At 43.5% G+C, this 144,179-nt stretch overlaps 2 protein-coding genes and 1 long non-coding RNA gene across 6 annotated transcripts in view; 1 reads left to right on the top strand and 2 right to left on the bottom strand.

Moving 5' to 3' along the window:
• Window positions 1–10,382, bottom strand: part of LOC142106769 (uncharacterized) — an 11,308-nt gene extending 926 nt beyond the window's left edge. The window contains exons 1-2 of the mRNA XM_075189777.1: window positions 10,266–10,382; window positions 1–2,341 (exon numbers count right to left, since the gene is read on the bottom strand). The exon at window positions 1–2,341 is cut by the window's left edge and continues 926 nt beyond it. Coding sequence (XP_075045878.1) covers window positions 803–2,290 — 1,488 coding nt within the window. The 5' untranslated portion in view covers window positions 2,291–2,341; window positions 10,266–10,382 and the 3' untranslated portion in view covers window positions 1–802. The remainder of the gene's footprint in view (window positions 2,342–10,265) is intronic.
• A 59,022-nt stretch (window positions 10,383–69,404) lies between these two features.
• LOC142107155 (uncharacterized) lies at window positions 69,405–76,796 on the bottom strand. Its single transcript, XR_012679887.1, has 4 exons — window positions 76,610–76,796; window positions 74,572–74,729; window positions 69,708–69,852; window positions 69,405–69,569 (listed from the first exon to the last, which is right to left on the bottom strand). It is a non-coding gene; the product is annotated as an uncharacterized LOC142107155 (long non-coding RNA).
• A 5,403-nt stretch (window positions 76,797–82,199) lies between these two features.
• LOC142107788 (transmembrane protein 11, mitochondrial-like) lies at window positions 82,200–114,131 on the top strand. 4 transcript variants are annotated; one of them, XM_075191406.1, is made up of 3 exons: window positions 82,217–82,285; window positions 83,789–83,949; window positions 107,599–114,131. In XM_075191406.1, exon 3 carries the CDS (start codon window positions 107,615–107,617, stop codon window positions 108,113–108,115), a length of 501 nt encoding a protein of 166 aa, XP_075047507.1. In that variant the 5' UTR covers window positions 82,217–82,285; window positions 83,789–83,949; window positions 107,599–107,614; the 3' UTR covers window positions 108,116–114,131. The 4 variants fall into 4 exon arrangements, with proteins under 4 accessions (XP_075047505.1, XP_075047506.1, XP_075047507.1 ...); XM_075191407.1 differs by having other exon boundaries at window positions 82,218–82,293; XM_075191404.1 differs by lacking the exon at window positions 83,789–83,949 and having other exon boundaries at window positions 82,200–82,285.
• Window positions 114,132–144,179: the final 30,048 nt, after the last annotated feature.

Here is a 144,179-nt window from a genome sequence, read left to right as displayed (position 1 = left end):
ACACAAAGAAAGAAAAAGAGCACACTGTGATTTGTACTGTGATGTTTTCGTGTCTGAATTCTGTATTAATTTAATTGCTACCTAACATAATGAATTTAGATACAACATTACTGAGCAATTTTACAATGTTACTCTCTTTTATGTAAACAAGCCTAGTATATTGATGAAACAAGCAAAAAAGTTAATTATAGACATGTAAAAAAAAAAAGTCACAAATAATATAATTCCCATGGCCCTTAAGAAAGTCTTGTATTTGTTAATGACAGCCAACACATTTATAATGCAGACATTTAACTCAGGAACAAAAAAAACAGTGCTTAAAGTGTAATTCCACATATTCTTATTTATCTTAAATTTTCAAGCCTCTGACAGCTCCAGTGTAATACATATTTACTGTTTCACTCTCACAAAATGTGTAAGGTGGTATTTACTTTAAATATACAAATAAGCTTAAAACCCCCAAAACAAAACAAACACTATAAGCACCATTCTATCTGTACACTCTAATATTAGGAATAAAAGGATAGGAGTTAAAAGGGTTACTATGAATATATAAATCTACATGTGTGAATTCTTTAGTAATGAATTGAGCTTCTTTTCTGGAAGTAAGTGCTAAATAGTTAAGGTGTGATTTTGGTCCATACTCCTCTGCAGCATGGAATATGCTTTTCTTTCATTTAGCCCAAAGATGTGAATGAAAAAAATGGACCAATATAATGTGTAATAAAACTATCCATTCTACAATCATGGAACTCATGTACAATAAGTGATGACAGATTTCCAGTGTGCCGTTTCTCCTTTCTTATTTAATATGTTTTGAAAGCATGTGACGCTGCAAACTGCTGTGTTCTCCAAAGCGCATATTACAAACTTCACATTGGTGAGGTCTTTCTCCATTATGGCTCTGCTGATGACGTATCAGCTCACCAGCATCCCGAAACCTGCGTTGACAGATTTGGCACTGGCAAGGTTTTCCACCAAAATGAGTGTACTTGTGACGTGTAAGATGTGAAGTCCTCTTAAAAGCTTTGCCACAAATCTTGCACACATGAGGCTTCTGTTGAGAATGGGCAATGCTGTGTCTCTGGAGATAGGAAAGATACTCAAATATCCTAAAGCACACTGGACATTTATAGACCTTGCGAGGAGCTAGAGATTTTGAGCCATCAATGTGTGTACTATTTGAGCTGGACTCAATGGATGGACTACTTAATTTTGTTGATTTAGGCTCTTCTACAACCACAGTGTAAGGCAGCCCTTGGCTATCAATAAGGAGAAATCTCCTATAAGTGGAGCTTCCTACAGGCTTGTCTTTTTGTTTAGAAACTGCATGATCCCCTTTTGTTTTATCAGGGAGTGAATTTCTAAATTTATCTCTTTGCATTCTATTTACTGTAGCCCTACATGCAACAGGTTTGCCATTATCTGTATGGGTAAATGCTCCACTTACAGTAGGTATTTCTTTGTAAGGTAAACGATGTTGATCAAACATTTTCTGGTGGACTCTATCCATTGTGCGCACTGAAGATTCTTGACCACTTATTTTAATTCTTTTCCATTGTTCACTTGTCCCACTGTGATGTGGTACATTATTTTGCACCATAATCCGCTTAAGAGAATGATGAAATGGAATTCCAAGATAAAGGCTAGAGTCTTCACAGTGAACATCTTCAGTACTTTGTAAAATGGATTCATTTTTTATTCTGGTTTTCCCACTATGGACTTTAGTCCTGTTGCACAGGACTGAGACTGGATCTTTGGCATCAGTACAACTGGAAGCATTGACCTTTATATCATCTCTGAAAACTTGTGAATTTGTCTTTTCTCTTTGTGGAATAAAAGTACGACTATCGACTCTAGTTTGAGTTGGAAATCTTTTAACTTCTACTCCAAAAGGTGACTTTACGTTCTTTGAATCTTTGCTATAAGTGCTAAGTGCTACATTTTCTCTGTGGTCCATTTGATCTGGCACCAATTCAGCCCATTTGTTTATGGAATATCTCTTGACAGTAGTTGTTCGGCTTTCCACAGAACAAGCTTTTTTAATTTCCCCTTGTTCAACAGATATGAGGCCATGTCCATAATTGGCTTTTCTGTTGGCATGTATGTATCTGCCTTCCAGCTTTGCAGTCCCTTCACTTATCAATACATTGGTGGTCCTCTTAACAAATCTTTCTGTATTTATGTATTTTCCATGATATACTTGTAAGTTTTTGGGTGCAGTCATGTCATTTTGCCGGTTCAGAAATTTAAAGTTGGTTGCTGCCATTTTCCAGCTTTCTGGATCCATTCACAAAGATGTTGCAAATTAGATTAGAATGGATATAAGAATTCAGTGCACCTACAGAGCAACATAATACCGTTAGTAGACAACAGTTGTATGTTGTGTGCTATGTTATAATTTTATAACTACTTAGTCCTATTCATGCTAGTGGTAGGTATCTCGTAAATCTATAGCTTAAAACCTTTGTGCACAACTGGACATAACTGTACATGCTGATGTGCAGTGCCTTTACAACCAGACAATACAGTTTTGATCTGCTGAATATCACTGACAGACACTGTCCCAGTGTACCAAAAAGGAACTATAAAAAGTGTCCCCCTGCCATTAGATTCCACCTGTACAGTCTTCACTCTAGAGCGCTATGCATGGGAGAGATGTCCCCCTTTCTATTTCCCCCAGAAACCTCAGTGGTATCATCCCCAATGTTTCCATAGAGGAGGGAGAACTGTTGGTTATCCCAGAGATGTTCTCTGCATTCTGTCCCTATGATAACATGCAGGAATTAAAGCTTACATGTCACTGACATCAGAGTTAATGTTTTTGCCTTTAAACAAATGTGAATTACATTAAATACATAAAAATAGTAACATTAAAAATGTATAAAATAATAAAAAAGTTTAAAAACAAAAAAAACAACCCACAAACAATCCATTTATAACATTGATTATGATACTCATTAATCAGCATAGCCTGTAATAAAGTATACATATTAAGTATTCTTATAAACATTATGGGGCATATTCAATTAGCTTTCGGATTCGCGGTAACGCGCCGGAACAGCCACGAAACGTAATACACGTTACCGCAACAACGTGGATTTTCGTTCGCAGCCCATAGGGTTGCGAACGAAAATCCGCGTTAATGCGGTACCGTAATACCCGCAAGAACGCGCACTTTTCGCGGCAACGCGCGTTACCGCGAATCCAAAAGCTAATTGAATATGCCCCTATAAGTTATGGAATAAAATTAGCAATATATCTGTGGGGTTACCTCCTGTGCACTTCTTCAACATTTGCTATATAATACTGTTCAACAGCTACTTATATCCATCTTTACATTAAATTATGTCATTGTTAATTTGTTGTCACCCAACTGCAGTAAGAAATTCTGCAGCAATTTATACCTATCCATAGGCAGGAACTACAACCCCCCCCTTCCCCACAGACTTCCGATGCCTATCTTTACCCACCCTTCTTCCCCTCCCATTGTCTCTTAAATAGTTCTTCAGGGTCCACATACAGTTATATGCTCAGAAGTGTACCAGATGCCACCACCTCAAGTTAGCCACATGGACATATTTAAGAATATCTTCCCTCAAAACAAAGGGTCTATTTTTCCTGAAAACAAACCCTAGGCTTTACGTTCTTTCTAAACTGACAAAGCTGAAGTGGCGTTTATTAAAGGGACCCATTTTAAGCATGGTTTTGACCGCTTATTTTTTTGCAAGCATTACCCACATGGCTTCAACAGTAACTGAGTGATTGGGAAAACTTAAGGAATAGCCATTCTGCTTTCTAAAAGCCCATTAGTGAAAAAAACCTAGTCTACCACTGGGGAGGAGAGGGGTCCATTGGTAGGATACCATTATTAGTATCTATGATCCCAAACAGAGCTAGCTGTCATTCCTTTCTGAAAACTGGAGAAGCTGGAACCACCCATAGGAAGCACTGTGGTCTAGGGTAGTGATCTCAAGTGGATGAAGGAACTTCTGGTGGGGGTCTGCAACATCCCCATACTGTAAGGTAAGGCACATTTTTCACGAGTTCTAGCTGGCCAACTCCTGGCACCATCTACACCCAAATGGCAGTGACTATACTTTTTTCTCACACCCTAACTTGGTCTACTCAAGAATTGACTACATATTTATTAGCCACAGACATCTGCACCATGTGAGGGAGGCGAGTATTGGTCAGGAGACTTGGTCAGAATTTTCATTACTACTTCAAGACCCCTACTGTAAATCCCAACTGGATGTCATGGTTGTCAGCAAGTAGGGACAAATCCCCTCCTCTTCTATACCGCTACAGGAATCCCAAGGCTAGAATTACACTGAACGGCTCCCTCTCAGACCCATTTAGTATAAGGAATGGAACAAGACAAGGTTGCCCATTATCCCATTAACCAGTGATACTGGCCTAATCTTATGTAAGATTTCCAGAAATGTGTCCAACATTCTAACTTCAAAATAAATTTTACCAAGTGGCTTTAAATCTCTTGATTTCTTTGGTTACACTGAGTGGCCTTCCCCTTTATCTGGTATCCTGATCACATTAAATATCTAGGCGTGCTAATAACAAGAGACCTCTCCAATCTGTTTAGGGCTATTTTCTCAACACTAATCACCAGACTCTGTGGTGAGCACAGAAGATGGCAATCTCACGGCTTCTCCTGGCTAGGGAGGATTAACATCATTAAAATACCTTTTACAGACACTCCATATCAATATTCCTTCCAAATACATTGCTGACTTACAAAGAGTAGTCTGTCAATCTTTTTGGGTCTGGAAATCCCCTAGAATTCAACAAGATATTCTCCACATATTGGGGGGGGGGGGAGGGGGGGGATTCTTCAGTTTCCCTTGTTCTCTAAATAAAATTAAATGGTGATGCTAACTAAAATACTAGAGTTGACGCAATCGAAAGACTCCAAGCAATGGGGTACAAGAGAAGAACAAGCTCTGGGTGTTCCACCCAATATCGTCCCATTGCTTCCCAAATTACCTTTCATAACTTATCCCATAATCGATCCCACATTCCATTTTTATGCCAAGTTGAGAAAAAAATCTCATCTTCATTGTCCCTTTTCAGTCCATTGGTCTAAAAATCATTATTACCCACCAGGATTACAACCAGGGAAATCTAGGGCATGTTCTAAGGAAGGGATTCTTAGGAGCAATAGACGGTGGTGGTATATGCATCTGCCTTACTAGAGAGACTACCTCACTCCACCTTTACATTTTGGCCATATCTGCAAGATAGCACTAGTTAGATAGTTCTTTCTTTAGGTTTAGAGTTTCAAGATTGAAAAGCATCTAAATTATGTTTATTTGAGATGGGTTTTGTGCTGAATTATATTCTGATGAGAAGAAAACCTATGTTATCATGTACCACTAACAGTTTAAATCATAAAACAAATTCCCAGCCAATTCCTAATTATATGATAATCACAATATTTAATAACCATTTCATTAAAACATATAGAAGTAGATGTGCAATGACAAAGACTCATCAAAGTAACTAGATGACTAGCAAGTACAGTTCAAAATTGAAATTGGTATGATAAATTCAAGAGCTCTCGTTGATAATCCATACAGTATAGTGAAGAGAAGAATAATCAGGAAACAAAGCTCCACTCCTCTTTAGCAGCAGGCCAGAGGATCCAATAAATAGACCCAAATTATACCTAAATGTTCCTAGGAACTCTCATGAAAACAGAATCCAATGCATTACTGGCAAATAAATTATTGTTAATAAAGATAAAGTCTAAAATATAGCAAATGTGTGCTATATTAAATGTAAACCATTCACTTGTAAAATATAAATTATCGCCACTGTTTGGCACAGTTTTCTTCTTTCTGTGTGGTTGGATCACTTATAAATAACTTGTTGTATAAATGTATTTAAATTAATAGTGCAGGGCGCCAATTTATGTAATTGCAAATGTACTGATTTTTTTTATATTGTGTTGTATTTCGGTATAGGAAATGTATTTATTTCTGAGACAGTGCCAGGGGAGGAAAATGGATTTGCGTAACTTTTCTAAAGGAAGACTCATGCTAATTAATCATCATGTGAAGTGAAAAACACATCTTTTTAGCCTGAAAGCACAGCAAGGATTCCTGTTTTGCTGTCTTGTTAAAGTGAAAGAAACCATCTGAATAATGTGATTTAGGGTATCACAGATTAGTGTAAATTTTGTTAAGTATAAATTGCATTTAAAATTGAAGTTTAAAGAACATCTCACATTCCGATATTAATCTTTGAATGAAATATTTCAGACTTTTGGTGCCTGTCTCGAAAAAGTGGGCTGGTTTACCACCTGCCAAAACTGTATAAAAACGAGCACTGTTTGACCATAATACCTTAAACTAGTGTATGTAACTATCCTTATAAGAACACTTGAGCTAATAAACATCACTGCTTCAAGAGTCTGCTTTGACACCTACCTACCTGCTGTAATTTCTGTGACCTTCAGATTAGACAAATCAAATTGGTTATCCGGCTGTTCTGAGGTTGGGACCCAGCGTCTAGTACCAACGATCTGCCCGCTACCCTTCAGCTCTGGCCAGTGTGATAGGCCAGGAGGAACCATCCACAGCAACCCTGATCTGAAGGCAAGACATCAGGGGTACCAGGAAGGGGGTACAGTAGCAGCCAGAGTTACCCAAAAGGACGCGGTTCTATGTGCCACTAAGGAGCCTAGTGGTGGCAGCAGCAAAAGCCCCTCCAACTGCGGTTAGAGCTGGCATTTGTGAGAAAGAAAGGAGATGGTAGCAAGGCAAGCCCAGCCGGTCCCCAGCAACACAACAGACAGGGACGCATAGTAGGGCCATCCCGTCACAAGCTGCTACTAACGTCTCAGGGCCAATACACATCTAATAAGTGAATGAGTGATCGACATTTGGAATAACAGCGATTTATTGCAAATGGAGGCTGCAAGTGGAGACAATTTATTTGTTGCAACAGAGTGTTTGATTTACATTTGATACACCATGAATTTGCTATATTTCAGAAGACTTGCTAATTTATTAACAACAACAGTAAGTCAGCTTATCTAAGCTGCGATGCATTAGAATTTCTAATCATGAAAGCTTGTAGGAATATTTGGATATAATCTGGACCTATTTATTGAATCTTCTGGTCTGCTGATAAAGAAGAGTAGAACATTGGTTACTGATCATTCGTCTCTTCACTTTACTGACCAGATTATCAATGGCTGGTTATTAACGAGAACTCTTGAACTTATCATACCATTTTCAGTTTTAAAATGTTCATGCTAGCCAACTAATTATTTAAATGAATCTTTCTCATTGCCCATATACTTATTTTTATGATGATTAAATTAAATAGTTATTAAAAAATGTGATTATTATATAATTAGGTGTTGGCTGTGAATTTGTTTTATGATTCAAACTGTTAGTGGTACATGATAACTTGGGATTTGCACTGAATAACTTTGTGAATTGTCTTCATTAGTCATTTTTAGAGACTGTCTTTGTTTCAGCAGCATTTTCAATTTGTCAGGGTACCTTTGAACATTATTTAACTTCTAGTGCTGGTATGTACATATTTCTTGGCAAAAACATACTGGTAGGTTAATTGGCTGCTAACAAATTTCCAGATCATTTCATTATAAAGAGGTTCAGAATAAGGTGAGCATTCTAGTAATGAAAAGCACAAAGTTCAGTCTTGCTAAAATATCTCAAAAGTATTCATTATAATTTTTCCTTTCAGTGGATCCTTGTTGTTTCATTTCATAAATGTAAGTTATATATTATGAATAGGAGTTAAAGCTTTCACTAACTTTTGAGGCAGTGATGGGCCTTCACCTTGTGGCCCCCAGTACCTACCTGCTTTGATGCCAGAGTTGTTTGTAATAACTTGTAACACTTGTTTACCTTTTATTAAATTCCTGCTAAAATGTTATTACAGATATGCGCCTCTTTATTTGATTTGATTATATGCATTGTTTTAACCTATTACTGAGACTAAGTGTGATATGCGAAGGTTTGAAGGCTGCCTCATATGGTCCGTGAAATATGTTAAAGTCTTTAATATGTCTTTAATATTAACTTTAATATGTTAAAGTTAAATGTTAAATAAAAAAGGTTGTGTGTTTTGTTTTACATGTCCTAAGACTATTAGGGGTTAACTAATGTTTCTTGGAAAGCATATCTGTTGCTCTGCTGTGCACATAGTCCTATAAACTGTAGCCATTTCCCAATATGGAACTTGTGAATATGATAGATAGTAGTTGTTATATAACCTCTGGTGCTTATATATACATATAGGGGTAAATGTATCAAGCTGAGAGTTTTCTGGCGAGTTTGAGAAGTGGAGATGTGGCCTATAGCAACCAATCAGATTCGAGCTATCAGTTTGTAGAATGTACTGAATAAATGATAGCTAGAATCTGATTGGTTTTTCAAACCTGCCGAAAAACTCTCAGCTTGATACATTTACCCCATATAGTTTTTCAGCCATTGTTTGCGGCTTGGCATTGCCTCTGTCCTCAGACTGCATCCTCATATCTGAGAAGAATTCCCACTAAAAGTGAGATTCAATTAGAAAAAAATATGCGCAATGTCTCTCCGGAACGACCACGGAGACATCTTTCGTGTATTTTTTTTAGCGACAGTTAAGCTGAATTTTGCTTGCGCCTCATAGATGTACGAGCAAAAATCAGCGTATATTTTTACCATACTAAGAACATTAAATCTCCCCCTAAGGGGTATATTTACTAAACTGCGGGTTTTGTAAAAGTGGAGATGTTGACTATAGCAACCAATCAGATTCTAGTTATCATTTATTTAGTACATTCTATAAAATGACAACTAGAATCTGGTTGCTATAGGCAACATCTTCACTTTTCAAACCTGCAATTTAGTAAATATACCCATAAGACTCTATTTTTGAGTAAGTAATCTTTTTCAGGAGTTCTGTGAGGCTGTTCCTGCTAATATATGGAATGTTTATAATCATTAGTAATTATAAATATTTTTATCTGCCAAAAAAACGGCTAACTCCATGTTAGCATGTAAAATTAGCACATAAGTGACAGCTAGTCTTTAACTCTTGTTATTGGAAAGAAAAAATATTTTCAACCTGCATTTAACATATTGGATATCAACTAAAAACCCTAGTCACAACCTGCTAAATTATCATACAAGGTATGATAGAGCAACACATTATTTTTATTAATATCACTAATGCATTGCAATGGCCATACCCATATATAAAATATATATTGTATGAATGCTACTTAATAAATGAAAAGCCTTGCTAAAGGTCAGTATATACATTGACCTATCATGCTATTTTGGATGGGTTCTCAAGATCCCCTATTTTCAAACATTGTGTAAGACCAACGGATGTATTAACTACTAATATTATTTTAACATATCTGGTACAAGACTACTGTTAGATTATTACATTTTTCCAACAGTGTTTCACCTCTGCAATATAGTTGACCCTGTATAGAATCTGATCATTTTTCTTCTTGTTTTCAACAACAAACTAGAAAAATTTAAAATAATGTTTTCAAGCCATCCTATTATCAATATGAAATTAATTAAGACATAAAATAAGTGGGCATCTCTTTTAGGAACCATTAGCTTAAGTGGACCTGCTTTGTTTTTAATTTGATTATGTTTTAATTAAAAATCAATTGTTTAGGATGTACTAGATTTCAGTCAGCACCTTGAAAATATACCTGGTACACAATGTTTACAAATACGATGTGTCATACTTTTCATGCTACCAAAGGTCATGGCCAAAATAATAGTAACAAAATACAGAATACACAGTTCTAGGGGTAATATGGGGGTGCTGTCTAATGAAACCGGGTAACCTGGACTGCACCGGCAAAGTTACACACTCAATGCAACATTTACCTACTCTTAAATAGTGGTTGCTGTAACTGCTATCTTGTCTGCACTGCATAATCGGAGAAATATGCAAGTAAAATAAAAATACATGATTACTGTAATATGTTCAATATATCCTGCTGTCATTTACAGCACGGTATGAGGGAATGAATGGGTTAAACAGACTCAGATTCCTAACAGATATGCTTAGGAGAAATGAGGTAGAAGTTGCACACTTGTCATATACAATAAAGGAGGTTATCAAACATACACTGTCCAGTTTGCTTTATCGGATTTTGTGAGACGTGTCTATTGTTTTGCATCGTCTATTGTTTTGTTATAACTAACACAAAATCATTGTGTGATTATACGTTATTCTCGATTATTGTTTCTTACCTGGATTTTCCTGCCTTTCTCGGATCGCTTTGGCTAAGTAGAGGTTTAGGGGGAGTGTGTATTTGTGACTAGGAAGAGAAGGGTGCTTCAGTGGAATATGTCCTGATGGAAACATAAGCCAAGTGGAAATAAGAATTCGTACTAATGGTTCCCGATGTGACTGGCTATAGCACCTGTCTACCTAAAACTACATAGTTTGATGCTATTGACGATGCTGTTATGGATGCCACGGTACTCGTGCATGCTACATGGGTTGTCCCATGACGTGTCTAATGCAGAATACATTAGATACAATGTTTTTGGGGTGATGCTTTTGCATTGTATGTGCCATGAGTTCTTTTTTTTGTTGCAAATGACCTTAAGAGTTTTCACAGACAAATGCTATAAAGTGCACTTACATATACAGAGTAACTGCGAATCTGCCATTAGGCATCTATTTTTTACACGGAAATATACCTTCAGGAAAAAAAAAAGGTATTCAGATGTTCCCAGTAAAAAAAAAATAATTATTAGATTGATACCAGTTATCGGGAGAGTGCAGAGGGACATGGGTAATGTAGTTTTCTGGTTTTCTCTTCACCTCTTGCCCCAGGTTAACACTAGATATAAAACTGTAACTGATATAGCAATGTAATAAAGGCATACTAGCCTACTCTCCAGGAATTCCTGGGAGGCTCCTGAATTTTGGGGAGTCCTCCCGGACTGCCGGAAGAGTAGGCAAACCTCACGGCATTGAATGGCAGTCCGGGAATGCTTCTAGCACTAGGCTGAGTGTTCCCAGAGGGGGCCCGCACATTTTTTGCGGGCCCCACTCCCTAGGAAAATCCAGCCCAGTGCTGAACAGCCTGGGGTTGGTTGTCATTGTGGTAGGGGGACCCCCTGACGTGTGTCACCCTGCTATAGTGCGACCCACCCCGTTTGGTCTGCCTAGTGCTGGTTGCAAGGAAATTGGGGGGACCCCACACAAATTTTTTCACAATTTTCACGCACCCAGGAGTACGCTGGCACCGCTAGGGTTAATATAGGGTTAATAGTCTTTAGACGGGGGGACCCCACGCATTTTTTTTATTTACATTCATCTGATTTTAAACATTATACATCCGCCGGGTCATGCGGCTGTATGACCCAGCAGAGTAACCGTGAAATGTTTGCCAATCTCGCTTCTTGAAAGTAGCGTATTGTATCTGGCAATTTTGAATTCAAACTTGGGCAAGTTTGTAAAATCGCAGCTTCATACATTTGGCGACTTGCATAGCTGGAGTGGGAAAAAGTCAGGACCACGATTTGTAGCGATTTTGAGACTGACAATTTTACATCAAATCACAAGTTTAAACTTGCCCAAGAAAATTGTTGGAAATGCAAAATCGCAGCTTGATACATTTACCCCCATGTCTACCACTTTGTCTGAAATTTCTCGGTTCCAGATGCTTCAGTTTGATATTTTACAACTTCACACTCAAATGACACAAGTGTTTATATTATTACTAGAATTGCTTAAACAGCTTCCTGATTCCGTTCTGTGTGGTTCCTGCATGAATGCTAGTTCTGGAGCTATTAATTCTACTTGCAGAGAGAACATCCAGACCGCAGTACATCTTCCAGAGTCTTCACTCTACTACAAAAATACTTATTGTTCTGCACCTGCTCGAATGTATATGGTCTCTACCACTGAGGATTCTAAGCCTGTAGGCCACTTATGTCTCTCTTTGAGGAGAAACGCACTAACAGAAGAGTGAACCACCTATGTCTTTACTTTGCCAGGTCTGAGCATTTCCTGGTGCAATGCCCACTGCATAGAGCTTAATATCCTCCTGGTTTTTCCAAGGGTTCTCTGGAATCTGAAAACAAACGTAACTTGGGATTGCTTACTAAACCCGCAAGAGCAGCTACACTTCAGCCTGCTCCAAAGAGGACGCTATCCCCCCAGGCTGCTCCAGGGAGGGCACTGTCTCTCCAGCCCACTCAGCCAGACGTGCCTCATGGCTCTATATGGTCAGAGGTGCCTCACAGCTCTGTTTGGTCAGAGGTGCCTCATGGTGCTGCTCGGTCAGAGGTGCCTCATTGTACTGCCCGATCCGGGCTTTCTGAGTTGTAGGCCCATCTCAGGCCTTCTGCCAAGTGTGCCCATCTCAGGCCTTCATAGCCTCCAGAGATGTGTTCCCAGCCAAGCCCCCAGAGATGCGTGCCCAGTCCGAACCTCTAGAGATGGGTGCATAGTCCGAGCCCCCAGATATGCGTGTCCAGTCTGAGCCCAATCATTTTATTCCTATTTTTGAGCAGCCTGAGACTGCTGCCCAGTCCAGGCTCCCAGAGGTGATTTCTCTAGGCTTCGGGCCTCAGGACGGTATTTCCCTGACATCTGGGCCTGAGGTGCCACAGACATCTGCTCTGTCTGAGGTGCAACCGGCAACTGTTGATCAACTCTGCAAGGAACGGTCAATTATTTTTTATGTAGATATTACCAATTATTATGTTATCGATGTGTGGCACTTTTGCATTAATGTGCAAGTCAATTTACAGATTCTTCCGGCACAGCAAGACTTAATTGCCTTCCTAAATATCTCTTCTAATTATATATTTCTGTCTTTATCCCCTGAAGAAGTAGAATGCAAAACGCAAGTTTGAAAGAGGCAGCGTTGGATCAATTTCTTAAATTGTATGATGCATCTATTCAGCACTAATAAGTAATATTTACTGAATGGCGATATGTTTGTATAATAGTAATTAATTGTTCATTGGTTGCTGTTACAGACTCACCTCTCCGGGTTCCAACTCTGCCAGCGCCGCGATCAGAGCTTCCGGGTAGCGGGTCACATGACCTTACTGTCGGGGTGGGTAATTCAAATCTCCTCCTCTACTTAAACCTCGCTCAGACACTGATCCCTCACTTCTTATCCTCTGACATCCCCACCATCATCATAGGTGATTTCAACACCCTATTGCTAATCCACGTTCCAATGCTGCTTCCAAACTGCTCTCTCAAACATCCTCACTTGACCTCTCTCAGTGGATTGAATCCGCTACTCATCAGGATGGCCACTGTCTTGATCTTGTTTTCTCTAGATTATGCTCAGTTTCTGATTTCCTTAACACTCCTTTCCCCCTCTTGGATCATCACCTTAGTAGCTACTCGCTCACCCCCAGCTCTTTACCCTCCCCAGTGTCAAACTCTTCCAGGCCTCCTCACAACCGCAGGAATATCAAATCTATTAATATTCAACAGTTTTCCACCTCTCTCAAACACCTTCTCTCCCCAATTTCTACCTTCTCCCCTGATCGAGCAGTACCCCATTTTCATGAAACCCAAGCAACTGCCCTTGATCAAGTGGGCCCAGCGACACTACATACTTCGCGTAGACTTCATTGCCAACCATAGCACACTAAAGTAACATGAACTCTACAAAAACTTTCGCGTAAATCAGAACGTCACTGACGTAAATCTTGTACCTCTAATGATTTCATCACATATACTGGTATCTACCACTCTTATAGAAATTCTCTGGACACTGCAAAACAAACAGACTTCCAATCTCTGATCTATTCTCAGGCTTCTAACCCCAAACGCCTTTTTAACACATTTAAATCTCTTCTCAATCCTCTCACCCCAAACCCTCCGACTACCATCAGTGCCCAGGATCTTGCTTCCTATTTCAAGGACAAAATAGATAAGATCAGACTTGAAATGGTATCATCGCCCTCGACAAGCAATCAGCTCAATTCCTTTGTAGCACCCTCTGAAACTCTCTCTTCATTTTATCCCACAAATGAAGAGGAAGTTTCTACTCTCTTCTCATCTTCCTACTCTACCTCCTGTCCTCTTGATCCCATTCCCTCACAAATTGGTAGGTCCCTGTCTCCTGTGCCTATTCCACCTCTAACTAAAATCTGTAATCTATTTCTCTCTACTGGTATTTCTCCATCACTATTCAAGCATGCAGTGATTACTCCTATTTTAAAAAATTAAATTCTGACCCAAACCCTCTTTTAAATTACCGCCACATCATTCAGCTACCATGCCTCTCCAAGCTTCTCCAGAGAGAAGCCTACACTCGCCTCACACACTTTCTTACAGCAAACAACCTACTGGATTCTCTTCAGTCAGGCTTTCGCTTTTAACACTCCACAAAGACTGAGCTGACAAAGGTTGTCAATGATTTGATCAGAGAAAAAACTGAAGGTCACTCTATCCTCATACAAACGCTACAATCCCTAGGTCTTGAAGGCACTGTCCTCATCCTACCTATCTAATCGCTCTTTCAGTGTTAATTTCTCTGGATCGACCAATGCTCTGCTTCCTTTATCAGTTGGAGTACCACAAGGCTCAGTCCTAGGCCCTCTGCTATTCTCTATCTACACCACTTCTCTTGGAAAACTAATAAGCTCCTTTGGATTTCAGTATCATCTCTATGCGGATCATACACAAATCTATCTATCCTCTCCTGATCTCTCACCATCTGTGTTGTTTTGTGTTACTGACTGTCTTTCTGTCATTTCATCTTGGACGTCTTCTTGCCAACTCAGACTCAGTCTTTCAAAAACTGAATTAATAATATTCCCACCCAAAAACAGAAGCTTCCTGTCTGACATTTCTATTTCTGTTGATAACATAACCATAAATCCCACCCCGCAAGCTCGCTGCCTAGGTGTAATCCTTGACTCACAACTATCCTTTGTTCACCACATCGACTCTATATCTAAATCATGTTACATACCGGTAAAGAACATTTCCAGAATACGCACAGATCTCACACAAGACACTGCAAAAACCTTAATTCATGCACTCATCATCTCCCGCATCGACTATTGCAATTCCCTCCTTACTGGTCTTCCCAAAATCAGACTTGAACCCCTACAATCTATTTAGCATGCAGCGGCTAGATTGATTTTCCTTGCAAACCGTTCTTCCTCTGCTAAACCACTCTGTCAGTCTCTACATTGGTTGCCTGTATTTTAACAAATCCAATATAATGTTCTTCTACTAACATACAAGGCTGCCAACAAAATTGCACCGACATACATCTCCTCACTTGTCTCAAAATATCTCCCGACTCGACACCTCCGTTCTGCACAAGATCTGCTTCTCTCTTCCACTCTCATCACATCCTCCCATTCCCGGTTACAGGAATTTTTTCGTGCTGCACCCACTTTGTGGAATTCCCTCCATCGCACAGTAAGACTTTCCTCTAGTCTTCAAACCTTCAAGTTTTCTCTGAAAACCCACCTGTTCAGACAAACTTATAATATTCCTCAGCCAGCATCTTAATCTCCCTAGGTTGCCCTATTTCCACCCTCTACACAGCTAACACAAGACAATAACCCTCTGACCAATATTGTTGTGTGACTGATCACACAGTCCACTGAATACTTTTTACCTTTGCATTCTAGCTAGTCCAATGTGCAATATGATGTAGCACATGCCCCTGTGTTTCAAATTCCCATTGTCCCCTAGATTGTAAGCTTGCGAGCAGGGCCCTCTTACCTCTCTGTCTGTATGTATTACCCAGTATTGTCTTATAAAAGTTTGTTCCCATTTGTAAAGCGCTACAGAATTTGCTGGCGCTAGATAAATAAATGATGATGATGATGATCGTGTGTCAGTGTGTTAGGAACTCCTTCAGCCAGCGCAGCAAAACCCGGAGTCTGCTCTGGAGTCTGGTGTTCACTGTTGCCCCTAGTGGTGGGGACAGACTTGGCTGCAGACAAACAGAGGGTCCTGAGAAGTGTACTGGCCAAGGAGAACCCAGGATGAGAGTGCTATGGCAGAAGGCAGCGTGGGGTCCAGGCAAGGGTCAGCCGGCAGCAGACAATGTATCCAAGGAACAAAGGTCAGGGGCCACAGGCACAGGTTCTGAGTCCAGAGACAGGTGTAAGATCGGGGTCACAAGCAGAGGTTCAAAATCCAGGTTCAAGCAATAGGTCGGGGTCAGAAGCAGAGGTTCAAGGTCCAGAAACAGGCAAAGGTCAAACACAGTAGTTCAATCCAGAAGGTTTACACTAAACAGCACAGGAGCAGGTTAGCAGACAGGGAACTGGTAGCTATAACCGGCAGTGAAGCTCAGACCTCACTGCCTTAAATAGTACTGAGAGCCAATCAGGACAGAGGAGAACAGGGCTGACAATCAGACTCAGGAGGCTGCTAATTAATTACTAGCTAGAACTGGCATAGGTAATAACATAACCAGGAAGCATGTATAAAAATATAAATGAACCAGTTTAAATATGAGAGCTCCCCCTGGAGTTGGAAGATGTCCCTACACCCTCCTACATCTATGCAACAAGGATAATCCCAAAGAATAAAAACAGAGCATAGAAACTAGAGCACGCGCCCGGCTGCTAGATCATGTCAGGATGCGGCGTACTGCCGCGGCTCATGACACAGTGCAGTTCCTTTGTGTCTGTACCACTGTTCTCCATGTTAGTACATTCTGCTGGATCTCCTGTGTAACAAGCCCTGTCTGTCTAACTAGGTTCTGCTGGATCTCCTGTGTACCAAACCCTGCCTGTTTGACTACGTTCTGCTGGATCTCTTGTGTACCAAATCCTGCCTGTCTGAATACGTTCTGCTGGATCTCCCGTGTACCAAACAATGCCTGTCTGACTACTCTTTGTTGATCTCCTGTGTACCGACTCTGCCTGTCTGACCACTCACTGCTTATCACCTGTAATCTGTTCCAACCTCGTTGAGTCAGTGTTCTCTTCTGGGTACTTCCGCCCATTCCTCAGCTCTGTGGTACTGCATCCTCAGGAATTCCAGGGGACTGCGACCTGCAAGTTCTTGGCAGCAAAATCCACCCTGCCTTGCGGCAGTTCTTGGTGAATATCGGGGAACTCGTTAGATTCCGCAGCTTTGGTTTGCTAGCGCTAATTAGGATCAGCACAGCTTCAGATATCAACTGTGTTTGTAATGGTTTGTTCGGACGAGACATGGATCCGGCTGTAAATCCCTCACCTTAAGACCCACTCCAGCATCTGCATGGGAAAGTACAGAAACAGGAGGCTAACCAGGACCGTCTCATGCAATTCCTGCAAGGACTGTCTGCCCCTATGGACACTTGCGGCTTCTGGCCTCACAAGTTCTTCTGCTGAATCAGTGTCAACTCCAAGTTCTACTACCACCTCTGAAATGCGTATTCCAAACCCTCCCAAGTTCGATGGAGATCCCAAACTCTGTAGGGGATTTCTAAACCGATGTGCGATCCAGTTCGAACTGCTACCTGGGAACTTCTCTTACGACAAGGCTAAGGTGGCATACATTATATCATTACTTTCGGGTCAAGCCCTTGCTTGGGCCTCTCCTTTAACGGGTAAGAAATGATCCGTTGCTTCATGACTATGCCAAATTTTTCAAAAACTTTTAAGAGAACCTTTGACAAACTGGGTCGGTTCTCAAGTGCCGCTACGGGGATTCTTCATTTACGTCAAGGCTCTCAGTCTATAGGCCAGTACGCCGTTCAGTTTATAACCATGGCTTCAGAGTTACGTTGGAACAATGAGGCCCTGGTGGCAACCTTCTAAAAGGGGTTGTCCGACAAGATAAAGGACGAGTTGGCTTCTCGTGATCTTCCAGCCTCCCTTGACAACCTTATCCCTTTATGTGTAAAAGTGTATTTACATTTCAGGGACAGATCTCAAGAGAAGGATCAAACACGGTTTGGTAGCTTACGCTTGGCTCCTTAATATCAAGCCTCAACTCAACCCCCGGAAGAGCCCATGCAACTGGGTAGGGCCTGTCTCTCCCCTGAAGAGAGAGAGAAAGAAGATTTAAGAATAAACTGTGTCTTTACTGTGGAGGTAATGATCATCTTCTCGGAAACTGCCCTATATGCCCGGGAAATAACTACTGGCAATAAACTGACTCTCTCGGAATGGCGGCATTTACTTAAAGGAGCTCTTTTTACTGTAACCATTTACACAGATCATGAGAACCTTCTGCACCTACAATCGGCCCGGTATTTGAATCCATGTCAGGCCAGGTGGTGCTTGTTCTTTTCTTGATTTGATATCAATTTGACCTTTCGACCTGGTTGTAGGTCTTTTGATCCAGATGACCAGGAACCTGCTGAGAAGACTAAGCCAATTCTGAATCCTAAATGTATTCTAGCTGCTACATCTCCCAAGAATCTTGCTTGTCTGTCTGGGAAGACATTCATTCTTCCAAACCGTTGCCTCAAACTTTTACGTTGGGCTCATCTCTCACTTTTTGCAGGTCATGCCAGAGCTAGGAAGACATGGGAACACTCTCGCTACTATTGGTGGCCCTCATTACATAAAGAGGTCAAGAAGTTTGTTTCTGCATGTTCTGTCTGTGCCCAACATAAAGTCCCTTGGGTCCAACCCTTCGGTCCTCTTATTCCATTACCCATTAGTGAGGTTCCTTGGACCCAGATTTCTATGGATTTCATTACAGATTTACCACCCTCGAAGTCCTATACAACCATCTGGGTGATCAAGGATCGTTTTGGAATACTGGCAGATCTTTTCATCAAAGAGGTGTTTTGTCTGCATGGATGTCCACTTCATATTGTATCCAATCGAGGTTCGCAGTTTATTTCCAAATTCTGGAGAGCCTTCTGTAGCAAGTTAGGTATTAAACTTGATTTCTCATAGTCCAATGGACTAACGGAGCGAACCAATCAGGAACTTCGAATATATGTCTCAGTGCATCAGACAGACTGGGTTGAATTTCTCCCCTGGGCAGAATTCACCAATAATAACCATTTTCACAAGGCAATTGCTAATTCTCCCTTCTTTGTACGGCTTTCCCCTTCTCCTATACGGTTGTCATCCAAGACTTCCAACTCCCTCTCAGACTCCCATATCTTTGGGATTCACTTATGCGCAACTTTGCAGTTATTTGGGCTCAGGTAAAGAATAGCTTAACAAAGTCTTCTGCCCGCTCCAAGAGGGCCTATGATAAGAAGAGGCACGCAGTTCCTAATCTGGTCCCGGGGGATAAAGTTTGGATGTCTACGCGGAATATCCATTTGAAAGTTCCCAGTATGAAACTGGAACCCAGATTTATTGATCCCTTTCAAATTTCTGAAATTATCAGGTTGAAGCTTCCACCATCTTTACGCATTCCCAAATATCTCTCCTTATGCCTGTGGTGCAGAATCAATTTTCCTCTTCTGGAAGATTACCTCCCCCGGTTCTAGCTCAAGATCAGACTGAGTATGAGATCAAGCAGTTATTGGATTCTTGCAGATTTCGGGGTTTGGTGCAGTTTCTCATGGATTGGAAGGGTTATGGCCTAGAGGAGCGCACCGGAGTCAAAGCTTCAGACATTCATGCTCCTCGATTACTCAAATTCACAAGAAATTCCTCAACAAACCCTTTTAGGGAGTTCAGAGTCCACCCTTACAGCAGGGGGTACTGTTAGAGACTCATCTCTACGGGTTCCAGCACCGTTCTCTGCCAACGCTGCAATCAACACTTCCAGGTAGCGGATCACATGACTTAACTGTCGGTGTGGGTAATTCAAATCTCCTCCTCTACTCAAACCTCGCTATGACACTGAACGTGTGTTAGAGCAACATAGTTGCCGTGTGTCTGACTCCCTGCAGTTCCTTTGTGTCTGTACCACTGTTCTCCCTGTGAGTACATTCTGTTGGATCTCCTGTGTAATAAACCCTGCTTGTCTGACTACGTTCTGCTGGATCTCCAGTGTACCTAACCCTGCTTGTTTGACTACGTTCTGCTGGATCTCTTGTATACCAAATCCTGCCTGTCTAAATACCTTCTGCTGGATCTCCCGTGTATCAAACCCTGCCTGTCTGACTACGCTCTGCTGGATCTCCTGTGTACCAAACCTTACCCGTCTGACTACTCTTTGTACTACTCTGTACTGACTCTGCCTGTCTGACCACTCACTGCTTATCACCTGTATTCTGTTCCAATCTCGCTGGGGTTAGTGTTCTCTTCTGGGTACTTCCCCCATTCCTTGGCTCCGTGCCGCTGCATCCTCAGGCATTCCAGGGGACCGCGACCTGCAAGTTCTCGGCAGCAAAATCCATCCTGCCTTGCATCGGTTCTTGATTAATACTGGGGAACTCGTTAGATTCTGCACCCTAGGTTTGCTAATGCTGATTAGGATCAGCACAGCTTCAGATGTCAACTGCGGTTGTAACAGTTGCTAATAATAAATTATGTGACATTCTCTTATTATTACTTATTATGGTATTCCTTCTTGCAATTACCAGACTATGAACTGAAACCTAGTTAACACAGTTTACTCTGCACCAAGGAAACCTCCCCCTTTTGTCTAGAGATCATGAATAACTCGACCTCCGCTAAAGGGCACAGCTGCCGCTACCTCCACAGCTGCACTCACCTCCCCCTACCAAGCTGGTCCATCTTGCATATCTCGCATAGCACCGCTTCGGCTGACATTATCGCATTACCTCATAGCAAAATGATGCTCAAGAACCTGCTGGATTCTGCCAGCAGTTTGCTGACCAAGAATGCCCTGCTGAAGGCCATAATAAAAGCAACTCTAAACAGCGTTGTCTCCCTTCGTCCCTGCATACTGCAGGGGCTACCCACAGTCAACATCTTTGGCTCGCGGGGGTCCAGCCTCTTGACCTTTGCTCTTGCCCACTTTCTCATTTTGGGGCAAACTACAAAGGTATTTGTCTCGCCCGACTTACCATATAGGAAGATGGAGATGTCTGCAAGCATGGTATTTACCTTGGCCTTGGACATCTGCTCTTCCCTTAGTTTGCCCAGAAAAGCTAACAACACATATAGGGATTTCTTATCCTCAGGTTCTCCTACCGTCTTGAGCCTCGTCCGTTTATCCAAGGCCAAGTGTTATGGCTCCCAGTAAGAATACAATTCAAAGTATTGTTAGTGACTGCAAACAGTGTCTTTATTTCTAACACAGGTTACACAGATAATATAAAAATGCATTTAATGTTAATACAGGTATCACAAGTCCATAGGCACAAAAGGTAATGCTGGGAAGAAGTATTGCAGGACTCAGAGTCAGAGAGGCCGAGCTTAATACAGAATAGTCTGGCACTTGTCGGATTAAGTGAACGGCTCACAGTAGCAGGTAGTGAGCAACCAGGATGTATTTGGCAGAATCAGGTCATGATACAAAGGCACACTGGATCAAGGAGGAACTAAAGACTTGGTAATGCTGGTATCCAGGTATGACAGAGAGAGAGTAAGTACAAGGAGATCTGGTGTCAGACGCCGTCCCCGCTGATTCTCTGTCAGACGGGGAACGGATGTCTGATCCCCCCGTCGGCTGCCGTGGACTTCCGGATAGCGGGCGCATGCGCCCTGGCCTCAGTCCCGTTGCTAGGCAACGGGACGCTGCTTCAGTTTCCGCTGCCGCCTCCGCTCTCCACCAATCACCTCAGTCTGGATTCTATTTAAACCTGCCTCTGGCGCCATTAGGGTGCCAGAGTAACAGGTTCACCACCAGTGTTCCTGGCTTCCTTATTCTCCATACTCCTGAGTATTCTGATTCCTGATTACCTGTTGTGACCCCGGCTTGGCGACCATTCTACTCTTCTGTGTGACCCATTCTGTACTGTGACTTCGGCTTGGCGACTATTCCTTTGGATTACCCTTTTGTACCTGATATTCCTGATTGCTGTGACCCGGAACCGTCTGACCTCTCTACGCTACACTGGTAACTGGCTAATAGGACCGCGACCTGCGTGCTCTCTGCTGCGAAGTCCAAACCTCCTTGCAGGGGTCCCTGGTGAACACCAGGGGTACGTTAGACTCCGCGCCTGTTTGACCAGTTGCACCAATACCAGTTAGTGTCTAATTATCTTCAGCCTTCATAGGCCTACAGCGTGACATCTGGTTTGCCAGGTTAAATTAGGAAGATGAAGACTCTGGTTTTCCAAACTTGACAGGTAACCGCATGTATTCGATGTCTGGATTGCTAGAATAGGCTGTGAAGCTGGAGACTCTAGTTTTCCAAGTTAGGCAGTGGACTGCAGATACTGGATGTCTGGAGGCACCGGATGATCCATTAGACAATCAGGCAAAAGGAGAGTGAGGCAAGCCAGGGACAGAAGCCAAGAGAATCACATACAATACCAGGGAGGAGACAGGAGCAAAGCAAACAAAGCTGTGGTCTGGGTCATAAAAAAGGAGCAAAACAGTGGAACAGGTAGAAGTCAGATAATCAGGAGAACAACAGGCTCAATTCACAGGAGTACTGTCAGAGACCAAGCAGCAAACAATTGATGAACTGTAAGGAGCAATGTTTGGGGCCGGTATATAAAGCAGAGGAACAGGTGCAGGTGATGATCAGGGAAGGATGTTAACTCCTGCAGGCAAAGTGGAAATGTCCAATGGCAAAACAGCAGCACCTTTGGTAGCATAGAGGTACTGCAGGCAAGATACAACTTAGGATCAGATTCCTAACACTGAGCTATAAGCTCCCTGTGTCTTTGGCGCTGAAGAAATCACCATCAACTCATTTCGACCGGTTCGACTATCTGACAAATATGAGACGTGTTAGGCCTCCATGCAGAGTGTGTGGCGCCACTGCCCCCTGCTTCAGCTATCACATTCTGCTCTTTTGCCCTGAAGATAATGTTATGTTGCAAACACGTGACCACTAACCACCTCAGTGGTCTAATCACAGGTGGGGATGATGCTGACTGCCTATTAATGGCTTGCACCACCCCCAAATTGTTGCATCAGAAGTGAAAGTGCTTATTGGCCAACCTGTGTGCTAAATCTCCACAGCCACCACTTTCGGTGACAACTCCTGCACTGTTAAATTCCCAGTCAGTCCCTTGGCCGCCCACCTAGCTAACCATGGCTGTGCGCAGCATTCCCCATGCAAATACTCCTCAAACCCTAGGGCCCCAACTGCATCAGTAAACAGCTGTAACATGTGGTTAGACAGCGCTGCACTAGACCATAGCCGCAGACCATTGAATGGCTATAAGCAGATCTTCCCTGAACTCATTGGTAAATCAAATGGAGGGATGTCTTCTCGTAACACCTGCTGTGGCCATCTCAAGGTGAAATTTGAGATAACCCGGCATGCAAAGCTCAACAACTCCAGTAAGGATTGTATCAGCTGTAACTTGAATTTCTTCACTCGTTCACAAAGGCTTATCACTTTTCCAAGCTTTGCTACTTTCTCCATAAGGAGCCTACCCTCTAACTTCTCTGTATCGTTCTCAATGCCAAAGTCAGATATTAGTGAATTTGGACTTTCAGTTTTGTCTCACGAAGAGGGGATGCCAAAGTACAAAAGCATGCGCTCCAACTCCTGCAACAAGCAGCCACACTGATCTGAATACACTGGTTCTACTAGCAATCATTGAGTAATGCAGTATCACTTTCAAACTGATACTGTCCTCCAAGCACCATTGCAAGAAGGAGCTAAATCCCTCAAAATAGGCACATGATACAGCACAGACCATTGGCAAGCATTTGTCTCTGAAAAAATTCCAGTTGTACCATAAACTCCTGAGCTGAAAGCAATCCGGGTGCAGTGGCAAGAGGTGAAATACTGACTATATCTAATTTTGCCATAGGAGCCCCCTTTCCATACCTCTTAGCCATCTGGATGCCTTGTCAAAGGGTTGATACTGAACCGAACACTGTTCCCTCTCGGGCACGTCAATAATCAACATCCCCTCTGGGAAGAACAGGTGCTAACTGATATGGAACTTTCCGGCCACCTTTTTGGACAATAAGTCCAAAGGTGAAATCAACAAATTGAAATGGGGTGGAAGGGTCAGTCAGACCAGCCATGATATGTTCAAGCATAATTTCATTGACTATCCTTTCTTGCACTACGTTGAACTGCGCATTCATAGATCTTAGGATCCTATTGTCACGATCTCCCTGCAGCATACTGCTTTGCCTGGCAGCTCCTAACCTGGACTTTTAGACTTTACTATTTGTGTTCATTTTGTGTGTTGCAGCAGTACCTCTGATCACCAGAGGTGCTGCTATTGTGCCTGTTCCTAGTTCCTTAGGAGTTAACACTGCCTCACTCATTACCCCATGCACCTGGGTGTGTTCCATATATACCTGTGACTCCCAGCACACATTGCTGGTTATTGTTGTCATATCCTGTTGTTACACCCTGTGGATTCTTCCTCCTGTTTTGCTCCTGTGATTATGCTGCATTGGGATCTCAACATTCATTCTGCTGACCTGTTGTCCCATCCTGTTGTTCCTTTCCTCTGCTGCGCTTATGGTTTCATGCTGCCTGGATCTCTCCATATTACCACTTACCTTCATCAGCCATCTACCCGGTATTTATTCCTGCATGTTCCTGTATATTCAGCAATAAACTTCGTGTTTTCACTTCATTCCTGGCTCCTGAGCTGTATTTGTATTTGAACCGTGACAGTATAACCAGCCTAAAAGAAAAAACAGCTTAGGAGTCATGTGGATGATATTTATTCTGGGACCTTTTTCTGCAATTGTTTTTTCATTTGGTTTTTGCAACATGTCTGTTTCACCAATCTTGGAATTGCCACTGCTACAAACTTTACAGATGGACATTATTTTGCTACGTTCTCAGCTTGCTAGATTTTCTGCTTTACTTGTGGACCCTCTCAGGAGACTGTCTGATTATGTCTCTCCTAATACAGAAGCTGCTGGTCTGTCTCAACCCACCTTTACTGCTGCTGAACTTGTGCAAACAGCAGCTCTTAATTGTGCTTCTACAAATTTGCTGTTTAGTAAGAACTATGGGGTAATTAATTCCCAGTTCACAGGTGGTCCACGCCCGCATCTGACCGAAGAGGAGCGATAGCGCAGAATAACAAACAAGTTGTGTCTCTACTGTGCCAGCAATGCACATTTCTTGCAGGACTGTCCTATCCGTAGACCACGTCAGTTTACTGAACCATCTTCTGTTGTTTTCTCTCTGCATTCCAAATTTGTTTATGCTCCACCATTTCTGTTCTCTGGGAAGAGACCCAATCTGCCAGCTCCAGCTGCCTGTCCTGAGGCGCTAGCTCCAGCTGCCTGTCCTGAGGCGCCAGCTCCAGCCGCCTGTCCTGAGGCGCCAACTCCCTCTGTCTTCTGTTGCGAGGTCCCAGCCTCTGTCTCCTTTTGCGAGGTGCCAGCCTCTGTCTCCTGTTGCGAGGTGCCAGCCTCTGTCTCCTGTTGCGAGGTGCCAGCCTCTGTCTCCTGTTGCGAGGTGCCAGCCTTTGTCTCCTGTTGCGAGGTGCAAGCCTCTGTCCCCTGTTGCGAGGTGCAAGCCTCTGTCCACTGTTGCGAGGTGCCAGCCTCTGTCCCCTGTTGCGAGGTGCCAGCCTCTGTCTCCTGTTGCGAGGTGCCAGCCTCTGTCTCCTGTTGCGAGGTGCCAGCCTCTGCCTCTTGCTCCGAGGTGCCATCATCTGCCTCCAGCTCTGAGTCTGCTGCCATGGTGCTGCCTGGTCCTGAGTCTCTCGCCACCGTGCTACCCAGTTCCGAGTCTTCAGCCGCTGTCTCCAGTTCCGAATCTTCAGCCTCTGTCTCCAGTGCCGAGTCTCCAGCCGCTGCCTCCAGTGCCGAGTCTCCAGCCGCTCCCTCCAGTGCCGAGTCTCCAGCCGCTCCCTCCAGTGCCGAGTCTCCAGCCGCTCCCTCCAGTGCCGAGTCTCCAGCCGCTGCCTCCAGTGCCGAGTCTCCAGCCGCTGCCTCCAGTGCCGAGTCTCCAGCCGCTGCCTCCAGTGCCGAGTCTCCAGCCGCTGCCTCCAGTGCCGAGTCTCCAGCCGCTGCCTCCAGTGCCGAGTCTCCAGCCGCTGCCTCCAGTGCCGAGTCTCCAGCCGCTGCCTCCAGTGCCGAGTCTCCAGCCGCTGCCTCCAGTGCCGAGTCTCCAGCCGCTGCCTCCAGTGCCGAGTCTCCAGCCCCTGTCTCTATTCCAGAACTACAGTCCGTTCCAGAAACCTTGCCAGTCCATGCGGTCCAGCCCGAGTTGCCAGTCCACGCGGTCCAGCCCGAGTTGCCAGTCCACGCGGTCCAGCCCGAGTTGCCAGTCCACGCGGTCCAGCCCGAATTGCCAGTCCACGCGGTCCAGCCCGAGTTGCCAGTCCACGCGGTCCAGCCCGAGTTGCCAGTCCACGCGGTCCAGCCCGTGTTGCCAGTCCACGCGGTCCAGCCCGAGTTGCCAGTCCATGCGGTCCAGCCCGAGTTGCCAGTCCATGCGGTCCAGCACGAGTTTCCAGTTCATGCGGTCCAGCCCGAGTTACCACTTGGTGCTGTCTGCACCGAGGCTTCTCAAAGTGCTGTATGCACAGAGGCTTCTCAAAGTGCTGCCTGCCCTTAGGCTTCTCAAATTGCTGCCTGCCCTTAGGCTTCTCAAAGTGCTGCCTGCCCTCAGGCTTCTCAAAGTGCTGCCTGCCCTCAGGCTTCTCAAAGTGCTGCCTGCCCTCAGGCTTCTCAAAGTGCTGCCTGCCCCAGGCTTCTCACAGTGCTGTCTCTGCCAAGCCTGCCGCCCAGTCCGGGCCTCCTGTCAAGCCTGCTGTCAAACCTGCCGCCCAGTCCGGGTCTCCTGTCAAACCTGCTTTCAAGTCGGCCACCCAGTTCGGGCCTGCTGTCAAGTCTGCCGCCCAGTCCGGGTCTCCTGTCAAGCCTGCTGCCAAGTCTGCGGCCCAGTCCGGGCCTGCTGCCAAGTCCGAACTATCCGTTGCCGAGGGTGCCAAGTCTGAGCTGTCACCCACCTTTGAGGGGCACCTTTCTCAATTTAGTGCTCTACTGAGGTTTTGTGCTTCTCATTTCCCCTCAGTACCTAGCCTTGTCAATGACCCAAAGAGGCAAGTTTTGTTTTTGTTAACACATTTTAGAGGAAAGGCTATGGAATGGGCAAACCCTTTTGTTGAGTCTGATCACCCCATCCTATATGACTTACAACTATTTGTTGAGGCAGTGATCAGCAAGTTTTCACCACCACCTCCCGCTATGCCATCTTGCGGGGCCTCAGCAGTATCATCAGTACCACCCACCTCACCTGGTCAAGAGATACCTTTGTGCTCCACCCAGTTGGCGCAGGTCCCAACTCTAAGGAAGTCCTGTAAAAGGACGTAAAAAGAAAGGTCTCCTTTGCCTCTCTGCCCATAGAAGAGGACTTTTCTGCCGGGCCCCCCATTCTGGACTATGATTCCGATGAATTCAGACATTTTTGGTAATTGGGCGTCTGGAATCCGCCCTTAAGGGAGGGGGTACTGTCATGATCTGCCTGCAGCATACTGCTTTGCCTGGCAGCTCCTAACCTGGACTATCAGACTTTACTATTTGTGTTCATTTTGTGTGTTGCAGCAGTACCTCTGATCACCAGAGGTGCTGCTATTGTGCCTGGTCCTAGTTCCTTAGGAGTTAACACTGCCTCACTCATTACCCCATGCACCTGGGTGTGTTCCATATATACCTGTGACTCCCAGCACACATTGCTGGTTATTGTTGTCATATCTTGTCGTTACACCCTGTGGATTCTTCCTCCTGTTTTGCTCCTGTGATTATGCTGCATTGGGATCTCAACATTCATTCTGCTGACCTGTTGTCCCATCCTGTTGTTCCTTTCCTCTGTTGTGCTTATGGTTTCATGCTGCCTGGATCTCTCCATATTACCACTTACCTTCATCAGCCATCTACCCGGTATTTATTCCTGCATGTTCCTGTATATTCAGCAATAAACTTTGTGTGTTTTCACTTCATTCCTGGCTCCTGAGCTGCATTTGTATTTTAACCGTGACACCTATGAGTACCTGTTGAGGGGACAATCTTCATTCCAGAGTCTTAAACCCATATTTAAAACCTGTATGCAAAAATATGCCTTCCTCCCGCTTTGGATACCTAGCCAGTTACGTCTGGATGCTACTAATATCGACCAGGCTAGTTGCTTTGCTAGGCATGCTTAGTCGGGATAGCTTTTGTGCCTGATCTCCCCTCCATCTTGCACATTCCTTAGATGAATGGAAGGATTCTCTCAACGATGTATTCATGGTCTCCGTTCACAATCAGAGGCCGGGGCCTAATAGCAGATGGTTGATTGAATTTGCTAGGAGCAAGGTTTTTTTTTTATAAGAGAACAATGGAATGTAAAAGGTATTTTTAAAGAAGGTGGTCGTTTGAGCCTGAATGCTACTGGATTTATCCATTTTTCAATGGTAAATGGTCCAATGTATCGGGGTCCCAGCTTCTTGCAGGGTTGTCTTAATTTTATGTTCCATGTGGACAACCAGACTCGATCCCCCACTTTCAATAAACACGGACCACGATGGCGATCAGCAAAGACTTTGGATTTTTAGGAGGCTTGAGCTAGTGGAGAGTGCAACTTTTTCCATACAGACTTCAACCTGGCAGTGAAGGCAGGTGTTCCGGAATGAAGCTCTCGTGGCCACGTTTTGGCAAGGCTTGTCCGATCGTATTAAAGACGAGTTAGCGGCCCGAGAATTACCCACTACCCTGGATGAATTGATCTCTCTATGTAACCAGATTGATATCCGGTTCCGTGAACGCACCTAAGAGAGAGAAAATTCCTGTCGATCCACATTCCGTTTGGCTCCCCGGTTTCAGAGTCCGATTATACCTGAGGAAGAACCTATGCAGTTGGGAAGAGCACGTTTATCCCAGGAGGAAAGAGAGAGGCGATTCAAGAATCGTTTGTGCTTCTATTGCGGGGAACCCGGTCATGTTTTGAACCAGTGTGGGAAGCGACCGGGAAACGATCGGACCTAACTGACGTTGGAGAGGCTAAGTTAGGGATGACTATTCCCTCTCCTGTGGACTCTAGCTTTTCTATTCAAGTCCTTCTGCGATATATTGATAAACTGTCTTTTCCAGCACTTATTGACTCCGGAGCAGCGGGGAACTTTTTACGAGCTGACATCGTAGAGATGTTGTCGTTACCTATGCAACCATTGGATCCACCTATCGCTATTACAGCTATAGGCGGCAGTCGTATTATTGGAGGATCCATTAAGAACAGAACTGTCAACCTTTCTCTACGCATCGGAGCCTTACACACTGAGGAAATCTCCTTTTTAGTCATCCCGGAGGCTATTAATCCTTTTATCTTAGCCTACATTGGCTCAGACTTCACTCCCCTACTTTAGATTGGCAGAAACCTGAAGTTCTTGCATGGGGCCCAGGTTGTCATTCCCGTTGTCTTCCCAAGATTCATAGACCCACTATTGCCTGTTCTTCCACATCCTCTGGTATTCCTCCTCAATATCATTCTTTTTCTGACGTTTTTTGTGAAAAAGAGGCTTCCAAGTTACCCCCACATAGACCATGGGATTGTGCCATTGAATTGTTGCCGGACAAGATGTGTTTCCATTGTCTTTACCCGAATCGGATGCTATGTCCCTATATATCAAGGAGAATTTGAACAGGGGTTTTATCCGGAAATCCTCGTCACCAGCAGAGGCCGGTTTCTTTTTCATAAAAAAGTAGGACGGCGGATTACGTCCTTGTATAGACTATCGTGGCCTCAACGCCATGACTAAGAAGAACAGGTACCCCTTGCCGTTGATCTCTGAACTCTTTGATAGAATCAAAGGAGCTTCAATATTTTCTAAACTTGATTTGAAAGGGGCCTACAACTTAATCAGTATCAAACATGGGGATGAATGGAAAACGGCGTTCAATACTCACGATGGGCATTTTGAGTACCTTGTGATGCCATTTGGACTTTGCAACGCCCCTGCTATTTTCCAAAATTTCATTAACGAGATTTTTCAGGACTTCTTGTATCGATTTGTTGTGATTTATCTAAATGATATCCTGATTTTTTCTCCTGATATGGTTACTCATCGCCATCATGTTTCCTTGGTTCTTCAACGCCTTCGGTTACATCATCTATACTGTAATCTGGACAAGTGTGTCTTTGAGAAAACACATCTTCCTTTTCTTGGTCACGTGGTTTCTGGCTCCGGATTACGTATGGATTCCCGAGAAGTTAAAGGCAATTTCTGATTGGCCCCAACCGGTAGGACTCAAGGCCATCCAGCGTTTCGTTGGTTTCTCTAATTATTACCGCCACTTCATCAAAGGGTTTTCTTCAGTGATAGCACCCATTACCTCCTTGACTAGGAAGTCCGCCAACACTAAAACCTGGCCACTGGAGGCCATGGAAGCCTTCACGTATCATAAGGAGGCTATCATCTCGGCTCCTATTCTTCAGCAACCAGATCCTTCCTTCCCTTCCTTCCTCGAGGTCGATGCATCCTCTACCGGAGTGGTTGCTATTTTGTCTCAGAAGAATTCTACTGGAAAATTTTCTCCCTGTGGCTTTTTTTCTCGCAAAATTTCGGTTACCGAAAAGAACTATGGCATTGGAGATAGAGAACTCCTCGCTATTAAATTGGCCTTGGAAGCCTGGAGACATCATTTGGAAGGAGCCAGATTTCCTGTTACTATTTTTACAGATCACAAGAACTTATTGTGTTTACAAACTGCATCTTGCCTCAATCCTCGCCAGGCCAGATGGTCCCTATTCTTCTCCCGCTTCGATATGATTATTACCTTTAGACCCGGGTTCAAGAACAAGAAGGCTGACGCTCTCTCCCGTTCCTTTGACTCTATGGATACAGAAGAAGAGGGTTCTAGACCTATCCTAGATCCAGAATGTATTTTGGCTACTACTCCTACTGGTTTTATTATTCCTCACGGGAAGACTTTGGTTCCTCCACATCTCCAACCAAAGCTTCTTAAATGGGCACATGCCTCCCGTTTTTCTGGTCATGCCAGTATAAAGAAAACCTTGGAATTTATCTCCCGTAGTTATTGGTGGCCATCTATCCACTCGGACGTTTGACAGTTTGTGACGGCATGTTCCACTTGTGCTCAAAACAAGGTTCCTCGCCAAGCTCTATACGGTCTGCTGCAACCTCTACCAATTCCAGATCGGCCCTGGCGTCATCTTTCTATGGATTTTATCACAGATTTACCCTTCTCCAGAGGTTTCTCAGTAGTATGGGTAGTCACTGATCGCCTTTCCCGGGCTGCTCATTTTGTGCCATTAAAAGGCCTCCCTTCTGCTCCTGTTCTGGCCCAACTTTTCATCGTGTCTGTGGAATGAAGTTGAATTTTTCTTCTGCATACCATCCTCAAAGTAATGGTCTCACCGAAAGAACTAATCAGGAACTGGAGAAATTCCTTAGATGTTTCATTTCAGCTAAACATGATGATTGGGTCGATTTGTTACCGTGGGCAGAGTTCGCTCACAATAATCATTCGCATGACTCTACCTCTACATCTCCCTTTTTTGCTCTTCAAGGATTTCATCCTAAAGTTCCTCCCTTCAGTGATCTACCTCCTTCTGGAATTCCTGCAGTCGATTCTCTTTTATCAGACTTCTCAGCTAGGTGGGATCTAATCAAACGCAAGTTGCTTCACACCTCTGCCTTCAGTAAGAAAGCATTTGACAAAAGAAGGAGACCATCTCCATTACTTGCTCCTGGTGACAAAGTGTGGTTGTCCATGAAGAATCTTCGTTTGCTGGTTCCCTCTAGGAAATTCGCTCCCCAATTTATTAGTCCCTTCAAAATCATAGAGGTCATCAACCCAGTGGCATTCAGATTGAAGTTAGCTCCTACCTTAAGGATTCCCAATGTGTTTCACATTTCCCTTCTCAAGCCACTTGTTATTAACAAGTTTTTCTCTTCTAAGAAACCTCCTGCTGCTATTTCTGCGCTAGATCAGGAATTTGAGGTTAAGGAGATTCTAAACTCTCGTATTTCCAGAGGTTCCTTGCAGTTCCTGGTTAATTGGTAAGGATACGGCCCTGAGGAACGTTCTTGGATTCCTGCACGAGATCTTCATGCTCCGAAGTTATTGAGGAGTTTCCATGCCAAGTTCCCTCAGAAACCTTATAGGCTGTCCGGAGGCCATCCCTGAAGGGGGGGGGGGTACTGTCATCAACTTACCTGTTCCTTGTTCCGCTGCTCTGTCGGCGATGTCCGCAGCTGTCTTCTCCGGCGGGTCTGCACTTCTCCTATCCGCTTCCCCGCACTTCCGGGTCCTCTCAGCGGCAGGTCACGTGACTCCTGGGCGGGGAATTCAAAACCTATATCTTCCCTGCTCTGACACACTATCTGTGTCAGAGCAATGTGTTTCCTGTTCCTGGCTATCTCTCCCTGTGTACCTGACTCCTGTGATCCTGTTCCATGTGTGCTCCTGCATACCCTCAGTTTGTTTATTAGTTTACTGTGTTTGTCCCCAATTGTAAAGCATTACGGAATATGTTGGCGCTATATAAATAAGTGATGATGATGATGAAGGTAAGTGAAGGGAAGGGGTGTTTTGTCAGATGTAGAGACTGAAAAGGTTAAGGTTGTTGAGGTAAGAGGAAAATCAGGAGAGGACTGTCACATAGGCCTGTAGATTGAAGAGTTTGCAAAAGGAGGGAGTGGTCAATAATATCGAAGCAGCAGAGAGGTCGAGAAAGATAAGATGGTAGCAGGAAGTGTCCCTTAGATTTGGCGAAGAGAAAGTCATAAGTGACCTTAGTGAGGGCAGTTTTGGTGGAGTTGATAGAGTGAAATCCAGATTGGACTGGATCATGGGATCATGTAGGGAGTGAGATGAGCAAAAGGAGGCAAGATGGGTTTAGACAATCCGTTCAAGATGTTTGGAGGCGAAAAGAAGGAGGGAGAAAGAATGGTAAGTAGAGAGAGAGGATGGGTCAAGGGACTTTTTTGAGTATGGGGAAATGACAGCATGTATGAAGGAGGAGAAGGTGCCAGAGGAAAGGGAAATGTTGAGGTGGTGAGCAAGTTGGGTGCAGGCGGAGGTGACAAGAGATGAGGTCAAATAGGCAGTTAGACGGGGGTCAGGATGATAAAACGGTGCAGACTTTATCTGCAGACACCACAGTGAAGGAAGAGAAGGTGGGTGGGTTTTGCATGGTGCAAGTAACTTCAGAGAATGGGAAAGGTGAGAGAATTTGGGAGATGCCAAAAGAAAGGAGATGGTAGTCAGAGAGAGGTAATGGTGAATTGTTGAAGTTGGAGACAGTGCATAGGTGGTAAAAGTCAAATCAAGGGAGTGGCCATGCCACTGTGGTGGAGAGAGAGAGGAGGTCCATAGAGACAGAGACTGAGGGAGAAGGCGAGGGAGAGAAGTTTGGAAGCAGCAGGGTCGAAGGGATAGTCTACGGGGACATTATAGTCCTCCAAGAAGAGGGAGGGAAGTTCTGAAGAGAGAAATTAAGGGAATCAGGTGTCAAAGTGTTCAAGGAATTGAGCGACTGGACCAGGAGGACTGTAGATAACGGCCACACAGAGGTGGGCTGGGTGGAAAAGGCGAATGCAGTGTACCTTGAAGAAGGAAAAAGTGAGGCAGGGTTTAGGGGAAATAACCCTGAAAGGAACAGAAGGGGGAAAGTAGAATTACAATGCCACCCCTTTACCGGTCCCTAGGTCTAGTTGTGTGGGAGAAGGAAAATACATCGAAAAATACAGCAGCGGGAGAGGTGGTGTCATCAGGGGATAGCCAGTGATGGCAAGCTTTAGATAAAGAGATCATGGATGGAGGCAAATTTTTGACATATTGACATAGCATTCCAGAGAACACAGGATGCAGAGAGAGTTGGTTGCTCGATTTCAAAGATGAGTAGAATTTTGAATGAGGGGGGTGACAGGGAGTGATAGATGAAATAGGATAAGAAACAGATCTAGGGGGGGGAGTCCTCAGTGGGCAGCCGATGGCAAAAGGGACACAGCGGTTGGGAGAGTAGTGGAAATAGGGCTGATCTGGGGGGGCATAGATGGGAGGGGCAGAGGCAGGAAAGAGAAGGAGTGACGTGAGGGAATAGATTTCAGATATTTCAGGTGAAGTAATGGGGGGGGTAGGTATGAGAAGAAGGAAGCAGAGAGAAAAGTAGTAAGGAGAACTAAAGGGAGAGGGGTTGAGGGGAGGGGGCAATGAGACAGAGCGGGGACAGAGGAGAGAACAGACGGGAGGACAAAGGGAAGAGGAAGGAGGGTAGAGAGAAAGGGGAGAGAACATAAAATGATTGGACAAAGGAAGCATAAGAGTAGAGGGAGAGGATATAAGGGAGAGAGGAGCAAACTATGATATGTCTAGGTTAGAGATAAGCATGAGAAAATAAATAGTGTCACGGTAACTGGAATACAGACCCCTGACTAACACTCACCAGAGACGCGGAGTCTAACATAGCGGCTGGCCTTCACCAGGAACCGCCGCAAGGTGGTATGGACTTTGCGGCAACTGCCACGCAGGTCGCGGTCCTCTGGTAGTGGGGCAGGTTCCACGGAGTTCAGAGATTAGCGGATCCAAGAATTAGAGATGGTCACTGACCCCCGTGTTTTGGTTTTGGATTTGGTTTTGGATCTGAATTACCGTCGTGTTTTGGTTTTGCAAAACCGCCCTTGCGTGTTTTGGTTTTGGTTTTGTTTGGTTTTGTTTTACAATTTGTTAAAAAAATTACATTTATTGGTGCTAAAATAACATAATTTAGGTATTATTTTGTAGCTACATTATTATTAACCTCAGTAACACTAATTTCCAGTCATTTTTTATTCAATTTTGAACACCTCCTATGTCACAATATGATTTTCATACACTTGAAAAGAAAAATTGCTGCAGTTCTTGCCAGTGATAACAAAAAGGCCATTGTCATGCCTGGGCATAAGACCAAAAATCCACCTCTTAAGTGTGGAATTATTTTTACACAAATCCTGACAACAGTTGTCTATCCATTTGTAGCGTTTTTAAAGCCACACTCAGTAGAGGTAGGGACCTTAACCATCTGGGATCCTCATTCATTTTTCGTCATTTTTCAGCGAGTTCTTGGAAAACTGTTGGGAAAATCAGAAACTTCGGTTAAAAAAAATAACAACAAGCAGTCCAGCATAATCTACCTCCCTTCTCTCATCTACATCCCAGCACCTGCAATCTTCCCCCCAACACCTTCATAATCAATATCCCCTGAACCAACAATTGTCAGTTAAACAATCCTCTGCAAGAGGAAGCAAGAATGAAACCTGTCACCCAGTTGCAAAGCGGATCACAGACGCCCTGGGTACTATGCTAGTGTTAGATCTGCGTCCAATGTCCACTATTAATACAGTTGGTTTAAGACATTTAATTGAGGTGTTTTGTCCCTGTTAGCAAATGTCATCACTATACCATTTTACTAGAAAAGCTAATTCTCTTGTGTACCGGAAAGTTCCTAAAAATTTAATTATTGGGCGACAAAATGGCATTCTACCCACTGTACACTTAACCACAGATATGTGTACAAGCGGAACTGGGCAAACTAAAGATTATATGACTGTGAAAGCCCACTGGGTTGGTCATTCGCCTTCCCCAGCATGGACAGCAGCAGCATGTACCCAGGTACGTCACATTTTTGAGAAGTAGGCTACTCTGTGTATCAGCAGCTACAGTAAGAGGCATACAGCTGACAAACTGTTCCAAAAACTAAGGGATGTCATTGAAAGATGGCTAATCCTGCTTGGACTCTCCTGAGAATATGTCATTTCTGATTACGACCCCAATATTGGTCAAGCATTACAGCGGGGTTGAATTCCATCACATTTCCTGTTTTGCACACACTATCAACTTGGTGTTACAGAACTTTTTAAAAATGACATGCAGGAGATGCTGTTTGTGTCCAGAAACATTTATGGTCAATATCTGGTTTCTGCAACAACATGTAGGAGAATGCAGCAGCTGCAAGAAGACTAGCATTTTTTGGGGAATATACTTTAGTCCAGCGAAGTAGTTACCTGTGAAGAAAGTGCAGACACGGTTAGCTTGAGTCAAGTGATTGCCTTAATAATACATTTTGAAAAGGTGCTACAGAAAATTATAGTGTGCAATAAAACAAAGTAAATGTGCTAACTATATTTTAATTGTAGATTAAATACTTAATTTTCTTTGCAAGGATCCCAGACTTATCAACATCTTGTTGGGACGTCTTCTCCTTCAGTTTCTCTGGCAACTGCTTGTTGTAAAAGAAATTACTTTCCCAAGACACCCAGTGGTGATGCAGACGAGTCAGCTCAACATTTTAATATTTGCTGTGCTGTAAAAGAATTGCCCAAAAATCGTGACAGCTCTGCCCTAAAATCAACTAGTCATTCCCTTTGGAAGGCCATTATCGGCAATTACATCATACTACACAGACTTCTATGATGGTGGGATGAGTTAGTATTGTTTGAGGAAGATTATCACTAAACCCTGCCACCTCTCCTGTTTCGCAGTGAGCTATGGTACAATAAAATGTAACTGCAGATTTAGACCAAGATTGTCAGCCCTATTATTTCTATTTCAGCAATTACAATTAGCAATGGAGCAATAGAGCTCTTCTTTTGGGTGTTACCTATATAACGCAGCACAATTTGCCGGCAAATTCTACAGACAAGCCTGCTTGTCTTCCTCTTCATCAATGACTCTTAGCAATTGAGCACTCGTCTTTGGGTGCATATTACACCCAAACATTATTAGTGAAAATTAGGAAAAATACAGTTTAATCCCTGATAGGCCCTCCACCATCCTTTGCATGTTAATAGTAGGAATAGTAGGAATGTTAATAGTAGTTGGTAGATACTGCTGACAGATATGACTTTTGACAGCCAGAAATATTTATGCACAATTATGGGGGACACCCCAAAAGCACTGAGGAGTGCTAAAAATTATTTGGTAGATACTGCTGACAGATATGACTTTTGACAGCCAGAAATATTTATGCACAATTATGGGGGACACCCCAAAAGCACTGAGGAGTGCTAAAAATTATTTGGTAGATACTGCTGACAGATATGACTTTTGACAGCCAGAAATATTTATGCACAATTATGGGGGACACCCCAAAAGCACTGGGGAGTGCCAAATATTAAAACAAAATTATACAAAATTATAAACCTCTATCCTCCTCTCTTCTATAGCGATTTTTGTTAGAGCAATTGCAAGAAGAATATTGTATTCTCTGTCCCTGCTCTAATCAGCCTGTGACTACCCCCTGCTCTATCTATCCCTCTGTCAAATGGCGATGGATTGCTGTGGAGGCGTGTATTTATAATCTTCAAGTATTGCGAGAACCGAGTCCCAAGATCCGACGACGTCACGATGACGTTTGGCCTCGATTTCGATTCGGAGCCGGCGGGAGAGTACCGAGCTCCTCAGCTCGGTATTCGGATAGCCAAAGTTCGGGTGGGTTTGGTTCTCGGGGAACCGGACCCGCCCATCTCTACCAAGAATGACCGCAGGAATAGCGGAACAGTGTGAAGCTGAGATGGTCTGCATGTAGCAGGGATGACCGCTGAGATAGCAGAAGCTGTATAGAGCCTGGAGTAACTGCGATATTGCAGGAAGACCGCTGGGATAGCGGGAAGCTGTATGGAGCCTGGAGTAGCTGCGGATTGCAGGATGACCGCTGGGATAGCGGAGAAGCTGTATGGAGCAACTGCGGACTGCAGGATGACCGCTGGGATAGCGGAGGAGCTGTATGAAGCCTAGAGTTGCTGCTGATTGCAGGGAACATTCACTAGGAAAAATCCCAACTGAACCTAAGAACAGGCTAAGAGGAGAGGAAGAGATAGGTTTAAATACTGGAGGGAGATTCTCCATCCAATAGGGGGCCAAGATGGGGTAAGTGAGCCGGGTCCCGACTAGCGGGTCCCTGGCGTGTGACAAATAGAAAGTAGGACAGAAAGAAGGGCAGTGAGAGGTTAGAAGTGAGGTGATGGTAATAAAGCATAAAGTGAGTGGAGCTAGAGAATGAAGAGGAAACAGGAGAGAAAAGTGGTGGAAAAAAGGTAATAGGATCAGCAAAGGAATGGAACATAAGGGCACAAGTGCATGCTGCCATTTGCAGTGCTACAAGTATGTATATTAAATGGTGTCCCTATCTGTAAATATTAACTGTTGTATATATTAATCTCACCTATCCAAGCAGCGTGTTGATTCTTGCGATTTTCACAGCAAGCGAGTTTGCAACATTGCAGTTTCATACATATGGTGACTTGTATTCTTAGAATGGCCAAAAGTAGGGACGGCGATTTGTAGCATGTCGATTTTGGTTACATCACTTTAATAGTGATTTTTTATCAACTTGTTTTTCATAGATCGGCGAATTCAAACTGACCCGAAAAAATTGCTGAAAAAGGCAAATCGTAGTTCGATACATTTTGCCCTTGATCCCTTTACAGATAACTGGTGCAGAGTTGGTATCAAATATTTACCAATTATCTAAATAGAAAAACAACCCATCAGATCCCATACAAATCTTCAGGGAGTATTAAGATTAGTGATAAACTAGGGAAGCAGAACGCAATCTCAGCCACTGGTGCACCCACTTACTGATTTCCCCCGCTGTGCGCTCACAGCTAGGGTTCTCTTCACCCAATTTTAAGCTGTGCACTGAGCCAAGCAGGGCTGTGACTGCACAATCCAATAGGAAACCTCAGCCTTTAATGTGGCTCAGATGGGGTCCCACCATAATCTGCTACTGCAGGGCCCATAGGGAAGATCCTGATACTTTGTACTTGTTGAAACCTCTTCTCGAAACCCCTAATAACTAGTTAACTGAAGATGTGGCTGCAAGAAAAGAGAATGGACTCTAGCCCAAGTTTAAAGATTTTCTCAATCTGTCCATTTGACTGTGGATTGATAATGCTAGAAATACAGTAAAAAAAAAAAAAAAAAGACGAAAAAACCAAAAACCTTCCAATGTCTCATTCTGCTGAGACTCCTGTTGAAAGTCAGAGACTTTCTTTACAAAAATCAATATACCTGCAACATGCTAAAAAATTTTTTTTACATGATCTTATGATCTATTGCCGCAATTGTATCTGGATCTGGTTTTAAGTAGTTGAGTTGGTGGTCACAAGAGTGCCCTCTGCATTGTGTGTCTGTCACAAGGGTGCCCTCTGTTTTGTGTGGTGGTCACAAGGGTGCTCTCCCTATTCTCTATATTTTCTGTGATTACTTATTGCTCTGCTTTCCATATTTCATATACCTATATATTTTCCGAACAGGTCCCAACATTCCAGGATCCATACAAGAAACAAATACCAGGTTGTGAAAGCTGCAATAACAGGTAAGTGAGAGCAACACCATTTCAATACATAAATCATGTCTAAAAAGACACAGCCACACCCCATGTTGCCCCTTAGTCACCGCTGCTACATGGCGGTACATATTCCGTACCCTACTATGTGTGGAGGGAGAGGGGGGCCAGAAATTTGTTGTACTGGGACCCCAAATTCTTCTTGGCTGCCCTGCTCTAACCCTTTGGTTCTATCTTTCAACTTACTCGACTAAACAGAAGATTTTGAATGCAAATTTTCAAGGAGTATTAAGCAAGAAGAGCCTCCTTTACCCTTAGTAGTAAATCCAGATAGAAGGTGCCATTTTGTACCTTGACAAAATCATGTTGTGTTGGAAATGTAAAATGTGCAGACAGATTTAGATTTGGGATGGATCACATCCTAGCTCAACTGAAAATCACAGTGTAAAAATAAAGCTTGACAGTATTTGTGTGCTATATGCAAAAGCAGAGAGTATTTTCCCTGTATGCAAAAAAATAATAAAAAATGCATTGGCACCCATTGCATTGCAACATGGTTTGTCCAGGTGCAAATTTGCATTAGTAAGTGTATTAAGCTTTTAACTCTTTAATTTCCAAACTGGCTGACAGAGAACATGCATTTTGTTCTTTGAATTTCTTGACTTATTTATTAATATTTACATAGCTATGACCTTTTGACTGTTAATGTTTACCAAATATGTCTTAATATTTGTAGATGTTTAACAAGCTGAGCCAAGTTAAGAAAAACTCAAGGTAGCAGATTTGAAGTCCCATCTCCTATCACCGATATGCATGATTATAATAGAAGTACCTTATACATATATAAATATTGCCTTGTACAAATAATTACATACCAGTCAGCCACAAGTACCCACATGATAATATTCCATAATAATATGGGTGGGCCTAAGGCCCCTGGCCATCCACTTAAAAGTGAAAGTTCCATACCAGCACTTCTAAATTTTTATTTTGACTACTGCCTTTGTGCTATCTATTGGCAAATAGGACAGGGGTCTGTGTCTTTTACCTCTTTGCTTGCCCTCGTTCTTTCCAGACCTGGCTATACCATATTGATGTCATATCCTACCCTCAATTATCTAAAAAAAATTGCTTTCCATTAGGCCATCCCCCAAGCTATTGTAACTATGCAAGAGGGTTATTTCACCTCAAGCACCAACAGAGAAATGAGGTAAAGTCCTATAGTACAAATATTTTACATTCAATACACGCAAAGGGAAAAAATAGGGGTAGAGTTACCTTTATAAAGAAATTAATATGGTGTCCATGCCTAAACCCCATATGCTAATCACACTCTAGGTTGTGTATCTTGTGAGCAATCTGGCTCTATTACTAAATATCCAACATTGTTTACAAATGTATACTAAGGTCAAAGGGCTGCTGAGATTAAACTTGGGGCTTGGTGCATCCACTTCTTGTGTCTTCTCCCTAGGCAACACAATTAGCAAATAGAGATGTGATTGGGAGGTCCCTCACAGGCTGTACAGCACACCCAGCTTCGGTGCAGCCTAGGAATAATGGGCCTGATTCATTAAGAAAAGTTAAGCAAAAGTAAGTAAGTCAAAACCATATTGCATTGGAGGGGGAGGTAAAATTAAAATGATGGTGGCAGATTTATAGTTGGGGTAGGGCATGTCTTAGATCAACTTTAAATTTCAGTATACAAATAAGCTATCAATTATTTGTGTGCTGCATGAAAAAACAGACAGTATTTTTCTTATGTGCAAAATAATAAACTGATTTGCACCCTTGCATTGCAACATGGTTTTGTCCAGAGAATTTAAGTAAGAAAACTTACTCAAATTTTTGCTTAACTTTCCTTAATGAATCAGGCCCAATGTAACTGCACCAATCAACAGGGAGCAATTACTGCTCACAGTCACTTTACCCATTATACAATCCAGTGCAGATAGGGCTGAAGCCCTTCCATGTGTCCCTTCACTGTGCCCCTTTCCCCTGTTGGTTGCCCTGTAGGTAAAACCTAATAATATCTGTAAAGTTATATGACTCTTTGGTGGCCATTTATTACCAAATATATAGCAACACAGCAATCGAACAGCAATTAGTTAGTTCAATGCAGTTCAAGTTATACAATGAAAGTAAACATTTGATTGGATTGGACCTTTGGATTGCACATTGTGTAAGCAACCCCCCTACTTCTTATGTCTGCAGATGATTAATAAATACTCCATGTACAGAGTGTACAAATAACCCTGCTCTAGATGTCCATTATAACATAACACTATTTGGTCAACCCAAATGGGCATTATAAAAGTAAGTATAATGAATATATTTAAAAATGCAAACGTAAAATGCACTGACTTGCAGTGATAACCAGGATTGCTTTCTGCTAGTTATGGGGAATAGAAAACCACAAACCTGGGTGTTCTTCTATGATCCAATAATATCTGACTTGGAATGAACGACTTCTGGTAGGAATTCTGACAGACCCCAGACAGGAAATATTATGCTGCTAGTGTTGTTTTTACATTTGTTTTTTAATGTGAGTATATTTGAATATTTTATGGTATATAATAAAATACAGATTTACGCCAGCCTTCTCCTTCTGTCTTCTTTTTTGTGTGCAGTAGAGAAGTATCATCCTGAAATGTAGGAGAGATTAATGAGTAGGATATCAACAGCAGGAATACTTTCAGTGGATACTACTTTAAATGCCTGATTAATTTTCCACAATCTGAGTACAATTACCTAGGGGGGTTGCTGTTGTGGATTTTTATGACTTGGAGAATCACCTGTTTTAGTATCATCTTTTTATACTAGGTTTTCTTTTTTTAAGAAAACAATATTACACTATTGTGCTGTTCTCTTCTTGTACATATATCTTGCATATACAACTGGAGAAGATATACATACCATATTACTTTGGACTTTTTATTCATTGGGATATTTTTCGTTTGTTCATGTCAGCATTTTGCATTTATGCTGATATTTTATATATTAGGATCATTATATGTATAGATATCTTGTGTAAAGATTTACCTTGTATCACTATTAGAGGTTGTGCCCCAATTCATACTATGTTTTCTCTATATAAGGTTATACATATATGACATGCATTAAAACAGTACATGTGTAAAAATATGACAGATATGACATACTTGAAAACAGTAACAGGTACAGGTATGTTGGTACAAATGAGCAGAATAATACATGGAGGGACATTGGGCATTAAGGATAGGGAAGAGGGGTTGGCAGGGAAGATAAAATAGAATAGGAGTGCGTAAAGCATGAGATGGTGAGATGGAGTAGAGGGTGGAGAAGAAGGGGCAACAGAAGTGGAAAGGTAGGATGGATTGGAAGATAGGGATCTGTAGTGGAAGGCATCTATATTAGCGTAGAGCCAGGTAAGTAGGTGGAAATTAAAGCATAAACAGTCTACTAATTTAGTTAAGATGATAACAATATGCATTAAAAACTAACAATGAATGAACCATAACTATGAAAGTTGGTAGTCCCAGATGGCAGGCAAAGCTGATGAAGTTGAACAGCATTCAAATGGCTTCTGGTGCTCCGTTGAGCATTTACTGGGTGCTGAAAGGTAGCAATTATCCCTCCCATCATCTACACTCCCTCTCCCTTACTGCATGCCCACCGCTGGCTCACCTCATTAACCTGTCTCTCTCCACTGGCACATTTCCATACTGCTTTAAACATTCGCTCATTTCACTTATTTTAAAGAAACCAACTTTTGATCCAGCCTCTCTCTCCAAATCGCGCCATATTTCTCTCCTCCTCGTTGCCTCAAAACTACTTGAGCAATTAGTGTACAGCTGCCTGTCTCACTTTCTCTTCTCTCATCCTATTCTTGACTCTCTGCAATCAGGCTTCCGTCCTCAACATTCTCTTGAAACTTCTCTCATAGAAAGTTATCAATGATCTACTTACTGCAAAGTCTAAGGGTAATTTCTCCATACTCATTCTCCTACACTTCTCTGCTGCTTTTGAAACTGTTGATCACCCTTTTCTTCTGCACACCTGTCACTCCACTGGCCTTTGTGACACAGTTCTTTCCTGGTTTATTTCCTACCTATCGAACCACTCCATTAATGTTTCTACATCTGGCATATCCTCCACTCCACTCCCACTATCTATCCCACAAGGCTCTGTTCTTGGCCCTTTTTTTCACTGTACATCTACCCCTCTTGGAGAATTGATTCTCATTTGACTTCCAGTACCACCTCTACACTAATGACACCAAATCTATACCTCGTCCCCTGACCGCTCCCCTTTTGTACTATCTTGTGTAAAGAAGTGCTTTTCTGCTATCTCCACATGGATGTCCCAATGCTACCTAAAGCTTAATATGTCCAAAACAGAACTCATCCCAGAGTCACCGCCTCCCCTCAAATCTTCCTTATTGTCAATAACACCACCATTTCCCTAGTCTCCCAAGCCTGCTGCCTTGGTGTCACTCTTGATTCCACCTTCTGCTTTATTTCTCACATCCAGCATCTCTCCCTGTCTCCACCTTAAAAACAATGCTGGAATATGTCCTTTTCATAAACAATACGCTACCAAAACCCTTGTACATTGCCTCATCATCTCATGTATTGAGAGTAAAGTTTGGAAAAGAAATCTTCATATACTGTCATGGAATGTTAGGGTGTTAAACAACAAAGTAAAGCACTCCCGTGTGTTAAATCAAATTAAAAAAAAAGCCACATAAAATCTGTCTATTAGAGACACATTTATAAGGTGTTAAAACCCTCTCTTTAAAAAAAAATAAAAAAAAGTTGGTTTGGCTGGATGTACAATGCTGCTCACACCTCCAGCTCACATAGTGTGTCTGTGCTTCTCCAGAAACAGCTTTCCTTTGTATTAGTCCAAACTGATTCTGGGGGTCAGTATGTATTTATTAAGGCCACAATAAATTGGTCTGTGGTGATTATTCTGGATGTTTATATACCTTCACCTTATAGTCATGAGGTGAGTGAATTTATGGCACTCTTTGCTGACTCACCTATCATTTGCATAGGGGGTTTTAACAATGTTATGGACAAAAAAGTTGATAGATGGAGGGAAAAAAATGTTACAGACACTCAGAGTAACTTGGCATTCACTAAGCTGATTATGGAATTGGGCTCCTTGATGTTTGGTGCTTGAGGCACACTGACTTTATACATTTTTCCTGTTTTTCAACCTCCTACAATCTGTTTTCTAGAATTGATCTGGTGCTTCTTTCTTGTACCTGCAGTGCATAAACTAGAGTATAGGTCTAGGGGGATATCTGAACACTTCCCCCTCCTTCTGTCTATTGATTTTAATATCGCCATTGACCAGTTCTTTTGGAAACTGAACCCATTTTGGCTATCCTTAACTAAAGCAGGATCAGACATAGTTGCCTGATGGTGTTAGGAACACCTCCAGCCGGCACAACACAACCCGGAGTCTACTCTGCCAGTCAGGTGTTCACTGGAGCCCCTGATGGTGGGGACAGACTGGGCTGCAGACTGACAGAGGGTCGTGAAGTGTGTACCGGCTGGGGAGAACCCAGGCAAGCGGAGTGAAGTCCAAGCAGAGGTCAAGCAGGTAGCAATTACAATAAACAAGCCGAAGTCAAGGGTCACGAGCAGACAGGAAGGTCGGTAAACAAGTCAGAGGTCAGGGTCACGAGAAACACAGGCAGGGTCCAAATCCAGGCAAGGGGTCATACACAGGGAAGCAGTCCAACAGGTTTTCACCAATACAAGGCAGGAGCAGGAGCAGATTAAGCTGACAGGTAACTGGAAGCTATAACCGGCAGGGAGGCTAAGCCCTCCCTTCCTTATATACAGACTTTGGCCAATCAGGGCTTAGCCCTGAAATGCATCCCAGGTGTGCTACCAACATTAATTAGCCCACAGGCTATCCTAGCGCATGCGCCTGGCTGCCTCACTTGCCGGAGCGCACCGATTGCTACACTCGCCGTCCGGCCATTGCCTTGGCAACTGTCGGGCCCGAGAAAATGGAAGTGACGCCCCGGTCTTCATGGAGACGGCCGGGAAGTTCACTGACACAGGAAGTGAGTCGCGGTGGTGCCTGAGGCCGCCGCGGCTCCTGACAAATGGGATGGAGTCTTTGCCACAATATTCTAACAGCTAAGTCACCAGTGGTCTGGGACACTTTTAAAGTCTACCTATGGGGCACTCTAATAGGATAGCAGAACTTAAGAAACATTTCAGACACAAAGTGCACAAGTTGGAACAAAAGTGTCAAATGCTTGAGTCTGAATATATTGCATCCCGCTCTGAACCAAGGATAATCAATTGACTTTTAGCTCAAAAAGAGTAGGCTGGTTACATTTTTTGGATTTGTACAAATCTAAGCAAAAATTACTCTTTACCACGCATGTCAATTATGTGCAGGCAGACAGGAGCAACAGTTTGTTAGCACATATGGTACAAACGGAAAGTGCCAGCGCAGCCGTTCCACCAATTTTTAATGCTTGACAAAGCTGATGTTTTCTATAATTATTTTTGCATGGTATACACGTCAAGAGTGCAGTATGACATGAGTGCACTGCAGACGTATTAAAATACAGTTTCTCTCCCCAGACTCTCAATGGACAGTAAAACCTATTTGGACTACCCAATTACCCTGAAAGAGGTGGATGCAGCATTAATGTCTTTCCCTAATTGTAAAGCCCCTTGGTTAAATGGTCTCCCAATAGAGCACTTTATGTCCCTGTGCTTCTAGAAACTTTTAATGAGTTATATGTATCTGGCAAACTTTCTTAATCTACTTAGGAAGTGCTGACGTTCTCAATATATATACGGAAACCAGGTAGAGATCCTCTGCACCCCGATTCATATAGACCTATATCCCTAATATCAACAGATGTAAGAGTCCTGGCTAAAATATTAGCCCTCGGGTTTAATAAAGTAATAGCAGAAGTAGTTCAACTAGACCAAACAGAGTTCATGCCTGGAAAGTTCCCATCCTTAAATCTCACTTGTTTGTTAACCCTTTTGCAGGTTAGACAAGCAAATAATGCAGAAGAAATTATGGTCTCCCTAGACACTGCTAAGGCTTTCAACTCAGTTGAGTGGACTTACTTGTGGGAACTTATGGTTTGCTTTTGGGTTGGCCCCTCTTAAATAAAATTAAATAAGCTTCTATAAGCTTCTAATACTTCTATAACCCTGCAGCAATATATATCACACTCTTTCAAATTAGGCAGAGGCACTATGCAGGGGTGTTCATTTCCCCCACTTTGTTCGCACTGGAGATAGAGCCCCTTGCATGTAAGATTAGGAACAATCGAAATATAAAAGCTCTTGCGACAGTGCATAGAGAGCATAAAGTGCCCCTCTATGCAGATGACACACTACTGTTTTTGCTAGATGCCAATGGTTCGATCGAAACCTGTTGCTGGTGGTGAAAAAATCATCATCATCAGTCATCAATAATAAAACAATACTGTGTAATACCTACAGACAGAGAGGTAAGAAGGCCCTTTTCACAAGCTTACAATTTATGGGACAATGAGAGTTGGATACATGAGGTTAAGTCCACATATTGCATTTCAAACCAGATTGCAAAAGTAAAAAGTGATTTGTATGCTATATGATCTAGTCACACAGCAATGTTGGTCAGGGGATTAGAAGGTTGTTGTCTTGTGTGAATTGTGTAAAGGGTGGTAATAGGGTAACCTCTTGAGGTTAAGAGGGTAGTTGAGGAATATTATAAACTTACCTGAAGAGGTGGGTTTTCAGAGAACACCTGAAGGTTTGTAGACAAGAGGAAAGTGTTATTGTGCAAGGGATGGAATTCCATAGTGTGGGTGCATCTCGAAAAAAGTCCTGAAATCGGGAATGGGAGCATGTTATGAGAGTAGAAGAGAGACGCAGATCTTGTGCAGAACGGAGTTGTCGAGTTGGGAGATATTTTAAGATGTGAGGAGATATATGTGTCAGGCGCCGTCCCACGATCTCTCCGAAATGGCCGCCTGTTCTTCCGCCCAGCGCGTCTGGTTGCTTAGCAACCAGACGCATCTCTTCTGGATTCTCGGCCGCCTGACCTCTGCAAGACAGCGCGACCCGTTGCTAGGCAACGGGACGCTATAAGTGATTCCCGGCGCTGAGGATGACAGCGCTGCAGCGCTGATTCTGATTGGAGCACTCCAGTATTTAAACTTTCTCTGGCCCTCCTACCAGTGCCAGAGTATCAGGTCTTCCTGCCTCCAGCGTTAGTGTTTGTACCAGTATTCTGCATTTGTTCCTGATCATCCTCGTGCTGCTTGTGACCTTTTGACCTGGACCGTTTGACCACCCCTATTTGGATTCCCCCTTTGTACTGCGCTACCTGAATGTTATTGACCCGGCTTGTCTCACCATTCTTCTGGATATCCTTGTATACCTCGTACTACCAGAACGTTACCGACCCGGCCTGTCTGACACCTCTTTGTATCTCGCTGTTGACTCGTGGAAGGACCGCGACCTGCGTGTCCCTGCAGCGGAGTCCATACTTCCTTGCGGGGGTCCTGGTGAATACCAGGGGCACGTTAGATTCTGCACCTTCCTCTGAGTTGCGCCAACAATAGCAGGTACGCATATAGTTGTGACAATATGTTGGTGCAGTTTTGTTGATGGCCTTGTATGTTAGTAGTATTTTATATTAGATTCGGTAAAAAAAAACAGCAACCAATGTAGAGACTGACAGAGTGGTTCAGCAGAGGAGGAACAATTTGCAAGGAAAAATCAATATGTATTTAGTTAAAGGTGGATTTACATGTGTTAAAAAGGAGCTTGGGGATAGAAGCCCCTGAAGGAGGTATGGACTTTACTGAAAAGGACGCACAGGTCGTGGTTCTCCAAGTCAGTTACCAGCAAAGTAGTTGGTGAACGAGAATGGTCAGACTATCCAATTTCAAGCCAGTCAGGATGCGAAGTACCGAAGCGGAATCCAAAAGAGTGGTCAAACAGCCAGAGGTCAGAAGCCAGGAGGGAGTGTATAGAGCCAAAATGTAATCCGGGAGAGAGGTCAGGAGTAGAGCTGAGTTAGGAACCAGAGGGAATATGATTGCCAGATACAAAGATAGGTCACAGAGACAGGAACAATGCTGGAGTAATGGTTAACCAAATACTCTGGCACCATTCGGGTGCCTTTTTTATATAGGGGAACAGGCAGATGGTAATCTCCAGCGACAGTGATGTTACCGGCCACCATCGAAGCTCAGTATTGCCTCCCATTGCCAGAAGCGCATGCGCAGAGTGACTGTCCACCTGGCCGGAAGGAGTATGCCCGGTTCCCCACCCTTGTCACCACCCAATTTCCCTTTGTTACCAGTAAACAAGGACTGTGTCTGGGGAGTTGGACCAGGGAAAGACCCAGAACTGGAGGATTTGGGGACTTGAAAAGGGAGGAGTGCTGTGGATTTTTTCAAGAGGAGAACTTGGACTGAGGGTGAGCTGTTGAGCTCTGTCAGTGCCAGAGAAAGCTGTTGGAGTTAGAAAGAGGTACTGATCCTATGTCTTGGCCACCCGAGGCGGTAGCAGCCTTTAGAACTTTTAAAATAGTCTTCTCTGCCCCAGTTCTTATTTAGCTGGATCAGTATAAGCCCTTTTATGTGGAGGCAGATTCCTCTTCTTCGGTCGAAGTTGGAGTGGTCCTCTCCCAAGAGTCCTCTCCAGTGAGATTCCATCCTTGTGGGTTCTTCTCTAAGAAGTTCTCCCCAATGAAATGAACTATGGAATTGGTGACAAGGTGCTTCTTGCCCTAAAGTCTGCCTTGAAGGAGTGGTGCCACTTATTAGAGGGGGCTGAGCATTAAACCACTGTCTACACAGACCATAAGAACCCCACCTACCTTTGAACTGCTCAGTGTCATAATCTGTGCCAGGCCCGGTGGTCTTTGTTCTTCTCTCATTTTAGTTTGATCCTTACTTTCCGTCCTAGTTCCAGGAATTATAGAGCTGATGCCCTTTCCAGGTCCTTCGACAATTCTGATCTACACTACTCTCCTGAACCCCCAGCCTATTATCAATCCCACCAACATCGTGGCGTTGACTTAAGAAAGCTTCTACCAGAACTCCTTCCTCTTCCTGATTGTCCCTGGTCTAGCATTTCCATGGACATTATTACGGACGTACCTGTGAGCTGTGGACCAGTTCTCAAAAATGACTTATTTTGCCCCTTTGAAAGGCCTACCATCTCATCTGCTTCTCAATTGACTTCTATATTTACAAAAGGAATCTTCCAGCTTCACAGATGCCCGCGGGAGATCATCTCTGACCGTGGTGTTCAGTTCGTCTGCCACTTCTGGAGATCCTTCTGCAAGAATTTAGTTGTCGGCTTGAAATTTTTCTCTGAGTATCATCCCCAGACAAATGGTCAGACTGAACGAGTCAATCCAGATTTGCAATTCTTTCTACATTGCTATTCCTCAGATAATAAGTGGGACTGGAGCAACCTCCTACAGTGTGCCGAATTTTCACACAACATTCACCTCCATAAATCCATGAGCTTTCCACCATTCTTCACCGTTTTTGGAAACCATCACATCCTACCCGACTTTACTTCTAGTCCTGACTCTTGCTTTCCAGTGGCAGATGCACTGGTATGTGATTTTTCTTGTATCTGGACACAGACTAAGGCTAAACTTGTAAAGACCTCCCATCAATATAAACAGTCCGTGTATCGCCATTGGAGAGTCTTCCCTGTCCTTCACATTGGTAATAAATTCTGGCTTTCCACTACAATTTGCAACTCTGGGTTACCTCTATGAAGCTGGCCCCTTACTTCTCTGGTCCATTCAGTATCATTCAGGTCATCAACTCTGTAGACTTTGCCTACCTCCGTCCCTCAGAATATACAACTCCTTTCACATTTCACTACTCAAACATTTGGTGCTTAATGAGTTCTTTCAGTAACCCTCCCGACCATCACCCATAGGTATGATGTCTGGTGATGAGTATGAAGTTCTCCTCCTTGGCTTTCGCATCTTCCAAGGTCGGTGTCAGTATGGAGGAGAGGTCTCGGGTAAATAAGAGAGACCTCCATGCTGTTAGGAACCCCAGCAGTCAGCACCACAAAACCCGGAGTCTACTCCAAAAGTCTGGTTTTCACTGTTGCCCCTAGTGGTGGGGACAGACTTGGCTGCAGACAAACGAAGGGTCGTGAGATGGGTACTGGCTGCGGAGAACCCAGAAACGGAGAGTAATGGCAGACCGTAATGCCAGAGAACGGGCCGAGATCAGGGGTCACTAGCAGAAAAGAATAGTCAACACGCCAAAGGGTCAGGATCACGAGCAGGTCAGAAGAATCCGTGGTACAGGCCAAAAGATCAGGGACACAGGCAAGACAGCAAAATTCTTTAACAGGCAAGGGGTCATACACGGGTAATCAAAAATCCAAGGCAAAACACCAGCTGAGGTACAGGAGCAGGCTTAGGCACAGGGGCACTGAGCTATAACCGGCAGGGAAGCTAAGCCCTCCCTGCCTAATAAAGAACCACTTGCCAATGGGGAAGGAGAGGTACTAGCCTAGAGGCTGTCCTATTGGCCCCACGCTAATTAGCGCGCGCGCCCGGCTGCACCTAATGTCAGGACGCGACGCTATCTCTTACAGCGTCCCGACCGCTGCCTAGGCAATGGCCGGGACGTGACCTGGATAGCGACGGCCGGGACATGGAAGAGGGAGTCGCGGCGGCTGGGCACCGCCGCGGCTCGTAGCACATGCCCCTTATCTTCTGGCAAAATTCAATAAGAGAATCCCAGATTCCTTCTGCTTTGCAGGAGGGAAAGAGTACTGTCAGGTGTTGTCCCTTCTCAACTCATGCAGGGGCGGCTGCCTGTCTCTTCTCCCGGGCATGTCTGGTTGCGCGGCAACAGATTCTGGGATTCAGATTGGGTATTGAACATTTTGAGAATGGATTCATCCTTACTCCATCGGGAGATACTCGTGATCCTGGGGAACTGGTGAGCCTGCATCAATACAGAGACTGGTACTCAGGGTCCCAATATGCTGGTGGACAGTTGGCCATCAACTTTACAGAACATTCAATCCAGCCAGATGACTGGCCCACTGGCCCATCTTGTGCAGCAATTTGATACTCTTTTGGTGCCAGAACTCTGAACCTGTTGTAAACTCTGTGGAGTGAGATTATTGTTGAGGTTTTGTTGGGAGTTTGACTGCTACTGGTGATTTTGCTAGCACTTGTATATTAGGTGGGGGGAGTCTATTTATCCTACGTGGAGCGCTGTTTGTATTTACCCTGTGTGTACACTTGTGTGAATAAAAATATTATATCACGCATCTCACCGGTTTAGTTCCATTCTGATCCTTATGTACATTGGTCTCCCTTGGTTACTGCTATCTGCTGTACAGCCTGGCGTTCCTCTATCCTCGGACGCCATGTTGCCAAGTATTCTGGACATGAGCAAACCCAGGAACCTTTAAAACCTCTGCTCTGCGGTAATTGGATGATCACCAGCCTGTTCCCTTTATAAGGGTCCTTCTCCTTTCTATGGGTGTCAGATCATCAGGTCTCCCTACCTGATAGGAAGCATTACCTCTGACTCCTGTTTGTGCTATACTTACTTTTGTTCCTGACTTCTTGGGTTAGGTCACTCATTCATCGTGTTCATCTTCACTCATCATCTGTCCTTTTCCAGAGATATAACATCTGTGTGGATCTCAGTGCTTCTGCTTTCTGCAGTTCATCGCTTCACAGCATTACCTGTTCAGCTTATTCCAGTCAAGATCTGTGGCCTCACTGCAGAGCATTGCTCATCATTGGTCCTGTTCTAGAGTTATCGCACCTGTGTGAATCTCAGCACTTCTACTCTCTGCGGTTCATCACTTTACAGCTAAGCCTGTTCAGCCTAACCCGCTGCTAAGACCTGTGACTATACTGTATCGCTCAGCATCTGTCCTGTTCCTGAATTACTACACTAGCGTATACCTCAGTCCTTCTGAGTCCTGCAGCTCATCACTTCACAGTACTACCTGCTCAGCCTATTCCACTATCAAGACTCATGGCTATACTGCTGATCATCGCACAGCATTCGTCCAGTTCCTGAATTTCCATATACCTGAGGATACATTCCATTCTGCCTTACAGTTACTTCGTGGCTCTCCAAATTATCTGCTCTGTGCCCCCTAGAGGACCGCGAACTGTGTTTGAGAGCAGTTAAGAGCATATTTCCTTATGGGAATCCCAGGTGAATACCTCTCTTCCATTAGACACCTCTCTGGGGGTAAACTGTCATTCAAGCAGAGATCAAGACCAATCCCACTATCTGGCTTTCGTAACAGATTATTATCTCTTTTTTGTCTCTTTACCTGCGTGATTCTGTAATCCTAGAGGGCCAAGTACCTAGCGAACTACGGTTCTAACCCTGGTGTCCTCACAGTGTAGCTGATAAAGTGATGATCTGAGAGGGGCAAAGGAGTGTTAAGGAAATCAGAAACTGAGCACAGTAAAGGATTCAACCCACTGGGAGAAGCTGAGGGAGGAGGCTAGAGAGTATAGTTTGGACGCAGCATTGGAACGTGGATTTGCAATGGGGATGTTATAATCACCGAGGATGATGTTGGGGATGACGAAAGCTAAGAAGTGAGGAAGCCATGCAAAGAAATCTTCAAGAAATTGTTGGTGTGGTCCAGGGAGGTAAGTTTGTTACAAACAGAGCGTTTATTCCAAAGAGCACATTTAAAGCACTTTGGAAGAAAGGGGAGGCAGGTAATGCATTTGAGGTTCAATACTGGGTAATACAGACAAAGAGGTAAGAAGGCCCTGCTCACAAGCTTACAATCTAAGGGACAATGGGAGTCTACATATTGCATTTCGTTCTAGCCACATTGCAAAGGTAAAATTTGGGTCCTTTTCGGGTTTAAATTTTAATTGGGACAAGCCTAGCATTTTCTAGTTGGGGTGGGGCTGCGCAGAGACACCCAAAAATCTCTGAAATGGACCCCCCAGTTTAAATATCTGGGCATACGAATCACTAACGATACCTCAAACTATTTGCAGATGAATATACAACCTCAAATTGAATTGAAAGTCTAAAATACATACCTGGCAGAAGCTACCTCTCTCTGTGTCTGGTAGAATAAATTGAATTAAGATGATGATACAACCCAAGTTCCTCTATGTAATCCAAAAATGCCTCTTTTTATTATCTTGCCATTTATTTTTCATAGGATTGATCAATATTTCACTTCTTTGGTATAGGGAGGGATAAGAGCAAAAGTAAAATTAAATTCCTTATATAGGTCTAGAATTTCAGGGGGGAGGGCGTCTCGTTCGATATGCTTTGATGGCACAGTTTGAAAATGGGACCCGAATCTTGTGGAGGCCCACATTAATAAGCTACTTCAACATCTTGGTTACAGAAGACTCACCCCATTAGTTTACTCCAATCAATTAAGTGAATTGAGTATGGGTGATTCCACTGCATCATTGACATTTTAGCAAATACAAAATGTATATTTTCCATAGAGTGTATCTTACTCCTGTGACAAAATTTGTCATACAGCCACTTGCCTGAAGTGTGGCTCTCCATCTGGTACCTTTTGGTATCTCCTCTGGTACTGCCCAAATATTAAAAAACGTCTGCATGATTACTCATGATAGCCAAGGTTTGTATAGCTAGGTTGTGGTTGGCACCTAGCAGAAAGCCCATACCAAAATTTGAAAGTGTTTGGAGCAGATGATCTGGCTTTCCTTATGCTTTGGCTTCAGTGAGGAGATTAAGTGTGGATGACTGGATCCGCGGGCACGCATGGCACATTGTTATAAGATATTAAGAATCACATGTTTTATAATTATATTTGTAAGCTTGTATGGTCCATCTCCTTTAAAAATGGTTTACTTAATAGCATTTTCATTTGGGTTCAAAATACTTTTAAAAACATGAGATTTAATGTTGCAGGGAGGGAGTGTGTGGATCCAACAGGTGTCAATAAGCAGGAGCAACACGTATATCCTTAATAACCCAGATGATGTCTTATCTTTAGTTCACATATATTGCATTTAGCACATGTTAAGCATATCAAACAAGATACATGTATGAAGCAATGATTGTATTTACATATCTAGTATTCATCCTTCCGGCATTACCCCTTCTGAAACTTGGCATAGAGGGATGACTATTGCAGGACATAGAAGTCATGGCACAAACCAGGATAGCCAGATATAATATGTTAGCATCATAGACCACATGCACAGTCACAGAGTGATAGTGGGCGTGGTTAATATAGATCTCTGTTCTGTGATGAGGTAGTCCTGAAGCCAATAGAAAGCTATCTTTAGCTCATGCTACTGTGCCTCCTTGGCCGATATTGAAAATGTGCTTGTCAATTTTTTTTAGAGAACTTAACACTTAAGAAAGCGTCTTGAAAATATTGTCAGTGGGTCGTGGCTTGGAAACCAAACTAAGAGGAAGCACACTGAGCTCCTGATAAAAATGAGTGTTTACTTATATTAAATGTATTCACCTTACCCTACAACTCTCTGGTTTGTACAGCTGCTATATATAATTGTAATAGTGAGTCACTATACTGTATCAGACATTTATCTGTAGGAATAGAGGAGAGGCCTACTGACAGCATCTAGAACATGGACACCCGCTCATTGCAGACATTAAATCTGCTGACACTGCAATTAAGAAATCTCACTGGAAGGCAATGATACATTGGCCCAATACTAGGACAATAGATCTGCAATCTCTGTCCATTTGGACGATGTGAATGCATCCACTTACCAAGCTGACCTTGGTTCCGCTGTCGCTGATTTTTCCAGCCCTCCAGATTTAACTTTAGCTATTCCACTAATGCCACAGAGGGGTCCAGGGACCCTCATATTGTCAGCCAGGAGCTGACTGTGGGCGAGCAGAGTTCAGTCACCATTGTACCTGTGCTGTGATCTTCTTCTGAAGCCTTGGACTTGATTATATACAGAGTCTTTTGTCTTTTGATTCCCCAACTGTGCTCTATCTAGGAGGAGGCGAGAGATGAGCTTTATTGAATCTTGAGCTGCACATTATCCCCACTGTCTGAGCTACAGAGCAACAACAGCTGCCACTGGGGTTCATCAATACATATATGTTCATCTTCATTCTTGCTCAACATACTTATCCCCTGCAGTGTAAGACTTGTATTTGTTCCTTTGGTCTGCAGTTAACACTAGTAAAACAATACCTGAGGAGCCTTGTGCCTCCAATTATTATAACATGTGCTTTCTCACTTCTCACCAGCAGAGGGCTTCAACTCCCTAAATTCTGTGAATCTTAATAAGCACATACTGTATACTGATTGTTGAATCAAAAGAGAGATGCTGCTGCCCCTAAGTGGTAAATTGTGGTCTTGCTCTCTTCTTTTGATTGAAGACACCAGAAAACAACTTTCTTCTACAAGATTTCTAAATGTAGCATTTACCTCACTATAGACCAACAATGTCTGCATTCAAAAATTCTGTCTCTTGACACGAAAGTGGAGTAACCCCCAGCAATTTCTCCCTCCATAAATATTCTATGCTCTGAGGGAAAAAAATATCTTGCATTTGTGAGTTGCCCCGCCAAAAAACTGTCTGTTTCATCATCATTAAAATTTATTTATATAGCGCCAGCAAATTCCGTAGCGCTTTACAATTTGGAATAAACACAGTTATAAAATGATACTGGGTAATGCATACAGGCAGAGAGGTCAGAAGGCCCTTCTCGCAATCTTACAATCTATGGGACAATTGGAGTTTGATACATGTGCTACGTGCTACATATTGCATATTGGCCCGGCTAGAATGCAAAGGTAAAAAGTACTTAGTAGGCTATATGATCCAGTCAAAGAGCAATGTTGATCACAGGGTTGTTGTCTTGTGTTAACTGTGTACACTGTGGTAATAGGGTAACCTAGGGAGATTAAGAGGGTGGTTGAGTAATATTATAAACTTGCCCGAAGAGGTGGGTTTTCACAGAATGCTTGATGGTTTGAAGATTAAAGGAAAGTCTTGTTGGGCAAGGAAGGGAATTCCACAAAGTAGGTGCAGTCCGCAAAAGTCCTGTAATCAAGAATAGGAGGATGTGATGAAAGTGGAAGAGAGATGAAGACCTTCTGCCAAATGGAAGTGTCGAGTTGAGAGATATTTTGAGACAAGTGAGGAGATGTACAGTATGTTGATGCTATTTTGTTGATTGCCTTGTAGGTTAGTAGAATAATTTTATATTGAATTTGTTGAAAAACAGGCAACCAATGTAAAACAGACAGAGTGGCTCAACAGAGGAAGAACGATTTGCAAGAAAAATCAATCTAGCCGCTGCGCGAAATAGATCGAAGAGGTAACAGTCTGATTTGGTGAAGACCAGTAAGGAGGGTATTGCAATAGTCGATGCGGGAGATGATGAGTGCATGAATTAAAGTTTTTGCAGTACCTTGTGTATTCTGGAAATGTTTTTAGATGTGTGCAACATTATATAAATAGTCAGCGTGGGGAATAAAGGATAGTTGTGAGTCAAGGATCACACCTAGGCAGCAAACTTGCAGGGTGGGATTTATGGTCATGTTGTCAACAGAAATAGAAATGTCAGGCAGGATGCTTCTGTTGGTGGGTGGGAATACTATTAACTCTTGAAATTAACTTTTGAAAGACTGAGTTTGAGTTGGCGAGAGGACATTCAATAAGAAATGTCAGAAAGACAGTCAGTAATGCAGGACAACACAAATGGCGAGAAATCAGGAGAGGATAGATAAATTTGTGTATCATCCACATAAAGATGATACTGAAAATCAATTGGAGCTTATTAGTTTTCCAAGAAAAGTGGTGTAGACAGAGAATAGCAGATGACCTAGAACTGAGTCCTGTGGTACTCTAAATTATAAAGGAAGCGAAGTAGAGGTGGATCCAGAGAAATTAACACTAAAAGAGTGAACAGATAGGTAGGTTGAGAACCAGGATACGACAGTGTCTTGAATTCTTAGGTATTAAAGCATTTGTATGAGGAGATGTCAACAGTGTCAAATGCAGCTGTAACGCTCCGGTCCCGCAAATAGGTACCTGTCTCCTTACCTGCATTCCATTGATCTGGAAACTGCCATGTTTCAGTGTCAGACACTTTTCATTTATTCATGCAGCTATTATCAGATCTGCGCAGGTGCAAGTCTATTGCACTTCAGGGCCTCCTCCCTCTTTTCATTGGCTAAGCATTACTGGAGCACTATTTAAACCTCCTGGATTCACCTGTCTGATGCCTGTTATTCAAGCTTACTTCCTGCAGCCTGTGGTTCTGGTTCCTGTTCGCCTAATGGTTTGTGTGTATTTCAGCCTGCTCTCAGTTTGTGGCCTGTGTTGAACTATCGCTGTTCCAGTACCTCTCTTACCATCTCCAGTGTACTTCATCGTGACAGCTCCAGTTTTCTCATTTCTACCACTCAGAGCCGCTACTACGTCTGTGAATCATTAGCTGTTACTACGAGTTACCTCCGCTACTCCAGTCTGCTCTCAGTCTCTGTCCGTGTTGAACTATCGCTGCTCCAGTACCTCCATTAACATCTTCAGTGTACTTCATCGTGACAGTTCCAGTTCTCTAATGGCTACCACTCAGAGCTGCTACTACCTCTGTGGCTCATCAGATGTTACTACGAGTTACCTCCGCTACTCCAGTCTGCTCTCAGTCTGTGGCCATATTGAATTATTGCTTTTCCAGTACTTCCATTACCATCTCCAGAGTACTTCATTGTGACAGCCTCTGTTCTCTTACTGCTACCTCCCAGAGCCGCTACTACATCTATGACTCATCAGCTGTTGTCCTGAGTTACCTCCGCCTTTTCAGTGTGCTCTCAGCTTATGTCTAGTGTTGAACTTCCGCTGTTCCAGTATCTCTACTATCTACTCCTGAGTACACAATTGTGACAGCTCCTGTTCTCTCATTGTTATTCTGCCGAGCATCTATTCTCCTAGTGACTCATTGGCTGCTGACCATCAGCATATATTATTGTTGTTCCTGTATCTATACCACTTACCTGTGGGTTCCATCGTTTCTACCCGCTTCGTCTGGCTCCCCCACATCGTTCTGCTGTTCACTCACTCACGGGACCGTGACCTGCAGGTTTGGTGCCGCTAAGACCATACCTCCCTGCAGGGTTTCCTAGTGAAAACCACCTGCCTGTTAGAGTCCGTGCCCGTGAGGTGGCCCTAGCTATGTTCAGCAGAGCCTAGGGATGTATTTCCAGTAAGCCAACCGTGACAACATAGCATTAAGGCTGAAAAGTTCAATTTTGGAACTCCTCAAATGATAGAATCTTCCTCCACATGGTCGTGTCTCCTACAAGTCTTTAGGCAAACTGTATCCGGCTTTGATATGCATTTGTTTCAATAAGGGTTTTTTATTGCCATCTGTCACAAACGCCCAGCCTGTCCCAGATAGAGCAATCTGAACAGCTGGTCATGACTGGCGTCACTTAGCAACACCTTTTCTGCCACCACAAAGGATTTATTATGGTATCCTTACGTTCACCAGAACCACTTATTAATATTTTACACTTAAATCACATACATATGTAGCATGAGCCTCCCTCGGCTTCGTAAATTCACAAAGAATCACGGAGAACACACTAGATTAAAATTTAATCTGAAAAAATGCTTCCAAGGTTTAGTTACAAAAATTAATAACAAGCCATACAATATGTTGCACAAATAAGTTTCAGAAAATAAATCATAGTAACATAGTAACATAGTTGATGAGGTTGAAAAAAGACACCAGTCCATCAAGTTCAACCTATTTTGGATCTCCTGCGATCCTGCACTTATATTTGAAATTAATCCGGAGTAGGCAACCGCCCATCTGTTTCAATTTTGAAAATCCCCCCAGACTCAATATTGCAATCCAATTTTTACCCTATATCCACTACTATCCTTTATTTTAAATTAACGGTCGTATCCCTGGATACACCTTTCCGCTAAAAATTTGTCTAACCCTTTCTTAAACATATCTATTGAATCTGCCATCACAACCTTCCCTGGCAATGAATTCCATATCTTGACTGCCCTTACTGTAAAGAACCCCTTCCTTTGCTGGTTGTGAAATTTCCTCTCCTCTAACCTTAGGGGATGACCACGTGTCCTGTGTATGGTCCTTGGGGTAAAAAGTTCCCATGAAAGCTCTCTGTATTGACCCCTAATGTATTTGTACATAGTAATCATATCTCCCCTTAGACGCCTCTTTTCTAAAGTAAACATGCCTAAACTGGCTAACCTTTCCTCATAACTTAATGACTCCATACCCTTTATCAATTTTGTCGCCCTTCTCTGAACCCTTTCTAGTTCCAAATTATCTTTTTTATAGAGTGGTGCCCAGAACTGTACTGCATATTCAAGATGAGGTCTTACCAATGATTTATACAGTGGCAAAATTACACTGTCTTCCCTTGCATCTATGCCCCTTTTTATGCATGCCAATACTTTGTTTGCCCTTGCAGCTGCTGCTTGACATTGAGCACTATTGCTAAGTCTACTGTCTACGAGCACTCCCAAATCCTTTTCCATTATAGATTCTCCCAAATTAATTCCATTTAATTTATAGATTGCGTTCTTGTTTTTGATCCCTGAATGCATAACCTTACATTTATCTGTGTTAAACCTCATATTCCATTTAGCCACCCAATCCTCCAGTTTATTTAAGTCCCTCTGTAGAGAAGCTACATCTTGCTCTGATTTTATTACCTTACAGAGTTTAGTGTCATCTGCAAAAATAGAAACTTTACTCTCTAAACCATCACCAAGGTCATTAATAAATATATTAAAAAGGAGTGGTCCCAGCACGGAACCTTGAGGAACTCCACTTAAGACCTTTGACCAATTAGAAAATGTTCCATTTATCACAACTCTCTGTTCCCTATTCTCTAACCAGTTTTCGATCCAAGTACAAATTTTGATTTCTAGACCCAGTTCCCTAATTTTGTAAACCAACCTCTTGTGTGGCACTGTATCAAAGGCCTTTGCAAAATCTAAGTAGACCACATCTACTGTCCTGCCCTGGTCTAAGTTCCCACTAACTTCCTCGTAGAAACTAATTAGATTAGTTTGACATGACCTATCCCTCACAAATCCATGTTGATTCCCACTAATAATTTTATTGCGTACCAAGTAATCCTGAATACTGTCCCTTAAAATACCTTCCAGTAGTTTCCCCACTATTGATGTCAGGCTTACAGGTCTATAATTCTCTGGTTGTGATCTCGTCCCCTTTTTAAACAACGGCACCACATCTGCTATTCGCCAATCCCTTGGTACTGAGCCTGATGAGATTGAATCTCTGAAAATTAAGAATAGCGGTCTAGCTATTTCCGAGTTTAATTCCATAAGGACCCTTGGGTGTATGCCATCTGGACCTGGAGCTTTATTTATCTTAATATTCTTCAGTCGCCTTTGGACTTCTTCCTCTGACAACCAAGTATTAATTAATGGCATGGTTTCATTTCCATTTTTATGTATTACTCCTGCCATTTGTTCCTCTCTGGTAAATACTGAAGAAAAGAACGTGTTTAATATCTCTGCTTTTTCCTTAGTATCATTTATCAATTCACCCATCTCACTTCTTAGTGGTCCTATATTATCTTTTTTAATCCTTTTGCCATTTATATACTTAAAAAACTTTTTGGGGTTTGTCTTACTTTCTTTTGCAACGTGCCTTTCATTTTCTAATTTAGCCAATCTAATTTCCTTTTTGCATGTTTTATTACATTCCTTGTACCTATGGAAGGACTTCTCTGACCCTTCAGACTTAAACAATTTAAATGCATAAGAGTCACTACTTATCAGTTAAGACCTGGTGTGTGAAGGAACACAATTGAGAAAAATGGGACATTTCAGTCTTCATAGACCCTCTCATGAAAATGCACACTGTAATCTGTAAACTAGAAGATTTTAAACCCACCTTAGGAATTACATTTTCAATTAAATCAGATTGATTCCCAAAATGACACAGAGCTTTCCGAAGTAAATTATCTATCACTACGATATATTATTATAATTATCATTTATTTGTTAGGCGCCACAAGGTATCCGCAGCGCCGCACACAGTACTAACAGTAGACTATACAGGGTGAAACCATAAAGAACAATGAACAAAAAGTACCAATACTTCAGAAACTCTGACTGGTCATATGCAGTAAAGACGGAGCGGAAGAACAGGTATGGAGACAGGAGGAGAGGGGGCCCTGCTCATACGAGCTTACATCCTAAGGGAGGGTAAACAGACCAGGCACAAGAGGAGCCAGTTGAGGCAAGAGGAGAGAAGGGAGGACGAGCTAAAGGGAGGAGATGGGGGTTAAGTAGATGGTTCATAGGCTTTGAGGAAGAGGTGAGTTTTGAGTGCACGTTTGAAGGAGCACAGAGTAGGAGAGAGACGGATGGAATGAGGGAGGTCGTTCCAGAGAAGGGGGGCTGCACGGGAAAAGTCTTGGATTCTGGAGTGGGAAGAGGTGATAAGAGTGGAGGAGAGGCGAGCGCTGGGAGTGGGCAGGAGTGTGAATGGAGATGAGGCTAGAGATATAAGGGGCAGTAGAGTTGGAGAGAGCCTTGTAAGTGGTGGTGAGGAGTTTGAAAAGGATTCTGTAGGGGAAGGGGAGCCAGTGTAAGGCAAGGCAGAGAGGGGAGGCAGAGGAGGAGCGGCGTGAGAGGAAGATGAGTCTTGCGGCCGCATTGAGTATAGAGCGGAGGGGGGAAAGACGGGAGTGGGGGAGGCCAGTGAGGAGGAGGTTACAATAATCTAGGCGGGAGATGAGGAGTGTGTGGATGACAGTTTTGGTGGCAGCCTGAGAGAAAAGGACGGATGCGGGCGATGTTGCGTAGTTGGAAGCGACAGGCTTGGGCAAGGGAATGAATGTGGGGGGCAAAAGAGAGAGAGGAGTCGAGGGTGACACCCAGGCAGCGGAGTTGGGGGACAGAAGAGATAGTGGAGTTGTTGACAGTGATGGAGAGATCCAGATGGGATGGGGACTTAGATGGAGGGAAAACAATGAGTTCGGTTTTAGCAATGTTAATTTTGAGAAAGCGTGAGGACATCCAAGAGGAGATGGCAGAGAGGCAGTCAGATACACGAGAGAGGAGGGGGGGAAAGATCAGGAGAAGAGATGTAAAGTTGAATATCATCGGCGTATAGGTGATACTGAATGCCGAATGAGGTGATGAGAGCACCTAGGGAGGTAGTATAGAGTGAGAATAGTAGAGGGCCAAGAACAGAGCCCTTAGGGACTCCTACAGGGAGGGCGGAAGGGGGGAAGGATGATCCGGACATGGAAACCGAGAAAGAGCGGTTGGCGAGGTAAGAGGTGAACCAAGTGAGGACAGAGCCAGAGAGACCGAGAGTGAAGGGTCTGCAAGAGGAGGGGGTGGTCTATGTTATCAAAGGCTAGGATTATAGCCTGTAATAAGTTTAGGGGATTATAGCCTGTAATATTGGTGAAATCCCGTCCATACAGGTAGGGCTGTAGCTTTTGAAGTGCCCATATGATGGCTAGGCACTCTCGTTCTATGGTAGCATAAGCCAACTCTCGGGGGAGTAGTTTTCTACTTAGGAAAATGATAGGGTGCTCCTCCCCCTGCGCTGTCACCTGACCAAGGACAGCTCCTAGTCCATAGTTAAACTCGTTGGGCTGTACTATAAATCTCCATTTGAAATCTGGGGCCTGTAGCACAAAGGCCTGGGCCAGAGTAGATTCCAGAGCTGTAAATGCATACTCACAATCCTCTGCCCAATTAACCACCTGTGGTAATTACTATTTTGTTACGTCAGTCAGAGGTTTGGTTAGGGTGCTATAATGGGGCACGAACTTTCAATAATACCCAGCTGTACCTAAGAAAGACATGACCTGCTTTTTCGTGCTAGGGATCGGCCATGCCGTGATAGCCTCTACCTTACCTGGCTCTGGGCGGAGGATACCTCCCCCTACACGGTGCCCCAAGTACTGCAGTTCACGAATGCCAAGCTGGAAATTCTCTGGCTTGATAGTCAGATCTGCCTTAGTAATTCGGCCTAACACACTATTCAGATGGATCAGGTGCTCCTTCCAGGTCTGGCTGAATACTGCAATGTCATCCAGTAGGCAACTGCATATCCCTCCTGGTCCTCTAGCAGGTCATTCACCAGGCGCTGGAAGGACGCAGGTGGATTTTTCATTCCAAAGGACATAACCAGGAACTCAAACAGCCCAAATGGGGTGATAAATGCGGAGCTCATGTGCCTCGGGTGACAATGAGATCTGCCAGTACCCTCTACTGAGATCCATGATAGTGATGTAGCGTGCCTGGGCAAGTTCATCTAGTAGTTCATCTATCCTAGGCATTGGATAAGCATCAAAAACTGTGGTGTCATTCAATCTGCTATAGTCTACACATAACCGGATGCCACCACATTTCTTTGGGACCAGTACCACTGGGCAGCACAAGAACTGTGAGACTTTTGAATTATCACTAGCTGCAACATCTCGCCTATTTCCATTTTCATAGCTTCTAGCACTTCTATGGAAGTATGATATGATGGCTGTCTGAGGGGGTCTGGTTGCCTGTGTTTATATGATGTGTGACCAAGTGTGTTTTTCCAGGTTTCCCTGTAAAATGAGACTGATGGGTCCGTAGCATGTCAGCTAGCTGCTCTAGCTGAGAATCAGACAGTTCTTCACTGAAGTGGGCGTTTGCTAGGGTCCCTGCCCCTTTAACAGCAGCTGCTAAATCTACCAAGAGGTAAGACTCCTGTTCACTCTCAAGTAAGCTACACACAGCTAATACACAAACTTTCCTGTCATGATAAGCTTTGAGCATGTTGATGTGATATATCGTCTGCCTCTTTTGGCCCTCATCTTTTGCCACTACATAAATTACATCATTAATGCGCTGTACTATGGTGTAGGGGCCCTCCCAGGCAGCCTGCAACTTGTGCATAGGGATGAGAACCAGAAACTTTTGCCCCACCTCAAATATGCGTTCAATGCGTTGCATTGCAGTCATACCACAGCTTCTGTTTCGCCTGCGCAGCTTTCAGGTTGCTCTGTGCTACCCCCATTAAGGACTGCAATTTTTCCCTGAACTGATCTACATAGTGTACCACTGAAGTTTCTGGAGTGATCGATTTCCCTTCACACCCTTCCCTAATCAAATCTAAAGGGCCACGCACCCGGTGCCCATACAGGAGTTCAAAGGGTGAGAAGCCAAAGAGGAGGTGCGACAGGAACCTCTCCCAGTCTCTTCCCTGCGACTCCACAAAAGTCCTAAGCATTTCTTTTAGGGTGCCATTAAGGCGTACGCACAGTCCGTTGGCCTGCGGGTGTTACAGGGAAGTAATTAAATGATTCACCTGCATCTTTTTACAAACACTCTGCATGAGGTTAGACATAAACTGGGTAATTTAATCAGTTAACATTTCTTTTGGGAACCCCACACTGGAGAAAAAAGTGATAAGGGCATCTGCTACTTTGTCTGAGCGAATGTTGGAAAGAGATACTGCTTCTGAGTACCTAGTAGCATAATCCACTACAGTCAGAATGTACTAAGTCCCTGAGCTATTGGGAATGGTTAGGGGATCCCCAATATCCACAGCAACCTATTCAAAGGGTTCTGATATGATGGGCAGGGGAATGAGAGGTGTCCTCCCCACATCACCAGACTTCCCAACAACCTGGCACACATGGCATGAGCGACAGTATTTGGCTATGTCAGTCAGCATGCCCGGCCAGTAAAAATTATGTACCAAACGAGCTTTAGTTCTGGCAACACCCAAATGTCCTGCTAGGGGTATCTCATGGGCTACTTTCAGAAACCCATCCCTGTAGGTTTGAGGTACAACTAGTTGCCTGTCAGCAATTACATCTGGATGCATACTCGTGACACTTTTCTCTCTGTACAAAAGGCCATGTTCCAAAAATTCTATCTTCCTTACTGTCAAGACAAGATTGACTGACCTTCCCCCTTACTGTCGATAAACTGGAATCAGTGTTTTGCTTTGTTTTAAAAGTGTCACTTCCAAGCTTCTCAGTGTTACAGTGTGGGTAGTTCATTCAAATCACTGAATGAATCTGCAGCGTCTATAGTGAGGGAGGGGGTGGAGGGGGACTAGCTTCTAGTGAACTTTCCTCCATACTTTCAGGGGTTAATGCACAGCTCCTCTGTGCTGCACTCTGGGTTACTGTTGCTAAGACATAGGATACATTTCCACACTTTGGGTCACATTCAGAACTAGGCACATGTAAATCGATCTAACTACCTAAAACATTAGCAGACATGGCATTCACAATCCAGGGGATTTAAAGTCTTAGCCTCTCCACCAAGAGCATTATCATCAAACCCATTGGCACATGAGCCCTCCCTCTGCATCACAGGTACCTGTAATCTGCATGAGTATTCTCAGCAGCACATGAAATTTCATTACATATTTTTGCACTTAGTTTATGCTGGTCAGCAGAGTTCACCTGATAAAGAATAGGGTTAGTTTGCACCAGTGCATCAGCAATTACATCACTTTCATTTATATAAGCAGCGTGCATTCTTCCCAAATCAGTCCCCAACAATACCGTGGCAGCCAGATTATCTATTATCCCAACGTCTCATATTGCTCTGCCAGATCCCCAATCTAGGTACACTCTGGCTAGGGGTACTGCAGAATTTAGGCCCCCCCACTCCTCGCACAGCAATAGTCTTCCCAGGAATAATGTTCTCTGGGCTCACTAGAGCTGGATGTACAAGAGTCAGGTCTTCACCAGAGTCTAACAACCCAAGTGCGACTTGATGTCCTAACTTAACCGCTTGCGGATTGTCTCTGGGGCGTTCTTGGGGTCCTCCTGCACACAGGACGGCCAGCACTGCCTTTCCTGCTGGGCCCCCCACAGGAGAAGGAGTTGTTTTCTTCTTCCTGGGGCAATTGAAACGAATGTGCCCCACTTCATCACATGTAAAACACCTGCGGCCAGTTGCCAAAACAGGATTTCTCCCCGAACCCCCCTAAAAGGTGCAGTAACAGCTGGTTTGGTTGACGGGGAACTCAGGGGTGATTTTCCAGGTTGCCTCTCTTTCCAGGTAGTTTCCCCTGGTGCTCCCCAACTCTTCTTTGTTACAGGAGCCCTGGTAATTGTCGGCCAGGCTAGCAGCCGCTTGCGCTGTCTTAGAGTCACGATCCACAACCCATTCCCTCACCTCAACTGGGCTCAGTGTGAGGAACTGCTCCTGGAGAATAAGATCCTTTAGCTTATCATAGTCCAGTACCTGCAATCCCTCAATTCACTGATGTATCATGGATGATAATTGTGATAACAGTCCGGCATAAATAGCAGGTAGACTGCGGCGTGAGTTTCGGAATTTCCACCGGAAAGACTCAAGAGTTGAAACGAATAACAAAGCTTTCTTAATTGCGAAATAATCACCGTCCAGTTCCTGGGGATGGTCTGCAAATGCTTGCAAAGCTTTCCCTCTCAGTCCAGGGGTTAAATAGCTGGCCCATTCACTGGGGTCTGGGTTTTTCCTACCCGGACCTCGGTCCGCCGACTGGCTGTTGAGCCAGGCTAGTTCCAGATGGTGTTCGCGTTCGGCTTGACGCTCTGCAGTGGCAGCCTCCCTGTCTGCACGGGGTTCTGCAACCTCTTGGAGTTGCTGGATCAGCCGCAGTGAGGTTCCATTATCAGCATTCTTCAGCTGCTTGAGAACATTATGAAGGTAACTATCTGGGGTAGACTCCTCACTTGGTTCAACAGAGGTATTTGTGGTAATGTCCAGTGCTGACTGCTCACCTGAAGCAGAGAGGTTTTCTCCACTGCCTCCACCGACACTTAGCTTCTGATCAGCCTCCTTAAGCGCTTGAATCAGTTGCTCTCAGTTCCTGCCGGGGACGACAACAAGTCCTCTTTCAACACACAAAGCCAAAAGCTCGTCCTTTTTCCTCTATTTATAGTCATGGGCCATCCTGGACCTCACACTTCCACCAAATAAAAAATAGAAAAAGGCAAAGAAAAAGGGGGAAACAGAAATTATTTGCGCAGTATGTCTTTTAAAAAAATGTAACAGCCTTGAGCGTAATCTCGGGTTAATTAGGATGCTGACTCTCTCTAGAATCCCATACCAGTAATTCACTTAAGTTCTTATGATAAAAAGAAAAATATCAATCCCACCAAGCTGCCAACCACTTTGTCCTCAACGACCAGTCTATCCCAGAAACAGCAATCTCAGCAGCTGGCCATGACTGGTGTCACCTTAGTCACTTAGCAATGAATACACCTTTTCTACCACCATGAAAGATTTATTTTGGTGTCCTTACATTCACCAGAACCACTAATTAATGTTTCACACATACACATGTAGCATGAGCCTCCCTGTGCTTCGTAAGTTTACAAAGAATCACTGATAACACACTAGATTAAATTTGTTTAATCTGAAAAAAATGCGTCCAAGGCTTAGTTGCAAAAATGAATAACAAGATATACAATATGTTGCACAAATCTGTTTCAGAAAATAAAATAGGAAATAAAATCCCTTTTATTTCCTATTTTGTATTTTCCTATTTATTTCCAAAATCAGTCAGAGTCATTATTTAATAGTTAAGACCTGGGGCCTGATTCATTAAGGAACTTAAGTAAGAAATTTCTTGCCTAAGTCTCCTCGACAAAACCATGTTAAAATGCAAGGGATAAAAATTATTTTTCTATTTTGCACATAAGTTAAATACTGGCTGACTTGTCATGTAGCACACAAATACTTGATAGCTTATTTGTACACTGAAATTTAAAGTTGATATTTGTGTGCTACATGAAAAAACTGACATTATTTACATTATGTGCAAAATAGAAAACTAATTTTCACCCCTTGCATTTTAACATGGTTTTGTCCAGGAGCCTTAAATAAGAAATTTCTTGCCTAAGTTCCTTAATGAATCAGGCCCCTGGTGTGTGAGGGAACACAATTGAGAAAAATAGGTCATTTCAGTCCCTCATGAAAATGCACACTGTAATGTCTAAAGCAGAAGATTTTACACCCTTTGTACAGGCTCTTCACCCCCACCTTAGGAATTACATTTTCAATTAAGTCAAATTGATTCCCAAAATGACACAGAGCTTTCTGAAGTAAATTATCTATCACTAAGATATATGTTTGGGCACCGCAGAGAATCTCTCACCTCTGCTCGAGTCGCTAGATGGTTTACGACTTTGGGGCTTCAAACTCCTCCAAGATCCTTATCTATCCTGGGCCTGGCTAGTTTCAAAAGATTACTGACACTTGCATAAGTTCAAACTCATGTCATCTAGCAAAGCACACATTGAGAATACATTACAAGGTTACATAAAATATTCACATTGTCATACATGAATTCAACAGAAAATAACAATCAGTCATTAGATATACTGCATAATCGTCACACCATCCTTCCATAAAATCCAGGTTTATGAAGCGTGCATGGTGTTGTTGTCTCATGCACATTTACTCTCATCTCGGTTATGGAAGACTGTAGCCTCTTATTGGCCTCCTTTCCTACAGCTTGTCTTGCCTACACACTTCATTTTGGAGGCCAGTCTGTTTTAGGCAGCTCACAGTTGTTCCAAATAATCTCCATTTTTGTATAATGGAATTTGCTTTAGGGTATAATCAATTCCTTGGAAATATTCTTGTATCCTTTTCCTGATATGTACTTGCCAATTACCTTGTCCCAGGTCTGCTTGGAATGGTCTTTTGTCTTTATTTTGTAGTCTTTGCTTGGGGGGAGGTCACAGATACAGGTGAATGTATGCTGTAATCAATTGACACAACTGCACACTGATGGACTCCAATAAACTATTAATGTGACTTGCAAAGAAAGTTGGTTACCTCAGTTTTTGGTTCTTAATTAAATTTGTACAAATTGTTGTGTAAACTTTTTTTTGGCACATTATCGAGTACTTTGTGCTAATTAGTGGTTTCACTTTGTAACACAGCAAAATGTTAAAAAGTCCAAGGTGGGTGAATACCTTTTATAGCCACTGTACACAACATGAAACAAGTTTTGTATAATCAGTTGCCATAAATATTGTCAGCGGTTAGGTACATGATAATTAAATATAGATCAGATAATATCAAGTTATGTTACAAACTAGTACAAAAGTTTAATATAATTTTTGAAAAGTGTAACAAAATTGACCTTAGTTTTTAATTTCAAGCATTAACTAGATAAATCCAAATAATTATTACACAATTTACACTTTTTTTTATTAGTCTTTCCTAGATGCGAGGCAACCACCAACCAAGGGAGAAGAGTGGGTGTAGGCAGAAGCCTGAGGAGGAGCTGCACCAGCCACTTCTCGGGGACACCAACTACTTCTCAGTCTGCTAGTCCGGTACATTCACCATCAGTAGGCCTCCTTGAGACAGTAGATAAAAGCTTGAACAAGACCTATGCAATGTTGGAAACCATGAATACAAGTCTGCAGGAGATGAAGGACCAGCAGGCATACTATCTAGAGTGAATGGCATCTGCCATACAGAGGGTTGGCACTTACCTTGCTGCTCTTTTCAATCAGCTGGTCCTGCATCTGCCTGATGAGCCTGAGGGAGCAGAGGGCCCAACATCTGAATCTGTTCCTGCAGCCACTAGTGATTGAGCCCCTAGGAGCCAGGTGCAGAGAGCCATTTATAAGATCATCCCTGGGGAAAAAAGTATTGTTAAAGTGTAATTTTAATAAATCAATATGATTGTATCTTTAATTGTCATTTTATTGTATTTTACTATGACACTATCTGCCCTTAATAAATAGGAAAAAAACAAGATTCCTATATTGGATAAATTACCTTTCATTCAGACAGTCTGTCTCTGTATTAAAATTAGTTACTTTGAATGCTAATAAAGGGTCTCATTTATAACTGGTGAATCTAATCTATATGTAAAAAACACTAGGATTGCACATATAGTTAGTATAAACTACAACCTTTTATTGTATTCACAAGTCATACAAAAACACCTATATTATTATGGTTTAACTTTTCAATCTGCAGTTTAAACATATTATAATTGATGAGTCCTAACTCCTGCTACCATGCTCCTATGACACGTTTAAACCATCAACATACCTTAATGAATAAAGACACGGACAACTGTTAAATTTAACTAATTTCGTTGCGATTTATTAATTGGACTATAATTGGCTTAGAATTTTAAACCGGTGGTGGAGAAGGCAAGGATGGTGAGGCGACCCCGATTGTGTCAAACTTACCAAACAGTGTATGGCCCTGAGGCACTAACCACTTGTACCAGGACAACTCCTTTACGATTGGCCGATGCTAAATCTGGCTTCAGTTCACCTGTCCCCCTTCTGGGCTCACAATGCCCTGCCCGTACAGAGCAGGCCAAGGAGTTCTGTTTAAAGAACCAAGAGCCAAGGTGCTTCGAAGAGGGTAATGCCCTTAGGCCAATCAGCGGTAGCACCGTGTGACCGGTTGCCGACTCACCAAATTTGCCTTCCTGCCAAAGCTGGAGGTCCCTGGGACCTACAGCCCGCCACCGATTGCCCTACATGCCTCCTCCATCCCTCTAAATAGCTGCTTGATAAAGAAGACTAACCCGTCGTCCGAGAGGTGTACCCCGTCTGCCTGGTATAGCTGGACCTGGTTAACTGCTATTTGGGTGTGTTTAATGCTAGCCCCGCCTAGGGACCGTACCACTCTACCTACGTTTTGATTCAGCTTCTTGACGACATGCTTCATAATCGCAGGACTGATGGGGGATCTCCAAGCTAACCTGGGTATGACTTCGGACCAGCAGAGATGTACTGAAGGCCATTGTGCTCTAATTGTTTTCAAACTCTCCCTGATGGCTATAATCAAATCAAGGGATTTACCTGACCCCACATCATTGCCCCCCAGGTATATTATCAATATATCCGGGGCGCTATCTTTCGAAATTTTCACGGACAGCAGGGGAATTAAGGCTGACCATTGCATACCTCGCCTACCCAACCATCGTATACTAACTTGTTTGTGCCCCACCTTGATCCTATTTTTGGCCTCACTATGCCTGGCCGCCCATTGAATGTACGAATGCCCGATGACCCATACCCGGATCTTCCCGGCCGCAGTACCTGTGGGTTAAGCAGAATAAAATAATATCAAACCTTGTCTTATATTAATAAGATGCCACCTGCCATAAAGGTAGATCAACTAATAACTGTCAACTACAGAACAAACGTAAAACAAACACAAAGGGGGGAGGGGGGGTAAGTTTCCGGTAGCCCCAATGAAGGCAAAAACCCCGGCGGCACACCACTAATCAGGCCTTAGTCCGGGAAGAAAGCTGGGGAAGATCCTTCATGCCCCCACATAATATGGTGGGCGGTTAATCCCAGCACTACCGACAGGGGGGGGGGATGGGAGGGAGTTGGTAGGGGAGGGGAGTGGAGTGGAGGCAAGACAAAGCCCGGATTGGGTACAGAAACACATGGCAGTATAAACGTCTAACCCTTGCTTACCATCCCTTGCCAACCTGTCATATGGATCCTGAGGACTAGGGGCGTATGTATCGCTTATAAGCATCCGACTTCCAATGCCCCAGAGCTTTAATGCTGTCTATGGAGGCCCCCGACTGAGCCGCCCCAGTCGCAGCCCCGATTCAGAATGAATGTGTGCCATACTGTGAAGGGTCTAACCCGGATAGCTGCAAAGTTTTCTTAAGCAAGGCATTGAATTGATATTTGGTCAAAGATGCCCCATCTAAGTGCACTAACCAAGGCACGCCCATGGGGGGACATACTGTTGCAAAGCGATTACACCATGCCACTGGGCATATGTCCGTGTCTTCCGTTACCTTCATTAGCAACCAATGCCCCTTGCCCCCTTGGTCGGTTTTGGATCGCAGAATCTTACATGCCACCTGCGAGGCACCCACTTTGACCGCCTTGCCGAGTAAAGCGTTGCCTATCTTGTGCTGTGACTGTGCTACTAGCTCGCTCACTCTAAAAGCGCCGAAAAAGGCCATAGTAAATTATGTGCTAAATAGGACTGTCTCGTATTTGCTGTCTGCTCCTTGCCTTAACGCCTATATGAGTTGTTTTAAAATGCCCACTGTTACCGGCTGCCTGACATCTTCTTTCCTAGGCTGCAACTTACCCCATCCCTTGTGGGCTCTACTGATCAAGAAATGCTTTGTTATGTCCTCTCTCCCCAATGTACGGGCTGAAAAGGATATGCCTGCAGCAGGGAGACTGAGGCCTTTGAGGCACCTGCTAGGTATTTATCCCATATGAAGGCCATGATGTCATCTGTCCCTGGCTGGTCTACCCTTCCTTTTGCTTTCAGGAAACTGCGCCATTGAAGCCACCCTGCCCGATACGCTCTCCTGGTGCGCGGGGCTAATGATGTCTCCGCTAGCTCTCTTATGCCGACCCGATGATCTGCCAAATATAAGGCGGAAAATTCGTACCTTCCGAATAAGCCTGTGGTGCCAGCTCTCGAAAGCGTTGCCATTGCTGGCGAGACAGGGCGTCTGCTAGTCTATTGTCAACCCCTGGCACGTGTAGAGCCCTAAGTGAAATGTCGTGCTCCAGGCATCTTAGAACCATGTGCCTCAGGAGATTGATGGCTTGCGGTGATGATGCGCTCTATCTATTTATACATTCCACTACCCCCAAGTTGTCACACCAGCACACTATGTCCCTTCCTCTCAGCTCCGCGGCCCACAATTCGATGGCAACCACTATGGGGAAAAGTTCTAATACCAAGAGGTTTTTGGTCAGGCCACTCGTGGTCCAGGACATGGGCCAAGAGGCTGCGCACCAAGCCCCTTGGAAGTAGGCCCCGAAGCCCCATGACCCGGAGGCGTCCGTATGAAGATCTAGTGCGGCGGAAGCTACTTCCGCGGAAGGCCAGATGCGCACCCCGTTGAATGTGGAGAGGAATTCTGACCAGATTGCCAAGTCTCCCCTTATGTCCTTGGACAGATTTAATCTGCTATGGGGGCTTTTTAGACCTGCAGTTGCTAATTAAAGCTTCCTGCAAAAGACTCTGCCCATTGGTATGACCCTGTATGCAAAGTTGAATGACCCCAAAAGAGATTGCGCTTGCCTCAATGTAATATTACGCGCCGCCAGAGCTGAAGCTATGTATCCCTGCAACTTCACCACTTTGTCTTTGGACAGGCGGCAACACCTATCTATTGTGTCGATCTTGATCCCCAGGAAAGAAAGGCAATGGGAGGGAACTTCGGTTTTGTCATGCGCTACTGGGACACCGAGGACCCTAAATAGCGCTTGCGATGCGCTGAGTATATCTGCGCAGACCGCTTGGTTAGCTGGGCCTATGAATAGGAAGTCATCTAAGTAGTGTGCGATGCACCTATGACTCGTCCCCGCCTGAATACACCAGTGTAAGAACGAGCTAAATTTTTCAAAGAAGGCACAGGACCTATCAATGTTATAACCATCTTGTAGCTTAAAACCCATGAACTTGAATGATTGAGGGTGCAGTGGCAGTAGCCGGAATGCTGCCTCAATGTCCAATTTCGCCATTAGAGCCCCCTGGCCAAATGATTTCACAATGTTTAGTGCTAACTCAAGGGAGGAGCTGGAAAAGGACCTACCATCCGGCCTAACTGCACTTCTTTTTTTACTTTATCGCTGATTATACGGGGCAGGGCATAAGCTGACTTTAAGTTTTTCACTGCTTTGGCTTTTACTTCTTTCTTTACCGGGAGTTTAAATCCAAATTCGAAACCGTTACGTAAAAATGATACCAGCGCCGTGTCTGAAGATAGCCGGAACCAACGCTCCAGCTCCTTTAGATTGATGGGGGAACTGGCTTTATTAATTAGCGGAGTTGGGGGGACCTCGACCTTTGCTATCTTTTGCGGTGGGACGGGGGAAATCTTTCGCTGAGTGGGGACCTCTGCATCGCCCGCAAATGTGCCTGTACTTGCAAGCGGCTCCACAGGTGCACGACCTGTGATTGAATGCAAAGCACCTATTGCGCTCTCCTTGGTGCGTGCCTTGCCTCCCTTGTTGCAACCTAGCGACAGGAACCGACTCGGGTGCGTTCGTACTGGGGCGTACCATGTCCAACCAGACTTATACATCTTTACAGCCAAATGGAATTATGTGTTGGCCTGATAGCCTTTTTCTAAAGCCCTCGTCATATTTGCGCCAATGAGACTTCCCATCATTAGTGACGTGTAAGAGCATTTAACCATGTCCGTGCCGCGCCCTACCGGCCTACTTGGTATGCAACTTTCTTTACCCTGCGTGCTGCCCCCCACGAAATGTGCATGTAGAATCTTCATTAGCTTGTGTGGTCCCTGCTCTTCGTCTGACCCTTCATCACTGGACCCTAATGGTGGACTATGTGTCTGTGCACGATCTATCTCCATCTTATCCTGCTCACCTGATGCGCCCGCTACTCCCACTGCTGGCCTCCTGCAGCGTTGTTGTCGTCGGCCCCTTGCATCCGAATGGAATGTACTGGTGTCCGATTGGCCGTGCTTGGTGGTTCATCCAGTTTCGTGGCCTCCCCCGATGTCTCAGCCGTGGTTGCCTGCGTTACTGACAGAATGACAGGGTTAGTCCGGCTTGCGCCGTCCGACATGTTGGGGGGTTGCGCAGCGCCTTGCTGCGACTTTACTACCACTACCTGCAACGTGTTCTGTTCTAGTGATGGTCCCCCCACTGGTGCTGTGGGGGGCAGGGTTGGGGGCTGATTGGGCACCCGGGGGAGGGAGTGGGTGCAAGCGCAACGAGCTGGGCATGCGGCTGGCGATATGTCGTGCGTAGGGCGGGGGTCAACGTAATGGTCTTCCGTACTCGGCTCCCCACTGTTGTGGCCGTATTCAAAGATAACTTGCGGGAAACGACAAAAATCAGTATAAAAACGATACTGTGATGCTACTCAGCCTGTCCAGTGATGTTGTCCTGTTGCTTTCCAGCCGGGTAAGAAGGACTGAATGTGCCTGTGCCCGGCGTATACTTCTCTGGACGACAACGCCCACTCCCCTCCCATTGGCTGGCTACTGGAGGGGAGTTACCTTCTCGGCTGCAGGTACCATTTGTTGTCCCTATCACCTGAGTTTAGGGACGTTTCGCTTAGGGCTGCACTTGTCATTAGGCCCAAATATATAATAAAACAATATGCATTATTTGTGTTTTAGAATATGTAACACTTCTAACTGAAATATTGTTTAATCACATAATCTTGAAAGATGAGTTGCTATTGTGAGTGGGAACGATCAAGCTCAACATTCACTGCCTCCTAGCCAGGAACCTGGACCTCCTCTTCAAACGGCACCCCACACATAATTACAATGTCATGAAAAATGGCACACAGCACAATAATGTCACATACAACATCCAGTGCATAGATGAGGGTTCTATCTGACTGGTCAAGGCAGTGAAAATGGGCCTTGAGAAGTCCAAAAGTTTGTGCTCTCTAGATCATCCTGTTATTCGACTTTAGGGAAGACTGAGATTATTCTTCCTGATAGTTTGGTTTTTATGAGTCCTCCATGTTAAAAGTTCTTTCCCTTTCATTAAAAAAATGTACACTTTTTATGTCTGATTATTTGTAATTACATTGGGTAACAGGAATAAGGGCTTGAACTTCAAAGATCTCTGCCTTCTAGGTGAGCAGTTATTTCCAGGCATTGCTGTCATGGAAAACTCCTGGAAACTGATTTATTGGCCAGAATAATTCCAATCTTAATCTTAACAGTTGAGTTGCAAATAAATTACATTACAGCTAAGATTAGAATATATGCTACAGTGGGGACTAAGGTCCACTAAATCAGCACAGTTCATACATTCTTATATTAATGTGTTCAGCAGCAAAATGTCCATGGAAATCATATGACTATATTGGCAACTATTCTACTGAAAAGGAACATCCACCAAGCAAGTGTAAAAATAAAGTTTGTTTATGACACATCTCCAAACTGAGTTGCTCAATCAACTTTCTTTTTAAACATTTAATTCACGTCAGGCTGCCTGTTGCTGAGTGGGCTGGGAGCTACGCCTACAGATGCTGCACGTGTGACTCGTGCTGTGTGATTAGTGCTGTACCAACTTCCAGGGCTGCCAAGAGGAATTCAGGGCCCCGGTACAACAAATTCATGGGGCCCTGACCTTATAGTTGAGTAAGCAAAAAAATTTTGCGCCACCGTAAATTATCCATGGGTATGGTCACACAATTGGGGGCGTGGCAATGCGCCATTGGGGCGTGGCTAGCACAATAAAATAACTAGGTCCTGAATTCCCCAGAGTGTGACATTTGTCCAAGCACTCCTGACTTTCAGGACATCTAGCACCCTTGTGTAGTATAGGAAGAATGCAGTGTGTACAGAAACAGTTCAGTCTTGGCCTGCGCCCACTGGGCATTGGCATTGTCCCTACTAGAATCACAACATTTCACACACTATGCTGCTCTGTCCTACCTGTTCTTCTCACTTTTACCACATGTGGCTGCTGGTTTCTTTAGTTGCGGCTTGTCCGGATCCTGGAATGTTGGAGGACCTATTTGGAAAAAAAATGGCTACATTTAGAAAATTACAGCCAGCCCCACCGTTAAATCAATAACATCCATGATTAATAATTAGGCCTTCCTCCAGCCCCAACATTAAAATAGTATTCCCATTACCCCACAAACAAAATAGCAGCCATCAATTAGCCACCATCTACCTCACACACACTACATTGCCAAAAGCTCCGTGCCATCACACACACATTACTGTGCCCCTTTATCATCACCACGCTATGCCCCCTTATGATCACACTGCGCCCTCCATGCTGCCTTTGCCCCTTTCTTTAACCCCCTGTGCCATGCTGCTATTGTCCCTCCTTTCTTTAACCCCTCTGTCATGCTGCTATTGTCCCTCCTTTCTTTAACCCCTCTATGTCATGCTGCTTGTTCCTCTTTTCTTTAACCCCTCTGTGTCATGCTGCTATTGTCCCTCCTTTCTTTAACCCCTCTGTGTCATGCTGCTATTGTCCCTCCTTTCTTTAACCCCTCTGTGTCATGCTGCTTGTCCCTCTTTTCTTTAACCCCTCTGTGTCATGCTGCTATTGTCCCTCCTTTCTTTAACCCCTCTGTGTCATGCTGCTTGTCCCTCCTTTCTTTAACCCCTCTGTGTCATGCTGCTATTGTCCCTTCTTTCTTTAACCCCTCTGTCATGCTGCTATTGTCCCACCTTTCTTTAACCCCTCTGTGTCATGCTACTTGTCCCTCCTTTCTTTAACCCCTCTGTGTCATGCTGCTATTGTCCCTCCTTTCTTTAACCCCTCTGTGTCATGCTGCTATTGTCCCTCTTTTCTTTAACCCCTCTGTGCCATGCTGCTTGTCCCTCTTTTCTTTAACCCCTTTGTGTCATGCTGCTATTGTCCCTCCTTTCTTTAACCCCTCTGTGTCATGCTGCTATTGTCCCTCCATTCTTTAACCCCTCTGTGTCATGCTGCTATTGTCCCTCCTTTCTTTAACCCCTCTGTGTCATGCTGCTATTGTCCTTCCTTTCTTTAACCCCTCTGTGTCATGCTGGCATTGTCCCTCCTTTCTTTAACCCCTCTGTGTCATGCTGGCATTGTCCCTCCTTTCTTTAACCCCTCTGTGTCATGCTGCCACCCCCCATTTTCCTCCCTTCACTTACCTTTACTTCTCTCTTCTTTCTTGTCTTCTCTGCTGCTCTGTGCTCCATTGCTCCAGACTGACTGAATGCTGGGCGTGACATGTTGATGTCACACCCGGCATTCAGTCAGTCTGGAGCAATGTAGCACAGAGCAGCAGAGAAGAGGGACGCCGGCGCCGCAATCACGTGAGTATGGTTTGTGTTTTTTTAACTACCCTGCTCCCCCCACTAACGCTATGGAAGTCGCCAACTTATTCCATAGCTGAAGAGTTACAGAATTCCACTGGCACAAATGTAAGTACAAAAACTGTGTAGCGGGAGCTTAATGGAATGGGTTTCCATGGCCGAGCACCTGTATGCAAGCCTCACCTCACCAAGACCAATGACAAGCGCCGGATGGTGTGGTGTAATGCACACCGACACTGAACTGTGGAAACGTGTTTTGTGGGGTGACAAATCACGCTTCTCTGTTTGGCAGTCAGATGTGCTAATCTGGGTTTGGCGGATGCCGGGAGAACATTACCTGCCTGACTGCATTATGTCAACTGTGAAGTTTGGTGGAGGAGGGATAATGGTATGGGGCTGTTTTTCAGGGTTTGGGCTAGGCCCTTTATCTCCAGTGAAGGGCAATCTTAATGCTTCAGCATACCAAGTCATTTTGGACAATGCTATGCTTCCAACTTTGTGGCAACAGTTTGGGGAAGGCCCTTTTCTATTGCAACATGACTGTGCTCAAGTGCACAAAGCAAGGACTACAAAGACATGGTTTGATAAGTTAGGGGTGGAAGAACTTGATGGGACCGCACAGAGCCCTGACCTCAACCCCATCGAACACCTTTGGGATGAAGTGGAAAGGAGATTGCGAGCCAGGCCTTCTCGTCCAACATCATTGCCTGACCTCATAAATGCTCTACAGAATGAATGGGCACAAATTCCCACAGAAACACAACAACATCTTGTGGAAAGCCTTCCAAGAAGAGTGGAAGCTGTTATCACTGCAAAAGGGGGACCAACTCCATATAAAAGTATATGCACTTCAATACAATGTCATAACAGTCCCTGTTGTTGTAATGGCCAAGCATCTAAATACTTTTGTCCATATAGTGTATGAACACTTGAAGAATTGCTGTCAAAGGTGCATCAACAAAGTATTGAGCAAAGGCTGTGAATACTTATGTACAAGTGATTTTTAGTTTTTTACTTTCAATAATATATATATATATATATATATATATATATATATATATACACACAGTGCTTTTTTTCCCATTGAACGCTGGGAACGGCGTTCCGGCACCTTTTTTTTAACTTTTTTTTTTTCTCTGCGGTGCTGCTACAACCTTCACCCCACCAATAAATTTAAAGCTCCACTCTCAACCTACTATGAAATTAATATTTCACACCGCATCCGCATCACATAAAATACCCCCCTACACATACATTAAAATCCATCTTCCTCTCTCCCCCACACATATATTAAAATGCCCTCCAGGCTTATGTTTACAAAGAAACTATTGTACTTATACATTAAATCCCCCCACCTTACATTAAAAGCACATGAGAACCCACACACACACACACACACACAATCACATTCACACACTTCCTGTGTCTTGTGTCCTCCTACTACACACATCATACATGCAGGCAGTGGAACAGAGAGGGGCTGGGACACACAGTGCAGACAGAAACAATCTATACAAGCTGCAAAGCGGTTGGTACCAGGGGCAGGGTCCAGCCACCCCAAGCATACAGTGCTGAGAGGGGGGTTTCCAGGCATTAGTAACCCCACCCCCCTGGGTTTGTCTATGCTGGAGCATGTAAAAGTTAAATTTTTCTGAATATTGCAAACAGAAGCCTAACATTTTTAAATGCTTTTTTTCTGCTGTTTGTTTTTTGCACAAGAAAACAGTATTAATTACAAACATTTCACTACACACTCATTTTTGTACGCACAGCCTCCACCCAAAAGCGGACACCACCAGTGCCAGCAGCAGCAATCGCTACTCAGTAGGATGACTCTTTAGAAGGTAGATCCACCTATGTTGTAGTGAAAGGAAAAAATGCTATTAATCATTTGCCTGTAATGAAATATACATGTAAATGCTATAGTACAGATAATGCTTATTAATGTTTTTTTTGTTTTTTTTCAAAGGAACATAACAAGCACAATTGGAGACACCGCAGATACGGATGCACCAGATATCCAAAGTGAAGTGTACATTACCCTTGAAAGTGTGCCGGACGTCAGTGAAGTGTCGCAGCATCCTGAGTCTCCACCAAAAAGCCACTCCAGAGAATCCCCCACAGAGCCAAGGCCATAATTTGGCACAGTAAATCCGCCAGTTTAGTGAGGTGCAGGCAAATTTGATCCAATTCCACCAGGACTCACTGAAGGGAATTCAAAAGCAACTTGCCAAAGGATTTAGGTATTTGTGTAATATACAGGACCAGCAAATTAGGGTATGTATCACTATGGAGCGTGTAGACACTTCTTTGGTTCACATGAACACTGACATAAATATTCTAACTGGGGTAGTCCGTGAGCTGTCCTCCAATTAAAATACCATTTGTGGCCAAATAATGGCACGTCTACCGGTGCCCCCATCGTCAGGTGGTAGCAACCAGATCACTACCCCAAGTCCATCATTACCCCTTACTCCTGTGTGTAGCAGTGGGAGGATCAGGGGTAACAGGAGGCCATACGCCAGCCGAGCAAAGTCTCCAGAGACCGCAGCCAAGAATATTTTTTTTCAAAGTAAACAAAAATAAAAAATGTTTATTTGTTTTACAGTTATGGCAAAGTGACTTTTTTTTTTATTATGCATCACAGACTGTTATTTCTATTTATTTAAATTTTGCTAGGAAATAAATATTTTACTTATGCATACTGCTGTTGTTTACTTTGGTAATCTGGGTACACTTATGATAAAGTTTTTATATTTCAATAATACCACATGGTTATTTCCACAAAAATGTATATAATTTCTAAAGGCCAAAGGTAAGTCCTACCACCCCTCTATGACAGAGGTGTCATAAAGCAGGATTGACACCCATATTCAGAATCACTGATAACTAAACATAAATACATGTAGATGATTGCAGCACTACATAAAAACACCCCCCCCCCTCCCAAAAAAAAAATACATGTGGCCTGTACAGCCTGGTGCTGTGGATGTTCCTCTCTCCCTGTCGGTGCTGACTCCAAAATCAGATGTTGCTGCAAAAAAAAAGTAATGGCCATTCGGGCCCCTTTTTATAGTCCTCATTAACCTGCATAGACCAATGGCTGATGTGTTTGCTAATCACGCATTTTGTAGTGCAACAAAAATTTAATTTAAAAGGTGACCCCATCTGGAAATATTGTTACAAGTGTATAAATGTTTCCACATCATACAATAATAAATATTGTACCACTGTTGATTAAATAGTGAAAAAAAAATTATACCAAAAAACCCTTACATATATTCTATAGTTAAAATTGGCCCAATACTTTATTCTTAAAATAAATTGTCCCCCGTAAGAAAATTCCAAATCATTTTTGCACCTCTACAACAGAAAAATGGGCTTTTAAACTTCCATTATCTCTTCTGTTATATTAACATTGCCCTGCAGAGTGACAGTGATTTGTTTGGTATTCTCGCCTATAGAAAGCAGTGATTTTGTATTCAAACTCAAGCGAGTTTGCAAAATCGCAGCTTCATACATTTGGCAATTTGTGTTGCTAGAGTAGCAAAAAATTGGGACTGCGATCTTGAAAACAGCGCTCTTGGCGATTTTATATAAAATCAACGGTTAATAAATAGCAATTTTAAACTCGCTGGATAATCAAAGTCAAAACAAGAAAGCATAACTGGGTAGGATTTTTTGTGAATTATAGGTGACATTCTGCAGATCCCGATAGTACCAACTATGTCTGGATAAACTTTAAGGGATTGGCACCTTTTCTCCAGAAAAACTCTGAACTCATCCTACTACATAAAAAAAGCTGTCAATGAGTACTAAAAGAGATGCCACAAAATCATATTTTGAGTGTCTTGCACATTTTATGCCTTTTGGAAATAATCCTTAAAGTGGATGTTAGGAAAATAGCTTTAGGAACAACGTTTTGGAAACAATGTATTACTCTCTTTCCATGCATCAAGTCAGAAAGGAGGAGAGGGTTGGTATTTAGAGCTGGGAGGTTTGCCATAGAGCAGGCTTGGGCAACCAATGGCCCTCCAACTGTCCTGTAACTAAATGCCCCTTTGGGTGACAATCATTCTGGGACTTTTAATTTCCCAGCACTTGTAGAGCCACAAACGGAAGCAGTCTCTGACAAGATGGAATCCCAGTATCTACAGTAAGGACACTCGGGGATATCCAAATCAACTTCCGTTTTCTACCCACGCTGCGGCCACGGGTTGGGACCTTAGTGACGCAGGCGCCGGGAGATGGCGTTTGTGCAGCTGGAAGCAGAGCTAAAATGGCGGCGCTGGAGGTAGCGGAGAGGTCAGAGGGTATTGATAATTGAGTATTTTTTGGAGTAGTTTATTTTATTAACTATACTGACTGAGCGATAAGTTCATTCTTTACATTTGCTTTCTGGGACTCTGTTTTAACGTATTAAGCTGGTTTCAACTTCCAACGTTACTGTTGAATCATACAAATACTCGTGCTTTATAGAGAATAAAACTGTCAGCTGCAAAATCAAATAACGTCGTTTATTATAATGGTGTGTGAGATCTGTCTCCTTTCAGTTAAGTCATGTACTTGTGCTTGCTGTGATTTGTCCTTGAGTGATCGAAGTTTGCACAGTGATTATATTATATTAATTATCGGCCAACGAGTCCCTAAAATACACTTTTTTAAACTGTGTGTCAAAGGATAAACAGTTTAATCAGTGTTTTAATATATATTTGTTTTAATTATCCATCATTCCCATACAGTACACAGTGGAACTTTTGGATTGCTGTATTAAAATATAGTTTCTAGGCAACAGTTTCTAAACATTTGTTCTTGTTTTATATAGTTTTCATTTCAAGACAGAAGCATCAACCGAAAAAGTTGAAATCTTTAGGAATGCCAATGGAAGTCCTGTTCATTGCACACAATATGAAATGTCAATTTGAAAATTAATTTTAACTGAACTGGCATTTGGATTTTTTTGTTGAAATAGGTTTGTTTTAACATTCCACTGAACTATATAGTGAGGCATGAAATTATGTGGAGAGGTGCAATAAATCTAAATATATAGCATGGCCACAGCCATTTTAACCATACACTTCATAAGTGGTGTGTCATTTATTAAAATCAATAGCAGTTGTACAATGACCAATTAGATAGAAAACTACATGAACCATAAAGGCTTTCCTGCAACAGTAGACTCCATCACCACTAGCTTGCTAAATTTAGTTGGAATCGTTTTAATTGTCTCACTCTGCACAATGTTATTTGGGTTGCCATATCATCTATTTAAAGGAGGACTCCAGGGGGTATATTTGCTAAACTGTGGATTTGACAAAGTGGAGATGTTGCCTATAGCAGCCAATCAGATTCTAGATATCATTTATTTAGTACATTCTACAAACTGATAGCTAGAATGTGATTGGTTACTATAGGCAACATCATCATCATCACTATTTATTTATATAGCGCCACTAATTACGCAGCACTGCAGAGAACTCATTCACATCAGTCCCTGCCCCCATTGGAGCTTACAGTCTAAATTTCATAAAACACACAGACAGACATAGAGAGAGAAACTAGGGTAATTTGATAGCAGCCAATTACCTGGTATGTTTTTGGAGTGTGGGAGGAAACCCACGCAAACACGGGGAGAACATACAAACTCCGCACAGATAAGACCATGGTCGGGAATTGAACTCATGACCCCAGTGCTGTGAGGCAGAAGTACTAACCACTTAGCCACCGTCACTTTTTCAAACTCGCAGTTTAGTGAATATACCCCCAGGACTATTATCTTTGCAATAAAATTCTTCTCTCCCATTCTAGTGTGTCTGCAGTTTTCCCAACCCTGGACTCCAGCTGTAAAGGATAAATCCACCCCTGATTATCTGCATATACAAGCAGTACTGTCAGTTTAAATTCTAACTCCAAGCAATGCGTCCTGGGACATTGCAGGAGACCAGAGTTGTAAGCATCCCCTGAACCAGGTCTGTTGGTTGGGGGTGGAAGGTTTATTTGGAAAATAAAATATTTCCAGAGTGCTCTTCTTTAAAACCAGACACATAGGGGGGTATTCAATTGTTCGTCCGGACGGCTAAAATACTCGCGCTCTAAAAGTATTACCGTTAATACAGTAATTACTCGCTGAATTTCGCTGCGAGTTCAAATCCAGCGAGTAAATTACCGTATTAACGGTATTTACGCGCAACATTACCTTATTAACGGTAATACTTTTAGAGCGCGAGTATTTTAGCCGTCCGGACGAACAATTGAATACCCCCCATAAAATATACATGCTCAGGGCAAAATAAATACTGGGTGCCATAAAACATAAAATTCCCTTCAGGTCTCAAACCTGCTGTCAATCTATTGATGGCATTCAGTTTTTTTTCCTACTACATACAAAAGTAGACTTCTGTTAAGTACAGGAAGTTAACTGCGTGACCAGGCAGTGGGGGATTTCTTCTTGCTTCAAAGGTAAAGCTCAAAAGCCAAATTCTAACTATAACAATTCTGATGCAAAATTGCTGTTTTACTTTCACAAAAGAAACAGGTATCCTTGATCTTTACACTGTATATAGAAAGCAGCAACAATTTACACATCACTGCATAATTAGTGACAGGTTGGAATTGTGATGTTAGAAAAGCACTGGGAGCAGGTGTTCAGTTATGTTTGCAGTTGTTACTATTGAAGCATGCATCTGAACTAATTGGAATGAAACTATGCAGCATGTTAATATGTTAACAATATAGCAAGCCATCATGTTCCAGTTGTTAAAAGAAATTATTGTCAAGATATTCCCTTTTTATATATTTGTGAGTTAACTACCTGTCTGACATATTATTTTTGTTTTGTCAAAGTTCTTTTTTAGGGCTACCTTGCATAATCCATATTAGGATAGATACACCGATACATAGCTGTGGGTCCCTAGCAGAATACATAGTAGAATAGACACAGATAAATGGATCTCTTGATTAATCTGGGGAGGGAGGACTGAAAAAGCTTAGATAAAAGGAGAAAGAAACTGCTGAGGAATGATTTTGCAGTGCTATTGCCTGGCACTACACATGGTGCTTGTTTTGGGGAGTGTGTTAAACTTATGTGGCTTTCAAAGTGTGGAAAGTCCTTTGATCTGTTTACAAATGAAGAAAAGAGTGATAGGGTGAGAATGGGAAAGTAAAATGCACACAAAAATAACTTCTACTTATAACTAACTAGCCTGCCCATTAATACATGAAATACCTCCCCAAATATTTCTACCAGTAGCCAGCTCATTCTGCCTTTTAATCTCAGCAATCATTGTATCAGTCGTTGTGTCTATTATTTGGGTGCCAAGACAACCTGGGGGGCATTCCTTGCTTTACTTGGAGGTCATACTCGCCTAGTGTATTTGCAGTCAGAAGAGGAGATTCAGAGGAGCAAATGATTGATGATCTAGGCAGATTAGAATCAAGTGATTGATGATCTAGGTAGACTAGAGGAATAGTCAGGCGTGAACAGCTACAGTTTAAAACCAAAAATTGCAAAATCATGCACTTGGATCTCAAAAACCCAAAAGCTAAATGACTCTATAATGGAAACTACTGAAGAGGAAATGGATCTGGGTGTCACTAGTTCAGGTGACTTAAAGGTATATAAGCAATGTAAACAGAGCAATAAGAGAGGCAAGCCAAATGCTTGCTTGCATAGGGAGAGGAATCAGTAGCAGAAATAAGTAATAATGCCACTGTATAGGTCATTAGTATGGCCTCATCTAGAATACTGTGTTCAGTTCTGGAGGCCATATCTCCAGAAGGATATAAATATATTAATGCAGACTTGGCCAACACATAGTTCTCCAGGTGTTGTGAAACTACACGCCCAAGCATGTTTTACCAGTAGATAGCAGCCAATGGCTGGCAGGACATGCTGGGACTTGTAGTTTCACAACACCTGGAGAGCCACAGGTTGGTCAGGTCTGCATTAGCGACTGTACAAAGAAGGGGAAATAAAATGGTGCTATGGCCTACAGCACAAAACTTACCTGAAAGGAATAAAATATCTTAATATGTGTAGGTTTGAGCAAAGTAGGGAAAAAGGGGACATTATAGAAACTTTCAAATATATCAATGGTTTTAACAAGGTACAGGAGGGAAACCGTCTTCAAAGGAAGAGAAGTATTAGAACATGAGGACATGCACATAAACTGGAGGGAAGTAGGTTCGGAGGAAATTTGAGATAAAATTACTTCACAGAAAGGGTAGTGGAGAAGTGGAATAGTCTCCCATCAAAGGTGGTAGAGGCCAATACAATAGAGAAATTTAAGCATGCTTGGGATAGCCATAAGGATATAACAAAAAACTAAAGATCAAATAGTTTGATGTTGCCATAGGTTAAAAAATGGGCTCACTCGATTGGCCAAGTTGCTCTTATCTGCCATCAAACTCTGTGTTTCTATGTTTCATTAGACATTTAATCCCGTAACCACGTGATTCACAAGCATGTCAATTTGCACCTATATTTCTAGATACCTGGATGACTGCACTTATAGCAACGTGATCCCTGTTCTTGACCTCACTACATTTCTTCCATTTTCTGTCTGCCTGCCTTCTACAAGGAGATCTAAAAACACATTTAAGGGAAAGGAGGGAGGTAGACTGGGGCCCAAATAGAACAAAATTTTGAGGACATAGAGTGGACATTGTGAGCCAAAATATGTGGGCTGAATGGTGTAGCAGGGAGCATATGGCAAGGAATCAGTTTACACACCAGGGAGCTGTAGAGAAAAACTGATGAGGAGCAGGAGAACAGCTAGAAAAAGAGCGAAGGACACAGGAAAGAAGAGGGGGGGGATGGGGCAGAGTGGCAACTGGTGTATGGGAGGAAGCAGTTTCAGGCAACAGTTCACAGAACACATGAATGCATAAAACTAGTGGGACACGGGTGCATTGTGTGCCCGTTTTTTTAATTCCATATTTAAATATTTAACTTAACAGTTGCACACTCATGTTTGCCTGCACATAGCAGGCCACATAGTAGCAAATCTCTTAACGCTGATGAGCTCAATGGACACTGCAGTATTCATAGAGCCAGTAACTGTGAATTTAGACTGCTTGCTATATGCAGACAAATACAGTGTGTGTGCAATGACGTCAGGCTCTCAGGACTGACACACTCAAAAGTGCTTGTGTGTCACTAACTTATATAACTGTAATGTAAATGTGTCACAGGGAGCAATACCTTACATCCTAGACTAGATTTTACTCTGTCATAAGATAGCAATTGGCTTTCATCTCTTATTTACTGACTGTGATATATTATATCAGTCCATGTATAAATGTCTCCATATGCAACACCTGTTACAACCCTACCTTCTTCCATTTGTAATATTTAGAAATGTAATAACTTGTTACTGACCAAAGTTGTAATGATTTACCCTACAAATTGCAAATAGGCATGTTTCAGAAATTAAAAACATATCAACAGCAACTATAATGTAATTGAAAAAGTGTTGTTGACATTTATGGGCCTGTCAATGCTTTGGAAACCCATAGTTGCAATAGGTTTTCACATTTCAGATTACTAGTCTGCAACTTCTACCAACTTTCACAATGCCACCCCTGCAATTTCCCTGGTTTTTCAAGCCGGGTTTTTGAGATGTCACAGAGCATCCCTGCCCAGAGAACCCGTTCACACTGCACCTTGGACCCGGGAATATCCCTGGTCCACCCTGTTCATACTGAACACGGGTCTGCTCTGAAAATAAAGTGCTAGTCATCACAAGAGGAGCTTTGATTGGCTGAAAAGTGTTGAGGCAGAAATCCAAAACCGTGAATGGGATGGAGATCCCAGGAAAACATAATCGGGGATGCAGCTTACCCCTTTGTGGTGATGGTTAATAAAGGGCTTCACCCAGCAACATAAATCTTCTGCGCAACAAATTCGATTCACCCATACCCTCAGCTCTGCTCTGATGGTGGTAGAAAATGCCTTTGGATAATTAAAAGGACGTTGGCGGTGTTTATTGAAACGCAATGATGTTGATATCAAACTTGTGCCCCATGTAGTTGCTGCTTACTGTAGTTTACACAATATTTGTGAAATATAGAAAAAGCAGTTTCAGCCACGTACAGGACTCTAAACTATGGATGTGTTGTCTGTGTGTTCTACAACTATTGAGGAAGAACATACAAATACCTCTGCAGACATCATTTGTACCACTATCACCGCCAATCTGTCATCAATAATCGAGTAGAGCGGACAAAGGGTTATCTGAACAAAATATTTGTATTCAAAGTGTACAAAATACTTTTTAAAGGGTACATATTACATCATATGTACCAATATAAATCAAAATCAAAAAGTGTGTGTTTTTTCCAAAAGGTCACAATACTATTGTAGTAAAAAAAAAAAAACATAAAAGAATATAGTTATACATTAACATTAATACATTATACAAAATATACAGTTTAGACACGTGCCAATACAGTAGTGCAAAATAAAACTGCTTACATTATAAACATTTTACATATACAAAACATTGTATATATTGTTGCCTTAAAAACAGGCAAAAATTGTAACTGTACTGTACATACTTTCATTACCTATAACTGACGGTAATGTGGAGTAGCCGGGTACTCAGGGTTATCATCATCATCATCATCAACATTTATTTATATAGCGCCAGCCAATTCCGGAGCCATTTGTGGAGGATGATGTGGAGTGTTTAGTGGTGTACCTGGGTTAGGGGGAAATATTTGTTGCTCTCTGTTATATAAAGAATAACAGAATTAATGTGGCCTGGAGGCTTTGGTTGAGGTTGTGCATGTCCTTGAATTCTTGACATAAGGCGATCTAGGTAAGCCATCATGAATTCATGGTTCTCCCTCAGAATCAGCTCCTGCATACCCATTATTTGTGTTATGAAAGTCCAGAAACTCACGCTCATTGTCCATGAAGCGTTGGAGACGTGCGTCTTCTTTGGCCGTCATAGTCATATCCCTTTCCTTGAGCTGCTCTACCATTACTGCGTGTGACAGGATGGACCGTCTATGCCACCCTGTCTGCTGTTGCTTGGAACCAGCTGGGCTTACATTGCACTATTCACTATCGTTATCCCAAATGCGCCCTCTTGCCGCAGTAGGAGGGGCTTACAAATGCTGCCACCACTGGACTCCTTAGGGATCCAGTACTGGGTTTCTTCTGGGTAACGGACGCTGCTAATGTACCCCTTACTAGTGTAGCTGGACTGTTACTCCTGACCTTTTCCGATTGATCAGGGTTGCTGTGGATGGATACCCCCTGTCCTATCGCACTGGTCAGCACTGCTGGGTAGCGGGCAGAGTTGTGGTACCGGGAAAGGTGGGTCCAAACCTCAGTAACAGCCAGGAATGGATTAGATTTTGGGTCTAATCTGTAGGTCACAGGAATACTGAAGTGTCCAAGCAGGTTTTTGAAGCAAGTCTTGTTTATTTGCTCACACTGGTTGAAGGTACCAGGAGCAGGTCAAATGAAGCAATAAGAACAATTTTCAATACAAGACAGGGCTTTTTATACCGATTTGAACACAGCCTCATGGGCTATTTTTAGAATCCGAGTGCAATTTGTTTACCCAAACATGGATTTACATGTAATGCAAAGCTAACAATATTTACACTTCTCTGTTATGTGCTAAAAGTTGATGCTTGCGTTATCTGAGATCCAGTAACACCAGAAAGGCAGGCAGCAGCCCCCTGCTGGGTATACAGGCTAAACAGGTTTTTGTCACTTTACATAAAGACTTACTTAACATTTTCTGCTATCACCAAATAGACTTCCTCTTGCAAAGATACAAACCCAAACAATGACACTTGCATACAAAACACATCCCAATGTAACACGATAAGTGCATTTCAAATTGTACATTGGTGCCTGCACCTCTGATTGAAATACATTTCTACAATAAATTATTTCTACATGATCCAGCCACAAATAAGTTATTTATCAGTCATCCAGTCACACTGTGGTCATGGGTTTTGTTGCTTGTTCCATCTTATTCAGCTTCTTCTTCCTTTTAGGAACATTGTAAAGTAGAGATGGGAAAAAAGAATGGAAATACATTAGGGACACAGAGGATGAATATTGCTGCAAAATTATATAGCCGTGTTGTAAGCTGATATGAGCCTGAGGCCTCCTCCTTCCTACACAGTAGCTTAATGCTGCAAGAAAACATGTTCATGTTTTATTATGTTTTTACGTTTAGTTTCGTAGTTTTGTTTAGTTTTTAGTTTAGTCATGTTACACTGTCATATATTTATTTCATTCACTTTAAAAAATTAAGATGAATAAACTTACTGTTTGAACATAATGTCGAGTTCTGCGACAATGTCGAAGGTTGTGCCTCTGCCAACGGTTGGGTGTCTGGTGAAGGTTGTTAGTGTTCCAATTCCTCTGCGGACATATTAATGGTTTCTTTTGTCAGATTTGAACACTTCAAATCAGCAGGTTCTTCCAGCGAATTATCGCTAATCATCAGTGATGGCACGCTTGGCTGTAGGACTTTGAGCGTCACGGCAGCTTAATGATGACAATGCGATGGGATTTGCCAGGGCAGAGTTGCGTTTCATTGGTCATAAAATTGACATTCCATGCGGGCACCACCACTTATTCTCCGGTTGTGGTCATGCACTTTGGAGTATTGCCTGCAAAGTGACTTTAATTTATTTACCACCGTTTGCTGGCTGCGCTTTATCCCACACTGTGTTAGTATTTTTGATATGCTATAGTACACTGTTGCATCCTTAACAGTACCTGTGATCTGTTTCTTTATCTCCTCTCCTCTAACGGCCAACAGCTCTCACACCTCGTCATATAGCCAGTGTGTCATGGTTGCTCCTTTCTCTCTTCTCTGCAGCATTGAAATGATCATCCTCCAGCATCCCTAATCAGCTTCTTTATGTGAGACACGGTTCGCAAAACCGGGGTCGCACCGATAATATCTAAACAAGATAGGAATCTTGTGTAATCGGTAAAGATGACCATTTGAGTAAAATGGTACAAAAAAAAAGTTCACAAATCTTACTAATCATTTAACCAGTGCAGTAATCTTGCAGGCATATAATGGTACATACAGTCAGGTCCATAAATATTGGAACATCGACACAAATTTCATATTTTGGGCTCTATACACCACCACAATGGATTTGAAATGAAACTAGATGTGCTTTAACTGCAGACTTTCAGCTTTAATTTGAGGGTATTTACATCCAAATCAGGTGAACGGTGTAAGAATTACAACGGTTTCTATATGTGCCTCCCACTTTTTAAGGGACCAAAAGTAATGGGACAATTAACTCCAAAGCTATTTCATGGTCATGTGCCTGACCTCTCCCCTTCCCTTATGTCCTTGTCTCATCCTGGATGTTCCAACGCTTTCTTAAATTCAATATTTCCAGGACTAAAATAATTTATCCTCTTGCTCTCCGGGGATCCCTTACTCCCCCTTCCCATATTGTTGATAACACTACCCTCTTTTCTGCTCATTAAGTTATCTTGATTCCTCCCTCTCCTTCAAACCTCACATTTGCCCCCCTCTAATTCCTTTCACCTACATCTTGGGAATATCCAAGATCTAGCCCTTTTGTTACCATGGATGCCACCAAAACTCTTATTTACTCCCTTATGTCCCACCTTTCCTCCTCTATCCTGAATGCTCCCGCCACCCTTATTTATCTCTCGCTTCTCTCTCTGCGCTGTACCTCTCTACCAGCCGGCTCCCAGTGGCCTACAGAGTTAAATTGATACGTCTTAATCTCGCATACAAAGCTCTCAATGAATCTCTCCCCCCCCCCCCCCCTTCCCCCTCTCCAAGGCTTCAAGCGCACCCTTAAAACATGCTTAATAAAGAAGTAAATCAGCCCCTGTCTTAATACCTTTACTTCAGTTACTATTTTCACTCTCCCACTCTGTACCACCTTACTTGTGTCTTCCTCTTCCATTTAAGATGTAAGCTCTCATGAGCAGGGCCCTCTTTTCTTGTGTCCTCCCTCTAATATTCCATCACTCTGTGTACATTTTAGGCCTGTTTCCCTAGCCCTGGCTTTTTGAGCCATGCCTAGTTCACATTGGATATTACTATCACTCTCACGCACTGCCCTGTAAATAGCTTGATCTGCTTTACCAAGTTATCATTATTTAATTTGTCTAATCAGTATGTCTGGTCTTTGTATTCTTTTGTTTTTCATGTAGTGTGTTATGGATTGTTGCTGTCTGTTTAATGTATACTATTCTAAATGTCTTGTATTGTGCTGTGGACCTTTTGTGGCACCATATAAATAAAAGATAATAAATAATAACTCTTGATACTAGAAATAGCACTTCTGCTTGAAATAACCTGTTGAAAGCTCAGAAACAAACGGTTGCTGGTGTTCAACAGACAAGGTTTGAATAACTGACCTTCCTTAGCAAAATCTGTAAACTTCAGAAAATGGCATCATTTCTACAGTCACTGCGTTACAGTTATCAAAACCTATGACCGCTAAGGGCATATAGGCCAGAATAACCCCAACAATAACACTTCCTCCCAACTCCTGCACATCATTGACCTGCAGGTTCTGGGTCATTTAGGCAATGAGTGCTTGCTCATAGCCCTGCATTATCCCAACAATTAAAGCGCAGTTTGTAAGAACCAAGAGGTACTGCAGATGACACACTTGCTGGTTAGAAGGGTTTGGATAATCTGTACATTATTGGCAGCTAGAAGATATTTGTACAACTTCTTGCTAACAATTGTAGGGTACTTCTGCAACGCATGGTTTGTAATTCGACGTACTACCAAACAGCATGTGACTAGCAATTAGGTGTCTATGCAAAATGTATCTGGCAATAATGGTATTTTTCTGTAATATGAGAATTTCAATGGTGGGGTGAGCCAGTATACGGCTGTCAGTTGTTGGTTATCCCTTAGCACTATATGGCTGGTAATTGTGGGATGGTATCTGTAGAATATATGTCAGAGTAGTAAGAGAGTGTACAGCGCATTCTACACCATTTTCTTCCCCTCCTTCCGTTGCAGGCTCCAGCTGTACATGGAAGTATATTTAGACATGTGGAGCTGTGTATGAGTATAGATTGTAAGCTTTCGAGCAGGGTTCTCTTACCTCTCTGTATGTATTGCCCAGTATTGTCTTAGCAATGTTTGTTCCCAATTGTAAAGTGCTACGGAATTTGCTGGCGCTATATAAATAAATGTTGATGATGATGAGTAGCATGTGGGGTGGACTGTGGGACATGTGAATGGCATGTGGGGAAGTCTTGAATGGTATTCAGGGGTTTGTGAGGAGGTGTTGGTGACATGCAATAGGTTTCAGTGTAATGTGGGAGAGATTTGGAGTACATGGCTTATGATTCGTAGGCATCTGAGAGCATGTGGGGCTATTTTAGAACAACTGGGAAATCCATATTGAGTTTCATTTTGGAGCAGGTGAGGTGCATGTGGGGGCATTTTGGGATGAGTGATGTGGGTTTGTATTTATTCTTGAAATTATGGGTAATGTGAGGCTTTTTTTTTCTTTGTCGTGTAATTTAATTGAGATTTGTTCAAATTAACACGTGAAGAAATAGAACAAAACACTCCTTACCATAACCAACAAGAGGGGAATAACATCCATCACATTATACTCCTGCATAACTTTCCTTTTTTTTTTTTTTTAAAATAAAAACGGAGCACTGCTCCATTATCAAATATATGAGGAAAAAAAATGTTACAAACATTCATCCCATCTACACTGATAACAAGAAACTATGAAACTAAAAATTTATATTATAATTACAGCAAGTACTGCTAAGACCAAACACAGCCCAACTCCTTGGGCACTTAAACATAGCTGGAGTTTGTGGGCTTGCTGAGGGGAGGAGTCAGCAGCAAGTTTAGTTCTTAACTATTTAAGTGCCAACTCCAAGCACCCTCAGACAAACCCATTGTAGCAGTGTTCCCCAGAATGGATGATGGAGAAAGCATAAAATTCTGCTATATAATCTCTTAATACTGTAACATTATTTGAATAGGTTATCAATACATTTATAACTAATAAGTCATAGAGAAACTGTTCGGACAACATGAGATTTGTTACACAGTAAATTACAAACCTAATATCAACATGCTGCATAGTGTATGTCTACCATTTGCTATCTGCTGAACAGTGATAAATGACAATTTCTTGATAGCTTTTCTACTTGCACACCTCAATCTCTCATGATTCATTGTATCCTTAAGCAATCTCATCCAGTGTTGTACCACAGAAGGTTCACCAGCAGGCCATCTTTGTGCTATAATTATGTTAGCAAGCGACATCAGGTTATAAATATACTTAAAGAGATCTCATCTATTTAAAGTTTATTTTAGGATGACCCAAAAGAGGCAAATTCTGGGACATAATTGAGGTAGCACTGTAACGGTTGTCTATATACATTTCCAAACTGAGAGACAACACTTATGTACCAGGAGGTATGACCATAGCATATACCAAATTGAAGCCATGGGGGAATTATAATTAGGGCAATTAGAGTAAGACCACCTGCCCATCCTTAGCAGACTAGTTCACCCTGTGAAAAATATAGAAATTAATCTGCTGATATCTCAAACATGCAGTAGCTTTTCTTGTAATGTGAAGGGTGGAGGGACACACATGGGCCCTTGAAATATATTGGGTTGCCCATCACTGGTGTAATTGATTTTAAAAATATGAATTATACTTCCTTTTCCTCAAGGCACTCCATGACAGCCATTACAATGGATTAGTCCCTTCTATCTTCAGGTTTAGACATGAGATTAGAAACTCATCCATGTAGTATATAGTGCAACTCCACCTCTTCCACTGTGTCTTTGAGTCACTTCCCAGCAGTTCCTGAAATATGTAAGCATAATTATACAAAATGGGTGGGAAATCTGGGCTGCTATGGAGCCCAGCCATAACTCCATGGCAGCCATTGTACTCAAGCAATAATAGTAGAGAGGGCAAGCAAACACCAGATCCGCTATATATACTGCATAATAAGGACCATGTCACTCACCGGACTGTGAGTGCTTCTTCCCGGACATTTAGGAACCGTGGTCGTCCTCCATCCTGAGGGTCTGCGCTTGCGCAGCCCTTTCTAACCCTTCAGTGTATGTTCCTTTAACTTAATTGGCAGATCAGGCAACACTCCCTATATTAAGCACCTGTGGTCAATACCACGTTGCCTGATCTTGGAGTCTCATTCCCATGAGTCTCTGAAGGTGTTCCTGTGTTTCCTCGTTTATTCAGCGCTGCTGATTCCTGTGGTTTCCAAACCACTTCTACCTCTGTGGTTTCCAAACCACTTCTACTACTGTGGTTCCCATACCACTTCTACCCTCCTGTGTATCATCGTGACTGTTAGCTGATTCCTATCCACTGCCTCCGTGCACTACAGTCTTCAAGCCACTTCAACTCTATCTTATACCATTGTGACTGTTAGCTGATTCCTATCCGCTGCCTCCGTGCACTACTGTCTTCAATCTACATCTACTCACCTGTGCATCATCGTGACTGTTAGCTGATTCCTATCCGCTGCCTCCGTGCACTACAGTCTTCAACCTGCAACTCGTCTGTGTTTCATCGTGACTGTTTGGCTGATTCCTATCCGCTGCCTCTGTGCGCTTCAGTCTTCAGCTCATCTCAACTCTCCCGTGTTTCCTCGAGACTGCTACTACTATTGCTATCCGCTACTCTCCGTGATCATCAGTTCCAGCTCAACTCTGCTCTCCCGTGTGCCATCGTTACTGCACCTGCTGGTTGCTATTGGCTACCTCCGTGTGTCCGCAGAGTCCTGCTGCCGCTACTCCTCAGCTCTACTCGTCCTTCAACTGCTGATCCACTCTCCATGCTTTCCTGTGTTCCCGCTGGTCTCTACCCGCCTGTCAGCATTGGATTCGTGTCTCACTACTTACCGCTCAGCTAGACCATCGCTATTCTTCAGGGTCCTCCAGGAGTCCAGTTCCACACTCTACTGATTCCTGTGTATTTGTTTCCCTGCTGGTCTACCTACCTGTGCGCTGCACCTACTTGACTACCGCTTCACCCATCCAGGGACTTCGCATCCTGCCGGCCTCCTGCCGTTCAGGTATCTCTGCACTCCTGTCTGACAGCCTGCTTCTGAACCACGGTATGTATACTTCTCATTGACTGTGCTGGTGTATTGCATATCTTGCTGGACTGTGTTGGTTCTTCTCTGGAGTTTGCTATCCGCTGAGTCTACTGCCATCATTGACTGTGTTATCTTGTGCCGGATTACCTCAAGAGACTTTCTATTATTACAGTGCTGTTCAGTCATTTATATATTGTGCATATTATTGTGGATCAAGTTTAAGGTGCCCGTGTATCTCCTGTGTTGCAGTCTCTCCCCGTGCTCCTCCTCACATATATATTCAGTGGTACAACTTGCTAGAGGCAGACCACTGATCCCTGTTCCCTGTGTCACTTGTTCCAGTATCCTTTCACATAGCAGTGGTACAACTTGCTAACGCAGACCACTGACTCCCCGGATACCTCCACTTGGATTCCATTCCTTCACTCAAGACAGCGGTACAACTTGCTATCCGCAGACCGCTGACTCTCATCACCTCCTCGTTTCTGTTGGACATTCCTCCTCACTATAGCAGTGGTACAACTTGCTACCGCAGACCACTGACTACCTTCACGTGTCCTTTGTCCATACAGTTCCTCGTGTATTATTACCTCCATATTACCAGTGCTGCTAGTCATAGATTTTCCTGAGCATCTCATCATCTGCTATTTCCTGTTCCGTGATCACCCTGCTACCAGAGTACCATAATACCACCTATATTGCTCTGGTAAGCCTATCACCTGGTGATCCCTGGGTAAAGACTCCTAGTGCCCGTGACAGACCATTTTATTACCATTGTGAAGATACAGGGTTTTCTGGCCCAATGCTACCCACTTCATGTTGGCTGGCCACACACGGGTGCCTTCCTATGCCAGGGAAGTCTACACAGTACCTTCTAGGATTCGTATAGTCACTCAGGCAAATGCAGTTACAAAAGTACAACAGTACATTTATTGTCATATAAACAACACTAGAATATTATGTACACACAGTAAATAAATGCCAGGCAGGTTTACCACATCATCTGCCCCTTACCCCAATAGCTTAAGGAGCTATAGTCACCTGGCTGTCCAGACTTCACAACCCATGGATGTCTCTCAGCTGCATATATAAATTCTAGTAGAGAACAACAACTCAAAACTAGATCTTGCACTCTTCATGAATGAAATCCCAGAATGAACTCCCCCCCCCCCCCCCCCCCCCCTGGAGTGGCTCCTTATATCTCAGGTCTAATTTCCACAGTCTTTCCCCTCCCTGGGCAAACCCCTGGGTCTATTCTTCTTAACCATTGGTCAGTGCAGGACTAGGGGGGGGGTTGGAGAGGGGAGTGAAGATGAGCTGTCCTTCCACAGAAGCCCCCTGCTGGGATGCAGACAGAACGTCTGGATTAGTCCTAAGGAGAACATTTGATACTAATTGGCTTCCCCCTACTTCCAAGGATAAGGTAGCAGTGAGCCCCTCCTAAAATTAACCTCTTACACTACTTTGTGATGTCACAGGGTCCCCAGCTGTTCCATGCTTCCTGTAGAAGAAGGCAGGGGGAAGAATGAATGTAGCTCCAGCCCTCTCACCTGTGTCCTGGACACCACCTGATCTTTACCCATAACCCTCCTGGCTTCACTTTAAGACAATGAATAACCTTACTGCAAGTCATCCATATATAATACACAATATACATATTTACACTGAACTACAATGTCCCCTTAGCCACATGTTATTGGAAAATGCAGTTGAAGTCTGGTGAGCTGGGGAACAAAAGCATTGGCTATAAAAAGTACTTGCTATAATCAACATTATGTGAGAGACGAGAAACAGAATGGTCACAGGGTTATCACACTCATTTTGTCACAACCATTTATGACCATTCCACTGTTATGCAGAAATTCACTGTTGAGACCTGAGCCCTATGTGTCCACGGGGTTGATTTCTGGCACTTTATGTCCCTTTCTCTGGTATGCCTGTACAATGATTTCTGTTTGGATGAGACACATCATTTCCTAGGTCCAGTCAGGATTACAAATAGTTGCTTCTAAATCCCTCTGTTAATAAGGTCTCTGACTAAAACCAATGTGTGTAGTTTTCTTTCTCAATCAACAGCTGGTTACGATGGCAATATGATTTCTTAATTGATATAAAAAGTGGACTCCACTTTAGGTAAGAAAGCTAGATTAGTCCATAATGCTACTTTATCTGAATAAACATTCAGAAAGCTTTGGACCACAAAACTTGTAGTTCTCCGGTTCTCCAGGCAGAAATAATTGCCACTAGAGATACATCCTTTAATGTAAGGCACCTTAGGGTTTTTTGCAATAGCTGAAAGGGATCAGACATCAGAGTGTTTAAAACTATTGAGATCCCATGGTGCCACAAATAACTTAATGCAAGGGCTAATTATCTTTACTACATCAAGAAAACCTAATAATAAAGACATCTGAAGCGAAGTTGGTATCTAGTAAGACACCTAGTGTGGATATCTGTACCTTTAAAGTTGAGGGATCGAGACGTTTGTTGATGCCACACTGCAGAAAATTAAGAACATGTCCAGTAGTAGCTGTGGCTGGATGCTCTTTTGACTCGCATCACATGATGAATTTCTTAAAAAAAATATTTTTCCTTCCTTGTAGAAGTGTTAGTTGCCTTCTTTGCTCCTTATTTCTGAGCAATTCCTGCTCAATCTTCATGCCACCAAACATAGCTTTTTTGGATTTGGAAGAAGTGGACCTTGTTGAAAAGGTCTGGCTATAGAGGTAGAAGCCAAGCTTGTACCTGAAGCAACTCCCAAGCTACTCTAAACTATGGACATCATCGCCAAAAGGGAAAGATTGCTATGACTTCTGCTTTTTTTTTTACTTTTTCTTATCTTTTGCAAGTGCAAGAAATGAGAGGACATGGAGGGAAGACATACCCAATTTGAAAAGTCCTTTGGACTGCCAATACTGTCTATACCTTCTGTTTCTGGAAATGAGTGTTGAAAGAAGCACATGAGTAGTTTGGTGTTCTGATTTGTCACTCTCTTTGAGGGTGGACCAACTACATTTTTAACAACTGGAATATTTCCTGGTGTAGAGTCCACTCTTCTGGATTAAATTGTTTTCTGCTGAGATTCTTTCTGCTTGCCATATGGCGTGCCGAAAAGGACTTCAGATTTATTTCTGCCCATTAAATGACTTTTGCTAACTCTGTCACCATTGTCCTGTGTCTGATAATATCTTGAGACACTTTCCTGTAAAAAGAATGGAAGGATTCTAAATTGCATCCCAGACTGCTTGCATTTCCAGCACATTTATGTGTAATTTCTTCTTGTTCTTTGACAATGCTCCCTTAATTACCTTTGACAGATGATGGCCCCCTCCCTCAGCTTGCGGTACTGGAGTCTGTTGTATTATCCAGTCTAGTTCTTAGAGAAACTCCCAGTTCTCTAATTATTCTGACACCAGTTGAGAGACTCTCTAATGGTCCTTTGTAATCGAATGACATTTGCCACCTTGCCCAGCGGAGAATTCCTACGTAGGGGAGGAAAGCATTACTAGAAGTCGGAACTATTGTAATTTAAATTTGAACTTGTAATTGACTGGACCATGAGGCATCGCTCCTTTGGTAAAGATTCTGTGTTTTGTACCGTGTCTAAACTACCAGTATTGTTATCTGCTGTCCCATAATTGACCCATCCTTTTTAATTTCAGCTAGAGACAGGAAAATACATCGGGGAAGAGGAGGAGTTGCAATATATTATGCCTGGGGTCTTTCTAATTTCTTGTCTCTGTCTAAAGCTAGAAGGGACTAATCTATTTTAATGGAGGATGGAAGAGTAAATGTGTTTTTAACATCAATTAATTTAATCTAGGACAGGTTATTGCAAATGGAAAGTAGTTGTAAAAGCAAACCTAGAAATGTTTTTTATTTGCGCGTAAGCATAGTTGCCAACTGTGGAACAGGTTTGAAAGATTTGTCTATGGAAAGATCCCTATATTTTAAAAGATATAGGAAAATGTGAGGAAACTGATTAGCCAATCTGGTCTGATGATTTCAGTATAATTGTGTTTATGTATCTCTTGCCACATTGGGAAAGCCCAGGCATCCTATGCAATACAAAAAGGAGTTAATTGCGCCCCATAAGGGTACGGTATGAATGAGCCTCTTTGAACTCTAGCCAATGGAACCATATTGCAGTAAATTCTATAAATCGTTCTTGAATGGATATTGAAATATCCATGGTCATATAGAGGTCTATGCTGTTTAGCCATTTCATACTGAGGGGAGCAGATGAAAAAATAAACGACTTACCATGAAACAGATGAAGTGATGTGATGACCCGATGTTTTTCCAACTGAGGAAAATGGCATCACGACAAACGCGACTCCTTTTAAAGCTTCGATGGACGGACCCGGCTTGTAAAGGTAAGGTAATCCTAACTCCTAGCCCCTAAAATAATACTTACATTGAATGAATGGCAGCCGGGTCCATCGATTGGCGCTTTAAAAGGAGTCACGTTTTGATGTGACATCATTTTCATTAGTCAGCAATTCAACTGGCCGTCACATCACTTCATCTGTATCATGGTAAGTCGTTTTTTTTCATGTCGGGGTAGTACTCTTTGGAAGTGAAATGTTGTTGTCGCTGTCGGGGTAGTCTGTATCGTTAAACTGACTACCACTGGTCAGGGGAGTCACTCAACCCCCTCAAACATCTGCAAGGTATGCTTAGTTTATGTAAACCAATAGTGGGAGCTTCAGAACTCTCATACTCTCCTAAATATCACTGACATCCTCCTTGGCATCGTAAAGGAGGGATGAGACTAGATTCCTATTTCAAACAGGATCCTATATAGAAACTATGCTTTCTAGCCAGAATATCTAAGATCTGGACCTGTATTTTTTTTTGGGGTGGGGGGAGTTGTGCCCCATCCTCTTTTTTGCCAACAGAAGCAGTGGGCATCCAGCGGCAGCTCACTATACCCATGTTCCTGGCAATTGACAGGCAGGCAGATAAAGCTGCGCTGATTGTGTTTAACACAATATGAGCGTCTGGACAGGATTTTCTGCCTGCCTGTCAGTTGCCGGGAACATGAGTATAGTGAGCTGCCGCTGGATGCCAACTGCTGCTAGGGAGGGAGTGATTGCCCCAATTGCCCTCCCCCCTGGATCTGCCACTGAGGGTTAATGCATCATGCTTTAATTGAAAGTATTTGTAAAATAAAACATTTATGGAGTATCTAGGGCAGCACAGTGGCCTAGTGGTTAGCACTTCTGCCTTACAGCACTGGGGTCATGAGTTTGATTCCCGACCATGGCCTTATCTGTGTGGAGTTTGTATGTTCTCCTCTTTGCATGGGTTTCCTCCGGGTGCTCCGCTTTCCTCCTACACTCCAAAAACATACTGGTGGGTTAATTGGCTGCTATCTAAATTGACCCTAATATCTCTCTCTCTCTCTCTCATATTCTCTCTCTCTCTCATATTCTCTCTCTCTCATATTCTCTCTCTCATATATTCTCTCTCTCTCTCTCTCTCTCATATTCTCTCTCAATCTCTCTCATATTCTCTCTCTCTCTCATATTCTCTCTCTCTCTCATATTCTCTCTCTCTCTCTCTCATATTCTCTCTCTCTCTCTCCCTCTCTCTCTCATATTCTCTCTCTCTCATATTCTCTCTCTCTCTCTCATATTCTCTCATATTCTCTCTCTCTCTCTCATATTCTCTCTCTCTCTCTCATATTCTCTCTCTCTCTCTCATATTCTCTCTCTCTCTCTCATATTCTCTCTCTCTCTCTCATATTCTCTCTCTCTCTCTCATATTCTCTCTCTCTCTCTCTCATATTCTCTCTCTCTCTCTCTCATATTCTCTCTCTCTCTCTCTCATATTCTCTCTCTCTCATATTCTCTCTCTCTCATATTCTCTCTCTCTCATATTCTCTCTCTCTCATATTCTCTCTCTCATATTCTCTCTCTCTCTCTCTCATATTCTCTCTCTCTCATATTCTCTCTCTCTCATATTTTCTCTCTCTCATATTCTCTCTCTCTCATATTCTCTCTCTCTCTCTCTCTCTCTCTCTCTCATATTCTCTCTCTCTCTCATATTCTCTCTCTCTCTCTCATATTCTCTCTCTCTCTCTCATATTCTCTCTCTCTCTCTCATATTCTCTCTCTCTCTCTCTCTCTCTCATATTCTCTCTCTCTCTCTCTCATATTCTCTCTCTCTCATATTCTCTCTCTCTCATATTCTCTCTCTCTCTCTCTCTCTCTCTCTCTCATATTCTCTCTCTCTCATATTCTCTCTCTCTCTCTCTCTCTCTCATATTCTCTCTCTCTCATATTCTCTCTCTCTCATATTCTCTCTCTCTCATATTCTCTCTCTCTCATATTCTCTCTCTCTCATATTCTCTCTCTCTCATATTCTCTCTCTCTCATATTCTCTCTCTCTCTCTCTCATATTCTCTCTCTCTCTCTCTCATATTTTCTCTCTCTCATATTCTCTCTCTCTCTCATATTCTCTCTCTCTCTCATATTCTCTCTCTCTCTCATATTCTCTCTCTCTCTCTCTCTCTCTCATATTCTCTCTCTCTCTCTCATATTCTCTCTCTCTCATATTCTCTCTCTCTCTCATATTCTCTCTCTCTCTCATATTCTCTCTCTCTCTCATATTCTCTCTCGCTCATATTCTCTCTCTCGCTCATATTCTCTCTCTCGCTCATATTCTCTCTCTCTCTCATATTCTCTCTCTCTCTCATATTCTCTCTCTCTCTTTCTCTCTCTCTCATATTCTCTCTCTCTTTCTCTCTCTCTCATATTCTCTCTCTTTCTCTCTCTCTCTCATATTCTCTCTCTTTCTCTCTCTCTCTCATATTCTCTCTCTTTCTCTCTCTCTCTCATATTCTCTCTCTCTCTCATATTCTCTCTCTCATATTCTCTCTCTCATATTCTCTCTCTCTCTCATATTCTCTCTCTCTCATATTCTCTCTCTCTCATATTCTCTCTCTCTCTCTCTCTCATATTCTCTCTCTCTCTCATATTCTCTCTCTCTCTCATTATTCCATCACAATTTTATGTGATGAAATATTGTGCAAATTTATGATTGAAGATCTGTTGGATCTGTAGAGGATGGTTTTAATACTTGATGGGTAGTACAAATGACATAAAGTGGCTATAAAAGGTATTCACCCATCTTGGAGTTTTTCACATTTTGCTGATTTACAATATGGAAAAATTATGGATTGATTTGACATTTATTCCCACTAATCAATACAAACTACTGATAATGTGCAAAAAAAATAGTCCAACCATTTGTCCAAATTAATTCTGTGATTGAGTTTAATTAAATGATTGGATTAGTAGTTACCCCCTTATTATATCCATATTCGATTTTGTCTGCAGTCACCAAGTTTCTTCACATGTCATATTAATAGTTTATTGGAGTCCACTTGTGTGCAGTTAGGATGTGTCAAATGATTGCAGCATAAATTCACCTGTACTGTGACGTCCCCCAAGTAGTTAGTGAATTTCCAAGCAAAGACTACAAAACAAAGACAAAAGAACATTCCAAGCAGATTCGGGACAAGGTCATTGAGAAGTACATATCAGGAAAAGGGTACAAAAATATTTTCAATGCATTGAATATATCCTGAAGCACAGTCCATCATACAAAAATAGAGTATTTGGAACAACTCTGAACTGCCTAGAACAGTCTGCCCTCCAAAACTCAAACTCAAAGCCTGGCTGCATTTGCCATGTAGATGAAAATTCTATGGTCTGATGAAACCAACATTTGACTTTGGCCTCAATGCTGTGTGCACTGCTTGGCACCAATCTAACACTACATCACATTGAAAATAACCATCCCTATAGTGAAGCATGGTGGTGTCCGCATCATGTTATTGGGTTGCCTATGTTCCTCTCAATAGATTGTGCCAGCAGTTCTTGGCCAACATTTCTAGTTAGTTTTTGATAAATATTTTTGAATTGCTTGTTATGGACTTCTTTACATTTCTGATTTTAGTAAGTCCCAACAAGATCTCAGGTTCCTACTGAGGAACATTATTGCTGAAGTTTGCCCTGTATAAGTATGGTGGGGGCAGCATCAGGTTATGGGGATGCTTTTCTGCAGCAGGGTCTGGAAAGCTCATAAAAATAGAGGGGAAAAATGACCTGAGAAAGGTTCAGAGAAATCCTGAAAGAACACTTGGAACCAAAGCATACATACAGCAAAAGCCACAGTGAAGTGGCTTACCACCAAAATGGTTGATATCCTGAAGTGGCCTAGTCAAAGCCCAGATCTCAAACCAATTGAGCACCATTTAAATATTGGTGTCCACCAATGATCGCCATTCAACCTGATGGAGCTTGAGCCATTTTGACTAGAAGAATTAGCTAACATTCCAGTTTCTAGATGTGCAAAACTATAATTCTTAACAAAAGTGATTCTGTGAAGTTTTGATTCTGGGGTAGGATGGTGGTAAATATAACTATTCATGCAATCACTTTTTTCAGTTTGTTGTGCACAATCAATTCGAACAAATGGTTGGATTAAATATTTTTGGGCACATTATCGAGTGCTTTGTGTTGATTAGTCGGAATAAACTGCAAATAAATCTATCTTGGTTCCATGTTGTAACACAGCAAAATGTGAAGCAATACAAGGTGGGTGGATATCTTTTTATAGCCACTGTATCTAAGATCTTGAAAAGCTTTACAGCAGGGCAGGCTCTATCCAGCATTTAAACCAAATTGGACATATATCCCATCTATGTGGTCAAATATTTTAAATGTGTTTCTATATAACACCTTAACACATCTGGTACTGACTAGTATCTCCCCAGAAGGCCATTACAGAGGAGACATCAGCTTTCTCATATAAAAAGGGAATATATACTCTTAAAGATTCTGTGAGGTATAATAGCTGGTGTCTTTTACAATACATACAGTATCTGTGCCTAGAATATTAATTTTATGATATTATTTATATATCCTGGGGGAGTGATTGGTAAGGTGCATCATACCTCCATCTTGCATTTTTATTTACTCCTTTTAGGGTATTATATACTCTGGACATCTTTTATAGTTCATATTATTCTCAAGTATTTAAATGTTTTTGACCAGACTAGGGGATATTTAGAAAACAAATATATGCCAGGCTGTGGGTCAATCGGTTAAAATTGTGATGTACTTCAGTTTACTTTTAAATCATTGTATCTGGTCGTCTGAAAAGAGTGTGGTGTGGGGCATGTTTAAGAAGTTAAAGAACCTGTCGTTAGTCCTGGTATGATTTGATTTGTTATGCGTAATAAAGACTAGTGGTTAAATAGCACTGACAAACCAAGCTTGGGACAGGAAACATCCCTTCCTCGTGCCTCCTGTCCCAAGCTTGGAAGTTCAACAACCATTACTGAGATTGTAGTTGTCAAGGTCTGGTGACACAGTATCGGGTTAACATGGTTCAATGCATTGACTCTGTGGCTAAAAGTGTCCTTAAAGTGTTGACAACTGTTAAGTATGGAACAGTATCACAAGTTGCATTTAGTACACATAATACAGTGATGGTATGATGTTCAATGACACCACAATTGTTTTCACACCCCGACACTAGTAACTGACTAATAACATGTGACCGGTTCTCAATTTGTAATGGTCTCTTACAAATGTTTATTCAGAATTTATCACTCAAGTGTCTTTCAGTTTCTAAAGCTAGGTACACACTACAGAATTTTCCACCAACTTTTTATGCCGTTCGATTTTACATGCGATCGATGTTCCGATCGCTCGGTCCATGGACTGCATACACACTAGTCTTAGGACGATAAAGAGAAGAGCGGAAGTCCCTTTAGTGACTTTTTACAGCCATGTTGTCGTGAGCAATGACTGTAATTTCGTACTCACTGTTGTGGATCGGTCAGACGTTTATACACACTACACAACGGAAACGAGATTGGAACGAAAATATTAAACGGTACGACCAACCAAATGAGGCGACAATCGTCCATTTGGGCAGTCTTTCGACCATCGTGTCACTGCACACACTGACCCGACTTTTGAACAAGCGGTCGTATGTCGGCTGATTTAGCCGATTATTGGACGAAATCCGTGTAGTGTGTACCCAGCTTGACAAGGTGACTGTTTCCAACTTTTGTAACCAAACCTTGAGAGATAGGAATCTCCCTTCTTGCAAGGCATTGTTTAGTTCAAATTAATATCATAGATTTCCTATAGCACACAATTAAGAACAATGATGGCATATTGAAAATGTCTTGGAGTAGTAAAGTGACAGGTCTTCGGTGTAATGCGTTCCAACAAATATTGCATGCCTCCTAGAATCTACAGGAGTCGTGCTAGAAACAGCAAGAGGAACTTGACTCAGAGCAGAGCTAGGTAGAGTTGATTACATTCGTCACCCCTCTTTAACTGAAGCTGAGCACACGCACAATAGATGACAGTGGCAGGAGCAGTGGAAAGTGGAGTTTTGTCAGTCTGTATAGAGCAGTGATGGGCAACAGGAGGCCCTCTGAGCCCTCATCTGAAGCTCCAACCGCCTAACCGTTTTATTGTCAAATTTGATTGTTATAGCTTGTAACACTTGTTTAAAATGCCTGCTATGTTATTACATATATGTTTAAATGTATTATTTTAACTTATTATAGAGAGCTACCAACAGGTAATGTTTTCAGGATTTCTGTCTATAGAAACAGGTGGGATAATTACTGATCCAAAAAATAGAATAATTCACCTCTGTATGATTAAAGAAATCCTGAAAACATGAACTGTTGCTAGTAGCCGTGTTTTTATTTGCCTGTGCAATGTGTTGGCGAATCCTCTTCCTTTGTTTTAGGAGCTAAGTGGAAAATGATTAGCTATGGCTGACTGCTGTTACATTTGTTACATGATGTGTCAAATAACCAATTTCTCACACTAGGAGACATTTATAAAAATGGTCACACAGGAAAACTGCAGCATAGCCCTACAATTATTAAAAATGCACTGACAAGTTTTAGAATTGTCCCCGACTAGTACCTTGATTTTACTCTGTGCAAGATCTATTGCGCCACAGGAGAAGTGCCGTATTACAGCTAGTTTTTATGTTATAAGAGCTACTTACATTTGGTAAATGGCATGGGTGATGCTTCACCCTTTTATACATAAACAAAAAAATATTGTACACTGCATTATATGTATAGAGCTCTACTGAACACCATTACTGTAAATTATTTCGTTTGTGCTTGTATCTGGCTGTATCTGACTCTCCTATTGAATTAAATTGTCCAAATTAAATAATGATTTTAAAACTACTTATCCCAGGTGTCATAAATCATATATTTCTGGTGGAACAGGTTAGGGTGTGAGATATATAATTATTATTTTGTCCTTGATCCATGGTCACCAGCTTATATTTTCATGTGAAAATACCTTAAAATACTGACGTTTTATACATACATCTGAATGTTACTAAATGCTCTTTAGTATAATATAAATGTTCTCAATTATATTTTTGCTGTATTACATGATTATGGTGTAGTAGTAATTTTTGTTTTTGCCTCTTTTGTATTATTCAGAACATTTCCACCACATATGGATTACTATGTAATTCATGAAGTGTATGATGGTGACTTCTCTCAAGAGCGATTTGAAGCAGAGTTAGATGCTGCATTGGAACACCAGTATGAATACATTTTGATTGAACCTGCACGCCTGGGAGATGAAACTGCTCGCTGGATTTCAGTGGGCAATTGCATACACAGAACTTCCGTTATAACAGGGGTTGTATGCCTCTTATCACCTCTTGGTCTTCCTAATAGCTGTGCTCATTATCTAGGAATACCAGCTGGAGCATTGAGTGTGGCATGTGCTGCTCTTTATGGTGTCTCCTGGCAGTCTGACCCATGCTGCCATTATCAGGTGGATCTGAGTGGGCAAAAGCTTGCATTACTCCCTCCAGGGACGCTAAGGACTTCCTCACCAGTAATATTAATTCGCAGCGAGGACACTCAAAGAAAGAGACTTCATAATGTTATTGCACTGACTGCGCTAGTATATTGTGCCCAGAAACTCTTTGAATTATGCACAGACTAAAAGCATACATATAACACTTACAGTGAAGATACTGACCATTGAAACATTTATGTATAATTTCATGCACAAAACTCCTACCCTAAGAAGCACATATGCAACAAATTTGAATTCTGTGTAGCAAAGGCTATTGAATATGGCGTCTGTCATTTATGAATTGGGTGGCATTTGATTCTCCAGTAGGAGACTTCTAGAATAGAATTGGACAAGGTATTTGTTTATATTTACAATATCTATATATTACCTTTGCAATGATTCAGTATGGTAACAGTTCAAGTAGTTATTGCGATTAAGAAACCACAGGATGGCCAGTATATTCTGTGAGAAATAAAATCTTATTCCTACAATTAGACTGTATTGGTTCAACCTAGTTGACAGATTTTGGAAACTGAACTGAGGAATTAACTGTGCGGCCTTATATTATAAATGATATCCATACCTATCTACATGTTCTACCAATGCTTTTTTTGATGGATACTTTATCATTGTCATATGTCATCCATAGCATAATTTTAACAGAATCTATTTGGGTATATTTTACATGGTGGTTTGGTAAGCCTTTGTTAAAGGCCAAATCCTAGTACATTAGAATGAAAATTCCTGGATGGCCTGCTTTCAACAATACCTCACAGGAATAAGTGCCAGATAGTTTTATAAATGTCACCTATAATGTATTCTGTAGTGACAGAATGGAACATTTTATTTTTCCTCTCAAATACAAACTTTTACACTTGGTGAGAGACAATGAATTTTCTACTCATCATCCTATACAATAAAAATGTCTGTTTATTGATCATTTCAAAACATCATATTCATAAATCATCATCATCATTAGCAGAGAACTCGCATCAGTCACTGCCCCATTGGAGCTTACAGTCTAAATTCCCAACATACACAGACAGAGAGACTAAGGTTAATTTACCAGTCACTAGTATGTTTTTGGAGTGTGGGAGGAAAACGGAGCATCCGGAGGAAACCCACGCAAACACGGGGAGATCATACAGACTCCACACAGATAAGGCCATAGTCGGGGAAACTTATGACCCCAGTGCTAACCACTGTGCCACCATGCTGCCCACAAATTACACATTCTGCACTGATGAACACATATGCCTTATTTTCTTCCCCTTCCCCCCAAAAAAAACCAAAAGCAAGCTGCTACAGGCATTTTGTTGTGGCAGGCTGGACTGGAAACACTATAACTGGGAAACCTGCAGCATTGTGTCCCCCTTGTCATAATGTCAACCATCCATAGCCTGTTCAGACCTGGGCTGAAAAAATGTGCCCCTCCCCAGAAGAAAATGGCCCTAAGAGTCAATCAACCGCAGTTATATTATGTATAGTTCATTGCAGTTAGTGCAATAAATACAATAATAATAACCAATACAAAGTGTCTATCACATTCTGTGGATGGTAGTTAAAGTAAGCTGCACATCAGCTGAGCTTTTTGCCCAAAGCTGTTTTAGGATGTACTGAACTACCATCTCTATTCAGCTGTGAAACAGCTCAACTGTCATTGCTGTTCCAACATCTGTTCAACTGCCCACTGAGCTCAAATCTCAAATGCGATTGCTGTTAACATCTATGTTTGGCTGATAGACCTCGTCGTATCAGAGCTGCAAAAACTTCCTACTCTATTAACTACTGCCAAGGAGCAGTAAAATATCTTTCACTACCTCCATTGTCATGCACAATTTGGATCAATTGTTCCTTTCCAGTCTGTTATTACCTACCCTAGCTAATACACATTCATCCCCATCTCTACATCAGGCACCTACTCAATTTACACTCTCCTATTCACTTTCCGCACACTTCACTCCTAACTCCACTCCATCATCCTATTTCTCCATCCCCTATTATTATTTCCCTTTCACTACTTCCCTTCATGCTAGTCTACACACATGCACGCACCACACTTACCAGCCTACATAAACAGAAATAAACCTCACATCCACAGATCATACTTACGTGTTCTCTTTCTTGTCCTGCTTCTTCTCATGACTGCTGGTGACATCTGTCCTAACCCTGGGCCCCGTACAATTCTCACTATCTGCTCACGCTCCTTGCTCCACCCCAAAACTTTTCATCTACACCGTACTTCCAATCCCACCAACTTTATCCACATATCACCACTATCCTCTCTTTCCTTCTGAATGCCAGATCAGTTTGTAAGAAACTTAAATCTATTCATAATCAGTTCATTCCTCAAACTCCTTGCAATAACAGAAACCTGTTTAATCTCCACTGACACTACATCACCTGCAGCTCTCTCCTACAGGGAATTCTCCCTAAGCCACTCTACCATACCCGGAAACAGGATGGTGGTATAGGCATTCTACTTTCTCCAAGTTGCACCTTTCATGTTATACCATCTGCGCTCTCTCCCTTTCATTCTCTTCCTTTGAAGACCACACTATCCGTCTTATTTACTCACTCCACCTTCATGTTGCTGTCTTTTTTTTTATTGTGTTTTAATCCTTTGACCTGGCTACTCTCATACTAGGCCATTACAACATTCCCATTGATAATCCTACTGTCTATCCTGTCACTAAACTTCTTTCACCTTCTCCTTTGGTCTTTCCCAGGGGATCTCATTTCCCATCCACTGTGATGGATATTCTCTTGATCTTGTTTGTTCTTGCTACTGTTCCTTCTCTAGTTTCATCAACTTAGTGTTCTCACTCTCCAACCACCATCCCCTTTCCTTCAGCCTCAATTTACCTCATGCCCTCCTCCCTGCACCCAAATCTACATTACTCAGCGACCCTCTAAGTACTCTTGACCCAATCTACTTCTCATTTTCACTAACACAACTACTTTCTGCTAGGACTGCATTGTCCTGCCCTAATTAGGCTGTCTGTTTTTGCAACAAATCACTCACTTCAGCCCTAGCCCTAGATATTGCAGCTCCAGCTACCACATACAGTCTCTGACATTCCACACCCCAACCATGGCACACTCAGCAGACCGTCTACCTGCAAAAGTATTCCCACACTGCAGGGCGCCACTGGAGGCAATCTCATTTCTATCACGCATTTCCTTCACTGTAAGTTCATCCTTTTATCTTACAGCACTGCCCTTTCAACTGCCAAATAAACATACTTCAAATCTCTAATGCCCGCCCAGTGTTCTTGCCCATGTCACTCATTTGCCACCATCAACTTACTGCCCACCTGCACCTCCATCCCTTTCCTTCCTCACAACCCATGAGCTTGCCACCTACTTCAAAGAAAAAATCGACACCATTCAACAAGATATTTCCTCATGACAAATTCCACCCACTCTACACACCTTCACCTACTCCCCAATTCATTCTCTCTAATAACGGAAGATGAAGTGTCTGCTCTCATCAGCTTAGAACCTGTCCCCTCTACCCTATTTCTTCCGAACTTCTCTGCTTCCTTTCCCCCATTGCATACCCTCCTCTAGTACACCGCTTCATCTTTTCTCTCCACTCACACATTTCCATCCTCCTTTAAACGTGCTCATATCACCAATTCTAAAGAAACAATCTCTCGATCCAGCCTCTTTCTCCAACTACCGCCCAATTTTCCTCCTCCTCTTTGCCTCCAAACTAATTGAGCAATTGGTGTACAACTGCCTGTCTCACTTTCTCTTCTCTCCAAACTCGACTCTCTGCAAGGTTTCCGTCCCTAACGTTTCACTGAATCTGCTCTCATCAGAAGTGATTAATGATCTACTTACAGCAAAGTCTAAAAATCATTTCTTCATGTTCATCCTCCTGGACCTCGCTGCTGTTTTTCACACTGTTCATCACCCTCTTCTCCTACACAATTTTCACTCCATTAGCACCAGGTTTGGGGATATGCCTACAGACAGTATCTGCAGGTCTGCATCTGTGTTTTTGTGTGAACAAGCATTGTACTGTACTTGTATACCCTTTCCCTTCCCTGTTCTGCCTTTCCAGTCATACGAAGGCACAAGTGCCATGTGAACATATCTGTATTGGTGCATATGCATGCATTTTCTGTTTGGGTGCATACAGTGCAATTTTGTGTATTTTACACTACACAAACAAGTGTAGATCCCACTCGGGATAAACCCAATGATACAGATCTATAGTCCTACTGATATGTCTTTACCCCTCGAAATGAGAGCATGAAGATATTTATGCGAAATTTACTTGTTCAAAAATTGAACAAGTGCTTTTTTCATAGTTTTCTGTTAAAGAGGTTGTATTGTCCAAAATGCAGGATCTGTAAAGTACTTGTCAATTAGAGGTACAAGGAAAAAGCAATTTGCAGTCATTCTGATCTATACTACATGGCCAAAAGTATGTGGACACTCCTAAAAAAAAAAAATGAGTGTGTTTGGCCATTTCAGACACTCTCCTTGCTATCGGGTGCATAAAATCAAGCATACAGCCATGCAATCTCTATAGACAAACATTAGCAGTAGATTGGGTCATACTGAAGAAATCAGTGACTTTAAACTTGACACTTTCATATGCCACCTTTCTAACACGTCAGTTCATCAAATTTCTGTCTTGCTAGAGCTGTCAATTGTAAGTAATGTTGTGAAGTGTTAAATTCTAGGAGCAAAGGCAGCTCAGCCGCAAAGTGGTAATCAAAATGCTCACAGAATAGGACTGCAAAGTGCTGAAGTGAATAAAAATCATCTGTCCTGGAGTTCATCAGTCCCTACCAAGAACCAAATTGCCTCTGGAAGCGATGTCTGCACAAGAATTGTTCAGTGGAAGCTTCATGGATTGGGTTTCTCTGGATTGATGAATCGCCCTTCACCATCTAGCAGTCTGAAAGACATCTGGGTTTGGGTAATGCCATGTTAACACTTCCTACCTGCATATGTACTGCCAACTGTAATGTTTGAACGAAGGATAAAGTTCCAGTGAAGGAAAATCTTAAAGCAACAGGATACAATGATGTTCTAGAGCAGGCCAGTTCAACCTGCGGCCCTCCAGATGTTGTAAAACTACAAGTCCCAGCATGCCCTTCTAGCTATCAACAGGTTGTCTACTGGCAAAGCATGCTGGGGCTTGTAGTTTCACAAACATCTGGAGGGCTGCAGGTTGGACAGGCCTGTTCTAGAGCATTGTGTGCTTCCAACTCTGGCAACAGTTTGAGAAGGCCCTTTCCTGTTTTAGCATGACAATGCCCCCATGGACAAAGTAAGGTCCATCAAATAAATGGTTTCCCTGAGTATGTTGTGGAAGAACTTCCTCATCTCAACCCCATCGAACCACTTAGGGATGAATTAGAACGAGAACAATGAGCCAGGCCATATCAATTAACATTAATGCCTGTCCTCACTAATGCTCTTGTGGTTGAATGGATGTGATTTCCTGCAGTCACTTTCCAAAATTTAGTGAAAACCTTAACAGAAGAGTGGAGATTGTTATAGCAGCAAAGTTAGGCACAACTCCATATTAATGCCCATGGTTTTGGAATGAAATACCCAACAGGCACATAATATGATGTTCAGGTCTGCACATGCTTTTGGCCATGTAGTGTATATGTGAAAGAAAATGAATTGTGGAAAGAAATATGTTGTAACTGTAACATAAAACAGAAAAGAAATAGGTCCACACTAGGTAATGACTCACCTCATATATTGTTTACAGCAGCTCATTGCTATTTCACATTCAAACTGAGGGGGTTCTCTTCCATCTTACTAGGAACATATTTTCTTAAAGACAAGATTTGAAAGGCAATTCAGTCCAAAAAAATCCTATATTGTTCTACAGTATTAAAAGCACTTTTATTTGTAATCAAACTTAAAATTGTCCACACTTCCACATTCACCAGGTTCATTGTGGTGAAATATTAAAAGAGAGTGAAAACAAAGAAATAAGATGCTCTGTTAAAAAATTATTTTGTTAGACGCTTAGGTAAGGCCAGATTATAAGGTCTGGAAAGTTGGGAGTCCTCATAACTTTAACTGTAATTATATATAATTTATATTTTCAGCAATCTCTTATCCATATGTTAAAATTGTGATGTATGTTATCCTAATAAACTTGATATTTTTTCTCACATGATCTTGTGCCTTTATTGCTTATCGATGGATACACAATACAATCAAAAAAATGTCTTATTCATTTTGTTCACTTCCTCATTTCAGAAAGTTATAAAGCATATGGGATATCCGTTCTTTAATTTTGTTTGATGTTTTAATACCCATATAGTCTCCAACTTAAAAGTTTTGGTTTTTTTTTTATATTGCAGGTGTACATACCTTATTCAATTTATCTGCATGCGGGCGGCAGTTGGAGAAGGCTGCACGTTAGATCAGCTCTGTGTCTTTCCTCCCACACAATTATCTGTCCACAATTGTAGAGCATCTGGAAACTTGCGGAGACGGTGGGAGATTGTTGTGGGGGTACAGGGGAGTGTCATCGTCGCTCCAGAGACGGGGCCATGCCATCTATCCCTGGCTTATCTGCATCAACTGACCTACTGTGTACCGACCCGGCTTGTCGGTTGGCCCTTCTCCTGCTGAGTCCCTGGTTTGTCTGCATCGGCTGATCTGCTGTGTACCGACCCGGCTTGTCAGTGGACTCTTCTCCTGCCGGATCCCTGGCTTGTCTGCACCGGCTGATCTACTGTGTACCGACCCGGCTTTTCGGTTGATCCTTCTCCTGCTGAGTCCCTGGCTTGTCTGCACCGGCTGGTCTATTGTGTGCCGACCCGGCTTGTCGGTTGGCCCTTCTCCTGCTGAATCCCTGGCTTATCTACATCAACTGATCTACTGTGTACCGACCCGGCTTATCAATTGGCCCTTCTCCTGCTGAGTCCCTGGCTTGTCTGTATCAACTGATCTACTGTGTACCGACCCGGCTTGTCGGTTGGCCCTTCTCCTGCTGAGTCCCTGGCTTGTCTGCACCGGCTGATCTGCTGTGTACCGACCCGGCTTATCGGTTGGCCCTTCTCCTGCTGGGTCCCTGGCTTGTCTGCATCAGCTGATCTGCTGTGTACCGACCCGGCTTTTCGGTTGACCCTTCTCCTGCTGAGTCCCTGGCTTGTCTGCATCAGCTGATCTGCTGTGTACCGACCCGGCTTGTCGGTTGGCCCTTCTCCTGCTGAGTCCCTGGCTTGTCTGTATCGGCTGATCTGCTGTGTGCCGACCCGGCTTGTCGGTTGGCCCTTCTCCTGCTGAGTCCCTGGCTTGTCTGCGCCGGCTGGTCTGCTGTGTGCCGACCCGGCTTGACGGTTGGCCCTTCTCCTGCTGAGTCCCTGGCTTGTCTGCATCAACTGATCTGCTGTGTGCCGGCCCGGCTTTTCAGTTGACCCTTCTCCTGCTGGGTCCCTGGCTTGTCTGCATCAGCTGATCTGCTGTGTACCGACCCGGCTTGTCGATTAGCCCTTCTCCTGCTGAGTCCCTGGCTTACCTGTATCAACTGATCTGCTGTGTACCGACCCGGCTTGTCAATTAACCCTTCTCCTGCTGAATCCCTGGCTTATCTGCATCAACTGATCTATTGTGTACCGACCCGGCTTGTCAGTTAACCCTTCTCCTGCTGAATCCCTGGCTTATCTACATCAACTGATCTACTGTGTACCGACCCGGCTTGTCAATTAACCCTTCTCCTGCTGAGTCCCTGGCTTGTCTGTGTCGGCTGGTCTGCTGTGTACCGGCCCGGCTTGTCAGTTGGCCCTTCTCCTGCTGGTTCCCTGGCTTGTCTGCACCGGCTGGTCTGCTGTGTGCCGACCCGGCTTGTCGGTTGGCCCTTCTCCTGCTGAGTCCCTGGCTTGTCTGTGTCGGCTGGTCTGCTGTGTGCCGACCCGGCTTGTCAGTTGGCCCTTCTCCTGCTGAGTCCCTGGCTTGTCTGCGCCAACTGATCTGCTGTGTACCGACCCGGCTTGTCAATTAACCCTTCTCCTGCTGAATCCCTGGCTTATCTGCAGCAACTGATCTACTGTGTACCGACCCGGCTTGTCAGTTAACCCTTCTCCTGCTGAATCCCTGGCTTAACTGCATCAACTGCATATAAAACATTATTTTATATGCCATTATTTTGTTTTTCCTGATTGTACATTTACAAGTTTCTACTTTTTACCTGTTATTATTCTACTATTTATATGCCTTTATCTTGTTTTTCCTGATTTTATATTTACCAGCAACTAGTTTTACCTGTTATTATTCTTGCCTATTTCCATTGTCCTTATTACCTCTCCTTCTATTATTCTTTGCCTTCCACGCCCTAATTGGTTATTGTCCTCCATCTTGCTATTGTCTCCCTGCTTATTCTTACCTGTTATCCGCTGTCCTTATTATCTTACTGTTCTGCTATCATTCTTACCTGTCTTCATTGTCCTTATTATCTCACTGTACTGTTGTTCCATGCCCTCCACGCCCTAATTCGTTATTATCTTCCACCTTTTCATTGTCTTCCTGCCTTTGTTCTTACCTGTTTTTCACTGTCCCCACTATCTCACTGTTCTGTTACTCTCTCTCCCTACTATGCCTCCCCGCTCTCACTCCATACCCATACTCTCCCCCCGCCCTACCTCTCCCGTTCCTCCCCGCCATCCCCCGCGCGCTGCTCAGCTTGCTAACCTCATCCCCATTTCCCCCCTCTCCTCTCCCCCTTTCTTCTGTGCCCTCTGGAATGCCAGATCCGTCCGCAACAAGCTGACTGCTATCCACGACCTCTTTCTATCCAACTCCTTTAACCTTCTTGCCGTTACTGAAACCTGGCTCTCCGATTCTGATACTACTTCCCCCGCTGCCCTCTCCTATGGTGGCCTCTCCTTCACCCACTCCGCCAGGCCTGGTGCCCGCCCTGGCGGTGGAGTTGGCCTCCTCCTCTCCTCCACCTGTACTTTTCGTGTCATTTCCCCTGAACCCTCCCTCTCCTCCTCTTTTGAAGCTCACTCCATCCGCCTCTTCTACCCCATCCATCTCCGCGTCACTGTCATCTACCGCCCTCCTGGCCCCACCTCCCTCTTCCTTGACAACTTTGCTAGCTGGCTTCCTCACTACCTCTCCTCCGATCTCCCCTCGATCATTCTCGGTGACTTTAATATTCCCATCGACAACCCCACCTACCCTGCTTCCAGCAAACTGCTCACCCTCTCTTCCTCCCTTGGTCTCACCCAATGGACCTCCTCCTCTACCCACTGCCTTGGTCACTCCCTTGATCTTGTCTTCTCCTACCTATGTAATCTCTCCGACTTCTCCATCTCTCCCTTTCCTCTATCCGACCACCATCTCCTCTCCTTCTCTCTCTCCTCTTCTCCTGCTCCCCCCCCCCTGCCCAAACCTACTCTGTCCATACGCAACCTCGATGCTCTTGACCCTGCCTCTCTGTCCTCCTCTCTCGATACCCTCCTTTCTCCCCTTTCCTCCCAGGCCTGCCCCAACCAGGCGGTCTCCCTCTACAATCACACCCTCACCTCCGCTCTGGACGCGGTCGCCCCTGCCCACTCCGTCCACCCCCGCTGCTCCAAACCCCAACCCTGGCACTCCAAATTTACCCGCTTCCTCCAAAAATGCTCCCGTTCCGCCGAACGTCACTGGAGAAAATCCCGCTCCCTGGCTGACTTCCTCCACTTTAAATTCATCCTTTCATCCTACAGCTCTGCCCTCTCACTCGCTAAACAATCTTTCTTTAAATCCCTCATCTCTTCCCAGTCCTCTAACCCCCGCCGCCTCTTTGCCACCTTCAGCACTCTCCTGGCCCCCTCCCCTCCCCCCCACCCCCTCCTCCCTGACTGCCTCTGATTTCGCCTCCTTCTTCTCCTCTAAAATCGAGGCCATCCGACTTGAAATCTCCTCCTCCACTCTCTCTTCCACCCCTCCCACTCTTCTGTCCTCCCCCCCCAACCACCTTCCCCTCCACTCCTTCCGTGCCACCACCGGCGAGGAAGTCCACTCTCTCATTTTATCCTCCCCCCCCACTACCTGCCCCCTGGATCCCATCCCCTCCCACCTTCTTCGCTCCCTTTCCCCCACCACCTGCTCCCACCTCGCTCACCTCTTTAATCTCTCCCTCTCCACTGGCATCTTCCCCTCCTCCTTCAAACATGCTCTCGTATCCCCCATTCTTAAGAAACCTAATCTCGACCCCACTTCTCTCTCGAACTATCGCCCCATATCTCTTCTCCCTTTTGCCTCCAAAATTCTTGAGAGGCTCGTCTGCAGCCGTCTCACCTCCTACCTTTCTGAATACTCCCTCCTTGATCCTCTCCAGTCTGGTTTCCGCCCCCTTCACTCCACTGAAACTGCCCTGGCTAAAGTCACCAATGACCTCCTCTCTGCAAAAGCCAGGGGCCACTTCTCCCTTCTCATCCTCCTTGACCTCTCTGCAGCCTTTGACACCGTTGACCACCCCCTCCTCCTTCACACCCTCCAGTCTTTCGGCCTCTCCGGCCCAGTCCTGTCCTGGTTCACCTCTTACCTTACTCACCGTTCCTTCTCTGTCACCACCTCTGGGTCTCTCTCCCCCCCATCCACCCTTCCAGTTGGGGTCCCTCAGGGCTCTGTTCTGGGACCCTTACTCTTCTCTCTATACACCTCCTCCCTGGGTGAACTCATCAGCTCCTTCGGCTTCAGCTACCACCTTTACGCTGACGACACTCAACTATACCTCTCCTCTCCTGATCTCTCTCCCTCCCTCCTCTCTAGGGTGTCCGCCTGCCTCTCTGCCATCTCCTCCTGGATGTCCTCTCGATTCCTCAAACTTAACCTTGCCAAAACTGAGCTCATAGTTTTTCCTCCCTCTCATACCCCATCCCCTTCTGACCTCTCCATCACTGTCGACAACACCTCTATCTCACCTGTCCCCCAACTTCGCTGCCTTGGTGTCATCCTCGACTCCTCTCTCTCCTTTGGCCCCCACATCCTCTCTCTTGCTAAATCCTGCCGCTTCCAGCTGCGCAACATCGCTCGCATCCGGCCCTTCCTCTCCCAAGATGCCACCAAATGCCTTATCCACTCTCTGATCATCTCCCGCCTGGACTACTGCAACCTCCTCCTCACTGGCCTCCCCCACTCTCATCTCGATCCCCTTCGATCCGTCCTTAACGCTGCAGCTAGGCTTATTTTCCTCTCTCGCCGCTCCTCTTTTGTCTCCCCCCTCTACCTAGCCCTTCACTGGCTCCCATTCCCCTTCAGAATCCTCTTTAAGCTCCTCACACTCACCTACAAGGCCCTCGCCAACTCCACTGCGCCCTACATCTCCACCCTCCTCTCTATTCATGCTCCATCCCGCCCTCTCCGTTCTGCCTCTGACCGTCGCCTCTCTTCCCCCCTTATAACCTCCTCCCACGCGCGTATCCAAGACTTCGCCCGCGCTGCCCCCCTCCACTGGAACAAGCTCCCTCCCTCCATCAGAACTTCCCCTAATCTGTCCAGCTTCAAACGGGCCCTAAAAACCCACCTTTTTCTTAAAGCCTTTCTGTCTCCCACTTAATTTCCTACCTTATCTTCTGCCTCTGTCCCCCTACTCTCCCTCTCTCCCCTCCGTCTCTCTGTCTGTCCACCCCTCCCCTTAGATTGTACGCTCCTCTGAGCAGGGCCATCTCTCCTCCTGTTTCCACCACTTCTAACTCTTCTCTCCAGCTACTTAGCCCTCCTCCTCAAAGGTCCTCCACCCCACGTCCACTTTCGCTCCCTCCTCCCCCCTGGGGGTCTCCCTGTCTTCCGCGCCCCCCTTCTTGGGCCCCGTCGTTTTCGGATCCTCCCTCCCCTTTCCCTGCCCTCTCTAGCTGTGCATTGAGCGTACTGAGTTGCTGTGTTTACTGTACTGTGCTGTCTCCCATTGTATTGTGATTTTGTTTGTCTCTGTACGGCGCTGCGGATGCCTTGTAGCGCCTTATAAATAAATATTAATAATAAATAAAATAATAATAATCACATACCCAGACAATCTCCCATGTCTTTATTAATACATATCTTTAATGCCTTTTATAGTATTAGTGTGGTTTGTCACAGTTGCAGTTCACTATATATTAATATATCCAAAAATCCTATTTTTTTATGTCTATAATACCAGATAGTCACTACTAGGGAAAACCGAAAGTTATTACTTAGGAGAACATTACACTAATCTACTTAAGCTACATCATTTTATAGCAGTTCACAATTAAGTAGATTAATAAGGCACCAAAATACATTTGACTTTGGAAAATGTTACACTAATATGAGTACCCTATGTAGTTTCACTGCAGTTTTTAATTATTAATGTTCTCATTTGTACTGTGATGCCTTAGTTTATGGATTCGTTTATATGTTCAATGTCCATATTGTTGTTTTCTCTTCTTTAAAACCAATAGAGCTATTCAAAGAATTAACAAGGAAATATTGAAAGTCGGGAGGGCTATTTATAAGCTAGAGGGGTTTCTCACACTCTAAGAACCTTGGGAAACCCCCTAGCTTATAAATAGACCTTGCATCTTTCAATATTTCATTCTCCCGCACGTGTCCCTCTATAGAGGAACTAAGTTCACATTGTGTTGTTTCTGGCTTGTTATTTTGCCAAGCAACCAGAGGATTATTTGAGATTCTTCAAGAAAGAAGATTTTTTTTTCACAACTACCTGTGGAATATATATAATTTTTTTTTTAATGGACACCTACAGGACCTTGGAATATTATGTCTTTTATTATAGACTCAAGCCTTAAGGATTAAAAGCTTACAATACTTAATCCATAACAGATGGTAAGTATATCTGGAATTTTATTATTTTTAATAAAATTATGTGGTTTAAAAGAGAAGTGTGATTTATTTACATTTAATTTATTTTTTTGTTCGTTTTTTATTAACATGATGTGTTATTAAAGAGAAGTGTTTTTTAAAAAAAATTAGTTTGTGGCGCAGCAACCCTGGGTGTCAGGCCATGCTGGTACTTGTGGTTCTTTCAAGTGTCAGTATGCCCTGGCTGCCATGGGTATGCAGGTGCTTGTAGTTCTAGTTATCCCCAGATCTTGATTTAGTCTCTGAGTTTGATCATTCATTGGGGATGGTAGACAGAGGAAAAGTTGAGATGGATATAAAGAGATTCACAAAGACATCTCCAAAATTTAGAAAGAAACTGAACTCTACTGTCCGAAATTATCTCTTTAGGTCATCCATGAAGACAGAAAATTTCTTTGATATAGGTTTTAGCAAGAGTTGAGGTCAAAGGTAAATTGGTTAGTGGGATGAAGTGGGCCATCTTGGAGAAATGACCCACAACTACCCAGATTGTATTACACTTTTTGCTTGGTGTTATGGCTAACGATTACTGACATAAACTTCTAGAACAGATGGAAAGAGGTCTTCGGCTATAGCAAGCGCTTTTCCCCTAGAGCTAGTTACGCTCACAGGAACTTGGATACCCCCAGGTCTTAACTCTAGCGTAGTAGAATTTTATATGTAATACTGAAGCACAGAGATAGGAGACAGTACCTGGAAACCGAAAACGGAGGCTGAAACAGTCCAAAGGTCAGGGGTCCGTAGCAAGCAGGTTAAACAGGTACAGGCCAGAGGTCAGGGCTGGTAGCAAGCAAGGAGAAATCGAATAACAGCCAAAGGTCAGGGGCAATAAGTGTTCAAGCAGTGTTCAGAAACAAGCCAGGGATCACAACAGGAATCTTGACAGTAATCGGGCAAAGTATCCACAGGAACGGAAGCTGGTCAGTAAATATGATGCACAATGCTATAATCAGCAGGGAGGCTAAGACCTCCCTGACTTAAATAGTAATAGCAGCCTATCAGCACAGGGCAACAGCCCTCCGAATCAGCCACAGTAGGCTGCATGATTAAACAAGCAGTTCTGAGCGTGTGCCCTGGCTGTCGGATCTTTTGCTGTGATACGGTGCTGAAAAACACTGCATCCCGGCTGTTGCCCTGGGGATGGCCGGGATGTGGAAGTGAGTTTTTCGAGTACCAGCAAGCTCAGAAAGTGAGATAAATGCGCCTATTTCTAGAAGTTTCTTCCAAAAATTGGGCGGAAAGCAGGTCTTGCGGGGTGGAGTCACTGGAAGATTCACAGAGGTATAGAGGAGAAATTTGGGATCCAGTATAGGTTGATTGTCCATCTTCAAAAGCTTGAGAAAGATAGAGAGCGTCAGTTTTTTTATTTTTGTCCCCCGATTTCAAGATAATGAGAAGGTCAAATTGAGAGAAAAACTGATCAGCGGGCTTTGCTAGGATTTAAACATTGAAGAAAATGAAGATACAGCAGATTTTTATGATCAGTAAAGATGGTTAAAGGAATGCGGGAACCTTCATAGAGGTATCTCCATTCAGTAAGGGCGAGCTTAATAACTAGAAGTTCCTTATGCCAATGGTATAATGTCTTTCAGGAGAAAGACATTTACGAGAAGAAACCCTACTCCGTTGTAAATTACCAGAGGAAGAGCTCCGAAAAAGTACAGCTTCTACTCCAACAGAATAGGCATTGTCTTTCAAAAAAGAGGGCATGGTAGTGTCAGGTTGTTTGAGGACAGGAGCTGAAGAGAATGTCACTTTGAGGGAAATTAAGGCTTCAGACACAGCTGAAGTTACATTCTTAACATCCGTCCGTTTACAAGTGACAGAAATGATGGGAGCGGATAGAGTGTTGTATCCCTGAATAAATTGTCTGTAGTAATTGGCAAAGTCGAGAAATTGTTGGATATTCTTAAGGCCAACAGGTTGTAAATATTCCAGAACAGCACAGACTTCCTCTGGGTATATTTGTAGACCAGAGTCTGACACAATATATCGGAGAAAGGGCAATTAAGTTAGCTTGAAGGAACACTTCTAATGTATAGAAAAGTCGAAGTTTGCGTAGAAGCGATAGGACTTCAGAAACTAGAAGGTGGTGAGGGATAATGGTGCCTTGATCTTGTTTTCTCTAGACTATGCTCAGTTTCTAATTTTATGAATACACCCTTCCCCCTCTCGGATCATCACCTTATCAGCTACACTCTCACCCCCACTGCTCTAACCTCTCTACTGTCTAACTCAACCAAGCCTCCTCATACTTGCAGAAATCTTAATTCTATTAATCTTCAACAATTTTCCACCTCTCTCCAACACCTTCTCTCCCCTATCTCTACATTCTCATCCCCTGAGATGGCAGTACCTCATTTTCACCTAACCTTAGCAACGGCCCTTGATCAAGTGGCTCCAGCGACACTACATAATACACGTCGACTTCAATGTCAACCGTGGCACACCAAAGCAACACGAAATCTTCAAAAACTTTCCCGTAAAGCAGAACGTCACTGGCGTAAATCTCGAACCTCTAATGACTTCTTCACATATACTTCTGTCTACCACTCCTATCGAAATGCTATGGACACTGCAAAACAAACATACTTTCAATCTCTTATCTATGCTCAGGCTTCTAACCCCAAACGCCTTTTCAATACATTTAATCATCTTCTCAATCCTCCCACCCCGAACCCTCCATCTACTATCAGTGCTCAGAATCTTGCTTCCTACTTCAAGGACAAGATTGACAAGATCAGACTAGAAATGGTATCCTCTTCCTCAACAAGCCATCAGCTCAATTCCTTCCCACTACCCTCTGACACCCTCTCTTCATTTGATCCCACAAATGAAGAGGAAATTTCTACGCTCTTCTTATCTTCCTACTCTACCCCTTGTCCTCTTGATCCTATTCCCTCGCAAATTGGTAGATCCCTGTCTTCTGTGCTCATTTCACCTCTAACTCAAATCTGTAATCTCTCGCTCTCTACTGGCATCTTTCCATCACTATACAAGCATGCAGTGATTACTCCTATTCTAAAAAAACAAAACTCCGACCCAAACTCTCTCTCAAATTACCGTCCCATCTCTCAGCTCCCTTGCCCCTCCAAGCTTCTAGAGAGGCTTGCCTATACTCGCCTCACACGCTTTCTTTCTGCAAACAACCTGTTGGATCCTCTTCAGTCTGGCTTTCGTTCTCAACACTCCACAGAGACTGCGCTGACCAAGGTTGTTAATGATCTGATCACTGCTAAGACTGAACGCCATTACTCTCTCCTAATTCTCCTGGATCTCTCGGCTGCATTTGACACCGTTGACCACTCTCTTCTCATACAAACGCTGCAATCCCTAGGTCTTCAAGACACTGTTCTATCCTGGTTCTCATCCTACCTCTCTAATCGCTCTTTCACTGTTAATTTCTCTGGAGCCACCTCTGCTCCGCTTCCCCTATCAGTTGGAGTACCACAAGGCTCGGTGCTAGGTCCTCTGCTGTTCTCTATCTATACCGCCTCTCTTGGAAATCTAATAAGTTCCTTTGGCTTTCAGTATCATCTCTATGCGGATGATACCCAAATCTATCTAGCCTCTCCTGATCTCTCGACATCTGTGTTGTCCCGTGTAACTGACTGTCTTTCTGCCATATCATCTTGGATGTCCTCTCGTCAACTCAAACTTAATCTTTCTAAAACAGAGTTAATAATATTCCCACCCGCCAACAAGAGCATACCTGACATTTCTATCTCTGTTGATAACATGACCATAAATCCCACCCCACAAGCTCGCTGCCTAGGTGTAATCCTTGATTCACGCCTTTCCTTTGTTCCCCACATTGACTCTATATCTAAATCATGTAACATACATCTAAAGAACATTTCCAGAATCCGCACATATCTCACACAAGACACTGCTAAAACCTTAATTCATGCACTAATCATCTCCCGCATTGACTATTGCAATTCCCTCCTTACTGGTCTTCCCAAAAACAGACTCAAACCCCTAAAATCTATTTTGCATGCTGCGGCAAGACTGATTTTCCTTGCAAATAGCTATTCCTCTGTTGAATCACTCTGTATGTCTCTACACTGGCTGCCTGTCTTCTACCGAATCCAATATAAAATACTTTTACTAACCTACAAGGCCATCAACAAAGCTGCACCAACATACATCTCCTCTCTTGTCTCAAAATATCTCCCAACTCGGCAACTCCGTTCTGCAAAAGATCTGCGTCTCTCATCCACACTGATTACATCCTCCCATTCCCGGTTGCAGGACTTTTTTCGGGCTGCACCCACTCTATGGAACTCTCTCCCACGCACAATAAGACTCTCCTCTGGTCTACCAAATTTCAAGCGTTCTCTGAAAACCTACCTATTCAGACAAGCTTATAATATTCCTCAACCACCCTCTTAACCTCACTACCTTTAGCCTGTTACACAATTTCACACAAGACAACTACCCCCTGACCAACATTGTTGTGTGACAGGATCATTTAGCTTATGAGTCACCTTACCTTTGCAGTCTGGCTGAGCCAAGATGCAAAATGTATATTTAACCTCATGTGTCAATGTCCCATTGTCCCATAGATTGTAAGCTTGCGAGCAGGGCCTTCTCACCTCTTTGTATGTTTTACCCAGTTTGTTTATTAGTTTATTATGTTTGTCCCCAATTGTAAAGCACTACGGAATATGTTGGCGCTAAATGATGATGATGATGATGATGATGATAAGATCTTTAGAAAAAAAATAAGATAAATGAGAAGATATGTGGTTCCCAAATCATTTGGACACGGTATTAGGGGGAAAATAGAAGGGTGATTTATTCTGCAGAACAGAAATAAATACAGCATGGCCCCGTAATGATAGTAGGTCCAACAAATGAGGAACTCAGTTCAAATAAATCCAGTGAGATATGTTCTATAGCGAATCTCTGGCAGAGCATCACCTCTTGGCCAAAAGTCACACACGTCCAGCTCCCAGGGTAGCTTCTTTTATCACTTCCTAATCCCACCTTGGGATCTGCCTGTCCAGGGGAGTTGCAAAAGGTCTCGATTGGTGGGCTGCTTATACTATCCAGCCCCCTCCCGTACCTCCCCAGCTGTCTTCCCTCAGGTGACATCTGCTTGGTCAGGCTCTTGGCTGGCTGTAGAGCTCACTAGTGGACAATAGGGAGCAAACAGAAATAACAATGATAGCTTAATTCACTTAACTCCTGAGTGTTCCCTGTGGAGGTGGAATTTAACCCCTAAAGTACTTTTCCAAGGAGATGTTATAATTATATTGCTGATACTTCCTGGTAACAACATGGCTAAAAAGTGCAGTTCAGGTATGGATTAGATTAAGGGGTTGTAACACTATACGCTGTGCCCGTTGCTTTACAGTCATCCAGAAAGACAACCACACAGCGGTGGTACTTGTTTTTCTGACTGTGAAATGACCAACAGAGGATACCTCCAAAAAAAAAAAACGGATCTCTATCACACCGACATGAATATAATACAGACTTACCTAAGAAGAGACACATCACATTTCCGAAGACAGCGCCATGCTGACCGCTACTAATTCAAAACACGCTGCTTGCCGGCATTTTAGTTTCATGTCACTTAACAGCGACATACAGAAATCTGAATTTAAAGAGCCAATGTCAGCACCCTGCAACTACACACTTTAATCTAAAGAAATTCAGATTTCTCAAAGGAGTCAAATAGTTCAGCAGCTTAACAAGTTACATATTACCAGAACAGGAAGTTTATATAGTCTGGAGGATGAGGGGGGTGTGCAAAACAATCAGCCAAAGCTGAATAGGGAAAAGCATAAAAGATGGGTTTGCTCATGTGCAGACTCGAATCCAAGAAAGCAGCCACCATTGAAAGAGCAGCTGGGGAATCAGTGCCTGGAGGAGACCCGTTTTGCTCATTGGACCCTGGTAAATGAGCCGGTCTGTCTAGTATGTATCAAGAACACTGCAGGGAGCAATGAGACCATTATGATTTGCAGTGTGTTTTTACTGAAGCAGGAGTCAAATTAGGTGAAATAATAGTAAAGTTTATTAAGATTTAAACACATGATGGCAGTTTACCAGAACCCTTAGGTTGGAGAGTAACAAACCATAGTGCACATCAAATAGTCCCAGTTATGGAATGAAAATAATAACAGCAACAATAACATAGGAGTCAGTAAAACTCAACTTGAAATATGGATTTGCAGGCCTTCAGGGTAAAAAGCTAGAAGGTGCAATGGTGAAATCTAGTCAAATGGCAGGAAGTCAGGATCAGGAATCTGAGGAGATGCAGGAAAACAGGAACAAACTGGTGGGACACTGGAACAAAAGGCTGGATCTAGCTGGAGACCAGAACAATCATCATCAACATTTATTTATGTAGCACTTTAAAATTGGGTACAAACACAGTAATAAACAATACTGGGTAAAACAGACAAAGAGGTGAGAGTAAAGGGTAACCTAGTGAGGCTAAGAGGGTGGTTGAGGAAAATTATAAGCTTGCCTGAAGAGGTGGGTTGTCAGAGAAAACTTCAAGGTTTGTAGACCAGAGGAAAGTTATATTGTGCGAGGGAGGGAATTCCATAGAGTGGAGGTGTAGGATGGCATCGACATCAACTCCTCCATGCTCCGTCCCACTCGTCCAAACATTAGGAAGTAAGGCGCATACCCGATTGTATGATGCACTCGGTTATTGTAAACCCACACTAGATTCAACAACACTTCTGGCCAGTGTTTCTGTTGTTCTTTTTTCAGCACCCTCAGCATTTGTAACAAAGTCCTGTGGAACCGCTCACAAGCCCCATTCCCCTGGCGATGATACAGAGTGGTGCAAGACTTCCGAATGCCGTACAGCTGACACAGTCCGTCCATCAGCTACCCTTGGAAACGCGCTCCCTGGTTGGAATGGATCCGGTCCAAACACCCATACTTCCTAATGAACCCATCCGCAATGGCTTGAATTCTGGACTCAGCAGTCTGATCTCTGGTAGGGACCACGATGGTGAACTTTCGTAAAATGGTTGGTCATGATTAGCGCATACTGATGTCCACTAACTGATTCTCCAATCAGCACCAAATCCACCATCAGTATCTCCAAGGACCATCCAGTCTGGATGGTTTGTACCAGAGGATGTTGCTGGGTAGGCTTGGTGACGCCACACCACTGACAGGACCGACAGACCTGGCCCACCCGCTCCTGCAACCCTGGTGAGAAGAACTGCTGCCGGATCCACTGAGCGGTCTTCAGGCACCCAGATGAGCCCCTTGAACATGGGCTTCTCCTACAAGTTGTTCCGTGCGGCTATTTGGCACCATTATCTGCCACACAAGCCTCAACTCATGTTCCAGGTAGGCTCGCCGCCTCAGAACCCCCTAATGGACCGCCAACTAATTCCAACATCGCATCAGTTGCTGGGCAGATCAGGGCAACCGGTTCCGCTCCCACCAGGACGGACAATGTCCTTGCTGTCACCAGTGCCGGACCAATTGTAAGCCAGTTTCTTCTCCTTGGGCTTCCGCCCAATCGATCATCCGTTTCTGTAAAACGATGGCACAGACTGTCGACGAGCGCAGGGTCACGTCCACTGCCCTTCTGAAGCCAGCGAGATCCGGAATTTCCACTTCCTCTTTTCCTCATCGTCGGACGGCCTCGCCGATTGGGAATCGGGAAAGGGTGTTGGCGTTTCCATTACTCTGTCCTGGTCAATAACTAAACTGATAGAACTTTGCCAGACGAGCGTGCCACCGCTGTACCGGGGCCCCTAATTTAGTAATTCGAGATGGATTAGGCGCTGTTATCCGTTACCACCTCGACCTCTGCGGCCGTAAGGTATTCCGCAAACTTGTCAGTCATCGACCCACATCACCGCCAAACTACAATTTGAAGGAACTATAGATGGCCAGGTTCCTTTCGGACTCATGGAGAGTGCAGCTGGTGTAAGCGATGACCCACTCTTTGCCACCCTGTACCTGGGCCAAACCGCGCCAAGGCCTTGATGACTTCCATCCGTGTATAGAATAAAAGGCTTACTGAAATCCGCATAGGCCAAGATCGGGATCCGGGTCAACTCCTCTTTCAACTGAGCAAAGGGGGCTTCCTGAGGTGCACCCCACGCCTCAATGCGCAACTTGGTTCCGGTGGTGATTCCCTTAAACAGGTCAAGCAGCGGACCCGCTATCTTAGAGAACCCTTTGATGAATCTCTGATAATAGCCTACCAGACCTAGAAAAGCGCATAGTTCCGTCACTGTGCTCGGAGTGGGCCAACTCGTCACGGTCGACACTTTCTTGTTGGTGGGCTGTACTCCATCCTGAGACACTACATGCCCCAGATACTCCAGGCTGTCTTCAACCCAAACTTCTCCAACCTCTGAAACACCAACTCCAGTCGCTCCAGATGTGCTTCTATCGTTGGGGCGAACACAGTGATGTCATCAAGGTAAATCAACAGGGCCTCGAAATTCAGTTTTCCAAAGCACAGTTCCATGAGCCTCTGGAAGGATGCGGAGGCATTAGTCAACCCGAACGGCATCTGACAGAACTCAAACAACCCCACAAGTGTAATGAATGCGGTCTTTTCGCAATCTGCCTTTGACACGGGCCAGATCCAAAGTGGAGAAAAATCTGGCCTGTCCCAGAGCGGTGAAGGATTCTTCGATCCGGGGCAATGGATAAGCATCTCGTACGGTACACTGGTTCAGTCGCCAGTAGTCCACACAGAAACGAACGGTGTTGTCCTTCTTCCGTAATAACACAATCAGTGCAGCCCAGGGTCTTTGGCTCTCAGTCACGACTCCGGTATCGAGCATTTGCCGCAACATAGTATTGACCTCTTGATACAATTTGGGGGGCATTTGCCGGTATTGCTGTCGCCCAGGAATGGCATCACCCGTATGGATCGCATGCTCGATCCAATCCGTAAACCTGAAGTCCTCCTCGTGGCGGTAGAAGATGCGTTTTCGCCTCCACAGAATGTCATCCAGCTTTGCCACCACTTCTGGTGGCAAGGTTTCGCTCGCAACATCCATGTTTTCTCTGATAACGCGCCCATTCCACGTGTCCGTAGGGACTTCTTCGGAATCCACTTAAACCAATATGGACCAGGGTCAAGCCGGGTCTGGCTGCAGCGACACCAACTGTCTACTTTCCACCTCATCCTCTCCCAGGGCATGTACCAGGGCTAATAGCATGCTAGCCGGGATCCGTTGGGGTTGTGCCCCGACATTACAGACCCAGAGAGGCATCCGTCCATTCCGTATCGCCAGCAGTGCACATACTATCAGGGCAGGCAGCCGTTCTCCTCCCTCGGTCTCCGGAAGTCCTACCGGCTCAATTACTACCTCTCGCTCCTCCAGGTGCTGCTGGGTTCCTATGGCCATCAAGATTACAATCTCTTGCTGGGTGGAATTTCCAGCACTTGACAATGATTTGTGCGAATGGAGCCCAGGGGCTCTCAGCGGTCCGCTTTAGGCCTGTTTCCGCACTGTTGGGTGACCCGCTGCAAAGCCTGCTGCATCGGCCGCGCCACACAAATTTCTCTCCAATAAGGTGGCCCTTTTTCCAGGCTCAACACTTGGTCCAGTCCCAGAGGACGTTCATCCTGAGGATTACCGGTCCATGCCGTAATTCCGTCCCGTCGACCACCACGATACCCTTCTTACCTAGGGACTGCCCATACAGTTCCACCACGATTCAGACCACTCCAACCACCTGTATGGGCATGTTGTTTGCAGCCGTGAGCTGGATCCACTCCCCCGCGGAGTACCACTGTAGGTGTTGGTAATAGCGATGGAAACAGGCGGCGGTCATGGTAGTGACTTGAGAACCCTGTATCCAGCAAGCACCTCTGATTGTGGCCACCACCATGGGACACTCTCCTACTAATTCAGCCGAATTGATGATACACAGCTCTCAGCCAAGACCCCCTGTGGTTGGTCCCTCTACCGCTAGTGATTCGAGTTTAAAGCCGGCCGGGGGCTAGTCTCTGGACAGTTCCGGGCCAGGTGTCCCACACGCCTGCATTGGTAACGGCGAGGGCCGTCCGGATCCCTACTGCATGTCTCCTCCCTACAGGGCTCCCGTCTCTCTCTTTCACTGAACCGCTTCATCTCCCCCCCATCACCTGTTTCAGGTGACCCATCTCCTCCATCATCTGGCGTATGACTTCAGCCAGCTCCTTTACACACCCTTCCAGTGGCTGTGTAGCTTGCGCTGCTGCCTGCGAGGCAAGTTGGGTCTGTTGAGAGTTGACCACTGTAGTGCCCCCGTGCTCCTCCATCTCCCAGGCCATGGCATCTGCTTGTGTCCGATGGAAGGACGTCTCTGGTATAATCCGAATCTGATCTTGCATTGCTTTCCGTAGATAATCGTTCTTGAGGCCGGTAACAAATTGCTCCCTTAATAGCCAATCGGGGTTCCCCAAGCCTTCTTCATCCTTCTTCCAGAGATCTACGAGCACCTCCTGCAGGGCGATAGCGAACTGGGGAATCGTCTCATCCTCTCGTTGGAAACACTTAAAGAACCGTCGGCGCAGTGTTATGGCCGAGGAAGGAACTCCATACAGGTCACCCAACAACCTCAAAATGTCTGGGAGCGTCCTGCGCTGTTCTGGCGTGTCCAGGAGCACTGTTTGCCGCGCGTTCCCTTCCAGCGAGTAGAGTGCCAATTCTACCAGCATGTCTTCCCACATGCCATAGAGTCGAGCAGTCCTTTGTAGGCGTATTTCCCAGTCCGACAGCATCAAGTTCCTTCCATCGAACCTGGGTACGTGGGAGAGAGCGGCTCCCACTGCGACAAACGCTGGGTGTGTGGGTGGCCCCACGGGGGGATCCACCATCAGATGCATCCCCGCCGCGGAACTTACCTGGACGTTACCAGCTGGGGGACTCATCAGCCCTCCGTCACTCACCACCACATTGAGGCCATCCTAACCCTGGTCCTCCATAGTTTCATGTTGGGATCCTGCCGACTACGCCAAGTGTAAGGGGTGCTAAAAAGGGTGCAAGCCACGCAGCACAATCCCTTATCCCACGCTCCAGTTACTCACCTGATCCCGAGGGAACACTATGGAACACCGCCTCACGGTCCTCCTGCATGCCTACCAGTACGACAGCTGCAGGGGAAACAAACGTAAGGCTCCACTAACCTTCGACAGCAGGGCAATGTCCAAGGGGATCGCTACGAGGCAGAGACACCCACTCGACCCCGGACACATCGTTTTGCTCTGGGCTGCTACCTCTGTGCAGCAAGTACGAGGGCCCAGGAACAAGCCCGCCCAAGTACTCCACCCACCAAAAGGTGGGAGCCCGTTTAGAAAAAGGGGACTTAGTGTTATACTCATCAGATATCTCCTACCCTTAGTTTCTGCCTCTGTGCGTGCTTCCGTCACCTGCAACGATAACACCCAGCCTCCCACCAACTCTAATCGGGAGACTATGGTGGAGCACCCGTACACTGATACCAGCGGATGGACCGGGGACCTGATCCTGCACCAACTAGGGGTCAGGAAGGGACTCTGCTTGAGGGATCTACGCTAAACCCAAATCTAGGGAACTTGCCAAGAAGTAGGTCTCCTCTCTAGTGGACCATGCACAGTACCAAGACACAGCGGTGGAACCCACCAACTCGCGGGCCACCTGGTCAGGCACTTCCAAATGGAATCGTCAGCGGCCGCTGACGGAACTCAGACTGGACCCGCCCCACCCTGTGGTAACACTGCCTAAACTGGAATCGTCAGACGGGCCTCAGCGTTAGCCACCCAAGTGGAACCGAAGGCGGGGCCTGTCGGAAAATACAAGGGCGTGCTGCGTGGGCAATGGGGAACTCAACCACGGCCTCATCCACTCTGCTTGATCCCGGGAACTTACGAGAAGGGAAACTGCTGTGTCCTACCCATGACCATATGTGTGATGTAACTAACTACTTCCCCCAGAGGAACAACACAAAGTGGGAAGAAACAGGGAACAAGAGCCTACCTTTAATGGGGGCCTGACGTCTTGTACCTGCAAAGATATACAAAGCACAGCCACACATAATGCTATACAGTATACTACTAGATACTGACTGTCCCTGGCTACACTGCCTTAAGAATAGCCGTTGCAGGGGACGTCTACCTAAGAAACCAACTGCGCCCCCCCCAATAACAGGAGCCTGTTAGCACTGTTTCCAGGCCTATTGCCCTACCTCAGCTCAAGGTCCTTTTGACCTGCTACATTCACTATGGGGCCTTGTACCTAAAAGCTACTGCTAGGGCCTTGTGCCCTGCTCACTCTACATATGGGGCCTTGTGCCCTACTCGCTAACTATGGGGCCTTGTTCCCACAAGCTACGGCAAGGGCCTTGTGCCCTGCTCAACCTACCTATGGGGGCCTTGTGCCCACTCACTAACTATAGGACCTTGTGTCCACAAGTTGCTGCAAGGGCCATGTGCCCTGCTCAATTTACCTATGGGGCCCTTGTGCCCACTATCTGTGCCACAGGCCTTGTGCCTGATGAGAGAAATAATACCACAATATACTATCAAAAGGGCTATGTATAGAGGTGCGGCGCGCGGGCCTGGGAGAGGGGTTGTCCAAAGAGGGCCTTACCTTTCGCTGATACCTTCAGATGTCTTCTCCAGGGATCCCCCAGCTGCCGCCATCCTCAAAGTACTGCCGCGGTCTTCAGTGCTTGATCCCGTCGGGTCTTATCCCTAACAGGGGCTCTCTGCCTCCATTGTCTCGCCACTGGCTTCTTCTCGCTGGTCTTCTTCCGCCCAGCTGCCGGCATCCGTCCTCTTCTAGCGCCACCGCCAACTGATCTCCATGGTGCCTTAAATAGGCATGGGCACGCCGATATCTGATAACGTCGCCATCTTCCTGCGCGACGCTGTGGCATTAAAATTCAGATGACCGAGCAGGGAACTCTGATTGGTTCCCCATACCAGTCACTTGCATGGGCACTGCCGGACTGTTGATGGGAGCAGAGGGACTCCCTGGACGCCTCGCATCCAGATAAGTCCCTCACAGGTGCAGTTCAAAAAAAGTCCTGAAAATAGGAATGTGAGGATGTAATGAGAGTAGATGAGACGCAGATCTTGGCATAACAAAGATGTTGAGCTGGGAGATATTTTGAAACCAGTGAGGAGATGTATATAGGTGCAGTTCTGTTGATGGGCTTGTAGCTTAGTAGAAGTATTTTATATTGGATTTGGTAAAAAAAACAAGCAACCAATGTAGAGACTGACTGAGTGGCTCAGCCAAGGAAGTACGTTTTGCAAGGAAAATCAGTCTAGCCACTGTGTGCAAAATAGATTGCAGGTGTGAGAGTCTGTTGAGAGTCTGTTTAGGGGAAGTGCAGTAAAGAAGGAATTGCAATAGTCAATGTGGGAGATAATGAGTACATGGATTAGAATTTTTGCAGTGTCTTGTGTAAGATATGTGTGTATTCTGGAAATGTTTTTTAGATGTATGTAACATGATTTACAGTCGTTGTGGGGAACCAAGGATAGTTTGAAGTCAAAGATCACACCAAGGCAGCGAGTTTGCAGGGTGGAATTTAAGGTTGTGTTGTCAACAGAAATAGAAATGTCAGGTAGGTAACTTCTGCTGGTGGATGGGAATATTATTTGAAAGATTAAGTTTGAGTTGGTGAGAGGACATCCAAGATGAAATGGTAGATAAACAGTAACGCGGAACAACTCAGATGACGTGAAATCAGGAGAGGATAGATAAATTTGGGTATCATCCGCATTGAGATGATACTGAAATCCAAAGGAGCTTATTAATTTTCCAAGAGAAGTGGTATAGAGAGAGAACAGCAGAGGACCTAGGACCGAGCCTTGTGCTACTACATCTGATAAGGGAAGAGGAGTAGATGTGGATCCAGAGAGATTAACAATGAGTCATTAGAAATGTAGGATGAGAACCAGGATAAGACAGTCATGGCCGTAACTAGGGCTGTGCGACAGGGGCGACCGCCCAGGGCGCAACGCTGAAGGGGGGCGCAATTTAGGAATATTTTAGGTTCATTTGTTTAAAATTGAGGGCTAGGGGGACGGCATTTGTCTTTCTCGCTCCAGACGCTAGAATTCTAAGACTAGGTCTTTAAGACAGTGTCTTGAAGACCTAGGGATTGTAGTGTTTGTATGAGAAGCGAGTGGTCAAAAATGTGGCAGGCAGCAGAGATCCAGGAGAATTAGCAGGGAGTAATGGCCTTTGCTTTTAGCAGTGATCAAGTCATTGACAACCTTAGTCAACGCAGTCTCTGTGGAGTGTTTAGAGCAAAATCCTGACTGAAAAGGATCCAATACGTTATTTGCAGAAAAGAAGAATGTGAGGCGAGTGTAGGCTTGGAGGGGCATTGGACCCGAGAGATGGGATGGTAAATTGAGAGAGTTTGTGTCAGAATTTTGTTTCTTTCAGAATAGGAGTAATCGCTGCATGCTTGTATAATGATGGGAAGATACCCGTAGAGAGAGAGACAGAGATTACAAATTTTAGTTAGAGGTTTAATGAGCGCAGGAGACAGGGATCTACTGATTTGTGAGGGTATAGGATCAAGAGGAAAGGAGATAGATAAGAAGAGGGTAGATATTTAATCTTCATTTGTGAGATGAACTGAAGAGGGGGTGCTGGGAAGGAATTGAGCCAATTGCTTGTTGAGGAAAATTATACCATTTCTAATTTCTGATCTTATCAATCTTGTCTTGAAGTAGGAAGCAGGATTCTGGGCATTGATAGTAGTTTGAAGGTTTGGGGTGGGAGAGTATAGAAGAGATTTAAATGTGTATATGGGGTTAGAAGCCTAAGTATAGATGAAAGATTGGTAGTATGTTTGTTTTGCAGTGTCCAGAGCATTTAGATAGGAGTGGTAGATAGCAGCATATGTGAGGAAATCATTAGAGGTACGAGATTTACGCCAGTGACGTTCTGCTTTACGGGAACGTTTTTGAAGATTTCGTGTTACTTTAGTGCACCACAGCTGATATCGAAGTCGATGTGACATATAAATATTTGCAGGAGCCACTTGATCAAAAGCTGTTTCTAGGGTATGGTGAAAATTAGGTACTGCCATATCAGGGGAGGAGAATGTAGATTGGGGAGAGAAGGTGTTGGAGAGAGGTGGAAAACTATTGAAAATTAATAGTTAAGATTTCTGCAGGTATGAAGACGTGTGGCAGCGTTTGACAGCAGAGAGGTTAAAATAGTGGGGGTGAGCATGTAACTGATAAGGTGATAATTACAGAGGGGGAAAGGCATGTTAAGGAAATCAGAAACTGAGCATAGTCCCTAGAAAACAGGATCAAGGCAATGGTCATCCCGATGAGTATAGGATTCAACCCACTGGGAGATGTCGAGGGAGAATGTTAGAGTATTTTGGAAGCAGCATTGAAACATGGATTAGCATTGATGATGTTGAAATCACACCGGATAATGGTGGGGGTGTCACATGATAAGAATTGAGGGAACCATGCAAAGAAATCCTCAAGAAATTGTTGTTGTGCACCAGGGGTCGTTAGATCACAGCAATACGCATAAAGAATAGATTAAAAATCCAAATAGCATGCACTTCAAAATATGTGAATATAAGTGATGGGACATTTGGTAGAACTGTGAATGTGCACTGTGGATAGAGAAGTAATGCAACCCCAGCTCCTTTCCTGCCTCCAGGTCTGGGGGTGGATGAAATGGAGGCCACCATGTGAAAAGGCTGCAGGTGAGGCAGTGTCTGATTGTGCAAGCCAGGTTTCAATTATTCCCAGAAGGCATTCCAAAGGGCACATTTAAATGACTTTGGAAGAGAAGGAACACATATGATGTGTTTCGGGTTTGTTGGATTTTGGTAGTGTTCTGATATATATGTATGAGAGGAGTGTGGGGGACTTGGATTAGGTGATATATCACCAGCTAATAGAAGCAAAGAGAGAGAAAGATAGGTAAGAGAATTAAAAAATGTGTGGCCTTTTTATTTTTTGGTGAGAGGAGGAGGCTGTTCCAGTTAGAGAAATGAAATAGGACAAAAGTTCAGGAGTGTTAACTACGGGTGAATGGAGTAATGAAGGGGCAATGTAGACAAATGTTTGTGTTACAGGAAGGATGAAGAATGATACAGTCCTAAGGATAATGCCATGATAGGAGAGTAACATTAGCAGTTTGTTAAACATTGTGATTTAAGAGTAAAAGGCCACAAAGTTAAGGTAGTTTAAAGAAATACCTAGTTGCAATGTCCAAGCTGTACATATGCACAAGCAAACAATGACCAGCCATGAGCAGAGCAAGGGACAGGAAAATAAAGCATGGAGGCAGATGCAGGTAATCAGGTGAACGAAAAGATTAACCCCTCACAGGTAAAATATTCACACAGGATAGGTACACAAAGTCCAGAACAGCAGCCTCTCTGATGGAACAGACACACATGTTCAGGAAACAGTCCTAACAGGGAAACAGCGAAATACATAGTCAAGTAAGAAGACATCGAGCTCAACAGAGAAGACATCGAGTAAATCAAGAAGACATCAGCTGCTAGTGCAGAGGCCCAAAAGATAGCTTGGTGATGGCTAAGAGCTTTTAATCACGGTTCCCTCTGCTGGTGTCGACAGTGGTTGAATCAGGTAAGACTTTCAGACATCAGTACACAAATAATACACATGCTAGGCCAGAGTAGGGTGCAGTTACCCCACTCCATGTACTTACTTCTGACATACAAGTTGAAATTACTACCTTCACTTTGCATACCTTACACATCTCTTTATTGAAACTACTCATTGTTGTTATTCTTCTTCGTCATATCCTCCATCTGTAATCATCACTCAGCAAGGGGATGGATTTGAAGTCAAATAGATCTTAGATTCAAGACGTTCCTGAGGGAAGATTCAGTACCTGGTGGATTGGAAGGATTTTGGTCCTGAAGAACAATCTTGGGTTGACTCCTCCCTACGCTTCTGAGAAATTTCATCTTAAATTTCCCAACCAACCCAGTGTAAGCTGTTCAATGCCCACCTTTAAAGGGGGGGGGTTATTGTCACGCACCTGAAACCCCTGACTTACATACTGGGGTCCGATGCGAAAAGCCGCCCTTCACCAGGTACCGAAGCCTCTGCCATTCTTCTAATGCTGGTTGCTATCTTGGATTCATTGGACATTGTCTGCTTCTGCCTATGTACAGATAGTTGTTCTAGTCTCCAGCTAGATCTAGCCTTTTGTTGCTGTTTTCCTGCATCTCTTTAGATTCCTGATGTCTGCTGCCTGTCATTTGCCTGTCACCTTCCAGTTTTTTACTCTGTAAGCTTGCAAATCCATATTATGATTTCAAGTTGAGTTTACCTGCACTTCAGTGACTTTTATGTTATTGTGGCTGTTATTATTTTTATTCCATAACTGGTGCTACTACCTGTGCACTATGGTTTGTTACTCTCCAGCCTAAGGGCTCTGATAAACTGTTATCTTGTGCTGAAATATTAATAAACTTTACTATTATTTCACCTAATTTTGACTACTGTGTAAACTGCTTCCACCGTTTTGGATTCAAGTCTGGTTGTTTTGCACGCCCCCTTATCCTACAGACTGTTCTGGTAATATGGTGCCAGATCTTCTACTCCTGTAGTCTGCTAAACTACTGCAATATGTGGCTCCTCTGAATGCTGGTATCCTGTATCCGTGTCTATTGGTATCTTGCATCCGTGTCTATTCATCAGTTCCTGTTATCCAGCGTCAAATACTTCTCAGCAAATCCTGGTATCCTGTTTTAATGCCTATTCATAAATTTGTTCCTATTCTACTGATCCTGGTATCCAGCAGTACTTTGTTCTCAGCTAATCCTGGTATCAAGTTTCCATTCCTACTTGGCAGATCCTGCAATTCTGTGCTGTTTGCCTCTCACATACTGAATAGTAGTTTACCAGGATAAACAGTTTCTATTCTGGTTATTTTTTGTTGGTTATAACATCTTCTCCTGTCAGTCTCACCTGCTACCATCTAGAGGATCGCGAGCAACGGGGCAAAGCCCAAATCTCCTTGCGGAGGTCCCTGAGAAAACCTTCATCTCATTAGACTCCGCTTCTCCATGGTGGGTGGAGTCAAACCAAGCAGATTGCAAAGAATCCAAACCGTCCCTGTAAGTTCCGTGGCTTTGTCTTTGGAGCTCCTCACAGGTCTCTCTGTACAGTTTGACTGCCTGCTCCATTTGTGATGGCAAAAAGTATGGCTGCTCCAAGGGGACGAGGCAATGAAGCAGCGAGCCTGGATTAGCTTGTTGAGAAGCGCCAGTTCAAAATTCCTCTGATTGGACCATAGCAAATCTTTTCGGATTCACTTGATCCAGGGCCAGGAGTCATTGCTGCCAAAAGCTTACCTGTCTATCGTCACTGAGCAAGTAATTCACTTGGTTCTTCAGGTGCCTCTTCACAGATCGGCAGCAGAATCTATTGTTGAAGAAGACAGGAACGGAGTTGAAAAACAGTGCTCTATGCTTGGAAGCAACCTTTTACCTACATATATAAATTTCAGCAATTGAGTTGACTACTCCAACGGAGGAGATGAGTATATATCCACTGAAATACTAACAGCTATGCTAATATTGATTGCATAACAAGTTGCTCAACTTTGTGGAACTCACTACTTGGACTAATTCTTGCTTGGGAAGATAATCTCCGGCATTTTCCATTATTAATATAAAATTCCAATCACCTCTTGCTTTTTACACATAAATTTAATATTCTTGTGTGCATGTGTGTGAAGTAAACAGACAAAGGAGTATATTTACTAAACTGCCATAGGGGTATATTTACTATAACAACCAATCAGATTCTAACTATCATTTATTTAGTACATTCTACAAAATGACAGCTAGAATCTGATTGGTTGCTATAGGCAACATCTCCACTTTTTCAAAGCCGCAATTTAGTAAATATATCCCAAAGAACTGTACAAGGGTTAGCAATAGCAGCATCTTTTATATTTTTAAACTAAGAGAACCAATGGGTCTACAACAGAATATCTTGTTGAAGAAGACATGCATACTGGCTGGGGTAGCATGTAAATCTGCACCTTCATGATTACTGGAGTGGCCATAACACAATAATCTGGCTCAGAGTCATTGATGCTTTGGTGCTCCAGTACCCCCGAGACGGAATGTTATAACTTATCAATAGGTATTTTAATTTGACGGAGTCACAGCGATTATCGCATAAAATTGTGATCGCCCATTGACAGTAATCCAGGCGTCTTTGACGCCTGGATGCGGGCTTACATTTTTATTTTTAGGTATGAGCCAATGCCTCCCGTTTCATTTTGCTGAGTGTGCGTAGATATGCAGTGTTTCAGGATAGGCACAGACAATAACTATCTTTTTGTTTGAGATGCATAGCAGGCATTTATATTTGACAGCCAGCTGGTTCCATGTATACTAGAGGACCCACCAAGCGCTGGCTTATTTCTTCTTTGGATTTGATTCCAAATATTGCCTCTTAGAACTTACATTAGCTTCAATACTTTCAGCACTGTGTACACCTTGTTTTGTCTTGCTCAGACCCCACTTCTTGCAGCAAGGCGACAACATTGAGGTATGCTGGCAAATACATCTCTGCGGCTCATGATCTGGCCATCTGTTCCGGCCCTAAAGATGGTTCCATCTAGTTGGGTGAGAATGGTGTATTTTCTGTCCGTGCAGTTTGGCCTTCTTTTATGCTTGTCATGGTTCTATCATGCCTCAGTTAGCTAGTTGAGAATCAGTGCTAGCATTTTTCTGCTACAGATGGCTCGGACGCAAGGCAGCAAAATTTTGGCTTCAAATTCTAGCATGGTGTGTATGTTGTGAGTGGGCAGCTCTACAGTGGTTGTTACGTGGGCTTGTTCGCCTTTACTTGATGGGCTTGGAGTATTAGGTCCAGATACCAGGCCGGTCATGACTGGCTGAACAGCGTATTCATTCTGTGGTTTTATCAAAACAGGGCCTCACGGGAAATGGCAGCGAGTACATATATATATATATATATATATATATATGTAGGATCCATGACATGTACATATTTCTCAGGCCAAGGACATAGTTTTATTTTCAAAAATTAAATAAAAAAGTATACATACTTTCCTGGTATTTGGGATGTTTATGGCAACTTGTTACTTTGGGGATACAGGTGGCTTGATAAAGTACTAAATAATTAAATTTCTGGGCCAGTATGGATCTGTAATAACCACCATAGCTAGTGGCTCAGAGGTTATAACAGTTATTTTGGGGATACTATTAATTGATCTTTGTTATACACCTCTCTTTAATTCAGAAGGTGTAAGCAGGATTGCATGACTGAGCTTTTTTGCTAATAGTACCCAGTGTATACACTTGTGACATAGCAATATATAATATACAAGTTAACCCGTGCATGATACTCATGCATTCTAGTCAAATCAAGCTTCCCGGCGTAAGCGCCCTTTTTTAACGTGGTTTTGTCCACATGTCACCACCTCATCATTCTTCTCCATCACCTCATCCTTCATCTTCATCGCCACATCTATCCAGATGTCTATCCAGACACAGGGATCTCTCTCAGCGGTCCTGAGTATCACACACCTCTCGCTCTCCACTGTCACCCCCGGCAACCACCAACCACTCCCAACTGTCACTTCTCCTTCAAGAAATATATATATATTTTTTTAAAATCTTTATAAACACTTTTAACAATTAACAAATTGAATTAACAAATTAAAAACATCTTAGTATACCAAATTTCAGCCCTTTCTGAATTTTTTCCCCCACACACACTAAGAATTTAGTAGGTCAGTGTATAACTCCGCCCAGCAGGTGGCGCTGCAGCTTGGTTTTATTTTTTCCACACACAGACAGACTAACACACGCCACTAGACATTTATATTATAGATATATGAGTTGCTTTCAAATGACTAACACTCACAAGGAGTGACCAAACTTTACATGAGAGGCATATGTATGTGTCACTGTTTACTTATCTCCTGATACGCACTGCCTGTGTTACTTTATATGTCGCCCCACCTTTTGCTTTAGTGATTTTATTGCCTCATAGTGAGTTAGGTTTTATAATACTTTATTTTTGGGCTCACAATGGATTAAAAAACTGACCTATTGTAGGGTGCTACACATACTAAACCATGGTGTGCATCTTTTGGTACTTTCTTCCTTATCAAGTTTTTCATGACATACTCCTTAGAGTGCACCCAGATACCTTAATACATTTTGTAATTGATATGTTGGTTTATCTATAGGTCAATTTTTTTAGATCTACCATTCACTGGTGCAATGGGTTTCTCCCATTGCTATCTGTTTTGGTAGCATGAATGCTGCGGGGGAGGTCATTTTTATTGCCTTTTGCTGGCAATTAGAGGGTTCCACCTGGGCCCGGTAGTTTAGTTCCAGTTGTACTACTAATCTTGCCTTGCTGGACTTTTTACCCTATTGTGAGACGGTTCAATTGTGGGCACCTGGGTTTCAAGGCGGGCAGATCAGTTTTGGGTGTACCACCATGGGTGTGTTGCGAGCCATTACTAAATGTAGTGTGTCTTTTTCCCTGATAACTTGCTGGCTTCGTGGGTTAAGTGTGCCTGTATTTTTCATTTTATCTTCCGGGCCAGGAGTGGCCATCTGCTAGGCTTCACAGGCTGGTGAATGTGGCTCAACATTTTTGTCTCATTACATGGCCTTGCTGTGGGGTGCGTGTGCACCCAGTCCTCCCTGACCGGAGGGGGACAGTATTCCACTATGATGAGTGACCTGCTAGAGTGCTAATGTTATTTTGGCGCCTTCTGGGTGAACAAAGTGATTGCCTATTTTAGGTTGTCTTCATCCTCTCAGTGCAATATGATGGAATTGTGACTGTGGCGCTTTACTTGGTATGCTGCCGAGTAGATCTATAGGACCACTATCCCTCTAAATCACAAATACCAAAAATAATTTATATACATACATCAAGCGCTCCCTTCAAAACACATAGGGATATGGTCTTCTCCAATCTTAAAAAATGTCTTAATTGGGTTGTGGCACAGGATATGACCTACAATTACATATATCATAACATAGTGTAGTATTGTTAAACCACAATGTCCAGTGTTAAAGTCCTTTCCACCATAAAAAAGTGAGGAATGTTTCCAATATACCACCCATGACCATCACACACTCCCAACCCTTGTGGATGTAAGCTTACAAAATTTTCAATGTATTCAAGCCTTCAAATCATCGCTTTAAAACATCAGCATTCAAATGATGGGCGAGTCTCCACAGAACTCAAAAGATAAAATGGACGGATCTAGTGCATTCAATTTTTTTAATCTCAAACACATAAAAACATGCGCCTACACGTGCTGAAACAAAAGCGGGAGCAGGACCTGCCCATGTTTTCAGGGCTGCCTTTAAGTGATTCCTTTGCTACGAGTCCACCTTTATTTGTTATGTTTTAAGTATTTTTGTTTCAGCACATGTTTTTAAGTGTAGTTTTATAACATTGAAGAAGACCTTATCCCTATGTTTTGGAGGGAGCACTTGATGTATGTATATACATTTTTTGGGGTATTGTCTTCATTCTCTGTAATGTTCACAATGCGTTCAATTATGACAGAAAGACTTCCCCCGCAATCTGCAAAGTATGCATGCCCACGCCTGATCTACTAGTGCCTTTATACAACAGCAGTTGATTGTGACTATTGTTCCAGCAGAATACTTTTAATAAATGCTCATGATCTTTAATTCCTTATTATTGTGATAAGGAATAAAAATGAGCATGTCAAAAATGCGCTACTTAATAAATATGTCCCTTAGTTTTAGCTTTAGAAGCTTTTTTTTGTTCTTTTTTTATACCGCTGGAACAAAAGAACTGTTGCAAACAGTGTTGCCAGGACAGCGATTTAAACCAACATATTACATTGTCCCTTTGTGATAAATGTAGCATGTGTGCATAAAATGCATTGCAAGCAACCATGGAGCATACCTGCTAAAGAAACCAATCTTCAAAAAGCAAGACCAATAAAGACATGCCTGACTCCCCATCCCCACATTTCTAACCAGACCATACCCCTTTTCTAATATGGCCTCACTTTGCAACCACCAGCAATGTGGCTAGTGACAGTTGTGCAAGAAACACGTGTATTGTTTTGTAGGTTTAAAATTGTTGTCCCTGCAACCCTAGCTGTAGTTCACTGAATGACCAATGTATATTTTTAATATGTATCACATGCGTTTTCACATGCAGTTGTAAAACAAATTACAAGACAATATTTGGCTACTTTTCCTCATTGTACAGGTCAGATTGACCACCTCGGTCAGGTATTTATATGTGGCCATCCAGCGACCACAGATCTCCCACATGATCTTTACCATCTTCATTTCTAGCTTTAAAGCTGACTAGATACAAACTATTTCCTATGGTATACTTTTTGCTAGCAAATGGGGAACCGTGTATATCTGTATATGG

The sequence above is a fragment of the Mixophyes fleayi genome, chromosome 11, assembly GCF_038048845.1.
Source record: "Mixophyes fleayi isolate aMixFle1 chromosome 11, aMixFle1.hap1, whole genome shotgun sequence".
Lineage (NCBI taxonomy): Eukaryota > Metazoa > Chordata > Amphibia > Anura > Limnodynastidae > Mixophyes > Mixophyes fleayi.
The sequence above is the reverse complement of the archived record's forward strand: the minus strand, read 5'-3'. Positions and strand labels throughout refer to the sequence as shown.

Excerpts from the sequence above, each read along its gene's own strand:
- LOC142107788 (XM_075191404.1), top strand. The coding sequence starts at position 82,260 with ATGGCGGCGCTGGAGGTAGCGGAGAG. Across the intron at positions 82,286-107,598 it reads GCGCTGGAGGTAGCGGAGAG|AACATTTCCACCACATATGG; the intron begins GTCAGAGGGTAT and ends TGTATTATTCAG.